The 144,179-nt window shown below is 38.8% G+C and overlaps 3 protein-coding genes, 1 long non-coding RNA gene and 1 pseudogene across 8 annotated transcripts; 1 reads left to right on the top strand and 4 right to left on the bottom strand.

Moving 5' to 3' along the window:
- Positions 1 to 14,802: 14,802 nt before the first annotated feature.
- LOC149826913 (uncharacterized) lies at positions 14,803 to 17,823 on the bottom strand. Its single transcript, XR_016435120.1, has 2 exons — positions 17,783 to 17,823; positions 14,803 to 15,013 (listed from the first exon to the last, which is right to left on the bottom strand). It is a non-coding gene; the product is annotated as an uncharacterized LOC149826913 (long non-coding RNA).
- Positions 17,824 to 27,180: 9,357 nt separating this feature from the next.
- On the top strand, positions 27,181 to 107,237 carry CSTF77 (Tetratricopeptide repeat (TPR)-like superfamily protein). Of its 4 annotated transcripts, none has more exons than XM_090019041.1 (23): positions 27,181 to 27,437; positions 29,654 to 29,731; positions 31,894 to 31,956; positions 32,330 to 32,439; positions 50,154 to 50,254; positions 51,169 to 51,230; positions 51,324 to 51,464; positions 53,433 to 53,561; positions 54,586 to 54,632; positions 55,641 to 55,704; positions 56,288 to 56,408; positions 57,367 to 57,425; positions 63,144 to 63,212; positions 63,301 to 63,441; positions 66,506 to 66,570; positions 66,747 to 66,843; positions 70,119 to 70,178; positions 71,994 to 72,146; positions 73,563 to 73,620; positions 73,703 to 73,810; positions 75,660 to 75,836; positions 106,050 to 106,274; positions 106,718 to 107,237. In XM_090019041.1, the coding sequence occupies exons 1-23, from the start codon at positions 27,396 to 27,398 to the stop codon at positions 106,879 to 106,881; spliced, it is 2,334 nt and encodes a 777-aa protein (XP_089875167.1). In that variant the 5' UTR covers positions 27,181 to 27,395; the 3' UTR covers positions 106,882 to 107,237. The 4 variants fall into 4 exon arrangements, with proteins under 4 accessions (XP_089875167.1, XP_089875165.1, XP_089875166.1 ...); XM_090019039.1 differs by having other exon boundaries at positions 27,189 to 27,437; positions 63,289 to 63,441; XM_090019040.1 differs by lacking the exon at positions 27,181 to 27,437 and adding an exon at positions 28,069 to 28,130.
- Positions 34,090 to 35,750, bottom strand: LOC149826912 (protein CYPRO4 pseudogene; annotated as a pseudogene).
- A 2,065-nt stretch (positions 107,238 to 109,302) lies between the features above and the next one.
- On the bottom strand, positions 109,303 to 115,133 carry LOC149826910 (uncharacterized). 2 transcript variants are annotated; one of them, XM_090019037.1, is made up of 4 exons: positions 113,051 to 115,133; positions 112,796 to 112,978; positions 111,126 to 112,651; positions 109,303 to 111,026 (listed from the first exon to the last, which is right to left on the bottom strand). In XM_090019037.1, exons 1-4 carry the CDS (start codon positions 114,795 to 114,797, stop codon positions 109,869 to 109,871), a joined length of 4,614 nt encoding a protein of 1,537 aa, XP_089875163.1. In that variant the 5' UTR covers positions 114,798 to 115,133; the 3' UTR covers positions 109,303 to 109,868. The 2 variants fall into 2 exon arrangements, with proteins under 2 accessions (XP_089875163.1, XP_089875162.1); XM_090019036.1 differs by having other exon boundaries at positions 112,796 to 115,133.
- An 18,135-nt stretch (positions 115,134 to 133,268) lies between these two features.
- On the bottom strand, positions 133,269 to 141,666 carry LOC149826909 (guanylate kinase 2, chloroplastic/mitochondrial-like). The gene is made up of 4 exons (XM_090020171.1): positions 141,327 to 141,666; positions 140,427 to 140,558; positions 139,683 to 139,874; positions 133,269 to 133,917 (listed from the first exon to the last, which is right to left on the bottom strand). Exons 1-4 carry the CDS (start codon positions 141,585 to 141,587, stop codon positions 133,579 to 133,581), a joined length of 924 nt encoding a protein of 307 aa, XP_089876297.1. The 5' UTR covers positions 141,588 to 141,666; the 3' UTR covers positions 133,269 to 133,578.
- Positions 141,667 to 144,179: the final 2,513 nt, after the last annotated feature.

The raw sequence follows: 144,179 nt of genomic DNA, 5'->3' as shown, positions 1-144,179 counted from the left end.
TCCCTTTCTCTATCTCTCTCTGTTTCGCAGCTCTCTCACGTGGAACGATCTGCAGGTTGCAAATCTAACACCAATTCCCATCATACTTCTTAAACGACTTTCAAGGACAAACAAAGGCCAAAAATATACTCTCATTACACTAAGATGCCCACGGGAAATTGTATGAATGAATAAAACTACAAGTCAACATTAACCCAACAACAGGTGCCACCAGATTATATGTAGATCAATAGAAACCGACGCACATTTACAACAAAATTGCTTTCCCCATTCAACAAATATCTCAATTGAAGGCTTCAATGTACAAGTCATAGGATCACGCAAGATATTCTTTTCTCGTGAGAAGTTGGAGCCTTTTAACCAGGTGGATGTGGTGTTCAATGATACCAAAGCATAATAACATTTCCATATTTGCTTATATTTTACCATTCACTAGAGAGTTCAAAGATTGCTAGATAGATTGACAAGGCCCCCCCCCCTATCTTTTGTTTCATATTTGAAGGGAATAGAAGGGAAGTCTTAAACAGAATCAGTGATGGTGAATCATCCTAACATGGAAACATAACTGCCATTTCATTATGATATTTTTCAATCGCCATCTTTTAAAATACACAGACAATTACTCTTTCTAGCAAGTAAAGTTGTTCATAAGAGTATGGTGGCAAGTAGCTGACTGCTTATCTTCGTGCTCAGTCTTTCATAGATGTGCATGGGAAAAAGGTGCAAAATGATGTGTAACTAAAAGCAAGTTCAAAATCTTTAAGGAAGAAAGCGCTTGAAACTGCAAGAATCGATTACCTTAAATGTCCAAAACAAGAGCAAGTTGTTCTAATCTTAGACGTCTCATTTTCTATTCCCAAAGACATAAATCCTTGGTATTTTTAAAAAAGGAAGACATGATCACTTCATGCAGTAAAAGGAAGAGGACACCTAATCAAACATGTATCATACTTTCTGAAGATGATGTCAGATGACAATATATCTCATGATTTTCAAAATAAAGGAAATACATAAAACATACAAATAAGATTAAGAGTGAAATCACACAGTCCGTGGTCCAGTTCTTGTATATATATCGTAATCAACATTAAACTATGCAAAATCATGAAGAACGACCAAATAGAAAACACAAATGTGCCTAGTGATCATGGTGTTGTCCTAGCTTTTCTGTTGGTAGAGATGATGTATAGTCATTTTCTTCATTCACAGAATATCAATACCGGATAAGAAACTCAGAAAAATATTTGTGATTTTCTTTTGTATCAAGAGTTAACCATTGGGATTCGATCCTAGAAATGTAACTCAAAGTTTATTAAACCAACCAAAGAGAAGGATACCCCCGAAATCAAAAAACTGAAAACCCCCAAATCGGTGAGTTGGGGTTTTTCAGTAGCTTCAACCCCAAGATGAAATCTGAGGCACAGACACCCGGGTTGGGTTTTTTTAGTAGTCTAAACCCCCAAATCATCTATTGTCTTTTGCTTCCTGGCAGCCAAGAACCCTATCAAGAACGACCGAGCACCCAATGTCTTGCTTTCTTGACCGACCCATAACACACACAAGATACAATCAACACCAAACAAGAAACGTGCAGAAATCCTACCTTTTCCGGTGTTCTTTCTGATGATCGGATACCGCTATCACGAGACGATGGTCGACCGGCTCCGGTTGCTCCTACCACCGTGAAGGGCGCGATCGGGAGACTGTTGTCGATGGTCAGTCTGTTGTTTTCACAGTCGCGATGCTGTTCCAGCGAGGAGAAGGTGGTTGTCACGGTTGGCGAGGTCGCCGGCATCGATTGCTCCACTGTGAGGGAGCCAAGAGAGGTGGAACGAGAGAAAGAGAGCGTGAGAGAAAGAGGGCAAGACCCTCTCCCTTCCCTTTTATCGAACGAAGGCTCTCCCTCAGCGAAAGGTGGAGTCGGTTACGCTCTCTGTAACCTCCTCCTCCCCTTTCAATTTTGCAAGAATCGTTCCCTAGGCACGATTCTTATTTTCGTGTGTTTTATAAAACAAAGCTCGAGTCGGAACCGCGATGTCGGGTCCGCTATTATAGTGGATCTGGGTTGGCAATGCGTGGTGGATCTACATGGATCTGGGTCATTCGTGAGTGACAGATCCACATGGAGTCGGGTAATGGATCTATTTTTTGAGTTGATTGCCTCCAATGTGGGTCCAAACCCAAATCACCCACTACCTTATATGGATCCTAGTAATGGATCCTAGGCCCAAAATGCATAAATTCTACTTAATTGCATAAAAATTCACATAAAATTTTCGGTTATTATAATAGGTCTCTTTATATTCTTGAATCAACTTGTCAAATTCTTGAAACATTTCATGCTTACAGTGGACACCAATGAATGAGGTACAGATCAATGAATTCACAGGATATCCTTTCTTGAACATTTCATCGTATACAAGAAGAACGTGCTTCATATCCCCCAACTTCCATAAACCATAAATCATTAGAGAATAAGCAACATAATCAATTATCATATTTTTCCGAAACATTTTCTTTAGCAATGAAATTCCTTCGACCACACGATCATCTTCAAACATCCAGACAACCAATGCACTATTTACAATTACTCTATCCAGAAAATTGACAATTTTTTGCGGTGATCCCTATTTGCACAAGTTAAGTGGATTTCTACCTACCACTTAGAATGAATATGTTGAGTGGATTAGCAACAATGACAAAATAAATCCTTGTTTGCATATGTTAAGTGGATTTCTATCTACCACATTGAGATCCATATTCAGGGTAAAAATTCATATCGAGATCCATATTTGGGCCAAAAAAACAATTTGAGATCTAGATTCTAAGCAAAAATCCATATTCGGGGCAGAAAACCAATTTGTGATCGATATTCAGGGCAAAAAATCAATTTGAGATCCATATTCGGGGCAAAAATCCAATTCGAGATCCATATTCAAGAAAAAAATCATGGTTTTAGACATACTTTGGTAGTTAGATCTATATCCGGGCCAAAGTTTCATAATAAACTTGTTAAAATATGTAAAATGGTGGATGGATCAGGTTATACAGTCCAAAATAAATTAATATGACTCATTATTAATGGTTATCCAAATTGTCCCAACATCATCATTAAACAACATACATTTAGAATACATCATTCAAATACTTATCAAACAAACATTAATTGTTACAGAATGAACAGAACGTTATGTTCCTTTTGTTCTTATGTTCCGTAATTTCATCAAACATGCATTTAGGCTCCGTTTGGATGACAGGAGAAAACTTGGAATTGAGAAACCCAAGTTTTGCTTAAAATCAGGTTTTTGGAAACCTAGTTTGCCTAAAACCAGCCTTACAAGGCTGTTTGGGTGACAAAACCCTGGTTTTAAGGTTCTTGGTCACCCAAAATTTAAAAAAAAAAAAATAGGGCCAACCATTTTCTGGCCATTTCTCGGTCAGTGGCTTGCTGGAAAATAGCCAACCCTCATTTTTTATGAAAAAATAAAAAATATCTGGACAACAAATTTTCAGCTAGTCGACACCAACTCCCAGTCGGTGGCTGGCCGAAAAATGGTTGGCCATGCAAAAACGTGAAAAAAAAAAGTTGGCCTTGTGGCACCCTTGCTGGTTGACATCAATCTAGCCATTTCCCGGACAGTGGCGGGCCGAAAATGGTTGGCCAGACATGAACCCAAAAAAGAAAAAAAGAATTTTTTGGCCATGTTTCGGCCTTCCAGCCAATAGCAAAAATGGCCATCCATGGTAAGTAAGGTTGGGGGGTGAGGGGAAGAGGGAAAGGGTGTGGGGGAACGAGGAGGCCTAGGTTTAAAAAACCTAGAGGGGCTCTTTTTTTCACTTCACCAAGTTTTAGCCAAAAACTTGTTATTAGATCAGGTTTTGGCATCGTCCAAACGACACCAAAACATAGTTAAAGTGCCAAAAACTTGCTTGACTTGGGCCAAGTATTGCAAATCTTCTTACTACTTAAAGATTGAAGAGAGATATTGGTATTTCAAAATAGTTTATTTTAAAAAAAATTATAAATCACAAAAGGGTTTTTTTGGGTTGTATACGAGAGAGAGTGAGAGAGAGTAGGAAAAATTATTTACACAAGGACGTAACCGAGAGAATCTTATAGGATCTTTGCTTACCAAAGAAAGAAAGAGTAGAAAAATCCTATCAAAATTACTAATGTTAAATTTATCGATTATGTTAAGTTACCTATGTTGATCATATTTCAGATCACCCAATTTCACAATCAACAACATGAACGAAATCAGAACATGTATAAACATAATATTCATGATAGATAGTCGATCGAAACATAAACAGAGAGCAAACACGTTGGTTTCCGCATCATACTAAAATCCAAACAAATGCAAAACAACAAACATTTGCATAGAACACAATAAAAACAACCAAAGCATGTTAATATTATGTAGCACGCTAAGGCGTACGAAAGTACTCCCCTTAGAGAAGATTCACTCCCACATACAGTGCAAACAGTGTCTGGCGTCCTTCTCCCAAGATACAATATCCTCGATGATCAGGATCGGTGCACTCCGACGAATCGTCCTTCAAAGACAACCTCTTTGAATCGCTGTGCAGAAAACCCCTTTTCGGGAAAACTCAGGAGAGCAAGAGCAACAGAGAGAGAGAAAACGTAGAGTCAGATATCCTCTGAATTCTGTGTGAATCATATATCTCCATAACCCCAGCCCTAACTACATTTTTATAACCCACGAACGGTTACAAAAATGTGGAAGGGACTCGTTACGAAATCTGAGGAGTCAAGACCCGTTACGAAATTCGAGGAGTCAAGACCCGTTAACGGACATGGACTACGAGGAGTTGTGACCCGTTATCCATTTCTCATAACCCATTATTTTATCCAAATAACACAGAAAATCAAGGCAAAAAGATCATTGGTCTTGATTGGATATGGCCCTAAAGGGCCAATTACCCGAACCCGAGCCTGGCTCGGCCTGACTCAGCTCGGCTCGGCATGGCACGACATGATGGGTGGGCGCGCACATGCACATGTGTGTGTGGTAGTCATCCCATCCTCTTGTTCTTAGTAACACGTGTAAGAGTTTTCATATAGGTTATAAAGCCTATAACATCCTTGAAACTCTTCGATATGGGACTATTCCACACCATCAAGTCCAAACTTATTTAAAAAAGAAAAGTGCCCACATTTTCTTTATTTGAATTCTTTCACCTCCTCTTCTTACACCCAACATTCCCCCACAAATTCAAAGAATGAAAACAGGAGAAAACCAAGATGCAAGATGTGATAATCTACACCTGGACATATCATGCTTTCAGTAATGGTACCTTCTGATTTCAACCACTACCTTAGTTGACTAACTTTACTCCCACAGGAATGAAGTGAACTGAAGTCTTGAACTTGAACCTTTTGTGTAGGAGTGTCCATTAGCAACAACACGATAAAGATTCTAGTTGTAATCTTTAGGGGCGACGCGATTAAAAGCCATGCACATGAATCCTGTTTCATGAGTGACTTCAGGAATAACCCAATTCCTTAAACTGCGGCCACACAGTCACACTTACATAGGTGGGCTTCTCCAGAGATGCACTGCTAACATCTCGCCTAGAAGGCTTTGAACCCATTTAGAGTATTAACTCTTCCTTAACTTACAGCTACAATACCTTTTCAGAGTAATCAGGGGAACATACACAAATACTTAGTATCACGTAAATAAGGTGCTATCCAGTTCACCCTACAACTTGTTATTACCATATTGAACCTACTTTATGGGATCTGCACTCAGATAGTTGGGTTGCTACTGTAGATGAACTACTGATGAGTTTCAGTCTTATCCCCTCTCTGGATTTCAGGACTAATGACTTATCTAGTCCTTTTGTTAATGGATCAGTTGTGTTCTCTTTGGATCCAACATAGTCCACAACAATCACTAAATGAGACACCAGTTCTCTTAAAGATTTTATTCTGACTTAGATGTGTCTTCTTTGATTTTGATTATATTTTGTGCTTTTGATTTTTGCAATTGTGGTCATATTGTCACAATGCACAGATATTGCAGGAATTGGTTTGCTCATTAAATGAAGTTTTTTAAGAAGTCCCTTTAACCATTCAGCTTCTATTCCTGTGACATCTAAAGTACAGAACTCAACCTCAAAAGTAGACCAAGACAAGATGATCTGTTTTACTGATCTCCAGGCGACTGCGCCGCCACCCAAGGTAAATACATACCTTATTACGCCACAACTCTCAAAGTTCATGATTATCCAACTCGCATCACTAAATCCCTCAAGAATGACAGGAAATCTATTGTAATGCAAACTCAAGAAAATAGTTTATTTCAGGTATCTAAGAACATTATCCAATGCCTTCCAATGAGTGTGATTTGGACAACTTGTGTATCTACTTAATTTTGTCACGAAAAGCGAAATATCCAGTCACAAATTGTAAGATACATCAAACTTCCAATAATCTGAGAATACCTTAATTGAGACACGGGTATACCAGTCGTATTCTTATAAAAAAGAATAGAAGGATCATATGGAGTTGCTACAGATCTCCCTTGGTTATAACCAAATTTCTTAAGTTCTTTCTCAACATAATGAGATTGAGAAATAGTTATACCATCAGCTGAACGAGTCAGCTTTAAGCGTAAGATCACATTTGCAACACCTATATCCTTTATATCAAATTTACTACTAAGAAACGACTTTGTCTCATTTACAATTCCCATATTGAAACCAAACAATAGAATATCATCTATATACAGACATAAAATAATACATGCATCACTTTTAACTTTGCAATAAACACATTTATCAGATTCATTGACAAAAAAACAAAATGATAAAATAACATTATCAAACTTCTCATGACATTGTTTAGGGGCTTGTTTTAGTTCATATAATGATTTAGCAAGTCTACAAACTTTATTTTTTTTACCAGAAGCCACATAACCCTCAGGTTGATCCATATAGATCTCTTCTTCAAGATCGCCATGTAAAAAAATAGTCTTCACGTCCATTTGATTGACCGAAAGATCATAAATGGAAGTCAATGCAATAAGCACCATAATTGTGGTCATCCGAGTAACCAAAAAATAGGTGTCAAAATAATCTATTCTCTCCTTTTGTTTGAACCCCTTGGCAACCAATCTAGCCTTGTACTTATCAATGAATCCATCTGGTTTTAACTTCTTCTTAAAGATTCATTTGCACCCAATAGTGGAACTGCCACGAGGGAGGTCAACCAGTTCCCAAGTGTCATTAGAGACAATGAAGTTCATTTCACTCTTTATGGCTTCTTTTCAATGCCTTGCTTCTGGTGAAGCCATCATATCTCGAAAAGTGGGAGGATCATCCTCGATAAGGTAAGTGATAAAATCACTTCCCAAATCCTTGGTAATCAGTGGTCTCTTGCTCCTTCTTGGTTCAACCACTTTCTCATACTCGATTGGTCTATGGTGGGAACAAGATGACTCAACCCTCACATTTGTCATCCTTTCCACATGTTCGAAAATGGAACCAAAAGTTGAAGGTATATCTAAAGAAGAAAGATTTTGAGGTATACTAACTTTCATGAGAAATACATCCTTAAACAATGTAGCTTCTCGAAGCTCAACAATAAAGTTTACATTTATGTCAGATATCTCAGACTTAATTACTAAGCACTTATAGGCATATTTTCTCTCTACATAACTCAAAAAGACAACATCTACGGTTTTAGGACCCAGCTTCTTCCTGTTGTGCTTTAGGACAAGTATTTTTGCAAGGCACCCCCACACTTTAAGGTATTTCAAGCTAGATTTTCTATTTTTTCAGAGTTCAAAAGGGCTAATGTCCTAATGCTTCTGAGGAACTCTATTCAGAATATGGCAAGCCGTATTCAGAGCTTCCCCCTGCATATAGGTAGGTAATAAAAAAACTTCCTAGTAGAGCATTTATCATGTTAGTTAGGGTTCTATTCTTTCTTTCTACAATCTCATTAGATTGAAGAGAATATGAAGTGGTAAACTCATGAATTATGCCAACAGATTAGCAATATTCATCGAGTTTGTTAGAGGTATATTCTCTCCCTCTATCAGACCTCAATCTTTTAAGTTTTCTATCAGTTTGTGTTTTTGCTTCATTTTTAAAAATAAGAAACTTATCAAAAGCTTCATCTTTTGATTTTAGCAGATATACATAACAGTATTTAGTGCCATCATTTATAAAAGTGATAAAATACTTTTTATGATTTCTGGTTAACACTCCATTAAACTCACAAATATCTGTGTGCACCAGATCCAATATTTCATAATCTTTAACAATCGTATGAAATGGTTTCCTACATTATTTTGCTTGCACACAAATTTCACATTTTTTAGTTTTATCTATCGAATGCTCAGGAATCAACTTCAAGTTCATCATGTGTTTCGCATAATTGAAATTCACATGACCTAAGCTATTATGTCACAAGTCAGATGATTCTATGTTATAAGTAACATGAAACAATGAATAAAAAGAAACATCGTTCTCTAATTTATTATTGCAAACATGTTCAACATGAAGTTTAAACAAACCATCATCTAAATACCCCTTGCCAATAAAGGTTCCAGAATGTAAAATAACAACTTTATTATATTTAAAGTTAAATTCATAACCCTCTCTAACAAGACATGAACCACTTAAAATATTCCTTCTAACTACAGGCACATGGTGCACTCTGTGTAAAGATAGAACTCGTCCTGAAGGAAACTTCAGATCCACGCGTCCAATCCCTAACACCTTTGCAGCCGTTGAATTGCCCATAGTCACAGATCTTCCTGTAGCAGCCTGGTATGAGACAAAGACAAACTTATCAGCACAAACGTGCACATTAGCCCCAGTGTCCACCAGCCACTCAGTTGACTCATAAACATGATAGATTTGTGGGTTAACAAATCCCAACGACCTCAGACACCATATTGACTTGAAGCATTCCATTTATGGTCCCATGAGCCTTGACCTTCTTGGAAGGACATTCCTTAGCCCAGTGCTCAACCTGCCCACAGTTCCAGCACGGTTTGTTCTTTGCCTTCTTTTGAATTTTGGCCTTAGGTTTAAATTGATTTTTCATTGCAAATTTCATTTTTTGTCCATTGTCTTTAAAAGATCCGGTCATCATGTTCACTTTAAGTTATTCAGTTGGCATCACAACTTATTTCTTACTCCTATACTCTTCTTCAATAACTATAACTACCATAAGATCATCCAGGGAGATCTTTCTTCTACGGTGCTTGAGAGACATACCAAAGTCTACCCAAGACTTAGGAAATTTCTCCACGATGGTCATAACTTGAAACTTCTCAAGAAGTTTCATATCAGCCTCAGCCAAACTGTGGAGCAACAACAAAAACTTGTGTGCCTGTTCAGTGACCGACTTGCCTTCTACCATCTGATATTTCAAAAACTTGGCAACCGAGTACTTTTCAAGACCTTGGTCTTCGATATTGTATTTTTTGTCAAGTTGATCCCATAATGCTTTAACGGTGGTAGATGAAGAACAATATACATCGAACAAGGTGTTGGACAGAGCCAACAGAATGCAACAACGACATATACTGTCATTCTTTTTTTACTCTACAGTCGCATTAACCGCAGCAGGATCAGGGTCAGTTTTAGAAACCGAATGGCAGTCAAGTTCCAAAACAGATCACAGCCCTATCGTAGTGAACCAGATTTTTATGCATTGTTGCCAACACTTGAAATTCTGATCGACAAATTTTTTAGGCATACCAGACATGTCCACTTTTTGGTATAAACCCGGATGCAATCGACATGCTTAGAATCTTCTCTAAGACTATTGAATCATATTTCAGATCACACAGTTTCATAATCAACAACATGAACAAAATCAAAACATGTATAAACATGATATTCATGATAGGCAGTTGATCGAAACATAAACAAGGAGCAAACATGTAAGTTTTTGCATCATACCAAAATCCAGACAAATGCAAAACAACAAATAGTTGCATAAAACATAATAAAAACAACCAAAACATGTTAGTATTATGTAATAGGCTAAGGTGTACGAAAGTACTCCCCAGCCCTAACCACGTTTTTATAACCCACAAACGGTTACAAAAATGTGGAAGGGACCCGTTACAGAATCTGAGGAGTCAAGACCCATTAACGAACAAGGACTACGAAGAGTCGTGACCCGTTATCCATTTCTCATAACCCATTATTTTATCCAAATAACACAGAAAATCGAAGCAAAAAGATCATTGGTCTTGAATGGATATGGCTCTAAAGGGCCAATTACCCAAACCCAGCTCAGCACAACGGGTGCGCACGCACGCGTGTGTGGTAGTCATCCCATCCTCTTGTTCTTAGGAACAACAGTAAGAATTTCCATATAGGTTATAAAGCCTATAACATCCTTGAAACTCTTTAATATGGGACTATTCCACACCATCAATTCTGAACTTATTTCAAAAAAAAAGTGCCCACTTTTTCTTTATTTGAATTCTCTCACCTCCTCTTCTTACACAACAATCTAAACTTAAATTATAATAATCTTTAAAGTTACTGCACATAAAAGGACTTCAAAACGTGTCACAAGAGGCAATTTTTTCAGTCCATTTCGTATAAAACGGTCTTTCATAGGAATGATGTCTGCTGCTCACAAAGGCTGAAACGAACACTAGTGAAAACTAGCAAGCGACCTGCATAATACACACATGTTCTGGAACATACTCGTGAAGACTAGCAAGTTACCGGTTTTCACTCTCAACTCCTGTTCAACATGTTCTGGATAAGAAGATGCGTTGGAACACCTTTTTTATAGTCCTATTTTTTTTTTTTGCCATTGGAACACTATTGGCGATATTTGTGACATAGGTTTTAGATACTAAGATGGCATTGGAACACTATGTAGTAGAGGATGTAATGCACCAATAGTTGCCTATCAGAGAAAACAGTATGTAATACACCAATAGTTGCCTTCCTTGATGACAACCTTCACCAGTACAAGTAAGCACCATTCATGGTGCCAACTGTTATTAGCGACTTGTTTAGAATGGTTGTTTGAGAGCTAGCAACTGGCAAAAAGATAGTCCAGCAGGTCTAACAATACCAACTCCCAAGTAGTGGCGGTTGTTGGGTGTTGCCAAATCCCAAGGTTCCCAATCCTGGAATTGAGATATCCAAGATTTGACATCTCATTCCCAAATACTGTTTCACAAAGAGAGACGTATTGATCATCGAAAAATCACCACCTTCTTTTTATCCTCCTATAACAGAATTGCACCTCAAACCGCAATGGCTGTCATTGCAAATAATAAAGGTAAGAGATTAATCGTAAAAGAATAGCACAAGAAAGGAATCATTTTGACAGGCCCCACTTTCTCGAGGACTGGATCCACTGTTGTAGTTGTTCTTCTAGAGCATTAATGATGATGCAAGCTTCTGAATTTCTGTTCATTGCTTGTTCATTTATCCATCGTCAGTAAAAATCTCGGAACATTTTCTTTCTACATATTTTTTGTTGTATTTTCTTTTAAACAAGTGCAAGTGAGACAAATGATGATAAAGGGTATGGATCTTTGTACTACTAACTATCTCTCTCTCACAGCGGCTCCGCTTGATAGGGACGGCTTGTGAATGTTACCAAGTCGCACAGAAAGCATCCACTGCTACAAAGTCGAAGCCTGCAAATGTGGTTGGTGATGGGGTGGTGTTTTCCCTTTTCTTAACCCAAACTCTCTCTCTCTCTCTTGGATACGACCTTTATGAATGCATCATATATTGAAAGTTTCAATGTTAGATCGGTCGAGCTGACCTTTCTAGTGCAATTTTGGCATCTAAAGGATGAGATTCGTTGGAAGCAGCGGTCAAGGGTGACTTGACTTAAAGCGGGTGACTGAAATAAAAGGTTCCTTCATTCTTTAGCATCTCACATGCATCAAAGACATGTGATTCACACTCTGTATATCAATGGTGTCTCCTTTTCAGGCGATCAGGTAATCAATATTGTCTCCAACTATTTTTCTAACATGTATTCCTACAACCAAACTGTAGGTGACAATATGTGTACAACTTTATTTTTGTCCATGGATCGAGCGTTATTCAACTCGATTTAGGGGTTGTTCACCGAAGAAGAAATCGTCTCGGCGGTGCAGGATTTGTTTGGGTGGAAAGCTCCAGAATTTGATGGGTATCCAATGGATTTCTTTCGCATATTCTGGCAATGCGTTAAGAGTGATATTCTTAGTGTCTTCGCCGAGTTTCATCGAAATGACTGATTGTCGGTTCATTCTCACCTAGCAATTGTGTCGCTTATTCCTAAGGAGGAAGCCGCATCGGATATCTCGCGGTTTAGACCTATATCAGTGTTAGGGAGTTTATATCGCATTGTAGCCAAGGTCTTGGCTAACAGGATGCGGTCAATTGCTCCTAGAATTTTTTTGGAGGCTCAGTTCACCTTCATTCCTAACAGAAGACTTCAACATTCATTCATTTTGGCCACATAAGTGTTGCACTCTCTCAAGATCAGCGGAGGAGCCTTATTCACTCTTAAGCTTGACTTTCATAAAGCCTACGACTCGGTTCATTGGCCATTCCTCTTCAACATGTTGGCAAACTTGGGCTTCGGTAGGCGTTTCTCTAGCTGGGTGCATGAGCTGATAACCAATGCCTAGTCACAGTTTCAGATTAATGGGGTCAAGGGAAAACAATTCAAACTTGGTAATGGTCTTCGACAAGGATGTCCTCTGTCTCTGTTACTCTTTAACGTTGTCTCTGAAGGCCTGATGGTTTTGGTTAAAAGGGCAGTGGAGGATGGTCTAATTGAGTCTCTCGGTATTCAAGAGTGTCGTAGTCAGATCCTGACCTACGCTGATGACATAATTATCTTCGGAAGGGCTTCCATCCAACAAATGTTAAGATTCAAGCTTGTCCTTCTTTTTTTCCTATCGATGTCAGGTCTATCCTTGAACTATGATAAGTGTTGTCTATCCATGGTCAATGCCCCTTCATCAATGTTGGACATGGGCCAGCGGATATTCGGATGCTCGGTATCGGAAAAATCTTTTTCTTATCTGGGTCTGCCGCTTCAAATTAGTCGTGTATCAACGGCAACCTGGAGCACCACTATTCAAAGGGTTGCGAATAAAATATCGGGTTGGCAAACGTCCTACCTTTCTATCGCGGGTAGACTGACTCTCATCAAGCACGTTCTATCTGCTATGCCAGAATTTTTTATGTCTATGTTTCTGATGCCTATGGGGGTTAGTAAGAAGATAGCTCAGGTAGTGATGCACTTCCTGTGGTCTGGGCGAGGTTTCAACAACAAGCGCCACCTAATAGGGTGAGACACACTTCGACTACCCCCAAATAGGGGGGGTTTGGGAATCAAGGATCCCCGACTGAGGAGTGTGATTCTTGTCGTGAAGCAGAGCTGGTTTGCACACCAACCTGGGTCTCTGTGTGCAAGCGTGCTTCTAGCTAAATACGGTGGTGTGGAATCGTTGGTGGGGGCCACAAGCGTGCGTCAGCAAACAATGTCAAAGCTTCATTGATCATGGATCCAAGCATGGTCTGCAGTTTTGTCTTATAATGGAAATGTTGACTCGCAATCTCAGTTCTTTGGACGCAACTTTGCTCCGAACGGATCTTTTCGCTCAAAAGAAGGCTACCTCGCTCTCCTTCCGTCGGGGGTGGACCGGTTCCCGACGAGCCTGATCTAGGGCAAGGGTACCACTCCGAGATCATGTTTCCTAGCTTGGCTAATCTTACACGATCGGGTGCAGATTGACAACTTCCCTCAAATCCATCGAATTTCATCTGCCGAGTAAGTGTGTGTTGTACGAGGCGGCTGAAGAATCTGCGTTTCACCTTTTTGGGGAGTGCTCTGTTTTTCAAAACATCTTTAAGGTGACTTAGAATGAGCCGGGGGTCAGCGTGCGCCAGGAATCGTTCGCCAACGATTTGTTGTGGGGTCCTCAGCCAATTCGTCATTGCAACAAATGGTGAATTATTTGGCAAACTTGGCTTCTCTCGTCATGGTTGGCCATATGGATGACTCGCAACAACGCTATTTTTCAGCATATTCCAGCAGTGTTCAACAAAATGGTGAACCTTATTTTGGCAGACGTATACGCCATTCTCCGCATCAGCATCCCTGATCTTCAACACCATATGCCTCCATGGACCATTCATGATCCAGGGTGATGCTCATCGCCTAACTGTATTTGTTTCTTTTTTCTTTTTCCCCTTTCATCTCTCCTTTTCTTTTTTTTCCTTATTTTTGGGACTCCTTGGCATGTCTTGGGCCCGTGTTTGGTTATCCGGTAGGTTCAATGTTGGTTGAACCTGTTTTCGTATCGTAATGTTGAAGGTTATAGTTCGTCTCTCTCTCTCACTACAACAAAGCAGTAGATTAGCGACGACCACATTCCGTCGCTAATCCATCGCTAATCCGTCGCTAACATGGTTAGCGACGGATTAGCGACAACGCGGCGACAGTATGCTTACGTCGCGAATATTTCGACGCTAACTGGCGACAGAATTATTCCGTCGCCAAGTTCGTTGCTAATTGCGACGGAATAACGAGCGCTATATTCCGTCGCCAATCCGCCGGTACTAAACGGCGACCAGGCGTGGCGACGAATTTAATTTCGTCGCTAAGCCGTCGCTAGATTAATATGAATAGCGACGGAATCATCCGTCGCAAAAACGAAAAAAAATCAAAAAAAATTTATTTAAAAATTAATTACCGAGAACTGTACAATTTATATTTCCTGTACAATTTATATTTCCTGTAAATAAAAAACAAACCACACAAAAAAATTCATATAACAAGTATCTATAATAATTAATCGTTCCACCTTAAAACTAAGAAGTTTAATTATTTACAATTCAACAATTACAATTAGGAAAAATAAAAAAAATAGAACTTCTTCAACACAGTCCTCTAATCATCGCCAAGATTTTGTGCGTCTTCTTGTTCATTGTCTTTATCTGTCCCTTCAGCTCCACTACCCTGATTATCGCTAGCAGCCTACACAAGAAAAGAACAATCAGTATTGATAAACAAAATATAATGAAATAAATTACACACTATATGTGATTCTATCATGTGCTCATGTGTGATCTAAGGCAATAAAAAAACTCTATATGTGATTCTATCATGCTCATATGTGTGCTAAGGCAGTCAAAAAATTGAATATGTGATTATAGCATGTTCATATGTGTTCTAAGGCATATAAAAAAACTCTATATGTGATTCTACCATGCTCAGATGTGCTTTAAGGCAGGCAAAAAACTATATATGTGATTCGATCATGCTCGTATGTGTGCTAAGGCAGTAAAAAAATTGAATATGTGAATATAGCATGCTCATATGTGCTCTAAGGCAGGCAAAGCCAAAAAATTTATATATGATTCTATCATAAATGATATATAACATGTTCATATGTGTTCTAAGGCAGTTAAAAAACTCTATATGTTATTATAGCATGCTCATATGTGTGCTAAGGCAGTCAAAAAACAGAATATGTGATTATAATATGCTCATATGTGTTCTTAGGCAGTAAAAAAACTGAATATGTGATTATAGCATGCTTATGTGTTCTAATGCAATCAAAAAATTTTTATATGTGATTCTATCATGCTCATATGTGATCTAAGACAGACAAAAAGTTAAATATATATATATATATATATATATATGTGATTCTATCATGCTCATATGTGTGCTAAGGCAGTCAAAAAATTGAATATGTGATTATAGCATGTTCATATGTGTTCTAAGGCATATAAAAAAACTCTATATGTGATTCTACCATGCTCAGATGTGCTTTAAGGCAGGCAAAAAACTATATATGTGATTCGATCATGCTCGTATGTGTGCTAAGGCAGTAAAAAAATTGAATATGTGAATATAGCATGCTCATATGTGCTCTAAGGCAGGCAAAGCAACTTTATATGTGATTCTATCATGCTCATATGTGTGCTAAGGCAGTAAAAAAATTGAATATGTGATTATAGCATGTTCATATGTGTTCTAAGGCATCTAGAAAAACTCTATATGTGATTCTACCATGCTCAGATGTGCTTTAAGACAGTCAAAAAAACTATATATGTGATTATACCTGAGAGGGACCTGGAATCGAAGATCCCCTATCCTGAACAGCGGCCTTGATCTCATTTCGGAGAAAGGGGGCGACGGTGTATTGGAAGTAGTTATTCAGTGATTCATTAATGATCTCGCGTACATCATCACCGGAAAGAATAGTCGGCTGCTTGGAGCTTGTGTCGGTGCAAGAAGTCGGTGAGCCGTAACTGGAAGAACCAATAACTGGTGAAGTGTTCATATTACTCCCAAACCCGAACACGCGACCTTTTTCCTGCTCCTTGAAGAACTGCAGACAAGATAGTGTGACTCTCACAACCGTTGATCTCGTGCTACCATTGCCTCTTGTCTTTGGCTTGAACCGAGGATGCCCACATGACGGGCATGATATGTCATTTTCCTGCTCCTTGAAATACAACATGCAGTGATTTGGACAAGCATCAATCTTTTTGTAACCCATACCTAGAGCGTTGACCATAACTTTCGCACGATAGAAATTTTGTGGCAATTTCTCATCTTTAGGCAACATACTCTTCACAATCATGCACAAACGGTCAAAACATGATTGACTCAAATTATACTCGGACTTCAAATTCATTAGTTGAAGAACTGCAGACAAGATAGTGTGACTCTCACAACCGTTCCAAAGTGGCTCATCAGCATCTTTAAGTAAATCATAAAATCTACTAGCTGCATCGTTTGGTGATTCTTCATCTACGACAGTTCTTACATCACTAGAACTCATAGCATAACCCAGTTCTGTTCCTGCAGCATCAAATATCAAATTCGTATATGGATTATCGTGCACCACATTCACCCGTGCATCAAAATCGTTTCTAAATTCTTCTCCATGAAACGTCCAGTTCTGATAATCACTCACAAAACCCTTCCTGTATAGGTGATGTCTAACGCCATGAGGTTCTACAAATCGATTATTCTTACAAATCTTGCAGGGACACCTAATCCGACCTGTGGGATCTACCGTACTGACACTCGCCGTTGCAAATTCAATAAAACTATCGACACCATCCATATATTCATGCGATAACTCATTGTCCACTATCCTACGGTACATCCATTCACGGTTTGCAGTCAATCTGTCGTATGATGTTACGAATAGTATCCTAACGAATTAAGAAAAAAACAATCAGAATGCTACGATGAAGAAAATATCAAATTTATCATGCAATATACTATGTCAAACAATAACAATAATTTTGATGCATGCATTGATAACTTAATATTTTCATGTGCAAACTATTAATGACATGATACAATCATTTGAAGCATGCTTTTATTATAAAATTTCACATGGAAGTCAAAATCAAATTGAAAGTAACTACATGCAAGCATGGATACAATTACATCAAACATTGCAATACATCATAATCATTCATATCAAATAAATGGCAAACATGTACCTGCAGCAAACACACTTCAATATCTCACTAACTACTACCATGCTTAGCATGGACTCCGTACTCCAAAAATAAGAACACTTCCATATTTCTACATTAAAATCATGCTCAGCATGATCTCCGAACTCCAACAAAGCAGTCCTAGATATCAACAACTAAGTGAGTGTGTGAACAATAAAGTGTTGCATTCAATAAATTAAATAACATGTGATACGTTTGCATCACTTACTCACCACGGGTATTTACCCGATTTGCATTGTTTTTGTCATTTACTTACCACAGGTGGCCGAGCACGAGTTGGTTCCGTTGAAAAATCTGCACAAAAACAAAACAAATTAAGTAACAAACTAACTAATCATGAAACAAGATGAAACACTAACTAAAAAAATTAAAACAAATTAAAACAACTCTAACTAATTGAAAGAAGAGAAAAGAAAAATAGTATATATGTTAAGCCAAATCTAACTAGAAGATGTTAATTTAACAAACCAGCTATAACATGTTGAACCAGTCGACTAACATAAAGTCATAGACAATTTCTAATCTGAACTACTTAGCAAAGGAATAGTAAATCAATCAATTAGTTTACTAGAAAAGATGTGAACTCCGTTTAACCACCACTATCATAAAGAATTCAAATAGCCCTAATCTAACTAACTGATTGTGAGAACATTAAATACCAGTCTATCTAAGAAAAATATAATTATAAAAGACTAATAGATTGAAATACTCTAACTAACCAGATTTCAAGAAAACAAATTGAAGTAAAACTAACTACCAGTAGACATTAACAAACTAACAAATTGATAAAAATTTATGAAATACTCTAACTAACCACAGTTGATTAAATCTCAACCTAGCCGGTTGATTTCGATTTGAATTTTTTTTTTATAATTATTTTTTTTTTTGAATTTTAAATCTCAACCTAGCCAGTTAAACCACCTGCCTTTCCGGCAGGGAAGGGGGTTAAACCCCCTGCCGGAAAGGCAGTTCCGGCATGGGGGGTTGACCCCCTGCGGTGCCTTTACGGCAGGGGGGGTCGACCCCCTGCGTTTTCGGCAGGGGGTCGACCCCCCATGCCTTTCCGGCAGGGGGTCGACCACCCCTGCCGGAAACGCAGGGGGTCGACCCCCCTGCCGGAAAGCACGGGGAGCGGCGGCTAGCGAGGTCGCCGGTGGCCGGCGCAGTCGACAGCAGAGAGGGGGAGACCTGGAGCGAAGCTCGGGGGCCACTAGGTCGCCGGAACTCAGAGCGGAGGCGAAGAGGTGGCTGCAGGGAGGATCGTCGGTCGTCGGCGGCTGAAGACGCCGGTTGCGAGTCGCCGGCGAAGGGGAGACAACACCTCCCGGCAGCAGCCACAGGGAGGAACAACAGGGAGGAGGAAGAGGTCGGCGGCGGGTCGCCGGTGCTCGGGGTCCCTGGCGCAGCCGCTAGCCAAGCAGGGAGGTCGGCAGCGAGGATCGTCGGCGAGGCGGCGGCGGCCGGACGGTGGCGAGAGCCGGCGGGCGGCGGAAGGGAGAGGGCGGCGGGCGGGAGCAATACAGCGAAATAGGAAAAAGAGAAAGAGGGATGGGATTAGGGATTTACGCGATATTTAGCGACGGAAACATTCCGTCGCTAAGCCGTCGCTAAATCAAAATACAAAAACCGCGACAGAATATATTCTGTCGCTACTCCGTCGCTAATTAGCGACGGATTAGCGACGACAGAGTTCCCTCTCTAAATCCATCGCTAAAATGGTGTTCTTGTAATAAAAAGTAGCGACAAAAAATTTAGTCGCTAATCCGTCGCTAAGTAGCGACATATTAGCGATAAAATTTGTTTCCTCGCTAATCCGTCGTGAATTAGCGACAGATTCTATCTCTAGCTAATCTGTCGCTAATTAGCGACGGAAAAAATCCGTCGCTAATTAACAATTTTCTTGTAGTGTCTCTCTCTCTCTCACACACACTGTGTTTCCTGGCCCAACAGAGCAGCTAAAATTCACCAGCCAAAATTTTCTAACACCAAACAGAGTTTCTTATTATATCACATAAGCATACATTAACAGCTGAAGGAACGAAACAAAACCTAGGTAGGTGAAATACGAAATTCGATTTTCACAGTCACAGTACAATAACAGGGGACACCAAGACCCCACGGGGGCAGAAGCAATGATGGTGTCATTCTCTAGTAGGAAGTGCCCTGCAAATGGCATAGGGGAAGTGATGGTGCAATGTGGATGCACCAATAGAATCACTCTCAGCCATTTGGAACTGTTTCCAACAACTCTTATCAGGTCTCTGCAGCAATGCCCATTGTGTCTCCTTTCACATCCTTCAAATCTACCTTGTCTTCTTGATCTGTTTCTCTCCATTCAGGTGCGTCTCTGGGGTTGTCGATTTTGCTGCAACAATCTGCCCAACCTTGACATACTTTTCCATGAATTTGTATTCCCACTCCTGTAAAACTTCTAGCTCAGAAGGCTCAAGGCCTTCTATATTCCCAGTGAGAACTTTTGGATCAAAAGACATTAGGGCCAAGGCACGGCTTGCATCCCTTCCCGCAAAAAGAGCATAAGGTCAACCAGGACCATAGAACATTCCGTTAAAATACAAACATATGAACAAAAGCTAAGCTGGTGAAAGAAAGATGATATGGTCAGAGGGCCACATAACACAAATAAACAAGATCATGAAAGAATCACACTTGAGTTCCAAGAGAAAAAAAATACAGGCCCGGTAGTCCACAGTTTTCACATGTTAACAGCAAGATCTGAGAATATGTTATTTGAAAACTAATAACAGGAGACAAAAAAAGAAAAAAATGGAGATTGGGGCACCATGACCAAGATTCTTGAGCAATTCAATCAACATAGGGGGGTCAGTAAGACCACATGCCATGTTAATGTCAACTGCTCTACCTCGTGGAAAGCGAATTAGCTTCAATTCCAGATTCTCAACACCAAAGAAAAGTGAGATGTAAAATTTTAGTAACGTGATCCTCCCATTGTACCGCCAGTATCTATGCATTTTCAGATGCTTATAGCGCTGTTCTTATGCATATACCAGCTAAAAGTTCAAAAAGGAACCTGAAATCAGTTCTGAAGGTTTTTGGAACCCAGAAGCAAATCATAGTGGTTGCAACTAATTTGAACAACTATAAAGGTTGAACTGCACCCAGTGGACAAGGGATCCAAGTTCAAAAGTTGACAGGCCCACTACTTGATGCATTTCTATTCTGTGCATCGCAGCCTGACCAACTTAACAAGGGACTCATCAACCTTAGCATCCTTTCTGAACTTGCTAGTTCACCATTTGTACTAATGAGGAAAATCAAGTAATCTCAAGGAGATTTTCTCGGGATTTAAATACCTTGGTTCCAATCCCTTTTTTCCCATACCCATGTGGTGCAATTTCGAACTAATATAGCTCTAATTTCTGATGTACGTAGGTACAGGCTTCAGATCATCAATAAGTTGATCCAGAAGCTGCCACAGCACGGAATATTTATTCTGAGCTTCTGATTCTGCAAGTCTCAACTGTATACAATAGCACAAACATAAGGGAATTAACATCATCATCTGCTGTTCACGGCCATCGAACTGCACCAGACAGACCATATGTCTGCAATCTGCATGCTGCAAAAGTGGCATAAAATGGATGTAGAACTCAGCATGTACACTATCAAACCCACAGATGCACACAATCATAGACAATGAGGAATAAATTGTTCAACATGCTCACAACACTAATTACCCATTCGCGGTTCTGCAGCTAGTTTGGTTGCTTCATCAAAATAAGAAATGCAAACTACTTACTCAGGGCAAAGAAATATACCTATTGCCTGAAACGACTGGGCCTCAATATTCCACTTTTTCCTTACTTCATCCAATTATAATTAAAACCGAAAAACTTTTTGCCCAGCCACTGCCATAGTTTTTGACGTTACAGATTTGCAGGTTTTTGTGTGATTCACCATGAGTTGATTAAACTCTGAATGTGAACTGGGTATTCCCAGGTGAAGCATAGCACAGTAACCAAAGCTTTATTCTTGAATTAGGAGATATTAGATAAAGTTAAACCCTCCAACGGTTTACAGAGCATCCCCATTGTCGCAAATATTCTCCCCGTGACCAGAAAGAATTTGCAAATTTAATCTGTAGTTTAATTAGATTATTTCAGTTAGGTCCAACAACTTTAATACACATTGGTACCACTCTTAATCTCCATACTTGTAGATAGAAGACTAAGCATTTTAATTTCAACTTATCGAAGGAAACTGAAGATGCGAAAGTGCGGATTCGGTGGCCTGAAGCATGAGCTATTATGCTCGGAATTGCCAGGTTCACGACCCTCTTATCACATTGATTTTCTATAAAACCCAGAAAAATCTAATTGCTTGTTTTTCTTTTTGTATGATTTTTCACACACACTTTTCTTAGACATTCTTGTAATCTTGTAAGAGGTTGATTTAGGGACACATGTCTAGTGGAAATCCCTTCAGCCCAAGAGATAAACCTCTTATATTCATACATGTAATTGTATCTTTAGTATAAATTAATTATCTAATTAATTTAATTTAACTGTGTTATCCTTAATTGTTACATGTATGAACAGTTACAGCCATTGGGCGAGAGTGATTATAGGGGCTCTGTTCGAAGTTTGAATGAAAAAATATGGCCTCTGAAAGTGAGAACAAAATTTCTGTCTTGACAAAAATTTTGTATTTCTGAACTGTCTTGCTGATTTTTTTTTCTTAATTTGTCCATGGTTATGACTAGAAATTTTATGTATATTATATTACATATTGATGAACTTTCAATAAAAAATTATACCATTTGATTTTTTGTCACTATTAAATTTTTAAATTTTTTGTCAATGTAATATGCTTAGGACAAAATTTATACTAACTGATAAAATCCAGTCCCTTCAGTTTCGAGTTGGAATTCTTGTGATTGTGTTATCTTGGTTTTAAAAGTAGACAAATGGGACATGGTTTAATCCAAAAATCGAACCAAGTGAATACATGAATTGTTAAAGATCAGTATGTGTTCTAATTGATGTTTATGATATGCACTTTGTTGGTTATGCATGCATTTATGTTATGATGATTAACATGAATTTATATAATGCATGTATTCATATTGAATTGCATGTTTATGATATGCATGTGATATGACTCAATGCGTATAGGGTTATGATATGTTGTATGTGTGTATATGGTGTATATGAGATTATACATGCATAAAGTATTTTGAAACATAGCATGTGGCCATGTGATTCTTACATATGATGTGATAGTGGTTAAGTGCATCATGTCATAATTGTGCATAGAATAAATACAAATTTTGTCATGTGTGTGATGCATAAAATTATAAAAAATAATATATTTACATAGTGGTTATGAAAGATGAACAAAAAACACACAGTGTGGGTGGTCTAACCAGCAACACTGACCTATAATCTTAATAACGAGAACACCACTCAATTTTTAGGCATTGGTTGCTAAAATCACAAGATCATGAATCACATCCAATGATTATGGGTGTTGGCTGTCGAACCCACGTGATTGAAGGTCCCATGCCTGCATTGAGAGATGGGTGGTATAAATTGCATAGACCCTACATTTTTATGGGTGAAATGACTCATTGGTTCTCGGTTTATGGAGTTAGGGGGTTGAACTACCAACTATGTCCTAGGTGGTATGTCCCTGTCTCTATATAGTGTTAGGATCGATCTTGTTTACTACTGTTGAGTGAACTTCTCTCGACATTAGACTACTCTCAGCGGGATTCTAGATTAATCATTCACTTGGTTAAATTAAAATACACAGAATAATATACCCAGAGTTGTCTGAACTGTGTTATAGTTGCTTTTTGTATACCTAATCGAGCTTTTAAAAAGTGAAACAATACATTAGTTAAGTAGGAACACTTAACAAATACTGTATTCATTTTGTGATTATGTTTGTGTTGAAATCATGCTTTTGATTATGTTGATAGTTAACTATGATTTGTTTTGGTATCATGTTTTCTGAACTTAACTGTTTTAGTTATGCTTATGATTATTAATTACATGTGCATGTATACTTTATGTTATATATATATGCCATGTTAATGTATTTTCATACTGAGATTGTAGAAGTCTGACCCCTTATGTTTTAAAATAAACAGATACAGAGTAGTTGAACTGAAATAGTTGCGAGATGTTGCGAAGGTGTCATGCAAGCAGATTATTGATCACTAGAAGACTTTTGAATTTTTATATCTGTATATTTTATTTAATTCATACTTATAAATAATTGATTATAGATTAAAGAGTTTGAATTTATTTATGGTTTGGTAGAGATTCTTTATATACCTATAACTTACCCAAAATGTTTAACCAATTTTAAAATAATAATTTCATTGTGATTTTGAACTTAAAAAAAAAATTATCAATTGGACATTTTATATCAAATTTTGTTATAGGGAGCTATTAAAAGTCGGAGCTTGCGTAGATTAATTCATTGGAGCTTGATTCGGTTAAGGCGATGTCATACATGAGACCCATATTAATTTTTTTTTATGTATTTTCAAGTTAAAATTTTTAAGCATTATATATTCAACCTCAGATGCTTCAATTGTTATTTCTATGGTGCTAAATGCAAGTCCTGCTATCAATGTGATCCAAAAGTTTATACAGATATGATTCTCTTGGGTATTTGGCCAAACTCCAATTGCCATTGGGCAACTATAATGAAACTTTTTTATTTGGAACAAAAAAAAAACATCACTCACTGAGTGATGTGGCGTAGAACCTCCAGCTCCATTAGAGAGTACACTAGCTTCAGTATATTTGGGAAGGATGAACACACATGGATTTCAAACTTGTGATATCCCATCAACTTGGTAACTTTTACTAGTTGCTCACACTAAATGGGCGAAACATGGATGGGCTCCAATGAGATGTTCATTAAACAAGAGACTACATTTGAAAAGCTTTAGAGTTTTGACATTTTTTCCCTTTTTTAATAGTGATTCAGATCGGGCAACTTCAGTCGTCTATCTTAATGGGTTTGAATTTTAATGCGTAGATGCTGGCATAATTTACTTTTACACCTCAATAATCCCATCTAAGATCCAACCATAATTATCGAAAGCTTTTAAAAACTTCTGAAGCTCGCTTAGTTGGAAGTTCATTTTTCAAAGCATGAAACCATGTTACTCTTATAATTACGAGACTTTGTAAAGTTGGAAATGAAATCTTGTGAACAAATTTGTAATTTATTTATTATTATAAAGCCTACATGTGACAGGTACTTTTGAGCAAAATGCTTAAAAACGTGCTCAAGATAAAAGTCATGTGTTTTGTTTATTGCTTCCTCTTGTGCTTCTTACAAGTCTCTATGTTTCTTGCGTTGCGGTATATATATATATTTAAACATGCCTTGCACTTCACATTTTGCTCCTCACACCCACTTGCGACTTTGTCTGGTATGGATCTAACATGTGTGGTATTTGGCACGGCCAAGAAAGATATGTTTATAAGCAGGGCCGTACCTGTGTTTTATGGGGCCTGAGGCGGAGGGAAAAAATGAGCCCCGTATTAATAGTAAGAGTTCGGGGGCAGGGCATCGAAATTTTTTGAGCCCTTATTAAAAATGGGCTCCCTAAAAATAGCCCCCTTATTAATAGTAGGAGTTCGGGGGCAGCACCTTGGAATTTTTTGAGCCCCCTATTAATAGTAAGAGTTCGAGGGCAGGGCCCCCTATTAATAGTAAGAATTTTTTGGAACCCCTCTTGAAAATGGAATCCCTATTAAAAATGGACCCCTAAATTTTTTTTTGGCCCAGGGACACTGAGGCCCAAGTCTCATTGTCCTCTTGACAGGTCCGACTCTGTTTATAAGAGTGGGTAACAGGTTGAGTACAAAACAAAATCTTCAAGTAGTTCACTAAGACCTCATTTGTTTCATGCAGCTTACATGGGAAAGTGCTGCCGTGATGTAATCATTTTTCACCGTGAATGAAACAAACATCAAATCATCACGGTGAAAAAGTTTCATAAACATTAAATCATCATAGTGAAAAAGTGTCGATCCTCCATGCAATTAAGAAAAGGAAAAGAAGAAAATAAGAAGGGGGCGGTCCATACCATCCTCAGGATGGTAAGAGAATAACTGCTCGAGAGGACACCCGACAACCGGCCGAGATGGGGACGATGATTGATTGTCTATGGTGGTTTTCAGGCTCTCAAATCAGTCTTCGACGAGTCCAACAAGTAGACGACGTAAGGGGTTGAGAGAGAGAGAGAGAGAGAGAGAGAGAGAGATTTGGGGCTTTGAGAGCCCTAACCTTCAAATTCCATTTCGATTTCCAATCATATGATTTGAAATCGTGAGATTTCAAATCTTACTGGTGAAGAAAAACTGAATCAGTCAGTTTCTCACACCAACCACCTTTTTTTTGCATGATATTTGGTGTCATATGAGAATCACTCTCTCATTCAAATGAGAGAGTCTGATCAAGCCAAACATGCCGTAAGGATAGCTTGGGTTGCAGCAACCCATGCAATTAGATTCTTGATAAGACCTAAGCTTGATCCCACAAAGGACAATAAACTGGTACTGTATGACAAAAATGACAAGTTTATAAAAAAAAAAAGTACTTACAATTTGTCAAAATTTGTTGATATCCAAAATCACAAATAGCTAACTTTAAAAGAACCTTTTTTAACCTTACCATGTATAAAATTCATGAAGTTCGTGCGATATATTGCTCCTCTTGTCGGGTACACATTTTTTTTTGCGGATAATATGGATTTTGGATATTATGGTAAAAAGACACATCCTGAAGGTTTCTAATTAGTGAAGTCCTGTTAACTTGGTGATATTTGCTAAACAAGCCAAACGCTGGTGGGCCAGAAAATAATAATAAATGTAAAAACAACATTCAGATGTAAAGAAGAAAACCAAGAAATACTTTGGTAGGAAAATATTTAAACGCAAAAAACAAACTAAAATATTATTACTATCTTTTGAGGATTTCCACTTCTATATTCATGCATCTTTCAAAATATTGGTGATATTTGTGCTCATGGACCAAAGTGGACCCTTTGGTAGGCCTGCTTAGCCTGGTCCAATGTCCATCCCAACTCCCAAGCCAAAGGTAGTGCAGGGCAAGTGGCGTGGATGCTCAGTAGGACCAGGATCCAAATCCAGATCCATAAAAAGTAGAGGTGCAAATGGATCAGGTATGGGACAGATCATGCCATACGCTAATGTGAATTTAAAATGGAAATAGCAGATCTAAATTCCAATCTGAAGTCGAAACTAGCTTGATCAGGTAGGGTTAAAGTTGAAACCTAAATACACTTGAATAAAACTGGGTTGGATAATAAAACGATTAAATAAGCTTTCTATATGTAACTAACGTAACTGGACTGGATTTTGATTCAGATCCAAGAAAGATCTAGCCTAAAAGAGTAATATAAATCTAACCCGAATCTGTAAATAAACAGAGTAAGCAATTTTTTAATCCTATCGGAATGCTCATTCGGATCTCATTTTAAGGATCTAAATCCGAAAACAATATGCTAAACTCGGATCGGATATCCGATTATGTCTGATTTGTTTGCATCTATGGGTCCGAAACCATCCGGAACCGACCCTCACTTGCATTGAGCGGCTATTTAAAAGCCTCTTTGAGTTCGATTTGGTGGGAAATCGATCGCCAACGTTTCTTTGCAGAATCTTGGAGCCAAAATTAGGGCGGACGATTCGATTTGTTTCCCGAGCCCTCACAAGGGATTCTAAGGTTTCCTTGACTCCCTTTCATGTATTTCGATGCTCAAGTAGGGCTAAACTCGATCGAGAATTGGGGCGCGCTCGATTTTTAGGGTTTCCTCCCCGACGAAGTGAATCTGCGGAATGGCGGACGACGGAAGGAGCGTAGGCGATCTTAGATCTCGTGTGAGTCTGAAATCTTTCTTCTTTAATTCAATTCTTCTTTTCCCTTTCAGTTGAAAATTGATCGGTTTCTCGTTTATTAGTCCGTTACTCTTCCAATCCATAAAGAAATTCCTCTATTATTTACTCATAATTATTTTAGCTACGGATATTGAAATTCATTAATCGATCTAGTTCGAGCGTGGTAACGTGCAGAATCGATGTTTTGATGAACTGCGTTGGTTGATCTTCGGGTTTTATATGCTATGCAACATGCGTGTGTGTTTTAATCATCTCGAATTGATGTATTCAAGTTACGGGTTTAATTGATGATGGTAATAAGTTGGATAATTTATATGGGTTTCATTGATGATGGCAATAAATTGAATAATTTATAGAGATTTTTTTGTGACGCTTGCTCATGCTAGATGATCGTTTAATTCTCAGCGATGAATTGGTAAAATCGCCGTTTAATCAAGATCGTGTCTCGAGATGATGTACCTTTGCTGATAATTTTAAAAAATATCACTCTATGATCTCATCTATTAACCTGAAGTTCAAGATAGATGAATCCACGACTTATGCACTGCTTGAAGCAGCTCTAGAAAGCTGTCCATGTCTGGGTTGTCCGCAACAACTGCTGCTCTTTGATGAAGCCCTAAACATGAAATGTTTTGTGTGTCTTTCACAAATCCTTCGTTTTCTTTTTGGCTAAAGGTAATGTTTATTTTACAGCAGATTGCAGTTTTCTTTGATCATTAGGTTTTAAGATTTTTCAGTTTTCTTTGATCATTAGGTTTTTAAGATTGGGGCCCATTCTCATTTCATTACTCTTTGTCGTAGCTGAGTTGCCTTTAGCGCGCGCACACACACACTCTCTCTCTCTCTCTCTCACACACACACACACAAATGGTGATTGGATTTGGTGTTAAGGGCTTTTATCAATGAATCACTGAATAAAATGGCATGCATATTAGGTGCTATTGTGAGTAATAAGTACAGTGATCTTTAATTCTTTCCATTTGGGCGAGAGGCTATCAATTTTCTTTGGGGACTGATTCATGGTTTCTCAACTCAACATGCAACCCTCCGTTGTACTGCAATCTCCAAGTTTGCTTGTACACTCTTCATCCTTACCAAAAAATGGCAAGTCTTTGGCAAAGAGACCCTCCTAGACCAACTCTGAACACTCCAAAGTACACACATAAGTTATAAAGTTTCTTTCTTCAAATAACTTGCATTCAGGGATTCTCTTTCAAACCACTCAAGTTCTACCTTAATAGGATGTTTTCAAGGGATGATTCATAGCACAATTTTTTTGATTTATGACATGGAGAAACCGCTCCCGGCATCAAAGACCTAGTTGCGCTGGCTTAGACCGCCATACTTACAGTCGTAGTCAAAACTCCGTGGGCACACCCCTTGTCCCCTTGGAAGTCGCCTTGCTTCGGCTTGCGCAGGGAGTTGAATAGCCCAATTGACTTCATCAGCATTGAAGAATCTATAACTCAAACAAGATTGAACTTGAACAGGCTTCATATGAAAACATAGTGCAATTGTGCTCAATCAGTAAGACATGATATTGATGGTTGTTGATGATTTATCTGTTTAATCATGATCAATTATAAGTATGACTTAACTGATTAATCATGATTAAGTGAGGTGTCAACTTATTGAGGTTGACTGATTTTCATTCTGTTTAATCACAACTTTATAAGGAGTTCTTGGGCAATTGCCAGAGATGAGGAGGGAAACTATGGGCTAGATAGAGTGCTAAGTAACAACTGATGTGAATTCTGTGATGATTTTGTTCTATGTTCTTTTTGTTGCTTCTCATCTTATTGGCTGCTGATGCAGCCGACACCTTTACAATTTAAATTAATCCCTTTTTAGATTCTGTTTCTCTTCTCTTTGCCACTCATCAGAGGTTGATTTTCTGTGTGAACTTCTATTGCAGTTTTCATTTTTATGTACACATTTGTGTATTAGTAATTGCAGTGTGGTTCATGATCTCTTACTGGTGATTCTATTACCTTCATGTTTGTTTAATTTATAAAAATGAAGTCAAAACTTTTGTATCTTGGATTAATATGCTTTCAGTCTTTGACAATCAGAAGAATGTGTTCCATGTCCCAGTGACTGGTTTTTCCTTAGGTGTTTGTTTGTGGGAAAAATGTGCATCACATCCTGCTTCTCTGCATTATGCTTAGGTTGATTTGTTGGCTTGCTTTTTTCTATAGGAAAAGAAAGCTAGAGATTGCCTTGCCGTGGACAAGTACAATGTTGAAGCCACAGAAATGCTTGCAAATGTGGCACAGGTGAGGTGCCTATTTAATTTAATTGAGTGGTTGTATTTTCGTGCTGCTGTTTGCTTCCCTTCATATGTGCTTATTTTTCAGCTATCTGCACAATGCAAAAATAGTTATAGCTTAGATAGTTCAAAAGAATATGTGTTTGCTTCATAAAAAAGTAAGCTCACAAAGAAAACTAGATTGTGCAACAAGTGATTGTGCCGTTATGGTAAAGGTTTGTTTTCCTTATGAAATCCATCTCATGACAATAAGGCCTGAAAAAATAGAAATGGATCTCCTGTAGGAGTAAACTCATAGGGAGAAAAACTTTTGTTCTGCTTGTACTTAGACTGCCCGTAGACTGTACTTTTGATTGCTCTCACTTAAACTGTGTAAGACTGTAATGCAGTGAATAGCTGCTTGTAGTATCTCCCATGATCTCCAGGAGTTAAACTATTAAACTATGTAATGCTGAGAGCAGTTTTTTTTTTCTATTCCTTGTCGTGGCTGGGAATTAGATATGTATGAAGGAGTAGTAACCAATGTCCGCACTTGTGGAGGGGTAACAACCAATTTTCCTATAACGGTTGGGTTACATCAAGGATCTGCTTTAAGCCCTTTCCTATTTGCTATAGTGATGGATGAGCTTACGAGATCAATTCAAGAAAATGTGCCGTGGTGTATGTTGTTTGCTGATGATATTGTTTTGATTGATGAGTCTAGAGTTGGGGTTAATGCTAAGTTAGACTTATGGAGACAGACATTGGAAGCAAGAGATTTTAAGTTGAGTAAGAGTAAGACAGAATACATGGAATGTCGGTTTAGTAAGCAACGAAGTAGTAATGGGAGTGTAGTGAAGCTTGGTGAGCAAGAAATACCGGTGGATGATTGTTTCAAATATTTGGGATCTATCATCCAAAAGTATGGAGAAATTGATGGAGATGTAAATCATAGGATAAAGGTTGGGTGGATGAAATGGAAAAGTGCAACTGGAGTGTTGTGCGATCGTAGAATGCCATTGCGGTTGAAGGTAAAGTTTTATAGGACGACTATTAGGCCCGCTTTACTATATGGTACGGAATGTTGGGCTGCCAAGAGACATCATATTCAAAAAATGAGTGTAGCTGAGATGCGTATGCTGAGATGGATGTGTGGAAATACAATAAAAGATAAGATTCAGAACAAGGAGATACGTAAGAAGGTAGGCGTTGCACCCATTGAAAATAAGATGAGAGAGAATCGTTTACGGTGGTTTGGACATATCCGGCGAAGGCCTAATGATGCTCCAGTTAGAAGGATGGAGAAATGAGAAAATATATTAGTTAAAAGAGGTCGGGGTAGGCCTAGGAAGACATGGATGGAGGTGATAGGAAAGGATATGAATGCTTTGAACCTCACCGAGGACATGACATTGGATAGAAATGATTGGAGGAGAAGGATTCATGTGGAAGACCCAAAATGATTTTCTTTTTTGGTTCATATAGCCGACCCCAATTGTTTTGGGATGAAGGCGTAGTTGTTGTTGTTGTTGTTGTTTGTCGTGGCTGGGAATTTGACTTTCATATGCTGAGTACAGCTGCCTATACCTTTTGATAACTGGGATGATCATCATAACTTGAAGTTACTAATAAATGGTGCTTGAGCAGGCTGTTGAAATTGGACATTTGATACATGCATCACAGCCTATGTTACCTGGACATGGTTGTAAATGCATGTGTGCGTATGTGGTTGTGTGTTATATCAGTTAGAAGATATTGAGTCAAGAGCCAAAAAAGAAGAAAGAGAAAAAACATGCTTTATCAAGGTGGACAAAGCGGCATGTTTATAAAAGATCTGAGGTTTTTCTATGTCTTGATTAAAAAACCCTAGGGTTTTAGGCACACCCTAAGTTTTTTCCTAGTTTTCAAAAAATAAATAAATAAAATTCCATACTTGAGATTCCAGCAAGTTTCCAATGAGCATTTGGTGAACAATGTAGCTTCTGGCAGTTGGTGATGTCAGGAGTTTCACAACATCGAGTACCTTACTAGTTACCGTTCATTGATAGGAAATAAGGGATAAAAAATTACATGTTAAAGTATTTGACACTTCTTTCAAACTTGAGAAAGTGTTCACGGTTTTTGGTGAACACATGCATGCACCCCAATTTTGTTTTGAAGATTGAACTGATGTATTTTTTCCTACTGCAGTTTTTACCTACCTCAGAGGCTGCACCAATATATGAGCAACTACTTTCTACATTTCCAACAGCTGTAAGCTTTTATTAAGATATCAATATATCATTTTGTTTTGTTTCCTTAAGCACTTCTGAAGAGAGTTTAATATGGCCAAGCACTTCCAAGGGGAATTTAATTTGGTAATATGGCTTTTAGCTGCTGTTCAGTAGCTAAAGGGCATAATATGGCATGATCTGCTTTGTATTGAAGATATTTCTGCTACTACTTTTATGAAACTAAAATTTCAATGCATCTTAGTTGGATAATGACCTCCAAATGTTGTACTATGGATCACTTCAATTTTTTGTTCTCACTCTTAAAAAGCACTTTCTAATGCTTTTGGCATCTGTCTACCCCTGGATCTGAGTCATTGTCTTAAAAGTTAAAACTCATCTTATGTCTTCTGAAGGCCAAGTATTGGAAGCAGTATGTGGAAGCGCAAATGGTTATAAACAATGATGATGCGGTAAAACATATATTCAGCCGCTGCCTGTTGAATTGCCTGCAGATTAGTCTCTGGTAATATCTTGTTTTTTGCCCATTGAGGTTTACCTAATCGATTTTTTTGCTTCATATGAGCATGCGTTTAGAGATAAGCTGATTTTTTCCCCCAAAATATGTTGGTTGTTTATTTTTCTTCTTTTCGTTTGGAAGATTTTCCCAATTGTTGGTGTTTGTGAATGAAAAACTGCATCCATATTAGGGCTTTTCTTTTTTCCTTTTTCCTTGTGGAGACTAACTATTTGTGATGACAAATTATCACTTCTAGCACTATCGTTATTTGTTTGTCCATGTCGACTATCCTAGATTCTATGTCACCTGGGTACGGGTACGAGTGCGGGTATGGAGGGTATGATACGGCAATTCCAAAAAATGTGGGTATGGGGATACAACTATATATATGTATATATATTAAATATCACATAATTATAAAATAAATTAAAAGAATTGAATATAATATATTATATACTGAAAACATATAATATAATATAATATAATGTAATATAATATAATGTAATATAATATAATATAATATAATATAATATAATATAATATAATATAATATAATATAATATAATATAATATAATATAATATAATATAATATAATATAGGACATGCACCTAAAGTGGCGTGTCTCAGTAACATAGCCTAGATTGATGACTTATTTAAAATTGTGCAGTTTGCTCCTTTTTTCGTTGTGAACTCATGCTCTTTGATCCATGTGTTACATAAGTAGTTCCAAATTTAGATAGGATCATAATGCACCTTGGCTTGTTGCTACTGCATGATGTTTGTTTTATATTCAAGGATAGGATCAATGTTGTACGTATTGTACCACATCATCCTATACGGTATGATGCATATCGATAATATTTAGAATATCGATACCAGTGTTGTGAAAAACGTTGAGGCGTAGCGAGGCATTCCACCAAAATCTGAGGCGAGGCGTAAAGCGTAAGCCTCAATTTTTTTTTTTAAATAAAAAAAACTATAAAAATTATTTAAAATTATAAATAAATAAAAATTGCTTTATTGATAAAGCAACAACCATCGTAAAATCAGTAATTTCACTGTTGACAAAATAATATACATGAAAAACATGATGCATCTTTCCTGCACCAACACCCGTACCAAACCCTATAGGGTTAAGGTATGGTGATAAACAAGGAGGTCCGATTAGAACCTGGGTCAAATTCAAAAGCACTGACTAATATATGGAGCTGGGTATGGTTTATAAAATTTCATGGGGCCCGACCCCAGTTTCGACTAAGATCCACAACTTTTCAATGTAAAAAATATAAATGATATTATTTTACTGGTTATGGTTAGAGTTTGGTTATGCAATTCCTATATGGTTATGTAATACCTATAAGAAAACATTTCTTCACCTGAACTTGTCTTCAGCTTGTATAATAGAGAAATTTGCATTAAAACTTAAATGTCACCTAAGGTATCTGATGCTTGAAACTAGAACACAATCTAGATAAGGTCAAATTGTTAAACACATCAATATATAAATATGTGCACAATACATCATATAAACCTATAGTAAACGCCAAACAGCCAATACAAACATCCAAATAACGACATTGCTTTCTATGTCAATTTCAGCAGGTATAAATCCAAAGAAAAGAGAACCTCATCAACCTACTCATCAAAACAATTCGTTAAACAATAACAGCATGCAAATCTCTTACCCAGGAAAACTGTCCTCCATGGAACTTGTTGTTCTGGTCTGCCAAATGTGAATCAAGAGGGGTCAGCTTCAGCAACCGCAGAGCGGCAATCTTATTACCCATACGGCCAGCGAAGCCAGTCTTCGTCTTCCCATCTTTGTTAGTGAACAATGTGCAAATCAGGATCAAATACGTATCTGTTGTTCTCAATATCCATTTCCCATCATAAGTTACATCAACATGAGTAATCGGAGACCCAAGTCCTGGAAATGCCGTCTTAGCCATCCTCATCAAACGATCTGAGTACAGACGGATCTTGCCATCAGCCGAACCAACCACAATGCACCCATCACCAGTGGTGGCAAAACACAGGAATTTGGTATTACTAGCAAATTGATGCCCATCTGCCGAGTGTAGAACAGGACCATCCAGTTGCTGGACCACCCCGTTGCGATCACGCATATCCCACCTACAAAGCCTCCTATCATCTAGACCCAAGAATGTCGATCCCGACGGATCTAATTGCGTGCCCTTGTTGTCGTTGGTTATATCTCGCATCGTTATCTCGGTGTTATCCTTGGCAAACTTCCATTCCGTCACTACCTTCCCAGTCTCAATATCCAATTGATGAATCCCAGTGGCATGTGGTTTCCCTTCTCCTGCTGGACTCATTAGAAGCATATTCGTCTCTGCCTTCATTAACAAAGCCTTCTTAGGGGTTTCAAAGGAAGAAGAAGAACCCAAGTCCTCAAATCTACCCTTGCCACTATTAAATTTCACAGAGACCCCCTTGCCATGAATGCAACGACTCAAGTTCTTCACGGCTTCGATACCCGAATCGCTCACCAGAAAACTGTAATTAAGCGCACCCATCGCGATACTCTGGATCCCTCCGTTGGTAGCTTCCTCCAACTCTTCGAAGAGATCCTGCTTGTCTCTCACCGGCGTATAGGCCTCCTTGAAGCTCTCCTCCACGTCCTCCCACATCGATTCGTCGGCCTCCTTCGGATCAAACCAACCTCTGAAGTCCTTCCTGTAGACATCCTCCTTGTTGGATGCCTCCGTCTCGTGCAGATTCTCGAACGAACAGTTCTGAAACTCGGCAAGGAAGACCCTGTAATCCTCCGGCGTGAAGAACTTCAGCGCCCAGACACCATCACACACGAAATCGATGCGTCGCTGGTCGTCGAACATCTTCATCTGCAGCGCCGACGACACCAGCCCTCAAACCTTGGAGCCCACCTTGAGAACCCACCTCCGTTGGAATTTGGGCTTGCCCTTGACCTTGATGGAGCCGTCGGCAGCGTCTCCGTTCTCGTCGACGAAGGCGTAGGTCGTGAGCTTCTCGGAGATGATCCATTTGGCGCTGGGGGTGTTTCCGCCGATGTGCAGGTAGAGCTTCACAACGTTCGTAACGCGGGGCACGTTAGCGTACTTGAGCATCAAGGCCTTGAGCGTGGCGTTGATCTCGTCGAGGGATGAAGGCGACGGGGAATTGGGGTCTGGGGTTCTGAAGGAAGCAGGGGTATCGAGTGGAGCCCCCACCTGTACATAACGCTGGTGAGAGGGCTGCTAGGGACCCGAAAGCTCCACCGACGGACCCTCGAGGCCCTCCGCCTCATGCGATGGAACACCTCCACCGTCCGCGGCATGCTCCAGCAGGTTTTTCTCTCTCTCTGAATGAATGGATGAATAAATAAGATTAAAAGTGAGAGGCGTATACGCCTCACCTTGAGGCGCGCCTCGCCCCAAGGCGTGCGCCTCAAGGTGTATGAGGCGCACGCCTTGGGGCATTTGCACTTTATGCTTGCGCCTCAAGGCACAAAGGCCCTCGCCTTGAGGCGAGATGCGCTTTTTGCGCCTTGAGGCATGCTTTTAATTGTTAAAATATAGTATGCGTGTGGATTTGGATCCAGATCCATACGCAGGTTATATCAAAACACGCACACCTCATAATGTTTCATTAATGGCAATATTGTAATATCATATTCCTTATGTTTATATATATGAATTAGGGCTTGGAGGTCGGGTATTATTCTGCCGCCCCAGCCTTTGGCTTCTCTCTGTCTTTCTTTCTGTTTCCTGTGCAGGTGATGCATGAAGAAACCCATCTCACTCATATTCTTTCATGGTATCAGAGCAGTAGCTGTGGAACCCTACCAACCACCCATTCAACGAGATCCTGTTCTTAGGCTGCGTGAAGACTCCTTCAACCGTGAAGACATCCTGTTCTTTCTTCTTCAACATCGTCTGTCAAGTCTTCGGCTGCGTCTCTTCCCTTTTTCTTAAGACTCGTGAAGACTCCTGTTCTTTCTTCTTCAACATCCTTCAGCCGTGAGGTCATCTCCTTCTTCTTCTTCAATATCATCATCTGATTGTATCTCCTCTTTTGATATCACTTCTTTTATCCCCAACTGCACTTACTGTGTTCTATCTTGGCGTGCGTTAATATTTTCCTAAGTATATGCTGTCATCGATTTCTTCTAAAATCTTCAACGTCATCATCTGACTGTATCTCCTTCTTCCATATCAATTCTTTTATCCCCAACTGCACTTAACGTGCGTTAATATTTTCCCAAGTCTTGATGTTTTCCATCCTTTTTTAATCAGTAGTGAAATCAGAGTTTTCTGTGCAACGCTATTAGGCAGACTGTAACAGATTACATTCTCGTTCTAAAAAAAAAAGGAATTCCCTTTCAAAGTATTGGTTGCACAAGTACATATTCTTACTGCAACACTGCTGATTGATTAAGTGATCTCAACTTAGTTTGCTTTCTTCAATCCTTTTTTGTTCGCCTATTCATTATTGCCATTATTATGGATTCATACTCGTCATCGGGTCCCTTTGCAAGTTTTTTAAATCAACTTGTCACAAAACTTACTCATTCTAATTTCTTAACATGGAAGAGACAAATACTTCCGTTTATTCGGAGTCAGGATCTCGATGAACATCTGGATGGCTCCATTCCTGTACCACCACGACTTATTTTGCAGGAAACCAAGGACGAAAGGGGTGATGCATTTACCAAATCTATTAAGAATCCAGAATATACCACTTGGAGAAAACGGGATCAATCTTTGGTTGCGTATATTACGTCAACACTCTCTCAAGAAGTGTTGGCTACTCTTTCAGATGATTGCACTGCGACAGATTTATGGAGTAAGCTCTCTCAGACATACTCTCAGATATCAGAAGCCCGAGTTATGTATTTAAAGAATGAGTTTCAAAGTTTAAAGAAAGGCTCCATGACATTTATGGAATACATAGGCCGCTTGAAGAGTATTACTGACCAATTGGCTGTTATTGGGAGTGCTATTTCAGATAAAGACAAAGTACAACAACTCCTTAATGGGTTGGGCCCTGATTTTGACATGTTTACCACAACTTTGACATGTCTTCCTCACGTGCCCAATTTTGACGATCTTCAAGCAAAACTTCTCCAACATGAGATGATTATGAAACAAAGGGCAGAAGGAAATGAATCAGCTCGTTCTCATTCAGTTTTGGCTATGGGGACTTCTGTAGGTTTTGGACGAGGGAATGCAGGGCATCAAGGGGGCAGAGGCCGAGGTCGCTTTGGACAGGGAGGACGTGGTATCTTACCCACACCTAATATTTCAGGTGTCTCTAATGCAGGGAATCAGAGGAGAGTGCCCACTTGTTTCTTATGTAACAAAAGAGGACATGTGAAAGCTGATTGTTGGTTTAACCTGCAGAACAGAGGAACAATAAACAAAATTGAAAATAAAACTTCTACTGTGGACATGAAAGCACCATCTACAGATGTGCAACAACTTTTGTTATCAGCATTGTCACAGATGACGATCAAGCAAAATGAGCAAGGTGAGTGGTACGTTGATTCTGGTGCTGCCACTCATGTCATGGGTAATGCAAGTAAGTTATCTCACTTATTGCCTTATTTTGAAAAATGTAGTATAGTTACGAGAGATGGAACCTCTCACTCCATTACTCATACTGGCAGTGCACATATTCCTATGTCAAAGTCCTCACTTCATTTGTCTGATGTCCTCTTTGCCCCTAATATTAAAAAGAACATTGTCTCTGTGGCTAAACTTGTTGATGATATGAATTCTTCTGTCGAATTTACTCCCTCTTCTGTTTATATTAAGGATCTTCGAACGAAGGAGACGTTCGCTAAGGGGGAGCGTCAAGGGAACATGTACGTCTTCAAGGAGATTCCCTCAGTGTCTTCGTCTTCAGTCCCAGTTCTTCAGTTGAAGTCGTCCAAGCATTTTTCAGTGTCTTCGCCTTCAGAGCCTTTGTTTTTCCCTTCATTGAAAGTTTTTAATTCATCATATCATTGTAATAAGCCAGACATTTGACACAGTCGCTTGGGACATTGTAGTCGGGGTTTTGTTGAAAATCTTGTATCTGATGGTCTTCTTCCAGAGTCTAGTTTATCTTCATTTTTAGAAAGTAATAAATATTCCTCATGTGAACTCTGCAAAAGTCATGTTCTTCTGTTTCATATCATTAATAAAAGAGCTTCAAGGCCATTTGAGATTATTTGTTCCGATGTTTGGGGACCTGCACCTATTCCTTCTCTTTCTGACAGTCGTTACTATGTTATCTTTGTTGATTTTTATTTCCGTTATACTTGGATATACTTCTTGAAACATAAGAATGAAGTTTTCCAAATATTTCGGGAATTTCATTCGATAGTCAAAACCAAGTTTTCTTGTGATATTGTGCATTTACAATGTGATGGTGGAGGAGAATATTCATCGAACGAGTTTATTGCCTTTCTTCGGGATAAAGGAATAAGTCGACAGGTTTCTTGCCCTCATACCCCTCAACAAAATGGGGTTGCAGAGAGGAAACACATGCATATTGTCGAGAGTGCGATGAGCATGTTACATGATATCAATGTACCCGTTAGTCTCTGGACAAAAGTTTTTCACACATCTGTTTATGTCATAAATCATCTTCCTATGGCACTTCTGGATCGGAAATCTCCCTATTATACTTTATTTGGGCAACATCCCTCTTATGATGAGCTGCGTGTCTTTGGTTGTGTATGTTACGTACATATTGATTCATCACTGTGAAATAAGTTTCAGGACAAGGCCGCTAAGTTCAGATTTGTTGGGTATGTGGATGAATATAAAGGCTATCGATGTTATGACCCTACTACAAAACATATTAGGACCTCCAGGAATGTTATTTTTGATGAACAAAATTTTCAGATCAATGACTCCGATGAGTTGCCATCTCGAGAATTAGAGGTATATGATCCATGGATGAGCGCAGATCTTGTTGCTAATATAGGAGAATCATGTCAGGCGAATTGTCCTTCCTTCGGCTTGAGTAGAGAGTTGGATGACTCACAGATGCATGTTGAACCATCTTCAGTTGAGCCACCTCCGGTAGAACGTTTTTCTGGACAGATATACACGAGGAGGGACAAAAATACAAGGCCGAGGAATGTGGAAAGCATCGCCAATGATCCGGCTCAAAGGTTATCACGCATTAGGCATCCTATTCAACGATGGGTGAGTTATGAGACCTTTTCCCTTGACTTCCAGTTGTTTATGTCTCAACTCACAAAACAGGAGGAACCCACTTGTTTTAATCAAGCCCTTCAATCCCGTCATTGGACTAAAGCTATGAATGAGGAAATGGAAGCACTTCATGAGTGCCAAACTTGGGAAACAGTACCTCGACCGGAAGGAAAGAATGTTGTTGGCTCAAAATGGGTTTATAAAACAAAGTATAAACCCGAAGGTAGTATTAACCGATATAAGGCACAACTTGTTGCTCGAGGGTTCACACAACAATATTGTGAAGATTACGATGAGACCTTTAGTCCGGTAGTCAAAATGGGTACAATTCGTGTCATCATATCCCTAGCAGTCGATCGAGGATGGAGGCTTAGCCAGATGGATGTTAAAAATGCATTCTTGCATGGAACTTTAAAGGAGGAAGTATATATGGAGCAACCACCTGGATATGCTAAGAAGGACCCTACTGCCTGGGTGTGCAAACTAAGGAAATCTCTGTATGGGTTGAAACAGGCGTCTCGTTCTTGGTTTGAAAGTTTCTCTATGCAAATCCAAGGCTATGGTTTTAGAAGATGCTTTCTGGATCACTCGCTCTTTATTTATCAAAAGATAGACATCGTTATACTTCTTCTTATATATGTTGATGACATTGTGATCACTGGGAGTTCAAATAACCATGTGCAAGACGTGAAGCGATTTTTAATGAAAACTTTCAAGATGAAAGATTTAGGGGAGTTGAGGTACTTCCTTGGTGTGGAAGTTGACAGACAACAGGACACATTGACACTCATGCAACAAAAATACACTCTTGATCTTCTGGAAAGAGCCGAGATGACGAATTGCAAACCAGTCAGTACTCCCAGTATATTACATCAAAGGCTGAGCTCTGAAAATGGCCATCTTTGTGTCAACCCTACAACGTATAGAAGTCTCGTGGGGATGCTGCAGTATTTGACCTTTACCAGACCTGATATAGTTTATGCTGTTAATCAGGTATCCCAGTTTATGCATGCTCCAACGAAAGGTCATATGGAAGCTGTGAAGCGCATTCTACACTATTTAAAAGGAACTATAGGAGACAGACTTGTTTATCGCAAGAACAATAACCTATATAAAGGGCATAAACTCATCACTTATACAGACGCAGATTGGGCAGGAGATCCAGATGAGAGACGGTCTGTATCTGGATATTGTGTATATATTGGACACAATTTAGTGTCCTGGAACAGCAGAAAACAAAGGCAGTGGCACGATCAAGTACAAAGGCTGAATACAGGTCGATGGCTGCAGGCACGACAGAAGCTACATAGATTAGACACTTATTGAGTGACCTTGGGGAGACACTTATTCGATCATTTCTTCTATGTGATAATCAAAGCGCAATAAACATTGCGTGTAATCCTATTCAACATAGCAGAACGAAGCATATTGAGATTGATCAACATTTTATACGGCAGAAAGTTGAGATGAAGGAGATACAACTACGTCATGTTTGAACAGAAGATCAAGTGGTAGACTTGTTTACCAAAGGGTTAACATGACGACAATTTTGGTTATTGAAGAGCAAGTTGTACATGCTTCAAAACCACGTACAACTTGAGGGAGGGTGTTAAAATATAGTATGCGTATGGATCTGGATCCAGATCCATACACACGTTATATCAAAACACGCACGCCTCATAATGTTTCATTAATGGCAATATTGTAATATCATATTCCTTATGTTTATATATATGAATTAGGGCTTGGAGGTCGGGTATTATTCTGCCGCCCCAGCCTTTGGCTTCTCTCTGTCTTTCTTTCTGTTTCCTGTGTAGGTGATGCGTGAAGAAACCCATCTCACTCATATTCTTTCATTAATAACACTAATCGATACAATACACACTCCTATCACGATGCGAGTGCGTATCGTAGCTGTATCGTATGATACGGGGTGTATCGTATGATACAGAGTCAACACTCTTAAAAATGACCAAATTGTAATTTTTCAGTTTTGGGTTTTAAAGACCTCTAAAGGGCTGACTCCCTTATTTGTGTAGAAGTCATTAGATAGGTATCCACACACCCTAGGACTTATGTGAGCAATTTAGGGTCCGATCCGTGCACAAGGGAGAGGGATTTTGCAGTTTGCAAAGTAAATGTGCATTTCCACCATTTTTTCACTCAAGAAGAAGCGGGTTATGGTAAAAAAATCTTTCTTATGAGTAAAATTATAAAGTTACCTTCCAAAAAAAAGTTGGATCCGTGAAAATTAGAGATTTATATCAAGGTAAGATCCAGGCTCCATACTCCAACAAAGATGACATCAGATGATACGGCATGACAATGAGGCACTCAAGTAATGAGTGAAAATCGATTGAAAATTGAGTACAACTGTTGCCATAATATTTTTGTTTATGTAATATAAAAGTATGAGTCTTGTGGCATGATCTTAATTGTAAGATATTTAATATTTTGCATTGTTCTTGTGAGGTATGCATGCAATATTATCTATGATTCTATATTAGTTGATGTTTGATGATGTCTTATCTATGTCACAGGGATTCAACCAACCAGGTGCCGCACCCGTGTCGATGCTACGCGACGCGGGTGCGGCACCCGATGCGGTCAACCCGACCTTGGGTATGGTCAACACACCTAGGGTCATATATGTCCAAATTTTGGACTTAAAAAAAGAGCATGATGAAATGGGCTAAGGAGGATTAGGGCAAAACATTTTTTCCCTCTCCTTTGTCTCTCGACCCCAACGCTGCGAGTCTGCAACCTGTCTTCTGACCCCGACATCAGCGACACCTACGAGCTGCCACCGTTCAACGATGCCTTCTCTCCATCTTCAAGTTACACATTCTCTCTCTCATTCTCTCCTTCAATCTCTCTCTCCACTCGTCTCTATATCTCTTGGCTACCTCTTTCTTTATGTTTCCCTTTTTCATCTGTTACTGCGTGCCTCTCTCTCTCTCTCAACTCAATCTCTTTTCCGGTTTTCCCTTACTGTGTACCTCTCTCTCTCAATCTCGGCTAAACACCGTTGCCCATTTTTGAAAAAAATATTATACTCATTTTAGGGAAAACTCAGTTCGACTTGTTAAGAGTTGATCACGAGTTGGCTCATTTTCTAAAAAATCTGTCTTTTAAGAGTTTTTACATGTAAAACCTATGTAATATAAACATTATACATGATATACATTTAAACATTATACATGATATATCTATTGGGACGTTGCAAGTTCAAATCCTAATGGTATGACCCATATGGGGGTTTGTCAAAAAATATTTTGCTGCCTTAAGCAGCCATTTTGCAAAACATGCTGGTTGACTCAGCTCACTCAACCCAATTAATGAGCTGAACTGAGTTTTCACAAGCCCAGCCAAGCCTGAATTGAGTTTTCACAAGCCCAGCTAAGCCGAACTCAGTTTTCCCTGTGACATATGGTTGCTAATAATGTGTATTATTTGTTGATGACTTGATGTTGGGTAATTTGATTGTTATTATTGATTTTGTTACTTAAAATTTGGTTGAATGCTCATATTTTTATTACTAACTTATTAATAGTCTACTATTGTTATTGTTAAATACTTAGATATTTTTAAAATTTGTTATTGTTACTAGCTACAATTTTAGTAACATACTAGTCTACTTCTTAAAATTTTGTTACTAGTTAAATACTTAGATAGATCAAGTTGTATTAATGTTATTGTTATATATTTTTCTCGTACCTTTCGATATTTATTTATACGTACCGTACTACTAGTCTACTATTGTATATGTTATCGATCTTGCACTCAATATTTTCAATTTTGATTGTGTGTATAATTGATTTTAATATAACATTTTTTTGTTTTTAGGACAAAAATGACGAATAAAGAAAGGACTTGCGTCACCCTCATCCCCAATTGTGAGTTCTGCTGCTAGTTATAGTGGGAGTTTTGATTCAAGTTCGTTAGCATCAACATGTGATGATGGGGGCCCACTATGGGCACATGTGGATAAGCTTGCAAAAATTGGAGGAGGTAGTGAAAATAAGAGATTTCGATGCAAGCTTTGTGAAAGAGATTTTATTAGGTATTACACAAGAGTTAAGGCCTAAGTCACACGGACTCGGCTAGGGAGCTTTCACACCCGCGTCGACACGGGTGCGGCTTCGGACACGGCCCCGACGCGGTCAACGCTGAGTCAGACTCGGTCAACGCGTCGAGGCCGTGTCTGTCCACATTTTGGACTCGGTCAACTTTGATCGAGTCCAAAAATGTCTTTTTTTTTTTATTTTTAAAATACGTTTTGGATCCGGGTCGGGTCCGAACCCGACCCAAATCCAAATTTTATTTGCAGTCGGAACCCTAAAAGGGGTTTATCGACAGGGGGAGGGGCTTACCCTCTCGATTTTGCCTCTCCCCCTCAGCCCCTGCAGCTTTCTCCTACACCCACACCGGCGACGGTACGCGTGCCAACCATCGTCTCCCCCTCCGTCAACATTCAACAGGTATGTCGACCCTCCTGCACCCTCTGCTCACAGCCTCCCTCCTTGCACCTTCTGCTCGCAGAAGAGGGGCTCGACCCCTCTCTGTGCCTATGTCAGGCAGCCCCCCCCCCCCCCCCCTGCACCCTCTGCTCGCAGAAGAGGGGCTGTGCCTCCGATTCACAGAGGAGGGGCTCAGCCCCTCGTTTCCCTTTTATCGCAGGGGTAAGAAGTAGGAGTGGGGGAAGGAGGGGGCTCGGCTGACAGGCCGAGCCTTGCCCCGCCGGACAGAGGGGAAACGAGGAGGGGACGAGCCCCTTCTCGTTTCCCCTGCTGCCTTTGGCTTTTTGGCAAGGGCGAAGCCCCTGCCACTGATAAGGTTCAGTAGGGGCTTGCCCTGCCCCTTCTTTTGCATCAGATAGGGGGTAGGCCCCCTATCTCGAACCTGGTTTACAGAGAGGGAACGAACCCCCTCTTTGCATCATCCCCTCGCAGAGGAGGGCCTGGTTTGAACCTGATTTGCACAGGGAGAACGAACCTGGAGCTCATATTACTATTATTTTGAAGTGTTTATTAACTTTATTTTATTTACTTTTTTTTTCACTTTTCAGATATAATGGCGAGTTCTAGCGGTAGTGTCAATACATTTAGTTCAAGTTCTAACCCTGAATTAGAAGATTCTCAACCACTTTGGAGGCTTGTGACAAAAGGGATAAAAACTAGTAGTGGTGGTGGTGAGAATGTGCAGTTTCATTGTAATCTATGTAAGACTGTTTTCACAGGTTCTTATACGCGTGTGAAAGCACATCTTTTGCATATTCGTGGTCAATGAATTAGGGCATGTTCTGGGGTTGACAAAGACATGTTAAAGCAATTAAAAAAAGAACAAGAGGAAGCTTTAAAGAAGAAAATTGTAGAGATGAGAAGCGATTCGATTAATCTGTCTTTTCTTATTGCTAGTGATATACAAGAAGAGCTTTTAAAGAAAAGAAAGATGAAAAGCAATAAAACAATACAAGCATCATTCAAAAACATGGCAAGAGTAGAAATTGATAAAAAGATTCGTCGATTCTTTTACTCAAGGTCAACTCCTTTTAATGTAGCTAGAAGTTCATACTGGAAAGATATGATTACATCTTTGGCTAATTGTAATTTGAGTGGTTATGTGCCTCCTAATTCAGAAAAACTAAGGACAATCATTCTTGCAAAGGAAAAAAATAGAATTGAAGACTTGTTAAGGACCAAAAAATTTGCATGAAAACGACATGGAGTATCGATTGTTTCTGATGGGTGGACTGATATACAAAGGCGACCACTGATAAACTTTATTGCTTACTCACTTAATGGGCCAATCTTTTTGAAGACTGTTGATGCATCTGGAGAGTATAAAGATGCTGAATATTTAAAGAGATTATTTGTCGAAGTGATAAAAGAAGTGGATGAAGAAAGTGTGGTGCAAATCATTACTAACAATGCTCCAGTTTGCAGTCGTGCAAAAATGAATTTGGCAAGTGAAGATACATATTCACATATTTTTTGGACTCCTTGTGCAACACACAATTTAAATTTGGCACTTAAGAGTATATGCAATCCATCAAAAGATATGCACATGCACGTGAAATGTGCTTATGGATTTAGGAAATAGAGCATGATGTTCGAAATATTAGAAATTTTGTTATAAAGCATCATCATGCCCTTTTTATATTTAATAGGCATTCTGATCTCAAATTACTGAAAGTTGCTGAAACTCGTTTTGCTTCTCTCATTGTTATGATGAAAAGAATTAAGCAACTCAAGAATGCATTGATGATGATGGTGGCTGATCAAGATTGAGATTTTTATCGTACTGAAGATGATGTTAAGGCTCAAGCTATCAAAAAATGCATCTGTGATGATTTTTGGTGGGATAAAATTACATATTTTGTTGAATTTACAGAACCTATTTGGGAAATGTTGAGAGAAGTTGACAAAGATGTACCCATGCTTCATAGAATTTATGAAATGTGGGACAATATGATTGAAAAAGTTCAAAGTATCATTTTTAAACATGAGAAGAAAGATATTGCACTTGATGATTCAGAATTTTACAATCATGTACATTCAGTTTTAGTGAGAAGATGAGATAAAAGCAATACACCTTTGCATTGCATGGCACACTCTCTCAATCCAAAATACTATGCAAAAAAATGGTTGATAGCAGGTGTTGGTCGTGTTTCTCCAAATGAAGATCCTGAGATATCAATAAATAGAATGATATGTTTGGGAAGACTTTTTAATGATCCTCACTTGTTTAAGGTTATAAATAGTGAGTTTGACAAGTTTTCTACTGGGAGATTTGATTCTTTAGCAGTACTCGTGGCAATGGACGAGGAAGATCCCCTTAATTGGTGGGCAACATATGGATCAGAGACACCAAATTTGCAACGTCTTGCAATGAAGTTGTTATCCCAACCTGCTACTTCATCTTGTTGTGAAAGAAATTGGAGTACATATGCTCAAATTCACAACATTAAAAGAAACAAACTCACTAGTAAAAGAGCAGAGGATTTGGTTTATGTTCACTCAAATTTACGATTAATTTCTCGCCGCACCAAAGAAGAATATATGTACTTTTTTTTCTTTGTATTCAAAGTTTGTATTTAAATATTTGTATTCAAAGTTTTAAGTTAGATACTAATATAGTGATTTTTTGATGCAGTTGTGGACCATCAAAGAATTGAGATGTAAATCCAGAAGATTTTGACTTGGAGGGAGAACATAATTTGCATACTCTCAACATGGACTACCTCGATCCTGTTCTTTCCTCTAATTTAGACGATGAGGCAGATTTATGATAAGTTTTGTTGTTTATCACACTCACAAGCTTCTTTGTGTTATATTTTGGTAAGTTTGTGTTATTAAGAATTGCTTTTTTATTTTTGTTTTAAAATTTACAATATTTATGTGTTAATTTATTGTTATATATATAATTATATATATTTTAAAAATATATATTTTAATATATATATATATATATATATATATATATATATATATATATATATATATATATATATATAGCCGAGTCCCCGTGTCCAAATTTTTTGGAATTGCGCCGCACCCGCACCCATGTGACATAGGTTAAAGCTCATTTGTTGAAGATACTAGGACATGTTATTTCAGGATACAAAAGAGTTGATGAAGCAATGCAAAGACAATAAAAAAATATAAGATGAATATGAGAAGAGAAAGACAATGAGTGATTCTTGTGCAATTAGTGTACCCTTTTTAAGCCACAAAGAAAAGAAAAGTGGATGTAGGAGGTAGATGAAGATGAATGATACACGCCTTATTCAATACATATGGAAGGGATGAGATGGATAAAAAAGTAGGAAGATATTTTTATTCTAGTTTATTTTAATTTAATGCAATTAGAAATCTTTATTGGAAGAATTTAGTTACTTTTTTGACAAATTGTAATTTGAGTGACTGTACCTCCAAGCTCAGAAAAACTATGAACTACACTTCTTGCAGAAGATAGGGTAAATGTTGAAAGATTGCTAGAGATTAAAAAATATTCATGAGAACAAAATGAAGTTTCCATTGTTTCTGATTGATGGACAAATATTCAAAGGCGTCTACTAATTAATTTCATTGCTTCTTCGCTTAGTGACCCAATATTCTTGAAAGCAGTTGATGCATTTGGACAATATAAAAATGCGGAGTATTTGAAGGGGTTGTTTATATAAGTAATAAAAGAAGTGGGTGATCAGAAAGTAGTGCAAATCATCACAGACAACGTTTCAGTTTGTAAAAGTGCTGCATTGAGTTTGGAGAGTGAGTATCCTCATATTTTTTGGACTCCCTGTGTAGCACATAACTTTAATCTGACCTTCAAGAGCATCTACAACCCAAAAAAAAAAATATTCACCTACATATGCTCTATGTTCATGGATTGAGGAATTATAAAAAAATGTCAAAAGCATTAGAAATTTTGTTGTCAACCACCATAATGCTAATGTTATATTTAATAAGCATTCTTACCGAAAATTGTTGAAGGTCGCTGAAACACGTTTTGCGTCCATTATTGTGATGGTGAAAATGATTAAGGAAGTGAAGAATGCTTTGGTTAACATAGTGACTAATGAAAATTGGACATTCTATTGTGCTGATGATGTTGTCAAGGCTCAAGAAATTAAGAAATTCATTGTTGATGATGAGTTTTGGGACAGAGTCATATACTTTCTTTAATTTACGCAACCTATTTGAGAAATGTTGAGAGAAGTTGATAAGGATGATCACATTATTTACAAAGTTTATGAAATGTGGGATAATATGATTGAAAAAATACAAGTTGTAATTTTCAAGTATGAAGGAAAAAATCCTGCATTGGGTGATTCATAATTTTTTAATCATATTCATTCAATTTTAATCAGAAGATGGGATAAGAAAACACTCCTTTGCATTGCATGTCACATTCTCTTAATCCAAAATATTATGCAAAAAAGTGACAGTAAGGTGGTATTGGTCGTGTCTCACCAAATTTAGATTTAGAGCTATAAAGGCATAAAAATATGTGTATGACAGGAATTTATCCAGAATCACATATTCTAAATTAAGTCACACGAGTTTGAAAAATTTGCATCTTCGAGATTATATGAACATGCATTACTAGCGAGAGAGGAGGAGAATATAAATCCTATCATATGGTGGTCAACATTTGGATAAAAAACACTTCTTCTTAAACGTCTTGCATTGCGATTGCTATCTCAACCTGCTAGTTCATCCTGTTGTGAAAGAAATTGGAGCACATATTTTCAAATCCACATCATAAAGAAAAACAAACTTACCATCAAGCGTGCAGAGGATTTAGTATATGTTCGTTCTAATATTCGACTACTTTCGCAAACCAATGATGAATACAAGTACCAATGATGAATACATGTACTAATTGGGTTTGTAATGCAGACAATGATTATCCAAATTTTGGGATGTACACCCAGAAGAGTGTGACTTAGAGGGAGAACATGATTTCAACATTACAAACATGAATTTATCTAAGCTCAATATTCCTTCTTATGATGCATTTGACGATGAAACAAAAAATTATTAAGATCCATTACCTCATCATCATATACATTGTATAGGATATACTTTTGGTATGTAATTATGCATTATTTGCTTCTTTTATCAGTATACTGTATAATTTACTTCTTTTCTGTTTTACTTATTTGATTGTTTCTATAAAATAGTTAGGTTGATTTAATTGTGGTGCTAGTTTTTATGATGTAGAATAGAATTGTAGATTGTTAATTTGATTTATTGCATGCATGATGATGAATTGATTTGATGATATTATGATAATTATTTTTTATTTCATTAGTGTTACTGTTGTTAACTGTTAAAACTTTATATATATATAGTCATACAACCTCTTCTAACATGGCACTCGCACTCGGGCAGGTGTGACACTTGGACACGACTTCCTTTGTGTTAGGTGAAGTCAACCACACTGAGATCTATTTCTATCCAAAAGTAGATTCAGTTAACCTTAATCAAGTCTATTTTTATTTATATATATTATATATTATATATATATATATATATATATATATGCACACAAATACACGTAGTGATAACTTAAAACTGTTAAAAATTATATATATATCCTCTCCGCACCCCCGCACCCAAGTTTTTTTAAAGTGCCGCACCCGCACCCGCACCTATGTGATATAATATATATATATATATATATATATATATATATATATATATATATATATATATATATATATATATATATATATATCGTCATGCACACTTTGCTCACTGACACTAATCTGATTTCATTTTCTTCATCTTTTTTGGCAGCAATTATTTAGATTCACCTTAATGCTTTGTCATGTTATCTGGTCCTAAATTTTGCCAGATCAGCATGGCAAACAACTGTATAGTGGTGTTAATTCATTTTAGAAACTTAAGGACCAAGTGGTTCATGTCAACTGTAGGTTAATTTCTGGCATTAAGTTACATGCATTGACTGCTAAGTAGATGAAAAATGCTAAAGCCTGTTGCTTCTTGTATTTTTAATTTTAGGCGGTGCTACATTCGCTTCATTAGGAAAGCTAATGAGAAGAAGGGAGCAGATGGGCAGGAAGAGACTAGGAAAGCATTTGATTTTATGCTCAGCTATATTGGTAAGCATACATCTATGGTTTTGGAAAAAATGGGTATGTTCTTCATATGGTTCACTATGTGTTACATGACTCTTTAGATGTATCAATAAAACTTTTGATTGACTGTTAAATTGTGACTAGACACTTATTGTATGTGTTCACGTATTTAACTTTTCTGCACACTAGTTAAGTATAGTTTTTTTCTTTGTTAGGCTGTGGAAGCAGACCCATAGTTTAACCCCAGATTTGTAAAAATAAACTTTAGATGTTTCTAAAATGTGGTACAGCCTGCAAAGCAGCAAAACAACTATTTGGATGTTTAAGTCATTTTAGTAGATCTGGTTAATCCAGGTATGTTTCTGGAATAAGACTGCTGGTGTTATTTGGTTCATTACTTGCTGCTTGGGCAACTATCCAACTGTTATAGTATTTCTTTGGGACAGAAAAGTAAGCTTTCAGTTCTGCAAGTGGCATCCTCTACCTTTTTCTCATCCCAAACTGCTGTATTAGGGTTGTTTTCTCGGGGGATGCATTTGGATCTATCTGTTCTATGCTTCTACATAATGAAGGGTTTGCGATTCCTTGTCTGTTGACCAATTTTTGTGCTGGACCCCAGGGACTTATTCCCCATAAGAAATATCCTAAGCACATTAGTAATATCTTTTCTCTGAATGTTAAGCACCTTTTTATTAACATTGATGCATCGTCTTTTCTTTCAAAAGATTTTGATTTCTTTCAAGCTAGCATTCATTTTCCAGAAAGGATATATTTTTTGACGGATTCATCTTATGTTCTGCTATAATTGACAGGCATTTCTCTGCTTTGTAGTATATGGACTATTGTTCTTGAAAGGTTATTTTTGCACTGAAAAATAAATGTCGATTTAGGTTTAAGTTGGCAAGGAAGTTTCTTAGTACTGTTGTATGTTTGTCCAGGTACTGACATATCCTCTGGGCCTGTATGGATGGAGTACATCACTTTTTTGAAGTCTATACCGGTTAGTTTTTAATACCTTTTAATGTTTTCCCCCAAAACAGTGCTTGTTTCTGGTATCAATGTTTTGTAATAACATAAATTGATCCTCCTTCAGGCTGTGACTGCACAAGACGAATCACAACGCATGACTGCTGTACGAAAAGCATACCAGAAAGCAATTATAACCCCTACCCATCATGTGGAACAACTCTGGAAAGATTATGAAAATTTTGAGAACTCTGTTAGCCAGGCATTGGTAATCCATTTGTTTAAGTGTATCTTCAGTTTAACTGCTTCATGCATCAATTTTTTTCATTGAGACGAGGCATTAGCAAGCCTTGGGGATGTGCTTATGGTTGCTAAACTGTAAATCTACATGTCATGTGGAGTAAGGACTTCACAATCGGGACCATTGTTGGGAGTTGTTAGTATTCTTATAAACTTCAGTTGTAGTTTTGATTATGATGAACTATGTCACATGAACACGGCTGCAGATATGGGATGCAGCCATTTTTATGAAGTTTTCAATATGACTTGGATATAAGGGGATGCAGAACAAGTGTCACGATGGAGTATCCATGTGGCACATATCATGAATATTAATTGCGTAGGGAGAAAAATGAAGAGGTCTATGTAACACGGACTATTGTAACAGGGCATCGCACCCGCACCCATGTGGGTGTGACACTTGGACACGCCTTCCTTTGTTATGTAAAGTCAACCACACAGAGGTCCATTTCTCTCTAAAGGTGGATTCAGTTAACTGTAACCAAGTCCGGTTTTATCTATATTATATAAATAAATACATAAATGCTCACACATACACGTAGTGTTAACTTAAAACTGTTAAAATACATATATATATATATATATATATATATATATATATATATATATATATATATATATATATATATATATATATATATATATATACCCTTCCTGCACCCCCGCACCCAAGTTTTTTTAAAGTGCTGCATTGCCACATTCACACCTGCACCCGCACCTATGTGACAGATTTTTTTTTGTGAGCCTCTAGGTGATGCCTAAGCACTCAACTAGGCATAACCTAGCATCTAGGGCAGCCACGCCTAGCACTGCCTTGCCCTTTTGACTCCTAAGGAAAGGATCTTTTGATGATGATCCATACATCGAAGCTACCAAATGAGGATTAGTCAGCTGCTCCTTAAAAGTAGGTAATCGAATTTCCAAATCTATCCCTGCTGTTTTTTGCATATTCCCATTATGGCCACCAACTTTTGGTGAAATCCCCATCATCATCTCTCTCTTGGCCTGTTGTTGGTTGACAGAATCTTGCACTTCTAGATCCTTAGATGCATGACCTCCAAAGTTACTTCGATCATGGGATCTAAAGCTTGTTCAGTCTACGAATGTTCCATCTCCATAGAAATGCTGTGGATCACTTTGAGTGAGTTGTGTGTGGTGATAAAAGAAGGAGGTTTTAGTCTTCACCAAGATGAAGGGTATACCAACTCGGGGCAGACATCAAGTCTGATTCTTCACCATCTTCCACTTCTCTGCAGGTTTATTACTTGCCTGCATCTGATTATTTCTGTGGTCTAGATATGCATGGCCTCCAGGCAGGTCGATCCATGGCTGCAACAAAACATGATAAATGTTTCATATCTAATAGCGTGAGTGATATGCCTACTGTCCTGAAAGATTATGTCTAGGTTCTGAACAAGATGAAACTTGGCATCCTCCTTAATACATATACGAGCAAAAAAACACTCTTTTGGTATCTAGTATAACCATCAATCTCATGCAGATTCACATCCAAGAGTGTAGCGATCCCCATTAGGTCATCAATCTATAGTTCTATTGATAAATCCAGAGTCTAATCCTTAATGAGAGTGTTTTGGTTACTTCTGGCTTCCAAGGCAAACGAACATACTATTTTTTGACTATGAGAGGATGCCATGCCACTTTCAGACCACCTGGTCTTGTGATGAACTTCATGGCTTCATGTTGTTTGACTCAAATAAGAAGTCACCCACAAGAGGTCCTGAGATGTACTTGCTGATATGGCATCTTTAGAATTTTGGTGCTGTGTGTGGTAGGGAGTGTGCCTTGACTCTTAACATACGCATTAAGAGTTGACATTGTCTTCCTATATCATGAGCTTTTTACAGAATGTTTTACTAGAAGCCTGTATTTTATTATGCATGACTTTTAGCTTTATGTTTTTATAATGACTATGCAGGCAAAAGGTTTAATATCTGAATATCAACCAAAGTACAATAGTGCAAGGGCTGTGTATAGGGAGCGAAAGAAATATGTTGATGAAATAGATTGGAACATGCTAGCTGTTCCACCTACTGGTTCCTTCAAGGTAGGGTTAAGATGTGATATTTGTATTTTGAAAGGAACTTGAGTACATCTGTTGTTATTGTATAGTTGTTTATAGTTTTGGGTTCCATATGCGAGTTTCTAGCAAGTCGATCAGGGTCATGACTAATGTTTTGTGACTAGAATATTGTTATTCTATCATCTGTCAAGATATGATATGCTATCACATTTCCCAAATTAAATGATCTGCCAAAGAAAGAGGCAACTTCCTATGACATTGAAATTTAAAACTTATATTGTTGTCCTGTGCTACTCTTTTTGCAGTCTTTGTTAATTATCACTTGTTTCTGTACAACTCTTATCTGTCTCATCATTCTTTGATTTCACATGGTTATTGCCAATGACAAGGTTGCTTCTTGTATTGAAAGAAATATGGGTGCCTTTTTCAAAATTGGAAAGGAAAAGAAACCTTTCAGTGTTTGTGGCATAATCCAAGTGACAGATACTACATGATGAACCTAAGTTTTGTAGCTTGCAGTTTCAGTAAAGATGGTTTCCCTGTTGAACCATATAATTTCTTGCATTCTCTGCCTTCAGATTATTTGACGTCCTTTCTAGTGCCAGTCTCTCTTTAAATTTTTGAAGGGTATTATATGTTCAAACATCTTCAGGTGCTTCAGCATATTTTGCATCTTTGTTGAAAATGCAAGCATTGCTTGCTATGTAGTTACTATTTTTTTTGGACACACAACTACAATAAATGCAGTAATACACCATTGTTAATGTCTCTTGTAAAAGTGTGGAATATAGAGCAAAGGATTGCCAAGCAATGGCACATTTTATGTGATATGAAAGAAGTATAATTGAAAGAAAATGTGGTGGTTCATTATATACTAGGTTGGCTTTCACTTTTTTTCATGGCCTGATTCTCTCTTTTTCTTTTCCCCCTCCGTGTGTGTTCATGCATGTCTATTTTCCTGTTTTTGCTGTTCTAATGGTTATTATTCTAAATCTGAAACTAGATATTTGTGAGTTGCATCTTTTTAATTTAGTTTATGGACTTGCAGGAAGAGCAGCAATGCATGGCATGGAAACGTTTGTTAGCTTTTGAAAAGTAAGAAAAAGAGTCATGGAAAATTTTATACATTTTACAAAGTTTCTGTGAAACAGGGTACCGTCTCTTCTGATTCTTGTGTAGGTTCATTTCATTGCTTCAGTTATATCTGTCTTTAACTGTCTCAGTAACTAAAAAAAAATCTTTCTAATAGGTAGTCAGAGTTAGTGTTGGAAATGTATTAAAATCTTTTGGTCAAGTTTTTCATGTTTATTGGAAGCATGTCCTGGGGAATTTTTTAGTTATCTATATGGTAGCATATCTTGTTTCTATATGGGGGCTGGTTAAATGCACCCAATGTCTGTTAAAATGCACAGAGAGACCCATTAAATTAATGTAAAGATGCCAACTTCAGACGGCTCCTTTGGGTAGTGGTACCAATCCCATCAGGATGTACTTGGATACATAAAACCTTGAACCTACACATAAATGGTGAGTTTACATGTGAATCCTCTGTCTGAGACTATCTGCACCGGTGGGCAAGTCTATGATGACAACCATGAGCTGAAGTTTACACTTTTCATGGAATACTAGTACCTGTTGATGGGTTGTGTGTTTGCTACCGTACATCTCAGAATGAAGAGTGCAGTGAGTTGCACATTCTTTCAGCCACCTGTGCATGTTCACATGGTCATGTTTAACATATTCCTGGGAAGTTTCATATACATACTGGACTTACAGATTTGATTTTTTTTTTAATGATATGGAATTGAGAATATCATCCAAATGAGTTTTTTTACTCCTGCAGTAACCATCTGATAATACTTCTATACAATGGCCCGTGATCTGGTTGGTTATTCTGCTGTTATAATAGGTTTCCATTTTGAGAGCATGGAAATGTGTTGCTGCTTTACATGAGCATGGTTTTACCTTTTTTCTTTTACTCCTTTTTATGGCGATTTGGTATTATACGTTTGTGAGTTTTCTTTTGGGGGCGGGGGTGCGGAATTGGTGAATTGGGTTTGTCTACTTTATTTATATCAATTATTGTGCTCTTTTTCTTTCCAGAGGCAACCCACAGAGGATCGACAGTACATCTTCCAGCAGAAGAGTTGCCTTCACATATGAGCAGGTATGCTAGGAAAATAGATTTTTGATTCTTCATTTTCCTTCCCACCTGAATGTGACGTATGTTACTTTGTTGTGGCGTGATGATTGTGTTTGTCTATTTAGTGCCCTTCTAGGAGTGGATCTATTTTTGATCCTTTTGTGGTTATGTATTGACTTTTGCCTTACTGCTCCATTTGTCCATTCAATGAAATATTCTTGCTCTGACCCTGCTTGCTCACATTGTTGATTAGGAATATTTCCTCATCAGAAAAAAGCTCATGGGTTTGCTTAAAAAAGAGAAAAGAGAAGAGAAAAGAGAAGAGAAAAGAGAAAAGAAATAAACTAATTGACTAATTTCTGCTATCCTAGTTAAGCATGACCTATGTTGTACCTGTTTGAGTTAATTATATTGATATCAAATGTTTATATGAATTTCTGTATGTCCTTTATCATGTAGACTTTTTCTTTTAAATTATTGGTTGCATGGAATCCTCCTCTGTACATATTCATTCAGATTTTGCCTTTGTAGATTTTTTCTTTCATACTTCCTTTGCCGCCCCTGTATTTGTTGGATGACTGACAGGTGTTTATATTTTTGTGGCCAGTGTTTGATGTATCTGTACCACTATCCTGATATTTGGTATGACTATGCTACATGGCATGCTAAGAGTGGCTCAATAGATTCTGCAATTAAAGTTTTCCAGCGTGCTCTAAAAGCTTTGCCTGGTACTTTTTGACTTTTTGGATGCATTGCTCTAATCTGTTTTCTTACCTGCCTCCATGTTTGTGCAACCAGGTGCCTATATACCGACAAATTTGACATAGAATGCTTTAAAACCTTGTGAAGGATCTCCTTTGGCACATTGAGTTGCATTTTGCACTTATATTTTATGAAAGGACTTATAATCATCCTAGTTCAATCATGTGCTTGGAGGGATATTTTTGAAAGAGAAAACTCAGAACATTCACAAATTGCAAAAAAAAGTCGTTACTAGAAAAGTAAGAAGTAAGAACTGTGGGCTGCATCAAAGGGATGGTGACATAAACCCTGTGCACATGAAGATGCTTGACATGGATATGGCAGTTTTTATAAAAAGTAAGACATGGGGGACATATTTATATGTTTATTTAAGGCTCCAAAGTTACATGCACACAATTGTTAGTTACTAAGTCAAGATCCAAGATGGATAAAGAATACAAATGTAATGTCACTAAAAAGTTGTAGAAAGAAGAACAATAGTTAATAACAAAACAAAGATTCAAGTTAGTAATGGAGGGCATACATGAAGTCTCGGACACGGTGTTTGACTGTGTCCATGAAGTGTGGTGGCATGTGTGATGTCCATGTCGATCTATTGTTTCAGTAGGAAGCACAGGTTTGAGTGTCCATGTGGCATGACTTTGGGCTGCCCTATTGGATCAAGTGATTGACTCACTATTTTTTTTAGACCCCTCATGTGGTATGGTGTTTAAAGGGGGAAATCAATGGGAGGGTAGTGTCTGCAGCTATTTCTATCATCTCATGCAAATGTTTCCCTCAGGTACATTTGTATCAGCTTCACTTGTTACCGTTTTTCCATTGAATATACATCTATTATCTTTGGCAACAATACTTTGATTTTCGAATTTTGCCTTTGAGTTTCATACTCCTCCGGACTCCTCCCTTCCTGTTTTTTTTACTTAGACTCTGAGGTACTGCGTTATGCTTATGCCGAGCTTGAGGAGTCACGTGGAGCAATTCAGGTAAGCTCTTTAACCTGCCTTATTTAATCCACTTTTTGTTTGACACTTTACTGTAAAAGTATCTCCAAACAAGATACTAAGATCAAGACCTTAATATTCTTGATAATAAACCCGGCACACATGCACAATAAGAACACTTTAGAACACTTGTGCACAAAAGCACGACTCACAAAAACTCACAAATGCACAAAGGCATAAAAAATATTGGAATCACTTTATTGAGCACTTGGGCTTTGACTCAAAGCCATGAGAAATACAAGAGGGGGAAGCCCCTATTTATAAGGAAGCAAAGGAGCAACATAGGGGGCTCCCAAGAGAGTCGTTGGGAGCCCCCAACGGTCACATATGTGACCGTTGGAGGCTCCCCAACGACTCTTTGGGGAGCCTCCCTATGTGACAAAAAACAAAAGAGCAAAAAAGAAAAAGAAAAAAGGAAAAAGTAAAAAAGAAAAGAAAAAAGAAAAAAGAAAAAAGAAAAAAGAAAAAAGAAAAAAGAAAAAAGAAAAAAGAAAAAAACAAAGTTATAAGCATATTCTAAAATGGAATATGCGTAAAACAGGAATTTACAGAAATACCCTTTTGGGTGGATAAGAATATATATATATATATATATATATATATATGAATATAAATATATATGAGATTACAAATATCGATACATAATTTAACACCCCCCTCAAACTTAGGGCAAGATGACCGAGAGTTTGCCAAGGAAAAAGTTGAATCTTGGGGCACATAAGGTTTTGGTGAAAAAATCTGCCAACTGATATTCTGAAGTAACATAAGGTAGATCAATGACTCCTTTTAAGTAGGCTTCACGAACATAGTGACATTCCATTTCAATGTGCTTAGTCCGCTCATGGAAAGTATGATTTTTGACAATGTATATTGCACTCTTGTTATCACAGCATAGCTTAGTGGACCCTTCAATAGTGATCCCCATGTCTTCAAGCAGCTGATGAATCCATACAATTTCCATGGTAGTAGTTGCCATGTCACGATATTCAGCTTCAGTCGAAGATAGAGAAACTTTTTGTTGCTTCTTACATCTCCATGAGATTAAAGAATCACCTAAGAATACACAAAAACCAGTGGTGGAGTGACTGTTATTTGGGTCACCTCCCCAATCAGAGTCAGTATAAGCAATTAATTTTAACTCAGAAGATGATGACAAAAAAACTCCCTTATTAAGAGTACGCTTTAGGTATCTTACGACACGTAAGACGACACTCATGTGAATAAAAGTTGGTGCATGCTGAAACTGACTTGTCGTATGCACTGCATGTGAGATATCTGGTCTGGTAATACTCAGGTACATCAATGATCCTACAAGTTGTCTGTAGGGATTAGGATCAGAGAGAAGAACACCATCATCAATCTTCATTTTAGCTCATACTATAGCAGGAGTTTCACAAACTTTATCATCTGTAATACCTGACCTGTCAATAATCTCAGATGCAAGCTTAGTTTGAGCCAAAAAATACCCTCTATGAGAGTATGCTACCTCAATACCCAAAAAATAAGTTCTAAGTCAGACATTTCAAACTTATCCTTTAAAATTGATTTTATGCTTTTAATCCCTTTAGAATCACTTCCGGTTATAAGCATGTCATCCACATATAAAAGTAAAATAACAATCCCTGCATTAGATTTTCTAACAAACAAAGCAGTATCAGTAAAACAGGATGAAAAACCATTTTCTAACATTACGGAGTTAAACCTATCATACCAAGCCTTGGGGATTTGTTTCAAACCATAAAGTGCTTTTCGAAGGCGAAACACTTTTCCTTTAGGAGACTCCATTCCAGGAAGAGCATCCATATACACTTCTTCGCTTAGATCTCCATTTAAAAATGCATTCTTAACATCCATTTGATAGATGTTCCACTTGTTGATTTGAGGCAACAGTTATAAGACATCGGACGATGACCATTCGAGCTACCAGGGCAAATGTCTCTTCATAATCAATCCCATATTCTTGACTATATCCTTTTGCAACTAAACAGGCCTTGTATCTCTCGAGGGACCCATCACTCTTAGTCTTAACCTTAAACACCCATCTACACCCTATTGCTTTCTTATCTTTAAGAAGGTCTTGAAATTCCCATGTCTTTGCTCTCCTTAGAGCTTCAAGTTCATTATCCATAGCGACTATCCATTCGGGACATTTTCATGCTTCCTCGAAGTTTCTAGGTTCTATGTAAGAGTGAATGACGCTTAGACAAACTCTATATTTAGGTGAAAAAGACTCATATGAGATGAACCTAGAAGGGGGTTTTCTCTGTCTTTCGGTTCTACGAAGGTTTTCCTCACTTTGAGGAGTAGTCCCACTAGCATCATCATATCTTTCGAGGGCACTTCTGAAAGTATTCCTATCACTATGAGTGTAGGTTATGGGATCTCTATGCGGTTCCTCATTGACATGATGATGAAACGTTGGGGGCACAAAATTGGTTTCATTATTACTTGAGTCATTCTGATTCGACTCATCATCACTAGTATCATCATCTTCAGTCAACAGATCCAACAGAAAAGAATAGTCTATATTCTCGTCATTAGATTCAAATTTTTCGAAACCACTGATATTTTCCAAAAAGCTTACATTTTTGGAAACATATAGTTTATCATTTTTAATATCATAACAACGAAAACATTTTTCAGTTTCAGAATAACTAAGAAAGGCACAAAGAATGGCCTTGGGAGAGAGTTTGTCATTTTTATCAGTAAGGACAAAACATTTACATCCAAAAACCCTTAACCTGCTATAATCAGGTTTTTTTTCGTATAATTTTTCAAATGGGGAAACCTTGTTCAAGTTTTTTGATGGGAGTCTATTTATGAGATAGACTGATGTAAGGGTTGCCTCAGCCTAGAGTCTTTTCAGAATATTTTGTGAAATGAGCAAAGTTCGTGTTTCAATAATATGCCTTGTTTTCGTCCAACCAACCCATTTTGTTGTGGGGTTTTAGGACAAGATTTTTGATAGAGAATACCATGATTTTCAAGATAACTTTTGAATTCATTGGAAAGATATTCGCCACCCGAATCAGTTCTAAGAATTTTTAAACTTCCATTGAATTGATTTAAAATCATCATATGAAATGTTTTAAAAATCGAGAAAACTTCATGTTTATGTTTAAGAAAATATATCCAACTAAATCTAGTGAAATCGTCCACAAAGATAACATAGTATGAGAAACCTCATTTAAATATGACCAGAGCCGGACCCCATACATCGGAGTGAACAATTTCAAAAGATTTTGTTGTAAACATGGATCTTTGAGAAAAAAGGAAGACTTCATTTTCCCAAGAATACATTCATTACATACAAAATTTTCATTACAAAGATGCTTAATAAAAGACAAATAAGAGATTTTAACAATGTTGGAATGACCCAATCTCTTATGCCATACATGAATATCTTTGTTTTGAGCAACATTACAAAATTGGTTCTTGGGAATTTTGAGAAAATCAACATAATAAAGGTCTCCTCTCCTAAAACCTTCCTCAATCAACTTCCCGGACTAATGATCCTGTATCCAACATTTATTAGAAGAGAATTTTATATCGCAACCATAGTCCGAGAGTTGAGAAACCGAGAGTAAATTTAAGTTTAGTTTTGGTATAAGACGAATTTTTGGAATAAAGAAGTCTTGCTTTTCAAAATTGCCCATTCCTTTAATTTCAAGAGGTGTTCCATCCGCCGTTGAGACAAAAGATGGAAGAGAATTTTTAGAAAAATCAGAAATAAAACAAGAACTTGGAGTCATGTGAAATGATGCGCCGGAATCTAGGAGCCAAGATGTCTTACCGAGAGAAGAGGAGGATGACATAGCGGCTCCAGAAACGCCTCATTTGAGAAGAGGTTGAAGAGCATCCACAATTTGTTGAAGGAAAAAAGACTCATTTGATGAAGAAGGTCGTTCCTCTGGTTGGGATGCCATAGCCGCGGCAAGAATTTTCTTCCATTTGGGGCAAATGGGTTTGATATGCCTGAGTTCTTTACAAAAATGGCAAGTTAATTTGCTATAGTTTCTTTTGCCATATCGATCATTTCCTCCTTGACCTTGATTTTTGAAATGAGGAGGTTTGTAGGCCTTCATATTATTCCCGGGTCTTGACACATTATTAACCGCTTTATAATCATTTTGAGAAGGTGCAGCAAGGATGCTAGGATTATTTTTACTAATTCCCATACGGGTTTCCTCACCACTTAGCTTAGTGATAAGATCTTCAATAGAGGGAGATGTGAAGGCGGATAGAAGAGATGACCAAATTTGCTCAAATTCGGGTCTAAGTCCATTTAGAAAATTGAAGAATTGATCTTCCTCTAGTTGTTTGTGTCTTAGCTCGATTGCTTCTCCGCTCCATTTTGGTTCGAGCATAGCAAGCTCGTCCCAAATATATGATAGTTTGGCAAAATATTCCCGAATAGATAAATCGTTTTGTTGAAGGGTCAATGCCTTCTTTTGGAGGTAATATTTGTGAGATAAGTCCCTTGAAGTATACATTTTTTCAAGTACAACCAAGCTTCAGAGGCTTTTTTGAACTTAATGATGTTGGCGTTGATCTTGGTTTCTACGGATGAAAAAATCCAAGACAAGATTTTGAAGTTCTTCATCTCCCACTCATCATGCCTTTTAGAATAATCTTCTAGGGCTTTTTGTCTATCTTCACCTTCAAGAATCTTAATATCCCCTTTTTCTATGATTGTAAGTTTGGGTTCGGGTTCCAATATTGAACCTTGAACGTACCCCCAAAGACCTTTCCCTTTGATATGGGCTTCCATATTGTCGGCCCAAACATGATAGTTCGAACCACTAAGTTTAAAACCAAGGGAGAAGTGAGAGTCTTTTTCACCCATTAGAGAGGGAAGAAGATAGAAAATAACACGTACCTCAAATGATTTTCAAATCTTCCTTGACAAAAGATGCTTCTAAAATATTGCCCGAAGGAGATGATCCACTTCAAAACTTCAATAACTTGAAGGCACATTTTTCGAGGCACTTCAAAAATGAAGAGATGCACAATCCTCCTTCTTCAACGAGACTCTGATACCATGTAAAAGTATCTCCAAACAAGATACTAAGATCAAGACCTTAATATTCTTGATAATAAACCCGGCACACATGCACAATAAGAACACTTTAGAACACTTGTGCACAAAAGCACAACTCACAAATGCACAAAGGCATAAAAAATATTGGAATCACTTTATTGAGCACTTGGGCTTTGACTCAAAGCCATGAGAAATACAAGAGGGGGAAGCCCCTATTTATAAGGAAGCAAAGGAGCAACCTAGGGGGCTCCCAAGAAAGTCGTTGGGAGCCCCCAACGGTCACATATGTGACAGTTGGAGGCTCCCAACGACTCTTTGGGGAGCCTCCCTATGTGGCAAAAAAAACAAAAGAGCAAAAAAGAAAAAGAAAAAAGAAAAAGAAAAAAGGAAAAAGTAAAAAAGAAAAGAAAAAAGAAAAAAACAAAGTTACAAGCATATTCCAAAATGGAATATGCGTAAAACAGGAATTTACAGAAATACCCTTTTGGGTGGATAAGAATATATATATATATATATTTATATACATATAGATATATATACATATATACATAGTATATATGTATATGTATCTATATATATATGAATATAAATATATATGAGATTACAAATATCGATACATAATTTAACATTTACATCTTTAACCATTGTTCTTCTGGCAGCCTGCCAAGAAGATATATGAAAATCTTTTGTCAAACAGTGAAACAGCAACAGCTTTGGCTCACATTCAGGTGAGTTTTTAGGAAGACTTGTACTGTTTATTGTGAAGTTTCTTATGTCATTGTCACTATTGGTTGATGACTCAAGTTACTGTTGAAGTTCATTCGCTTTCTGAGACGAACTGAAGGCATAGAAGCAGCCCGCAAGTACTTCGTGGATGCTCGTAAATCTCCAAACTGCACATATCATGTTTATGTTGCTTATGCAATGATGGCCTTTTGCCTCGACAAGGATCCAAAGGTAGCCATGCTTAACCAGTATTGCCTTTTCCTAATCATGCTGCTTTAAATTGAACACTTTCTGATTCGTTAGACATATTAATGTTGGCGTTGAAATATAATATTGACTGTAAGATAACTATAAAATTTGGCTAGTTGTAGATTGTGTTATGTTTGACACACAAACCTAATATTTTGTGCAACAGTTGTATCCTCTGATCTCATTTTCTCACTCCTAGGGAAAATAGCTGTTTCCACTTTGAACTTTCCCATCAGTGGAAAATGCTTTTAGACAAGACAGCTGTTCTACTTAGCAGCTTCGCTTAAATGGAAAGCAAACAAGCAATTCATATATGGGGAGAAAAGCAAGTTGGTAACTAAACTCAATCGAGTATCATGGCTGAATGATTCACAGCTTGTTAGCCATGGATTTTCCTTTCAGTCAATGGTTACCAAATTTGCTACTTTTTGCCACAACCAATGTCCCCAATCGTGCATGTCCACTGGGCTCTAATTATAACTTAGACATGCTAAGACATATCCGCATGCCAATTTGATAAGTATTATGTTTTGAAAGCTCAAAAATAGGTTTTTTTTGTAATTCATATGACATGGGAACTGTGAAAACATCATTGGTGACCTTTGCCTTTTCAGTTATTCATTTCCTTACAGAGGCAAAGGGAGAATTGTCGTTGGAGATCATGTGTTTTGCTCATTTGTTGTATTCCGTGTATTCTAGATTTATGGTGTTCTTTGGTCCCTGGTTCATGATGAATATTGCTGTCACTACAAATGAATCTTCTGTAGGCTATAAAACAGGGCTGTTACCTCTCTTTGTCTTGGCAAAAGGATTGTTTTTATGTTCTAAAGTGATTCCTTACCTGTCCCAAAGCATGCTCAAGCTTCCTCTGCCACCAACTATTATGCTTTAGTAGCAATGATCAAGCAAGATGTATCTCATTTGATAAAATATTCTTTTCCTCTTCATTATGTTAACTTTCTCAACTGTTAAAAGTCTCATCCATGCCCCTTCACTCTCTATTTTCTAAGCTAGTAGTTTATTTCAACTTTTACCTTCTAAAATCTTGGACCTATTGCATGTGTTCTCATTCTTCCCTATTAAGTTTTGCGTTTCTGTTGATAATTTTGCATGTTAGACATGGAAGCAAGTATTATGAGCTTGAGAAGTTTAATTTTTTCCGTTGAGGACTGCTTTCCAATTGATAAGGAGCAGGCAGAGTGCACCAATAATCACTTCTAAACATAGTTTGCGATTCTATAGCATTTAACAATGTCCATGAAGTCAAAAAGATGTCTTGGAAAAGAAATACTATTGCATTAAAAAGTTTGGCCCATCAAAGGGTTTTTGTTGGTGCTATTATTAAAACTTAAAATATATGGTAGATTGAAGCATTCTACTCAGTTGTGCATATGTTCACCAGTTCCAACTTGCAGATATTGGATGATACCTTTTGAATTCCATCAATAATCATATTTCTGTAACTTTGGATATCTTAGACATAGAAATTGGAACCTGGACGTTTTCCTCATCACATCTGCTTGAAAGTGATTTTGATCATGATCAAAACAACATGCGTATAAGGATGTCATGGGAATAGTCAATCCACCATTATTACTCTTTCATATCCTGTTTCTATTCTATAATTCCTATGTCATCATGCAATGGGTCAACTGTGAAAATCTTCACAGGTAGCTGACTTCTGATGATGAAGGAAGATGCTGTTTGTGTTGAAGATGGTGATTCTGATGATTATGGGATTGCATTGACCAATGATGGTCACTGGGTAGAAGCTGGGAGGAAGAAGATCTCACAGGGTCTTTTTATTTGTTTCTTACTACTACTGCTACTGATGCATTTTGCTTTTGATGTGGATGATGGGATGGCACATGAGCCTGTGAAAATGTCTTCCAAGAGACAACGTGCACAAAAAGTGCCGACTCCTCAATGAGTGATGTGCACAAAGGCACAAGAAGAACACTTGAACAAGTGTGCTCAAAGGCACATAATAAATTACCAATGTACAAAGGCATAAAAATAAGCAATCTTTATTGAATAATGGAAGAGCTTTTTCTCAAAGCTTAAAGAAATACAAAGGGGAGGACCCCTATTTATAACACCCCATATGGAGACCTTGGAGGGGATCCATATAGACGTTGGAGCCCCTCCAACGGTCACAATTGTGACCGTTGGAGGGGCCCAACGTCTATATGTGGCCCCCCCCAAGGCTAGAAAGAAGAGAAAAATGAAAAAAGAAAATAAAAAAGAAAGAAAAGAAAGAATAAAAAATACAAGAAAAGGTACAATCATATTCCAAGTGGAATATGCCTAAAATGTAGAAATTACAGTTTTACCCTTAACGTTTATTACAATATATATATATATATATATATATATATTTAGAATACATTTTAACAGAGCCATGGTCCATTGGTTTATGGATGGACATATTTACAATTTGTTATTGCACTATTGGATAGAGTTGGACTTTAATGTCATAAACTGTGACTATTTAACGAGGAATGAAATGTGTGTGAGTGAACTTGTACTGTTAGCCTATAACTTGCAATTCATTCAACAAACTGTTAAGTTGTTTGTAGTTTACTATGAGTAGATGTATCATACATTTTCAATACATACTGTAAGCTTATAAACATATATATGGTATGTGAAATATAACCTGTAAATGTGAACTCTGAAATAAATGTATTCTAATGTATACACATATAAACATTGTATATTGAAGTACATGCATGAAATTATGTTAAAATATTTGTATAGTTAAACATTTTTGTTTCTATTTTCTTTTCTCACTTTATAGTTGAGTAAATGCTAAGCGCTTCTTCTCACATAGGCTAAATTCCTAGGTGGCATCCAATTTTTTGACTTTGTAGAACTTAAAACACTTGGAGTGCTGTGGGTGATTCTTGTACCTTTTCATTTTTTCTGGAAAACTTATTTCCTTGCATTTTCTTTTTGGTTTCTTGTGTTGGTTTCTTTTTTATTGCTGCAACTTTTCTATAATGCTGTGTATGCATGCCTGGATTTTTAAGTTTCTCTTTTGTAGGTTGCACACAATGTATTTGAAGCAGGATTGAAGAGATTTATGCATGAGCCTGGTTACATTCTTGAGTAGGGTTCTTGCACTACATTTTCCACTCTTAATGTGTTTATTACCACGTTAGATTCGTTTCCTGTTCTATGTAGGTAAAATGCTTAATATTCTGTATACTTTAGGGCATTGTTAAAATATGGACTTTTTGCTGCATGTTTCTTCTATATAAGTTATGGAAATCTAAACTATACAGGTATTCAGATTTCTTATGCCGCTTAAATGATGATAGAAATGTTCGAGCTCTATTTGAACGAGCCTTGAGTTTGCTTCCTCCAGAGGAATCTGTGGAGGTACTTTTTCTAATTGGATTCAGACGTGCTGTGGATTGTCCTTGATTTTTACAGAACCTTATCTGTTTAACCAGATGAAAATTACTTTGGTTAAGTTTGTCATTTTTATTTCTTTCATGCATTATAGAAGTTAGCTAGCATGAATAGAATATAGACTTTTTCACTTATTGTTTCATTTTAATTTCTTGTGCAAACCCATACTTCAGTACTTGAATATTTGAATACAAGAACATTCAGCTTATTTAATTGGTTTCTATAAGAACAAATACTCAGGTAAAAAATTGTCATCTTATTTCTTCTTTTTCCTTTTTATTCTGTCCACTATTTTTGGTGATTATGGTGCTTACATCCACAACTTAGTTGTCATAGGCGCTAGGCGGAGCCTAGGCGGTGAGCCCCTAAAAAGGCCTAGGCGGTACTCCAAATATTTTTTTTTAAAAAGCAAAAAAAAATATAATAAGAAATGTGTATACACTATAAAATCAATCAACAATAAGCAATAGATACATAATATGTCGTTGAACTCTGTAAAGCAATTATATTACATAACCTTAACCTGCTTAAACAAATTAAGAATAAATTAACAATTGAATAAACAAACCATACAACTAACAATGTGAATGAACAATACACAAAAAATACAATCATGTATAAAAAAAATAACAACAATAGACTAATACAAGCAATGGACAAATATTGTTTTCTTCTTCTTCTCAACAATAGACATAATACATGCAATAGACTAATAATATATCTTCTTCTTCTTCTCAACAATAGACATAATACAATCAATAGACAAATAACATGTCTTCTCCTTCTCCTCCTCGAAGAAGAAAACAAATGATATGTCTTAAAAAAAATCTTCAAAAAAAAAATTTAAAAAAAGAAGAAGCCTAGGCTCTAAAAAAAGCCTAGGTAGTCACAGCTTAGGTGACCTTGGGGGCGCCTAGGCGGTAATATAGGGCCCACCACCCAAACCTGGTCGCCCAGGGGGTGGGGCTGTGCCTTGGTCACCTAGGCCACCTAGACGGCTCCTAGGCGCCGTCTTTGACAACTAAGGTCCATAGTTACAAATAGCGAGATTTTGAAAATATTGCAAAAAACAAAATATTTTCATCACCATTTTCAATGACCAAATTATCACAATATTTTCAAAATGTTGTCATATTATTGTTTAAATGTAATATTACAAATTTTTTTTTGCATACTTACGTTTTAAAGGTGGCTATTTCTTATGAAGAAGTGGATTGTTTTATTTTTTTTACATATATTCTAGTTTTTTTTATTTTACATATTTTTTCTAGTTTATTTATTTAGTTTTTGCCTATATTTTGCTGATTAAAGCATAATACAATGAAAGTTTCAATTTCTCCTGGGAATCTTGCTGCGGTTATTTTGCGGTTATGAGTTAGGGTTATGGCCAAGTGACAGTGATTCCTTTCCTAAATCCTGTAGTTTCTGGGATTCCTTTGCTTCTATCTGATGCCACTTTTGGTTTTGATCTACTGAATAACTTATTATGTTCAAATATTTGGAAAATAATCAACATTAGAAAATAAGCTGGGTAAATGAAGATAGATTTAATAGATCCTGAAAGGTGGGTGGTACCAATGACCATGTACAAAAATTCTGTTGATATAGACTGGGTAAATGAAGATGAATCTTGCTCATTAGGTTGACAGAAATGAAAACAGCTTGAGCAATTTCAATATAATGCAGTGCTTGCACTTAGTAATTGCAACATGTTTACAGGTTCAAAACATGAATGTTGAATTCCACTTGTTCACGTGCTCTATAGTAGTCTTAGTTGACAGTTGACGCAAAAAATGCAATAGGTTTTGTTAGAGTAAAGCCTAAGACGGCATTATCTAAGTGATCGGTTTGCCAATGTTAGATTTCAGACCACAGATGTAACAAGATGAGTTTTATTAACTTAATCAAGTATGAAAATTTACAGAAATAAGATGGTAAAAATTGTGATGTGTTTCACATTATCTAACCTGTGAAAGTTAACAGGCACTGCCTTAATGATTTCAAATTGTATTGACACCATTGGCAATTCCATATCCCATCTCTTTCAACTATTAATATTTAGTTCTTGTTTTTGTGGCCTCAACTTTCTTCTAAACTCAATATGTTAACTGTACAGTCCCATAAGTCACATTTATGGGTATCAGCTACATCTTGGCAGTGCAAAATCTTGGATATTGTAGTTTCTGATAAATCTAAGAAAAGTTTTGGGAACATCTTGACATTTAAAAAAAGGAAAAGAATGGGAAGAGATTTGGAAAAATAGAGAAAATAAAAGCTACAAAAACCTTATCCTCTGTTTGGATCTATTTTTATTTATTGCTTACACATAAATTTAAGCACATTTTATAAAGAAGAATCTTGCATTGTTTAAATTATAATGATGAAGAAAAAAAGGCAAGTGGGTAGTGGTGATGATGGTGGCAGTGGCAGTGGTGAATGGTGGTGGTGGTAATGGTGATGATGGTAATGGTAGTGGTGGTAATGGTGGTGATGGATGTTGGTGGTGAATAGTGATAATGGTGGTGACAATGGTGATGATAGTAATGGTGTTGGCTGTAATGGTGCTGATGGCAATGGTGATGGTGGTAATGTTGATGGTGATGGTGGCAATGTTGGTGGTGGTGGTAATGGTGGAGAAGTGGTGGTAGTGATGATGATGGTGGAAAAGTGGTGATGATAGGGATTCTGAGGGTGAAATAAGATCCAAACACCAAAACTTGCCATTTAAAATAAGCATAAATGGCAAGGAGCAACTTATAAAGTGCTCCACACAAAGGGTTAAATTTGATAGAAAACATCATAGGCGTCCTAAATTTTCTGTTTTTTTTTAAAAACATCCATTTCTTAAAATTTTTATCCAAAAAAGCTAAAAACATCTCAAGATTTCGAAAAACCAACCACTTGATTTGGTTTTTGTTCCAATCAAATTCTGCTTGGCATCATTTTCTTAGAAACTTATCATGAAATTCACTTATTTTCACCAAATAACTTTCAAGCACTCAAAATGAAAACTTTCATAGCCTGTATATTGCTTACATTTCCATGAAATATCATGATAATATCAAAATGTATTTATTTTAATACGTTGAATATATTGTGGTCTCTTTTAAATATGTTTTTGAATTTATAACCATATTATTGCAATATATTTGAAATATTGGCGATATCAGTGACAGTGGTTGAAATTAATGAATATCATCATAATGTAAATCTTATGCTTGCTGTACTGCTGTCATGGGCAGGTTTGGAAGCAATTTGCCCAGTTTGAGCAAACATATGGTGATCTTGCAAGCATGTTAAAGGTATGGTTCTTATGTTTTTATTTTTTTGATTATATATTTTTGTGCATGTGTGTGCACACACGTGGATTTGTGTGTTTATTCCTTTTTTTTTCTCTACATTTGTTGAGTTTTATTGGACCAAGAATTCTGGATTATAGTCTGCTGCAGATCCTAGTGGTGATAATCTGGACATTTGGAAATTACAAGTCACATGCATATTCTGTCAAAATATAGTTTCCAAAAAATTGATTCAAAGCTGTGTCACATGGGTATGGGTACGGGTACGGAGGGTATGACATGGCAAGTTCGAAAAGTTCGAAAAATTCGAAAAATGTGGGTGCGGAGACACAAGTATATATATATAATAATAATATTTATTTTTAAAAAAATGACATTTACTGCACTTTTTCCCTTTTATAATAAAAGGGGATGGTGTTACCCTTTTATTATATAATATATAATAAAAGGGTAACTTCATTCCCTTTTATTATAAATGGGAAAGGGGTACCTCATGACCCCATCTCTCTTTTATTATAAAAGGGGAAGGGGTACCTCGTGACTCCCATCTTGTGACCCCCATCCCTCTTTTATTATAAAAGGGGAAGGGGTACCTTGTGACTCCCATCTTGTGACCCCCCATCCCTATTTTATTATAAAAGTTAAGGCCGGCTACCTCGTGACCCCATCACCCTCTTATTAACCATCCCCACCGCCTCTCTCTCTCCACGAAAGAGAACAAGGAGGAGAAGACGAAGCTGGAAGAGCCACCGTCTCTCTAGGTACGAGAATGAGGAGGAAAAGAAGAAGACAAGGAGGACAAAGAGGTAGGTACCCCCCCCCCCCCCCTCTCTTTTTTTTCTTCTTCTTCTTCTCCTCTTGATGCTGTTGCTGCCAAGGGTGGGAGGGGGAGGTTTCGACAGAGGAAAAAAATGGGTTTTGGGTTGGGTCTTAGTTGGACCCAACCCGAAGCAGTACGAGACCCGACATAGGACGTACCCGCTCTGCGTCCGGTACCCGCACCGTCGTCACATGTCGACATGGGTACGGCGGCACATATGCCGTGTCTATGTTACATAGATTCAAAGTCCTTTTTCCTTTTTGGGAATACTTTCATAGGGTGTCATTATTTATTGATGCACTTCTGTACCTATAAATCACTACCTGTATTATGCATATTTGTTATAGGTTGTAGTTCTACTATTCAATACTATTGCACCTTTCATTGTTCATGAAAATACTATATGCATCTTTTCTCAAGGACCTTTTCATTCTTTGCAAAACAACTGGAGCATATTAGTAAAGCACATTTCTGTGATGTTGCCTGTTGACTTTGCTACCTTTGTTACATGGGCTTTTTCCTTAATGCATGCATCTTTCGTTGTCACAACATAATGTTGAAACGGGCACCACACATATGCACACTATGATGCTTCATGGATGCAGTCAAACCTATGTTGGATATGGTCAACAGTGTGCCCCTTCATCTATGCTTTTTATAATCTTGATTCTTTATTTTACAGTTAATTTTTTTTTCTTTAAAAAAAATTCATTGGTTGTGTGCACTTCAAATTTCAATTAAATTTGCTGTTTAATTTTTATTATCCATAATGACTTAGAAATGTTGTTCAAGAATTCACACTTTTAAGAGGCCTATATTGCTTTACATCCTGAATTTCAAATATACAAAGTGTGGTGATTCTGGTGAGTGTGCTAGTTGTTAAAGCATGCAACCTGGTTGTTTTTCTAATGCCTAATCAGTCCCGTGACTGGTTTTTGATGGAAAAGTTGTATGGACTTGGAGTGGTCAGTTTTCCTCTTATATATGGATTTGTTTAGGTTGAGCAAAGAAGGAAGGAAGCCCTTTCCAGTAGGGGAGAAGAGAGTTCATCATCACTGGAGTCCTCTCTCTATGATGTCGTGTCCCGTTATAGTTTCATGGATCTTTGGCCTTGCTCTTCCAAAGATTTGGATCATTTGGCTCGGCTTGAGGTAATGTTATTATCAAATCTCTGTAGCATCAATGCAAGCATCAGATGTTCGAATTGCTGCTTCATAGTTGGAAATTATCAACCTTGAGTGTGATCTGTCTTGTGCTTGCTTGCCAAAAAACTAACTACTTCGGCATGGGAAGCTCAGATAAATATTTAAAAGCAGTCTTGTGCCATAAATATGTATAACATTCCAATGTTGATAGTTATCAGAAGTTGGTTTTGTATATCCCCATTTTATTGGATTTTGTTATTTTTATCCAGCAATTTGTGCTTGTGATTTAGAGCTAGGTGATTGTTTTCCGCTTGTTGCTATTCAAAAGAGACTAGGTTTATGCATGTGCAATAATGGATAATTTTCCTTGACCTCCACTCCATAGCATGGTGATATGAGTTTTCTTTGTTCAAAGTAGTGTTTTGATATAGTAAATTAAACATTCAGAATGTTAGCAATTACCTTTTCAAGAATCAATTGGTTTTAGTATTAGGGAGAACTAAAAAATTCACATGTTCATGTGACTAAATCTGGTATCTAGTGCAAAATAAAACAGAAGCACGAGCTATGTGTACTGCAATACAGGCAAGGCTTCTTGTTGAAAGCTGGACAAAACAACCATGGATTGGCTATGTGCTATATATTGGTCAAAAGCGATGCCTCATGGCCACTTAAAGAAGCTGATGCTTCATGGTATGGGTCTGTCAGTTATGATTATTTATCAGCTTACTGAAAAAGCCAACATCTAAGTAGAGCATATAGTTATTCTCAAGCGTGAATCCTGCCCATCTCGGAACTGATGGATCTATTTGATGGAATTCTCACTGAACTCAGGAGTAAAATGCAGAAGCATTTTTATTTTCTGTGAATTTCAAATAGGGACCATGCAAAGCATGTTTCACATTTACTGATACAGTACTAATCCCTTCTTTATTTCATTTCACTAGTTAACAGATGATTTTTAGCTATCAGCCATGAAGATATCTTGGCTCTAAGACCTGGCTTCTCATATTCTGCTACTCTTTCCATCCTATTAAGCATGATAAGGCCTGCCCCACAAGATATTTAGTGGAATCTCCATCATGTTGATCCCTCTAATTAAATACCTTTTTCTTGTATGCTATACATGCAATGCTGCAGGTTCATCCATGCATATATCCGCTATCTTTGGTGATGATAAATATTTTTCCGAGGGATGCTAAAATTTGATTGCAATATCGCATGGAGATCTGTGTGATTTCTAGTTATAGATAATTCTTTTAAGCATCATAATGGTATTTTCTAATATTATATGGTTTATCATTTTGTAACTTAAGTAGTTTATGTTTGCTGATAATTCTTTTAAACATCATCATGGTATCTTCTAATATGGTTTGTCCTTTTCTAACTAAAGTACTTTATGTTTTCTTTCTAATAATGCAGTGGCTTGCTAAAAATATCAATAAGAAAGTTGACAAACCTTATGAGACTGGTTCTTCAGGTACTTGTGTTTATATTTGCGTGGTGAGATTCTCATGGATGATTTGGCCCTAATGATTTTTTCAATGCTGCTTTATGTTTAGAGAAGAGTTTAGCTATACAGACCAACTCAAAAGCTTCCACAGCATCATCAAAAGTAATGTACCCGGATGTTTCAAAGATGGTTATTTATGATCCAAGACAAAAACCTGGTATGTAGGATGTCACCGTCAATTAATTTGTGTTGGATAATCGGTAATTTTGTTATGCATAGACTACAAGGCTCATGTAAAAATTTCTCTTTTGGATTTTAATAGTCTTACTGTGCCAAGAAAACCTCGTTTTCTGAAAAATATTAGCCAGGGAAATCTTGTGATAAGTTGAAAAAATGTTATTTCTTAGAAAATCTCAAGAAAATATAGGCATATATAAAACTAAAAATGTTATATATAACTTTAAATAAAAAAAAAAAAAAATTAAAACATTCTTATTGCATTAGTATTCGTATTTTGTTGAGGTCACATTTTTTTTGGAATGCATTGGCTTTTGAAGATATTCTTTTCCAAGAGAAATAAAAGTTCTATTGAGATTGCAAGGTGAGGAGCAGTACAATTCATAAATTTGCTTTTTTGAAAATATTGTGATAAAATCTCAATATTTGCAAAATATTGCTGATATTTGTTACATAGGTTAGGCCGGTAAACGAACTGAGCTGCCCATAAGTTGGCTTGGTTTGGGTTGGCAATTAGTGCAAAATGTGGCTGTAAGAAAATCCATGGATCAACCCGATTGTGTCCACCACTTTGGGTTACTGGGGCCTTATGATGGTTCCTTATTCCAGCAGGGTGGAAATATATAAATCTCCTTGCCAACACAGCTGATCTCCAACATGAATCAAAGATTATACTCAGCTTGTTATGTTAAATGAACCGAGTTTGAACAAGGGATGTTCGTCTTGGCTTGGCTTGCTTAGGTTTGCAATATATATATATATATATATATATATATTATGGGTTATTATACGACAATATATAAATAAATTAGTTGTTAAGCATGACTTGGATACGAGGTTTGGAGTTCTTTTCTTTGCTTTGTCATTCTTTTTAGTTTAAAATGCAAGAGAGTTTGGGAGCTCAGTTCTCCTTGTCCCTCTTTATATATACACTGAGTTGTTTTTGACTCAGCTCGAGCTTGTATTAAACAAAACAAGTGAAGCTTAAACCAGGTGTGTTTCACTTGTTTGGCTTGTTTACAAGCCCTAGGACCCAAGGTTGTAGAACATATCAGTTCCAAGATACCAGATAAGACAAAGAATATTGAGGTTCTATCTTATGATTTGGTTTGTGTTCTGTTGCTATCATTGCTGGCAAAACTCGAGAGTCACGCTATATGCTTGACACAGTGCCTAAGTTTAAGGAATTACGTTTAGAATTTCTTTGATGTGACCTAAATTGCATCTTGGCTGTTGAAGTTATTTTCAGGGAAAATTCCATTAGGGGCCAACCTTTTGGCCCAAATTCCAAAAATGGCTTCACTTTTTTGAAATTCCTGATATGGCCACAATTTTCTTGGAAATTATCAAATAAGGACCTCAAGTCAAAATCCATCGTCTTGGAAAATGTGATTCCTTTGTGGTTTCTTGTATTGTCCATTTGTCCTTTGAAATTGAAAAACACTCAAGAAAAGGGTAAACATTTTGGACTGTTGATTATGATGGTTACTATTGTAATTTGACTTATGATTTCACTTGAGTAAATAGACAATAATAAAGGACTAAAGGTATGCCCTTTTGGCAATTTTCAAGAAAACATCGGCCCATATCTGGAAAGTCAGAAACGTGAGGCTGAGTCAAAAGGTTGGCCTCTAAATGGAAATTTCCCTTATTTTTTCATTAAGCTTTATGCATAATTAGTTTATTAGCATATATACCGTGCCATATCGTATACGATACTTATAACACTGGTTGTGATAGTATTTGCAGACTCAAACTTCTTGCGCAATCGACATTATCATTATCATTGTTATATGCTCTCTGAAGGTTTATTTTGAATTCATTTCTAGGCTCTGGACTTCCATCCAGTGCAACTGTACCTGGGCTCCCAACCATTTCTACTTCCACCTCTTTGACTACCAATGCAAGTTCAGTTGGCAATGGAACGATGAAGACACTTGATGAGATGTTGAAAGTAATGTCACCAGCCCTGGTTACATTTATAGCACATTTGCCAGTGGTCGAAGGTATTACACTTGCATCTCCCTTTTTTCTCCATTAGTGAATGAAACATAATTTTGTTCTGCATGTTATTTCTGCCTAATCTGTGGATGAGTGGGAACTTATTATGCTAACATTTTTCATTTATAGAAGGATGCTGGATTTCCCTCATTTTATATAATTTTTGCAGAATCCAACTTCATCTATCTTTTATGTTGCTTAGGTATATGGCATTTTTCAGTTTCTTCAATTTGTCACACTTTGCTAGCATTTGGTGTTATGATATTTCCTATGCAATGATGCTGACCTGTAACTTCTTGGTTGGTTGGAGCCCAATGTGTGCTATTCATGGATACCTGGTGGTCATGTCTGATTAGCTTGAAGATATCTGCTCATATTCTGTTGATCCCCGCTATTACCCTAGATGATTTGTTTGTCATTGAACATGTCGATTAGTTGCTCTTGAACGAGTTATGGGCATCTATGTTCTGGATAAAACTTTTACTGCTATGAGTCAGATGATGTGCTGATCATAACTCAGTAGCTTGGTAGTTGGGATCAAAAGAAGCCTTTTTCTCCCCTTCATTTTGCTACAAGAAAGTGCATATGTACTTGCCATTTTTTTGGGTCACTTAATCTTAACGAGGATTTATAAGGTCAAAGACATATAGAAAAGGCAGTCAGAATGTGTGAATTACATACTGTTTGAAGGTTAGAACTTCATAAGACAAAGATAAATTAGGTGCATGTTTGCTTTGATCACAGGTGGGGATGAACAATCATAGCTGAGGAAGTAGAAGCTGTGATTGTTGGTCACAAGGTCAATCTTGTGACCATTTTTCACTAGATTCAATGCAAAAACAATCACAGCTGGCAATCACAGTCACAACTTGTACTTTTCTCATGTTTTGCTAACCTTGAAAAGTGTTGTGATTGTGATTTACAATCACAAGATCTTGAGAAAATCCAAGAATCACAGGGCATTGCAGACATTCCCTCGGAATTGATGCAGTAAATTCAATAAAATATGATAAGTTGGGAAGGCATGAAACTTAAACAACATAGCACGATCACACTCTCTTTGCAACTCATGATAAGCAAGTAGGAGTGGCACTAGAGCCGGAAGCATAGGTATGTGAGTCTGGAAAGTGTACGGTCATAGGGAATGCTATTGTATCATACATCTATATAAACAAACAAGTGTGTTTGTGAATTTAACCTTTTAGTGTTTTTGTCATTTACAAAATAGATTAATGACATTTACATACTCTAGGCCCTAACCTCATGTGGGCAGTTCCCTAAGGCCTGTCTCTTAGTGCCAACATGATGACACTGATATGGGCAAGGACATGGGACACGCTATGTCACATGGGTGCGGGTGCGGGGATTTGGCACTTCCAAAAAACCTGGGTGCGGGGGTGCGGTAGGGGCAAAATGTAAAATATATATATATAAGGGGGTCCGGGGGTTCCCCCGGCGCGGGTCCCGCTGCGTGGTCAGCGGGCTGGGGGTTATAGGGGGGCAGCCCCCCCCCCCCCCAAGTTTTTTTTAATTCCGCAGCCCATTTCATAGGGCGAATTAAAAAAAAATCCCCGATCTATGTCAGAACATGTTATAAGGGGTTTATGTCTAGGCAGTACCAGAGTTACCGGAAGCGCCATAGGGAATGGGGAAGCACACTTCCCCGAAGCGCGTTTTGGAAGCACAAAATGTTGCGCTTTCGAAACGTGCTGGAAAGTGCAAAAAAAAAATGGGAAACATGCTTCCCCCTTTTTTCATTTTTTTGTATTTTTATTTTTTTAAAACTTTTTTTCTCTTTTTTCGCTTCTCCCTTGCTTCCTAGGTTGCTTCCGAGGCGATTCCTGGTTCGCTTCTAAGTCATCCCATACTTCCCGCTTATTAAAATTTTGAAAGTGGCTCGCTTCCCGCTTTCCGAATTGCTTCCCGCTCCCGCTTTCCGAATTGCTTCCCGCTCCCGCTTCCTCGACTAACAACTTTGGGCAGTACAACACGACTTGCTACACATTATGATACATCCAATATTTTTTTAGTATCATTTTAATAATATTTTAATAGCCTTTAGTAATATTTCAATAATAATATATTCTAATATACTAAAATATAAAAAAAATTGCATTTCTTGTGCCCATATGTTGTTCACTTAATCCATGTCCAATTGGCCCGAAACTGTTGTGTTTGTGACTGTAGGTCCCTGTTAGCTACTAACACATCCAAGCATGAGCAAATGGATTTTTTTCTGGGTTTAAACTGGAAATAAGGGCAGAATCCCTTGTTTGATGGGTGTGTTCATGAGATCACTGTGATCATGCTTTGATCTACTTGGGAACACATACTCCCATCTAGTTGGAAATGTGGTTCATGCAAGAATTTTCCATTGGGTTTCAAATCCAGGTTTCATCTCAGAGGGTTAAAATCATTTATTAAGATACAATTGCCTTTTATTAATTATATGGTCTGAATTATAACCATGAAGCTTTAAATAGTTTGTATGTTGTAACATTATTTCTTAGATATCAGCTATTAAAATTTTAATAGCTTCACTAGCTTGCTTATTTGGTATTTGTTTATTTACTAAATCCCAATCAGGATATTTAGTTATGAATATGTTCTATTACTTGTAGTTTGTACTTGACGGTTTGTAATACTCATGAGAAAACATGCTAGCTATGTATCATGGACACTTCTAAAAGGGCAACACACCCGTGTTGCGCCCACGTTGGCATGGGTGTGATACTTGGACATGGCTTGTTGGCATGGGTGTGATACTTGGACATGGCTTCTGTAGTGTAAAGAGCAGTCAGACATACTTGAGTCCATTTCTGTCATAAACTGGACTTTGTTAACCCTAACCAAGTCTAACTTCACACATAAATACATACATACATAAACAACAAACAACAACAACAACAACTACGCCTTCATCCCAAAACAATTGGGGTCGGCGATATGAACCAACAAAGAAAATCATTATGGGTCTTCCACATTAATCCTTCTCCTCCATTCATTTCTATCCAATGCCATGTCCTCAGTGAGGTTCAAAGCATTCATATCCTTTCTTATCACCTCCATCCATGTCTTCCTAGGCCTACCCCGACCTCTTTTAACTAATATATTTCCCCATTTCTCCATCCTTCTAACTGGAGCATCATTAGGCTTTGTCGAATATGTCCAAGCCACCGTAAACGATTCTCTCTCATCTTATTTTCAATGGGTGCAACACCTACCTTCTTACGTATCTCGTCGTTCCGAATCTTATCTTTTATTGTATTTCCACACATCCATCTCAGCATACGCATCTCAGCTACTCATTTTTTGAATATGATGTCTCTTGGCAGCCCAACATTCCGTACTATATAGTAAAGCGGGCCTAATAGTCGTCTTATAAAACTTTCCCTTCAACCACAATGGCATTCTACGATCGCACAACACTCCAGTTGCACTCTTCCATTTCATCCACCCAACCTTTATCCTATGATTTACATCTCCATCAATTTCTCCATACTTTTGAATGATAGATCCCAAATATTTGAAAGAATCATCCACCGGTATTTCGTGCTCACCAAGCTTCACTACACTCCCATCCAGGGTTACCGGAAGCGCCTACCTAAAAGGGGAAGCGCGCTTCGGAAGCGCGAAACGTTGCGCTTCCGAAGCGTGGGGGGGGGGGGGGGGGGAAGCGTCCCCCTTTTTTGGGAAGCGCGCTTCCCTTTAATGGGGGACGCGTTTCCCTTTAATGGGGGACGCGCTTCCCTTTAATGGGAAGCGCACTTCCCATCACGCTTCCCCTCGCTTCCCCCACGCTTCCCCTGTTTTTTTTCAATTTTTTTGTATTTTTTATTTTTTATTTTTATTTTTTTCGCTTCCCCTCGCTTCCGAGACGCTTCCTAGGTCGCTTCCGAGACGCTTCCTAGGTCGCTTCCGAGACACTTCCCGAATCGGTCCTAAGTGGTCCCACGCTTCCCCGCTTCCTAAAATTTTGAAAGTGCCTCGCTTCCCGTATCGCTTCCCGCTCCCGCTTCCTCAACTGGCAACCATGCTCCCATCACTACTTCGTTGCTTACTAAATCGACATTCCATGTATTTTGTCTTACTCTTACTCAACTTAAAACCTCTTGCTTCCAATGTCTGTCTTCATAATTCTAACTTAGCATTAACCCCAGCTCTAGACTCATCAATCAAAACAATATCATCAGCAAACAACATACACCGCGACACATTTTCTTGAATTGATCTCGTAAGCTCATCCATCACTATAGCAAATAGAAAAGGGCTTAAAGCAGAGCCTTGATGTAACCCAACCGATATAGGAAAATTGGTTTTCACCCCTCCACAAGTGCGGACATTGGTTACTACTCCTTCATACATATCTTTAATTATACTAATATACTTGAGAGAAACACCTTTCTTCATCATTGTCCACCAGAGAACGTCTCTAGGTACTCTATCGTAAGCCTTCTCCTAATCAATAAAAACCATATGCAAATCTTTGTTCCTCTCTCTATTTCTCTCAATAAGTTGTCTAAGAAGATGTATAGCTTCCATAGTTGATCTTCCAGGCATAAAACCAAATTGATTCTCCGATATCATGACAATCTTCCTCAACCTAGACTCAATCACCCTCTCCCAAAGTTTCAAAGTATGACTCATGAGTTTTATACCACGATAGTTTGTGCAATCTTGTATATCACCCTTATTCTTATATAGAGGCACCAAAGTACTCTTCCTCCACTCATTAGGCATCTTATTTGTCAGCCAAATCTTGTTAAAAAGATTTGTCAACCATTCTAAACCTTTCTCTCCCAAGCATTTCCAAGCCTCGATAGGTATACCATCTGGGCCAACTACCCTTCTTGATTTCATTATCTTCAAAACCTCTGCAATTTCTTTCTTTTGAATCTTGCGCATGAAGTCACGATTCATCTCATGAAAAGGAATTGAAAAGTCTCCAAGATCCTGAGCATGACTTTCATTAAATAGCTTATCAAAATAATCTTTCCATCTCTCCTTAATTTCCTCATCTTTGACTAAAACCCTTTGCGTTTCATCTTTGATACATCTAACCATACCCAGATCCCTCGATTTCCTATCTCTCATCTTTGCAAGCCTATAAATATCCTTCTCACCCTCTTTGGTATCCAACTTGTCATAAACCTCCTTATATACCTTATCCCTCGCGTTCCAAACTACTTTTTTAGCTTCCTTCTTTGCTATCATATACTTCTCCAAATTCTCATTATCACGATTTTTACTTAGATTTCTATAACACTCTCTTTTAACCTTAATAGCTAATTTGACATCCTCGTTCCACCACGATGTATCCTTACCTAGCGGTGCACCGCCTTTAGACTCACCCAATACCTCCTTAGCCACCTTTCTCATGCCACCCGTTATCTTATTCCACATAGATTCTGAATCCTCTTCGAGACACCAATCAACTTCCTTAACTACCTGCTCTACAAACATTCCTTGTTTAGCTTTTTTCAGTGCCCACCACTTAATTCTAGGATCTATCATATGTCTATCCCTTTTGCGGTATTGTCTAATTCTAAGATCTAAAATTAAGACTCTATGTTGTGTAGCTACACTTTCTCCCGGTATAACCTTACAATCGATGCAACAACCCTTATCTCTCTTTCTAAGTAGGAAAAAATCTATCTGACTCGTATTAACCCCACTTTTAAATGTTACTAGGTGAGACTCCCTCTTCCTAAACCAAGTGTTTGCTAAGATCATATCATAGGACAAACCAAAATCTAAAATCCTTTCTCCACTTTCGTTTCTTTGTCCTATACCATAGCCTCCATGGATACTCTCAAATCCATCCCTACTAATGCCTAGATGCCCATTAAGGTCACCGCCGATGAAAAGCCTTTCTCCATAAGATATCCTTTGTACTACTCCATCTAAATCTTACCAAAATTGACGCTTAATGGAATCATTTAAACCTACTTGAGGTGCATAAACACTAATAATATTAATAATATTCGTACCTAATACTAATTTAATAAGTAAAATCCTATCACCCTTCCTACGGACCTCAACTACATTATTTATAAACTCACGACTCATAACAATCCCCACTCCATTCCTATTCCTATTTATTCCTGTATACCAAATCTTATATCCCAAAGGTTCTATCACTTTTGCTTTCTCACCTACCCATTTGGTCTGTAAAACCCCATTTTAAAAATAAAAAAAAATAAAAAAAAATTGTTTGGACCCGGGTCGGGTCCGGACCCGACCCGGGCCCTTTTTTTTTAGGGTTTTAAGTAACCCGAGCTTTCGAGCGCCGCTCCTCCTCCCCTTTGGTACCGGGCGAATCAGGGAAACCCATCGAGGGTTTCCCCATTCGGTTGCCGCCTGTGCCTTTAAGAGAGGCGTTGGAGGGCGAGGGGAGTCACGCCTCCCTCTCGCAGCCCTCGCCCCCATTTGCGCCGATCTCCTCGCTGCTGCGGACGGCGCCGACGCCGGCCACCACTCCCAGGTACGCCATCCTCCCTCTTCTCTTCCTCACCCCCCACCCTCTCTCTGTCACCTCGCTGGTTGGCCGACAGGCGGCGCACGGCCCCTGCCGCGCCCTCCCACGTCCCCTGTGCCCTTCGGAGGGTCGACAGGGAGCCCTCGGGCCCTGTCGCCTTTTTCCCCCTTTCTTCTGGGGCTGTCGAAGAGCCGGCAGGGGCTTAGCCCCTGCCACTCGATTGTTTCTGGCAGAGGCTCAGCCCTGCTACTTTAGCTTTTCTGGCGGGGGCTCAGCCCCTGCCACATTTATTTTGCCGGCAGGGGCCCAGCCCCTGCCACCTTTTTATTGCCGGCAGGGGCTCAGCCCCTGCCACCTAATCGTTTCTGACTGTTGCTGGCAGGGGCACTTGATTGTTGCTGGCAGAGGCTCAACCCTGCCACTTTAGCATTTCTGGCAGGGGCTCAGCCCCTGCCACATTTATTTTGCCGGCAGGGGCTCAGCCCCTGCCGCTTCTTTGGAAATTGGTAGGGGCTGACCCACCTGCCGCCTCAGTATTTTTCGACAGAGGGCTCAGCCCCTGTCACCCCGCGGCTGTCTGCAGGCAAGGGCTCGCCCCTTGTCGTTTTTCTGATTTCGGCCAGCAGGGGCACACCCCTGCTGCCTCTCTCTTTTCCTATCGGCAGACTTGTTTTTCTATTTCTCCGCATAATAATTAACGTAGCACTGTTGCACACCTCGTATCAGACCCCCGCTCTGGCTCCGCGGCCCGAGCCTCGTATCATCTACACGCGTATACGTACGCAGCTGCACGACATCCTGAGGTAGGGGAAAGTCGCACGAAAAGTTTGTATGAACAAAATAAAATAAGACTTCGGAGATATACTAGTTATTTTACATACCTGCTTATCTGAAGAAGTATTGGCTGGTCAGAGTTTTACTCATTTTGTGGTTAGACTCATTCTAGAAAGAATGAAGTAGTTTAATTGGCATACCTATTTACGTGTAAGATTACTTAACTCGTGATTGTCTGTTCTGCATGCTTATTATTTTGAAACTGCATACTTAAGGTAGACTTTGTGTATAGACTCAATTCTGGAAAGAAAACCACTGCAATTACTATTATAACCAAACCTTAAGGCAGGTATGGTATAAATTTGACGAGAGGTCATGGAGAACCTTGAATTAGGAAATCAACACTTTATATAGATGAGTTAATGTTGGCCTCCACAGGCCAAATTTCTCAAAAGAGCAATACATGTCATTTATGAACCAAAAGAATCATAAAACATTATATGTTGCCCTCTCATCGTAGTCGTACCTCTAGGGAGGTACAATCGTACTTTTGGACAAGTACGTCCCATGTGGGTTACGATGGTTGGAGGATGAGGTTGTAGCAACCTCGATGAGTGCAATTAGCACAATGCTGAGATCACATAAATGGTGACTCTTCGCCTTCACAGGCAAGATGCTCGAGTGGGTTTGATAGACCAGAGCATGTAGGATGGGGCGGCGATTAAGAAAACCCCGTCGTACCCATCCGATCTTCACGGTTCATCAATGGAGAGGATGGATGGTACAAAGACTCCGATGGACAGGTTGTTAACAACCACCCCACGGGCAAAAGACTCGGTTTCCCCAATCATCGGAGTTAGGGGAATTGGGATTACCATAAATTATCCTAGGTGGTAACTCCCAGGCACTTTTGCAGAAGTTGGATGCATCCATGGGCCACGAATGCCTTTGGGGATTTACTCTTTTGGTCACTGACCGTCCCCTTAGGAGCGGACTCAGTCAGCCATCCGCGTTAATGAAAACACCTGACATAATAAACCCCCGGATCGGTCTCGACTGTTTCTACGTTTCGCGTCTGTGCGTACCCACAGGCCAGTTAATATCAGAACTTAAAGAATATCTTCATGAATAGTTGTAGATGACTGAGACTTACACTGCTTCAACTAACAACTCTTTGCACATATTACATCATTTAGAATAGACTACAATTGTATTAATTGCTTAAATATCATAACTGCTTATCTCATGAATGTCCTGTTTTATTTTCATTCTACTTGTCTGTTCGTGCACCTACTGGTTTGTTATGAAACTGACCCATTTCATGGGCAGGTGAGGAGTAGGACTTCACTGGCGGCCGATGGCGTGGTGCAATATGGATCAAGATTTATCTTCTTTCTGCTGGCGGCTTGGCTCTGAGTCTTTTTGGGGTCTTCTTTAGATTTATTGAACATTGGAACAAAATGCTCATTTTGTAATAAACTGCAGATTTTTAATCTATTGTCTTATTTCTTCAATTCCTTTAAGTCGTTGTATATGTGAATGATGATTTTCAGCTAACGTACCTAGGATTGTTGATTTGTGCTCCTTTCTAAATATCTTCCGCTGTCGTTTTTAAAAGTTAAAACTTTAAATCTTTGAAAGGTTTTTCGATAAGGTTTTTGAAATCACAAGTCGAAATTTTGGGGCGTTACAACTTGGTATCAGAGCCAGATCAGAAAGAGGTGAAATCTTGACTATTGAGCATCACATCGCGCTGTAAGTAAGTCATTGATATTTTATAGCATGTTTAGACTAAATTATATTTTTGTTTTATTCGTAGTACCGTTGGATAGATGGATCCGTTTACTGGTTCTAGTGGTAGTCGCGGTAGGGGCACGCGTAGAGTACGTGGCCGTTCCGTAAGGGAGAGGGACGGACATGAGATGTTCGGGGCTGGTTACTGGGCTAACCGCCCTCCTCTACCCATTTTTACGGATGAACAAGGCTTCCCACTACCGATCGCCTACCAGATACCCTTGGCAGCAACGTGGGCTGAGGTGCATGCTCGAGAATGTGGTTTCACGCCTTCACACGTTCGGGTGCACCATCAGACACCACAGGAGTCGTCGGGAGATTTTGTTCCCCCTGAGTTAGCAGAGGAGTGTGGTTTCTGCGGAGGAACAGGGCACACCATGGATGCTTGCCTCCACAAGGCCGAGCATGATAGCAAGATCACAATTTCGACTGCAGGCGAGCAACCGCCACCCCCAGCAGACCCAGTGGGCGGTGTATCACCCACATACACACCTGCGACGGATTCTTCAGATTATAGTCTTGGCTCACCGGAATATACCCCGGCGACGCCCCTTTACGGGCAGGAAACCTCCTACGAGGAGCCACTTCCCTTCACCCCTAAGCGCAGATTCAGGCGCACATGCAATAGAAGAGAATATCTTAGGAAGTACTCTAGCCGTCCCTAAGGGGGGGTAGCACTTATCCAGTTTTGTTGGAGTCTGTGAACTTATTTATAATTACGGAATAGAACTTTTGCTTATGTACCAGCACAACTGGATTCTAAATATTTGACTTTCGTAATAAAGATCTATGTTTTTGCCTTTGCTCTTATACTTATGCCTACTTGTACGTCTTTAGTATTTTTGACCTTAATCTTGGTTGCTTTTTAAGGATGGCGGGAAACTCAAGCAACAACATGGCCGATGAGTTGCGTGAGCAGAGGGGATTCATGATGGATACCCTCAACTCCTTAGCTGAGGCGATTCGTAACCAGGGTCGCCCCCATCAGGATCCGGGTTCCCTTGTTGGGAATGCACCAACTGCCACCTATGAAAAATTTCTGAAGCTTGACCCTCCTACCTTCTCTGGCAAGGTTGATCCTGACTTGGCGGAGAGTTGGGTTAAAGAGGTGGAACGGGTGTTCCAAGTGTTGTCCGTCCCTGACGATAAGAAGACGATGTTCGGGTCCTTTCGATTGAAGGACGACGCTCGCGAATGGTGGGACACTACCCGGGAGGTGCAGTTTCCAGGTGCTGAGGTAATTCCGTGGGAGGCCTTCCGGAGGGCTTTTCTCGGAAACTATTTCCCTCCTCATGCGAGGGAAAAGAAGAATGTGGAATTTCTGGAGCTGTGCCAAAGCAACTTAAGTTTGAACGAATATATCACCAAATTTCAACGGTTGGAGCGCTATTGTCCTCACCTATTCGAGGATGATCATGAGCGGGCCGGGAAGTTCATTCTCAGACTGAAGGAAGGACTCAGGCATAGGGTTCTCACCAGCATGCCCGCGACTTTTTCTGCGGCGGTAGCAGCAGCCACCTTACTGAACGAGGATTGGGAGCGTTCAAAAAATGTGTAAGCCAAAAAGTCACCCCAGACAGGTGGTGATCAGAAGAAGACCTTTTCCGGCGGCCCAGGGCAGCGGCCACCATTACCAGTGAAGACTGAGGGAGGGAAGAAGCAGTTTCCTCCAGCAAAGCGCCAACGACAGCAGGGCCATCCACCGTCCAGGCAGCCGTCTGGTGATAACTGCCCTAGGTGCAAGAGGCCTCACGTGGGACAATCTTGTCCGCGGGACACTGGCGGATGCCTGTACTGTGGCAAGATGGGCCATTTCATACGCGACTGCCGGAAGAAAGCAACAGATGACCTCAAGCGAACCGGCAACGTATCTCAGCCTCCTCGACCACCTCATCAGCAGCAACAGCGAGCACAACAAAGCAGTGGCAGAGAGTCGGGTCGAGTTTATGCAGCCACGGTCGATCAATTGACGAAAGGAGATCTCGTTCAAGGTACCATTCTTGTTGCTGATCAAGCAGCTTTTGCACTCTTTGATTGTGGTGCTACACACTCGTTTGTTTCAGAAAAATTCGTAAAACAATTGCACATAACTGTAAAACCACTTGATAACGCTCTAGACGTGTATAACCCCGTTGGGAAGAACACAGTTTGCACCACTTACATAGCTGGATTGGACGTAGTTGTGGCAGAGCGGCACTTGCCTGCTTGTGCTATCTTGCTTGAGATGACAGAATTTGACGTCATCCTAGGCATGAACTGGTTGCACAAGTATCATGCCAAGATATTTTGCCGTGATGGCAAGATCGTTTTATCACCTCCAGGCTCTTTGAGAGTAGAATTCAGAATTCTCAGACCGGTTCGAGCAAGTCGGATGATCTCGGCGCTTAAGGCACAGAACTTCTTGCGGAAGGGATGCACTGCCTTTTTGGTTAGTGTTATCCAGTCAGATCCAATGCCTATTCCCATCGGTGAGCTGGAAGTCGTTCGCGATTATCCCGACGTTTTTCTTAAAGAACTGTCGGGACTTCCACCGTCTCGTGAGGTAGAATTAGGAGCTGAAGAAGCAGTTGCAGGAGTTGTTAGATCAGGGATTCATTCGCCCCAACGTTTCTCCTTGGGGAGCTCCTGTGCTTTTCGTGAAGAAGGACGGGACCTTGCGTTTGTGCATCGACTATCGAATGCTCAACCTGGCCACAATAAAAAATAAGTACCCATTGCCGCATATCGAAGACTTGTTCGATCAGTTGCAGAAGGCTAAGGTTTTCTCGAAAATCGATCTTAGGCCTGGATACCATCAACTCAGAATTAGGAATGATGATATTCCTAAGACGGCTTTTCGGACGAGATACGGTCATTACGAGTTCACAGTCATGCCGTTCGGACTGACCAATGCCCCCGCAACCTTTATGGACTTAATGAATAGAGTATTCAAGCCATTTTTGGACACCTTCGTGATCGTGTTCATCGACGACATCTTGGTGTACTCAGAAAGTCGAGAGCAACATCGAGAGCACCTAACGATTGTGTTGGAGACCTTGCGAAAGGAACGTTTGTATGCCAAGTTCTCTAAATGTGAATTCTGGCTCGAAGAAGTTATGTTTTTGGGACACGTTATTTCTAAGGAAGGAGTGTCCGTGGACCCTGCAAAGGTTGAGGCTGTGCTTAGTTGGCGGCAACCAAAGAACGCACGTGATATCAGAAGTTTTCTTGGACTAGCGGGTTACTACAGAAGATTCATTCAGGATTTTTCTAAAATTGCGTCACCCCTGACGAAGTTGCTGAAGAAAGAGACTAAATTCTTATGGGACGAGAAGTGCGAGGCGAGTTTTCAGTTATTGAAGGAGCGACTTACCAGTGCTTCTATTTTGACCTTACCTTCTGGTAAAGGCGGATTCGTGATTTATACTGATGCAAAATGGGAAAGTAATCGCATACGCCTCTCGACAACTTAAAATTCACGAGAAGAACTACCCAACTCACGATTTAGAGTTAGCTGCGGTGGTGTTCGCATTGAAGATTTGGCGACATTATTTGTATGGAGAGCAATTTGAGGCATTCACCGATCATAAGAGCCTTAAGTATCTATTTTCGCAGAAAGAATTGAACATGAGACAACGCCGTTGGCTTGAATTCCTCCTCCTACCACCCAGGAAAGGCGAACGTAGTGGCTGACGCCCTCAGCCGCAAAGCACCGGAAGTTTCGATTATTGCCTTATTTGCTGGATGAAGGTTGGTCGAAGACCTAGCCTCTTGGGAACCTTTCGAATCACTCAAGGTTCAATCGGTCTATCCTACCTTGTTGCTAACCTGAGCTACTTGCGAGGATCATCAATGGACAGAAAACTGATGCACGCTACGAGAAGTTGAAGGCTCAAGCGATACTGGCAGATACACCTTTTCGTCTGAAGGAGGATGAAAGTATATGGTTGAAGGAGCGCCTTTGGGTTCCTAATGACCCAGTCCTTCGAGATGAAATTCTTGCGGAAGCCCACAAGTCTAGGTACACCATTCAACCTGGCGGCACGAAGATGTTCAAGGACCTAGAACGCAGTTATTGGTGGAACGGTATGAAGCGAGACGTGGCTGTGTATGTCTCGAAGTGTTTAACGTGTCAGCAGATCAAGATTGAGCACCAGAGACCCGGAGGGGTCATGCAGCAGATAGAGATCCCTCTATGGAAGTGGGAGGATGTTACCATGGACTTCATAGTCGGTCTTTCGAGGATGCGGAGGAAGCATGATGCGATTTGGGTGATCGTCGATAGACTCACCAAGTCGGCTCACTTCCTACCTATCCGTCTCAACCAATCGTTGGATAGTCTCGGTGATCTCTATGTTAGAGAGATTGTGAGATTGCACGGTGTTCCAATCTCGATTATCTCCGATCGTGATCCTAGATTCACTTCAAGGTTTTGGGGACAACTTCAGTTGGCGTTGGGCACAAAGTTAAAGTTCAGCACTGCGTTTCACCCTCAGACTGACGGGCAGTCGGAACGTACGATTCAGACCTTGGAAGACATGCTTCGAGCCTGTATGATAGACTGGAAGGGAGAGTGAGATTCCCACATCAGTTTGGCGGATTTCGCGTATAACAACAACTATCATGCGAGCATCGGGATGGCCCCATACGAAGCTTTGTATGGGAGACCATGCCGATCACCTGTTTACTAGGACGAGGTTGGCGAACGAAGATTGGAGGCACCTATAGTCTTGCAACACTATACTCAACAAATGCAGATGATTCGAGAACGACTCCGTACCGCTCAGAGTCGGCAGAAAAGCTATGCAGATAGACGCCGACGAGAGCTTACCTTCGATATTGGCAAGATGGTTTTTGTTAAAGTATCTCCGACGAAGAGCGTATTTCGGTTCGGGAAGAAGGGAAAGCTGAGTCCTAGATACGTCGGACCGTTCGAAATCCTGGAGCGGATTGGAGAAGCAGTTTATCGCGTGACGTTACCTCCGTAGTATGCTCAAATATATAATGTTTTTCACGTATCCATGTTGAGGAAGTATGTTCACGATCCATCGCACATCATTCATTATGATGATGTGGACATTAAAGGGGACTTGACATTCGAAGAAAGACCAGTGGAGATCGTCGACCGTCGTGACCAAGTGTTAAGATAAAAAACCATTTCCTTTGTAAAGGTTTGGTGGCAACATCATGGAATTGACGAGTGTACTTGGGAACCTGAGAACGATATTAGGGAAAAATATCCTGACCTGTATTTTGATTCTTCAAGGTAATAAATATTTCGCGGACGAAATTCTTTTAAGAGGGGTAGGATGTAAAACCCCATTTTTAAAATAAAAAAAAATAAAAAAAAATTGTTTGGACTCGTGCCGGGGTGGGTCGGGTCCGGACCCGACCCGGGCCCCTTTTTTTTAGGGTTTTAAGTAACCCGATCTTTCGAGCGCCGCTCCTCCTCCCCTTCGGTACCGGGCGAATTAGGGAAACCCATCGAGGGTTTCCCCATTCGGTTGCCGCCTGTGCCTTTAAGAGAGGCGTTGGAGGGCGAGGGGAGTCACGTCTCCCTCTCGCAGCCCTCGCCCCCATTTGCGCCGATTTCCTCCCTGCTGCGCACGCCGCCGACGCCGGCCACCGCTCCCAGGTACGCCATCCTCCCTCTTCTCTTCCTCACCCCCCCTCTCTGTCACCTCGCCGGGAGGCCGACAGGCAGCGCACGGCCCCTGCCGCGCCCTCCCACGTCCCCTGTGCCCTTCAGAGGGTCGACAGGGAGCCCTCAGGCCCTGTCGCCTTTTTCCCCCTTTCTTCTGGGGCTGTCGAAGAGCCGGCAGGGGTCCAATCACCCCTGCGACACTTTTTTTTTTATTATTTTTCGGCGGGGGCTCAGCCCCTGCCACCTAATCGTTGCTGGCCCATGCCACCTAACCATTTATGGCAGGGGCCCAGCCCCTGCCACCTTTTTATTGCCGGCAGGGGCTCAGCCCCTGCCACCTAATCGTTTCTGGCAGGGGCTCAACCCCTGCCACTTGACTGTTGCCGGCAGGGGCTCAGCCCCTGCCACCTAATCGTTTCTGGCAGGGGCTCAGCCCCTGCCACTTGACTGTTGCTGGCAGGGGCTCAGCCCCTGCCACTCGATTGTTTCTGGCAGAGGCTCAGCCCTGCCACTTTAGCTTTTCTGGCGGGGGTCAGCCCCTGCCACATTTATTTTGCCGGCAGGGGCCCAGCCCCTGCCACCTGTTTATTGCCGGCAGGGGCTCAACCCCTGCCACCTAATCGTTTCTGGCAGGGGCTCAGCCCCTGCCACTTGACTGCTGCTGGCAGGGGCTCAGCCCCTGCCACTTGATTGTTGCTGACATACCTGCCGCCTCGGTATTTTTCGACAAGGGGCTCAACCCCTGTCACCCCGCGGCTGTTTGCAGGCAAGGGCTCGCCCCTTGTCGTTTTTCTGATTTCGGCCAGCAGGGGCACACCCCTGCTGCCTCTCTCTTTTCTTATCGGCAGACTTGTTTTTCTATTTCTCCGCATAATAATTAACGTAGGACTGTTGCAGACCTCGCATCGGACCCCCGCTCTGGCTCCGCGGCCCGAGCCTCTTATCATCTACACGCGTAGACGCACGCAGCTGCACGACATCCTGAGGTAGGGGAAAGTCGCACGAAAAGTTTGTATGAACAAAATAAAATAAGACTTCGGAGATAGAATAGTTATTTTACATACCTGCTTATCTGAAGAAGTATTGGCTGGTCAGAGTTTTACTCATTTTGATTCTTTTGAAATTGCATGCTTAATATAAATTCTGTGGTTAGACTCATTCTAGAAAGAATCAAGTAGTTTAATTGGCATACCTGTTTACGTGTAGGATTACTTAACTCGTGATTGTCTGTTCTGCATGCTTATTATTTTGAAACTGCATACTTAAGGTAGACTTTGTGAATAGACTCAATTCTGGAAAGAAAACCACTGCAATTACTATTATAACCAAACCTTAAGGCAGGTATGGTATAAATTTGACGAGAGGTCATGGATAACCTTAAATTAGGAAATCAACACTTTATATAGATGAGTTAATGTTGGCCTCCACAGGCCAAATTTCTCAAAAGAGCAATACATGTCATTTATGAACCAAAAGAATCATAAAACATTATATGTTGCCCTCTCATCGTAGTCGTACCTCTAGGGAGGTACAATCGTACTTTTGGACAAGTACGTCCCATGTGGGTTACGATGGTTGGAGGATGAGGTTGTAGCAACCTCGATGAGTGCAATTAGCACAATGCTGAGATCACATAAATGGTGACCCTTCGCCTTCACAGGCAAGATGCTCGAGTGAGTTTGATAGACCAGAGCATGTAGGATGGGGCGGCGATTAAGAAAACCCCGTCGTACTCATCCGATCTTCACGGTTCATCAAGGGAGAGGATGGATGGTACAAAGACTCCGATGGACAGGTTGTTAACAACCACCCCACGGGCAAAAGACTCGGTTTCCCCAATCATCGGAGTTAGGGGAATTGAGATTACCATAAATTATCCTAGGTGGTAACTCCCAGACACTTTTGCAGAAGTTGGATGCATCCATGGGCCACGAATGCCTTTGGGGATTTACTCTTTTGGTCACTGACCGTCCCCTTAGGAGCGGACTCAGTCAGCCATCCGCGTTAATGAAAACACCTGACATAATAAACCCCCGGATCGGTCTCGGCTGTTTCTACGTTTCGCGTCTGTGCGTACCCACAGGCCAGTTAATATCAGAACTTAAAGAATATCTTCATGAATAGTTGTAGATGACTGAGACTTACACTGCTTCAATTAACAGCTCTTTGCACATATTACATTTGTTAGAATAGACTACAATTGTATTAATTGCTTAAATATCATAACTGCTTATCTCATGAATGTCCTGTTTTATTTTCATTCTACTTATCTGTTTGTGCACCTACTGGTTTGTTATGAAACTGACCCATTTCATGGGCAGGTGAGGAGTAGGACTTCACTGGTGGCCGATGGCGTGGTGCAATATGGATCAAGATTTATCTTCTTTCTGCTGGCGACTTGGCTCTGAGTTTTTTTGGAGTCTTCTTTAGATTTATTGAACTTTGGAACAAAATGCTCATTTTGTAATAAACTGCATATTTTTAATCTATTGTCTTATTTCTTCAATTCCTTTAAGTCGTTGTATATGTGAATGATGATTTTCAGCTAACGTACTTAGGATTGTTGACTTGTGCTCATTTCTAAATATCTTCCGCTGTCGTTTTTAAAAGTTAAAACTTTAAATCTTTGAAAGGTTTTTCGATAAGGTTTTCGAAATCACAAGTCGAAATTTTGGGGCGTTACATGGTCTCTTGTAGACATAAAATATCAATCTTTTTCCTACACATAACATCTACTAACTCTACCAACTTACCAGTTAAAGATCCTATGTTCCAAATGGCTAACCTAATTTTATGGTCTTGGACTAACTTCTTTACCCCCACCCGTCCAACAAAGTGAGGGAACCCTTGCCTATTTGACACCACACCCGGGCGCCGGTGTGACGCGTCGCTTCCGGGCGACGACCTAGCAACCCTTGCCCATTTATCACTGCCTCCGGGCCTATAGAGTACAACGCGTCGCTCAGTAGGGAACGCCCCAACGAAATTCTCATATTGATTTCAAAGACACTAAAAACACAGGTAAAATTCTCAGAAGGCAACGATGAGTGGAGCTTCAAGTTTGGGTCTGCAGGGCGAATATGTGCTGAAGGATCTTCTTGAAAAACATACATATTGCCTTGCCGTTTTCCTCTAGCGAACGTCTTCTTCGTGCAGAGATCCTTGACAAGAACAGAAGAGGAAGTAAATTTAACTGAGGCTTTGATATCATCAACAAGTTTAGAAACTGAAACAATGTTTTTCTTGATGTTAAGAACATAAAGAACTTTTGAAAGGTTGATAGAAGATTCAGACAAGGGTATAATGGAGTTTCCAATATGAGAGATAGAGTGGTGTGATCCATCCCCAGTAACTATACTACTTCTACCAATGTAAGGAACAAGTTTTAGGAGCTTACCGGCGTCACTAGTAACGTGAGTCGCTGCGCCAGAGTCCATGTACCAAGTACCTTGCTCATTCTGTTTCAGATTCAGTTCTGCTAAAGCTGACATCAATAACTCCTTTACTTCTCCACTGGTCCTTGTACTGTTTGTGCCTCTTTTTGCTTCAGTTTGTGTCGATTTTCCTTTATTTTGGGGATTGAACCAACAGTTAGCTTTGATATGCCCCTTTTTATTACATAGAAAGCAAGTAGGAATTGGCCTCTGTCTTTGTGGATTGATATATGTGTTGGGTGTAGGCAATAATCCACGACCTCCTTGACCACTTCTCCCTTGTCCTCCTTTTCCCTTGATATCATAGCTTTCTCGTCCTCATGCATAAATAATCCCTGTAGCAAGAACTTCTTGTGCCACAGTATGCATAGATGATTCTTCAGAAAATCCCTTTAGGTTCATCTCATATTGTAATAATTTTGCACGCAAATCTTCAAAGTTGGACAACTCAGGTAAACATAACAAGGAAGTAACAATCATATGATAGTCGGGTCCAAATCCACTGAGAGTTTGTTGTACCAAATCTTTATCAGTTACTGCACATCCAACAACTGCTAGTTGATCCGTGATAACCTTCATTTTGTTCAAGTATTCCATGATGGTCATGAAATCCTTTCTTAACATTGAAATTCTCTTTTAAGAAACATAATCCTGGCCTGAGAAACCTGTGAGTATGTCTGAACAAGTCTGTTCCAAAGTTGCATGGCAGTGCAGTCATCTGGAATTGCTACGAGCACCTCTTGTGACAGTGTCGATGTAATATAAGCAACTAGCGCTTGGTCTCTTTTCATCTAAGCTACAAATTCAGGATTTCTAACATATACCGTAGTAGATTCTCCTTTGTTGTCCCTTTCTTCTCGTGATATGAATGTTAGAAAACGACTTTGAATACATTAGGTTCAATAATGAACCAATACACATGCACATGAAGTGCGGATATACCCACTAAAGGGGAAAACACAAGCACATAATGTGCTAACACATAAACCCATGAATGGGGCAAAAATGCCTATAAGGCATAAGTTAATATTATTGAAGAGCAGAAGGGTGTAACACCCATTACAATGGAGCAAAAGCTCCTACAAGAAGTAGTGAATACAAAGGGGAAAGCCCCTATTTATGCACAAAGAAGAGAGGAAAAGGAGAGGCCAAAAGGGACTCCCCATGGAGACGTTGGGAGCCCCCAACGGTCACATTTGTGACCGTTGGAGGCCCCAACGAATCTATGTGGGCCCCCCACTTGCGTGAAATAAAAAACAGGAAAAATAAAAAAAATATAAAATATAAACTAATTCTAAAAAATAAATAGTTGTTTTCTAAAAACAACTATATAGTAAATGCAAAAAGACAAAAATACCCCTACCGGGTATTGCACACATATATGTATATATTTATATATATATATACATATATGTGTACGAGTACACATATTTTAACAATGAACTCGGGAGGAACTGGAACAGATCCATCCAGATGTTCGGATAGATCCTGACTCTTAATGAAAGGTATGATTTGCCTCTTCCAGGTCAAGAAGTTACAATTGTTTAATTTTTCAGACACGAGTTGACTGAGGAAGCTTGAAGAAAGGACCGACTGAGTAGGAAGTGAATCCATGTTTCACAGTATTAAGAGTGTGTCCAACACAATCTGTCTACAGTTTCTGTAACTTTTTTTTTTTTGCAGAAACTAATTCAGGTCAATGGCTGATTTAAAACAGATATTGAATATCTATCAGATTTCTGATTTTCAGAAGAGAATCAATACTGAATATGAAAACCACAAAAAATGTGAATAGGAATTCACACTCGGTATTGACGCAGTGCTTTCAAGCTAAAAGCGATAAAATGGTAGAAATGAGGGTAACGTCAGATCTGCCTGGTCAGATCTGATCAGGGATGTAGCTGGATCAAATAAGACCCGAATTACGTGATTAGATCACACTCTGATCGAAAACAATAAACAATATATATTGACGACAGATTGAAGAATGATAGAAGGGATTCAATAAAGGGGTTGAGATCGAAAACCTGAACTGAGTTAACTCAGAGAAATTAGAGAAGAAAGTTTGATCAGATCTGATTAATGTCAGATCTGATCGAGATCAAGAGACAAAGAAAAGATAAGGTGAGACAAATCTGATTAACCTCAGATCTGATTACCGTCAGATCTGATCGAGAAGAAAAATGAGGAATAAATATTCAGACGAGGTTGAGGAAACATACAAAAGAAAAAGAAATTTTCTTGACTTCGAAGAGAAAATCGAGAAGAGACAGGTCTTTCAGACGTACTTTTGAGATCGATTCTAGGTCCAGCTGTAGCGTGACTCTGATACCATGAAAGATTTCCAATGCTCAAATCCTTCCACGCGTGAAAGTTGAGAGAGAGAGAGAGAGAGAGAGAGAGAGAGAGAGAGAGAGAGAGACTGCAGAGAAAACTGATACCCTAAATTGTATATGGGTCGGCTGCTATTCTAATCCCTTTATATTAACATACTAATACAAAGATTAGGGTACTTAAGTACTCTTATTACAAGAGAATAAATTACACAGTGCCATTAATGAAATGACAATGATCACAGGTCTGGATCTCCTGACCCGTGACCCGTAACAAGGGATACACTTCTTTTCAGGCACCTCTCTCCTCTTCCTCCCTCTCGGCTCCTCTCCGCCCTCAAGCGCTCGTGGCCTCAACCGACACCCCCCTGTGCCCCTGCTCACCCTCTCTGTGTTCACCCGCTCTCCCCTTCTGACCGACCTCCGACCTGCAGCTCGTCGGAGCCCTCATCTGCGACGCCAACCTCGCTGCCCCCTTCTCAGGTAACTCTTTCTTTCTCCTTCCGCGTTGTCTTCTTCCTCTTTCTCTTTCTCTGTCTCCCTTCGTTGTCTGCTTCTTTTTCTTTTCGGCAGGGGCGCCGCCACTGTCGCCTGAGATTTCCGGCAGGTAGGGCGAAGCCCTGCCTTCCATTGGTCTGGCGGGGACTTTGCCCCTGCCTATTTCCTTTCTGCTCGCCCTCTGACAGGCCCGCAGGGGCCGAACCCCTGTCACCTGGGCCTTTTTCCGATAGGTCGGAAGGGGCCGAGCCCCTGCTGCCTTCGGTTCCTCTGACAGGCTGTCAGGGCTATGGCTCCACCGCCTCTTTTTGACAGGATGGCTGGGGCCGAGCCCTTGCTGCCTTCGGTTCCTCTGACAGGTCGACAGGGTTATGGCCCTGCCGCCTCTTTTCGGCAGGCCGGCAGAGCCCTTCGACCTTTACCTTCTCGGCAAGGGGCTTTGCCCCTGCCCTTTGTGTCTTTCCCGGTAGGCAGGGGCAAGGCCCCTGTCGCCTCTCTGTCTCCCTCTTTTGTTTCGGCCGGTAGGGGCGATGCCCCTGTTATCGTTGGGATTCCTTCGGCAGGGGCTTTGCCCCTGCCCCTTCTTTTTTCCTCGGTAGATAGGGGTTCGCCCCCTGTCTCTGCCCTTTTCCCCTTTTTTGGATGTGTCAGGCAAGGGTTTTTCCCCTGCCTCCTCATAGTTGCTCAGGTAGGGGCGAGGCCTCTGTCGTTTGAACCTCCCGTCAGGTAGGGCAGTCGAATGTTAAAATATATATATATATATATATATATATATATATATATATATATATACATTCGTATATATATAAGTATATATATATACATATATGTATATATATATATATACTATTTCTCATTTAGATAAATACCCGATAGGGGTATTCTTGTAAAACCACATATGTACCCTTTTCTTTTTTCTTTTTTCTTTTTTCCCTTTTTCCTTTTTCTTTTTTCTTTATTTTTTTTCCTTTTTGTAATGACCACAAGGGGGCCTCACACTTGTAGTCGTTGGGGCTCCAACGATCAGATTTCTGACCGTTGGGGCTCCCAACGACTACAAGGGAGCCCCCCTTGTGGTTCCTTTTAGTGCTTCCCTCCTCTATAAATAGAGGAGGTCTTCCCCTCTTAAATGTATGGGTTTTTACACCCCTCTCTCTCTTTCTTCAATAAATCCAACTTATGACTTTAAGTCATTTCCTATATTTGTGAGGTTTTGTGTGTGCACATTTGGTGTTTGTGTTCTTGGCTCTTGTAGTCACTCTTAAAGAGTGACTTTTGCTCTATTGGTGCTTCCGCCTCTTTTCATTACATGGTATCAGAGCTCGGTTGGTGATTGGGCTTCTCTTTTGACATCTTGGAAAGCGTGCCTCTCAAAGTTTTGAAGAAAGGAAGTATATTTGGTGCCGATGGAACGTGACTCTAAAGTGGAGCTCTCTTTCAAGCTAAATGAGTCCAACTATCTCATGTGGGCCTCCGCTATGGAAAATCATCTAAGAGGTAAGAAACTTTGGGGTTTTGTTATGGGGACTACTCCCGAACCCTCTCTTGTTCTTACCAAAATTGAAAATGAAGTTGAAAAGGCTTTAGATGGCGATGAGCGCATCAAAGCCATTAATGAACATCAATCCAAAATCGAGGATTGGGAAAGCAACCATGCCAAAATCTTGGCATGGTTTATGAACAACGTAGATCTTAAAAATTGTGCCAATATTGCCAAGTTTAGAAGAGCCAATGAGGCTTGGTTTTTTCTTAAGGGTATGTATACCCAAAAGGATCTTGCTCGGCAATTCTTTTGCCAAGAAAAAATTCGTTCCACCAAACAAATGGATATGCATGTCCGGGACTACTTTAGCTCTCTAACTCCTCTTTGGGATGAGCTTGCCCTTCTTGAGCCCAAATGGGTTGCTCCACAAGACATTGAACTAAGAAGGGAACAAATTGAAAAGGAGCACTTTTTTCAATTCCTTCATGGACTTCGCCCGGAATTTGAACAAGTGAGGGCATCTCTTCTCCATAGAAGCAAAGCCCTACCTATTGAAGACGCTCTTGCCGAGGTATGTCAAGAAGAAACTCAACTTGGCTTGAGCATTAGGAATGATGAAGTTTTGGCCGTTAATAGGCCCGGATCAAATGTTAAAGCATATAGACCTCCCCACTTTAACAAAAATATCAATGGGCCTAGAAGGGGAATAATATGCCATTATTGTAATGAACCGGGTCACATTAGACCGGCTTGTCCAAAACTCCAAGGTAAAGTTGCCGTGGTTGGGGAAACTTCTCCAAAGAAGGACGAAAGTACCAAAGAAGGAGATATCAAAGAAACTCTAAATCACATCTCCGAAGTTCTTCAACATCTTCTCAAGACTTCTCCTTCAATATCCGGGGCCGCCATTGCCTACTCTTCATCTCCTCTAGGTATGTAGATACTAGACTCCGGTGCTTCTTTTCATATGACATCTCATAAAAATTCTCTTTCAAATATTTTTTCCGAACCTATATCTTCTTGTGTTTCAACGGCCGATGGTACATCACTAAAAATTGAAAGTATTGGATCTCTTGATTTCAAAAACTTCTTTGTTCCTAAAGTAAGAATTGTTCCTAAAATAAATCTAAATCTTTTTTCCGTATCTCAAATCACCGATCATGGATGCCAAGTCTCTTTCTCACCTAAGGATTGCACCGTGCAGGATCTCCAGTCAGGGAAGCTGATTGGGCAAGGCCATAGAAGGGGTGACCTCTACTTTATGGATTTTTTGACTCTCCCATCTAAGGCATCATGCAATCTTGTAAAAGACAAAAGTATTGGAATATGGCATGAGAGACTTGGCCATCCAAATTTTGTAAAAATGTCTCTTTTTCCGTTTTTGAACAATACTTGTAAAGACAATCACATGACTTGTAAAGATTGCATTTTTGGGAAATCTAAAGCTATTCCATTTCCACAAAGAAGTTACTTTACCACTCGGCCATTTGAACTTATTCATTCCGATGTGTGGGGACCTTCCCCTATTTTATCTAAAGGAGGTTTTTCGTATTATATGGTATTTATTGATGATTTTACTCGATTCACGTGGATTTACTTCCTAAGTCGCAAATCCGAAGTTTTCTCCTTCTTCAAAGAATTTCATGCAATGGTCAAAAACCAATTTTTGGGAAATTTATCTATTCTTAGATCCGATTCGGGAGGCGAATATATGTCCAATGATTTTCAAAAATATTTAAAAGAAAATAGAAATTTTCACCAACGTTCTTGTCCCAACACTCCACAACAAAATGGACTTGCGGAAAGAAAGCATAGGCACATAATAGAGACTACAAGAACGTTATTAATCTCAAGAAACATTCCAAAATCCTTTTGGGCCGAAGCGGTTCTAACCTCTACATATCTTATCAATAGGACCCCTTCGTCCTCTTTAAAAAATCTTTCTCCATTTGAAAAACTTTACAATATGTCTCCCGATTACAAAAGACTAAGAATTTTTGGATGTAAATGTTTTGTTTTAACTCACAAGAATGATAAACTTTCCCCTAGGGCTATTGAATGCATTTTTTTGAGATATGGCGAAAAACAAAAAGGGTATAAATGTTTTGACATACTTAAAAATAAGCTTTATATCTCTAAAGATGTCACATTCCTTGAAGAGGAAAGTGGTTTTTCGCACCAACCGAATGAAAAAATTGATTATTCATTCTTATTTGACTTATTGCCTAACGAAAACATCATAGATGATCATATTGATTCTAATGAATCTCTTAGTGAAGATCTTGTTGAACATCCAAACGATGATCAAAACCTTGAAGAAAATGTTTCAAGACAAATTCAAGTCTACTCTAGAAGGAATGAAAGGAATCCTCCTTGTGCCCTTGAAAATTTTTCCCAAAATGAGTTCACCGAAGAGACTTCTCAAAGAAGATCAAATCGGATTTCCAAAATACCAAATAGATTTGTTTCTTATGATTCTTTTTCGCCTAATTTTCGAGCATGCCTTCTTGCTCTTCACTCTTTTCATGAACCATCTCATTACAATGATGCTAAACAATATGCTCATTGGAATGAAGCTATGCAACTTGAACTTAATGCTCTTAAAAAGGTACAAACTTGGGAAATCATTGATCCTCCCAATGGAAAGAAACCCATCGGATGTAGATGGGTTTTTAAAGTAAAAACTAAGAGTGATGGTTCATTGGAAAGGTATAAGGCTAGGTTGGTAGCCAAAGGATATGCCCAAGAGTATGAGGTAGATTATGATGAAACCTTTGCCCCCGTTGCTCGAATGACTAGTGTTCGAGCTCTTATTGCTATAGCCGCAGTTAAAAAATGGCCAATTTTTCAACTTGATGTTAAAAATGCCTTTTTGAATGATAATTTAAATGAAGAAGTGTATATGGAACCACCTCCAGGTATGGATTTAAATGAAAAAATTTTGAAATTAAAAAAGGCTTTATATGGTCTTAAGCAAGCACCTAAAGCTTGGTATGATAGGTTTAGTAACGTATTAATAAATTTAGGATTTTCTTCTTGTTATACTGACACTGCTCTTTTTGTGAAAAGAACATGTGACTCCATTATTATGCTTCTGCTGTATGTTGATGATATGATCATCACTGGGAATGACAAAAAGGGAGTAAATGATGTTAAGTCTATGCTAAAAGATACTTTTGATATGTCTGACCTTGGTTATTTGCGATATTTTTTAGGTATTGAAGTGGCTTATTCCGAACGTGGATACATCTTATCTCAGATGAAGTTAGCTGCTGAAATTTGTACCAAATCAGGAATATCTGATGAAAAGAAAGTTGAGACTCCCGAAGTTATCAATGCAAAACTTAGACTTGAAGATGGTGTTCTTCTTGAAGATCCAACTCCCTACCGTCAATTAATTGGATCCCTCACTTATCTATCCATCACCCGTCCTGACATAGCTCATGCGGTTCATGCAGCAAGCCAGTTCCAGCACACACCTACCACGGTTCATATGGCGGCCGTAATGAGAATTGTGCGATATATCAAAAACACCATCTCAAAGGGACTCTTCTTATCCTCTTCCTCATCTCTTGAATTGACTGCTTTTACTGATGCTGACTGGGGAGGCAATCCCAATGATCGTATCTCAATTACGGGTCTTTGTATCTTTTTAGGTGAATCTCTCATCTCGTGGAGATGCAAGAAGCAGCAGAAAGTCTCCTTATCATCTACTGAAGCTGAGTATCGGGCTATGGCGATGACAACTATGGAAATCGTATGGCTCAGAAGTCTCCTCGCTGACATGGGCGTCCTCATTTCCACTCATACCAAGCTCTGCTGTGATAACAAAAGTGCGATATACATTGCCAGCAATCACACCTTTCATGAACGGACAAAGCATATCGAGATGGATTGCCATTATGTTCGAGACGAATATCTCAGAGGGACTATCTCATTACCATATGTTACTTCAGAATATCAGCTGGCTGACTTCTTCACCAAAGCGCTTCCAACTCCACGATTTATGTTCCTCCTTAGCAAACTTTCGGTCTTCTCCGCGTAAAGTTTGAGGGGGCGTGTTAAAATATATATATATATATATATATATATATATATATATATACATTCGTATATATATAAGTATATATATATACATATATGTATATATATATATACTATTTCTCATTTAGATAAATACCCGATAGGGGTATTCTTGTAAAACCACATATGTACCCTTTTCTTTTTTCTTTTTTCTTTTTTCCCTTTTTCCTTTTTCTTTTTTCTTTATTTTTTTTCCTTTTTGTAATGACCACAAGGGGGCCTCACACTTGTAGTCGTTGGGGCTCCAACGGTCAGATTTCTGACCGTTGGGGCTCCCAACGACTACAAGGGAGCCCCCTTTGTGGTTCCTTTTAGTGCTTCCCTCCTCTATAAATAGAGGAGGTCTTCCCCTCTTAAATGTATGGGTTTTTACACCCCTCTCTCTCTTTCTTCAATAAATCCAACTTATGACTTTAAGTCATTTCCTATATTTGTGAGGTTTTGTGTGTGCACATTTGGTGTTTGTGTTCTTGGCTCTTGTAGTCACTCTTAAAGAGTGACTTTTGCTCTATTGGTGCTTCCGCCTCTTTTCATTACATCGACCTGCCTCTCGGTCCTCATTAGGCACGGGCGAAGCCTGTGCCGTTTCCTGGTTTCGACACGCCCCTGCTCCTCTGTCTTCTCTCAGGTGGGGCTGGGCCCCCTGCCTCCTCGGATTTGTTTGGCAGGACCTCGCCCCTGCCTCATGCATGCTTTCGGCAGGCAGGGGAGAGGCCCCTGCTGCCTTTAAGTTTCTGGTCCCTTGCCTCTGTTTCTTTTGCAGGCCGGACAGTTGGCAGAGGCTGCACCTCTGTCTCTTCTTCTTTTATTTTTTCGTACTAACATGTCGTACCTTCGCAGATTTCGCAATGGAGCACGCTCGTGCCTCGTCGCCTTAGCCCGTCCTCACTTACGCTCGCCGTCATACGCAGAACCGCAACCCCGCCAAGGTAGGAGAATGTTACACAAAAGGGCAGTAGATGAACTAAATTAAGTTGAAATAATTAAAATAGCCGTGCTAGATATGCCTAGGCGTACTTTATTTCCTTCCTGTACTTATCTGCCTTGCGTATTTACTTGCCTGTACGCTTATTGGTTGAGGTATGGTTTCATATCTCGTGCCTTATTTGCACATTTACTTGCTTGCTTAGATATTTGATTGATGTATGGTTTCGTACCTCGTGCGTTATTTGCACATTTACTTGCTTGCTTAGATATTTGACTGATGTATGATTTTGTACCTCATGCCTTATTTGCACATTTACTTGCTTGCTTAGATATTTGACCGATGTATGGTTTCGTACCTCGTGCATTTTGCTTATGCATCTTTTGCTTAATGTGCGATTTTGCACATCGAGTATTGCTTAGTACTTTGCTATCACGCTATAATGTGCGCATGCTCGCAGTTATGGTATACAAGTAAATGCAGCTTTTTATAAGGATGCGAGTTGTGCTTATGCACAACAGTGTTTTTAAAAGGATTTCTTAAGCGAATCCAGTTTTCAAATGCACCATTTTGCAAAAGCAAAGATTGAAATTCTTGCAGGTTGCGAAAGTGCAATTAAGTTTTCCCAAGTCGGCATTTTCGAAAAGAATGTTTTACAACTATAATTTGATAATTTGATATGACTCAGAAACTCGAAAAAGGGTTACAACCAGTGTTATAAAAAATGCGCCTTGAGGCGTGGCCTTCTGTGCCACAAGGCACAAATTTTTTTTTACAACAAGACTTCTGAGACATAATCAAAAATATTTTTGTAGGTTAATCTCATATATTTTCCAGTTATTTCAGTTATGTAATTAGTTTCTTAGTATATTACTATATTTTAACTTTTGTAGGTTAATCTCGTATATTTTTCAGTTATTTCAGTCATGTAATTAGTTTCTTAATATATTTTAACTTTTGTTGGTTAATCTCATATATTTTCCAGTTATGTAATCGGTTTTTTAGTTACTTTTATATGTTAATCTCATATTTTTTTAGAATATAGGTTAATCTCATATATTTTTCAGTTATTTCAGTTATGTAATCAATTTCTTAGTATATTTTAACTTTTGTTGGTTAATCTTGTTACAAAAACTACGAGCAAGAAACAACTGAAGGAAACAATAAACAAGAACGATCAAACCAAACACAGCAAGAACACATATTTACATGGAAAAACCTCTCCTCAAATCTGAGAGAGAGTAAAAAACTTTATTGCTCTTTTTCGATAGTTACAAGAGAGAAAGAAAAAAAAGAATTTATACAAGGCAAGGGCGACAACCCTAAACCTAAACAAGTCGGGTCTGATCCATAAGAAATTGGGTCTCAAACTTAAGCCCAAGAAAAAAATTCTTCCGGGGAACACTTTTGGAAGCTTTCCAACGAACACGAACACGTGATGACCAATCTCCAAAAGTCCAAGAGCACTATGATTCTGATACCATGTAAAGAATAGAGAGCTTTCAAGCACATGAACCAAATGCCCATCAAAGAATCCAGAATGGACAAGCACAAATGCCACTGAGGGCACACACACAAATGCCACTAAGGATACACACAAAGTAGGCACAGAATTTAAAAATTAATATTCTATTGATCCAAGTATGCAAAATGCATACCTACAATGGGGTAGACACCCCTTGTTTATACATACAAGACAGAGCAAAACTAGCTGTTAGACTGGTTCTAACATCTAGATTTCTAGCTGTTAGAATGACACAGTCTAACAGCTAGTTTTCTAGCTGTTACACTGTCTAGCACATAGTCAACAGCCTGTTGACTCTAGAAAATACAGAAAAAAAGAAAAAATAAGATACAAAAAAGATTATATATATGTATATATATGTATTTATATATACATATTTGAATATGTATACATATAGATAAATATATATATATATATATATATATATATATATATATATAGACAAATAAATAATATGTATATATACATATACATACATTTTAAAACCTACATCTGCACCCACATCTATGTGACAGCATGCTAGAAGTCTATTAGATTTTTAGAACAGTTATGAAAAATGGAGTCAATTTTTAGGTTTGCAGGATGCGCCTCTCCTAATGTACAAGGGAAAGGATTCTGGTCCCTCACTTCTAATTTGTGCGGGAATAAAAGCTTTTTAAAATACAGATAAAATTTCATTTGTACTCCATGAATAATGTACCTTTCCTCTTGTTTTTTGAGAAGAAGAAAAAGAAAACATTATTTGTCTATTGCTTGTATTATGTTTATTGTTGAGAAGAAGAAGACATTATTTGTCTATTGCTTTTATTATGTCTATTGTTGTTAATTTTATTTTTAGAGTTAGATTCTTTCGATATCTGTTCAGGGTCATCCTTTAATGTAAGAACTCTAATTTAGGGCTTCGGTAGGTTCTTCCTGTGTAGCCTTGACTGCATTATCTCCATATTGATAGCTTCTAATCTTGAGAAGTCAATGTCATCTCTTTAATACTTTTTATCAGCATGCACACACACGCATACCATGAAATGTGAACAATCTCCATGGTATGTGACCCATTAGATCCTGTAAAGTGTTTCTGCTTTCTAGTATGAACGTATTTTGTGTTGTTCACCTTAGGTTTTCTGCTGATTTTTGAAGAATAATTCCAATCATCTGTTTTAAGATTCTATCATGCATGCCAATTTGCATATGCGGACTTGAATTGTCTGGCAATAGCCTTTTCTTTTTGGTATTTTGTGTTGCTTTAACACCCTTCATTCATTTGGTAGGACCAACGCCAAATGTAGATATTGTCTTATCCATATTGTCACAATGCACCATTCCAGCTGGAGCTACTGGAAAAATAGCTCCACTACCACAGCAATCTGCCACAGGTCCTGTTCAAAGCACGACCAGTGATCTATCAGGCTCAGTTAAAGCTTGGCCAAATGCGAATAGCTCATCCATGCGATCACAGAGAGAAGGCCAGACTGGAAAAAGAAAAGAACCTGATAGTAAGCTGTTATCTATATAGCTCCTAACACGTTTTTATGTGACTTCTGTTCTATTTTCATTTATCTTGAAAAGATTCTCTTTCAAAACTTCTAACTAAAGCTTGACCTTGGACATGGATGGTAGCAATGTCACAAATATCATTCTTGGCAAGGGGCATGTTTTGTGATAATATTCTAAAAATGTTGTCCTCGAAAAAGTCTCAAGCACTTGGTGAATTTAAAAAAGCAGAAAATCTTTCATGAAAAATCAAGAAAATACAATAACTCAAATGCATTTCTACTTTTTTGGATGAAATTTGTCAAACTCAATAGTTAAACAAGTCGCTTTTTGTTTTTAAAAATGGTCTGATCATGCTAGGGTAAAATCCTAGCAGTAAGGTCTGCATACCACTGGATTCTCATAGTTTCCATTGAGGATGAACACAACTTCGTCTTTTCAACAGGGCAAGATGAAGATGAAATGACTGTCCAGAGTCAACCGCTGCAGAAAGACATTTTTAGGCTTCGGCAAATACAAAAGGTCAGAGGCCTGACCTCCTCACAGACTGGATCTGCATCCGTGGGCAGTGGAGCTATTTCAGGGGATCCTTCGGGAAGTAGTGGATGACTAATGAATGAGATTACCTTATAGGCTAATGCTTTGCTTCTACTTCGTTCTATTTATCAGCATATATACATGAAGCGAAGATTTATTTTCTTTTCCTTTTGGCAGCCTTTTCAAGGATGTAGCTGCCAACATTTTGTTGTACTGTAAAATGACTGAAGAGATAGGCTTTCTTTTAATAAGCTGTTTTAGATCGTCGGTTCCATTCCAGATCAACTAGATTGATTTTGCACGTTAAGCTTGTGATTGTATGGGGCTTTGTCAGTCACCTATATTGATATCAGTAGTTGACTTGGAGCAAGAAAATTTGATCCCGAAAGACAAGCACAATGCAATGGGCACGACATTTGTTCTTGTTTTTTTTGCTTCATCAATTTGAAAATGCCAAATTTCTTTATTCTTTGTCAGTCGGCGAAGAGAAGAGTCTTTCCCAGAAGAAAAGAGAGAGAAAGAGAGTTTTAGGATTGATACATTGATCGGGAGGCTTGCTATTTCCTCAATCTGTTTTTTAATACAATAGCACACACTAAAACAATCTATTTGAAGTCATTAGAGAAATTTTTTTTTTTTCAGAAACAGATTTTTTCCATTGGAACAGTTACACCAGAAGCCTTCGAATTGCACCAAATACGTAACTAAATAGATTAGAAATCTACTGATAACACATTTTGAAGAGCTAGGGAATTGGAAATTAGAAATGCAAAAGAAGATTTTCGTCAGTGGAGCTGCACAGAACTATGAAATTTCAACTTGAGTCAACTAAAATCTTCGCAAAAACCAATCAGACCACAGGATCGTCGGAAGAACTAGAAAAAACAATAACAATCATTGGTTTTGACGAGTTGGTTCAATTATGGACCAAAAATGGAACAAGGAAAAGAAAATTAGAGGAAAAGATTGGAGTTTAGGAAGAACACTTACCGATGGTCGCTCCCTGGGGTAAACACGATGAATCCTTGCATAATCACTTGAATCATAAATAAAAACATGAGAAAAAACAAGACAGAAATATAAGGTTCATGAGACTGCTTCCTGGTTTTCGTTCTAGGGTTTCTTAGGGTGCCTGTCTTTGGTCTCAAGGTTGAAGCTGGGTGTACTACCAATGGGGGCTCCACTTGTCTAGTAGGAGCAGCTAGTGCACGTCACCTTGTGTTGGGACGTTGCAAGTTCGAGTCCCAATGGTATCGTTGTATAACTGGTAGGCGTCTGCCTAACCTCAGCTTGCCTTTATAAAAAAAAAAAGTTGAACCTGGGTGTACTACCTGGTGGACGAGGACCTGAGGTATTGTGCCAATGAAAACAAGAGGTTTTCCAGCATACAGTCAACAAAATCGCAGTCTTACTCATTGGAACCAATAATCACTATTGACGCAAAAGAAGGGAATTAAAAAGAACCAATAATCGTGAACAAAAAAAAAGGATCCAGTGCTTAAGCTTACAATTAGGCTAAAGTGCCAAGTACATGCATTATATTTGCCCATTCATGGCATTTGCATGACATATACAGGTATTTTTTTGAGAGAAACATATACAGGTAAAAGATCCTAGAAGGGGGAAAACAGAAACAAATGTGCATGGTAAAGGATGCATGACATGAATGATTAGGCTTACATTAACAGCACCATGCATGGATAGTGATAACTAATCAAGGAATGAGGTGCATGTTAAAAATTGACTTCTACATAATGGCATACCTCTCGTAGTAGAGATTGCATATCACAAAGTGTCAAACTTCTAAAATTTCTCTATAAATGTTTTTCACCATTTACAACTTGATCAGCAATAAGAACCTCACAACAAACCACAATGCAATTTTAATTTATAATTGTCTACCATGAAAAAATACAGGAGTGCTTTTCGTAGTTCTAAGCTTCCCATCTCTTCACAGCAAGTAGCCATATGCATATGGAAGTATGACAAGGATGTCCATTAAGAGACCAGATATATCGACTTGTCTGAAAACTTGAACAGCAGTGTACAAAACAGGCCAAAGCTTGTCTTCCTAGACAACAATTTGATCTGCAAGGTTAAAGCACACTGACCAAGACATGCACTTCAACTTCTGAAAATCAAAACCAAGAAAGCAAGATGGAACAAATCTGGACTATAATATGAGATTTAGATAATGATAGCTGATAGCAATATTAAATGCATGTATGGTTTGCTTGGCCCTTTGCGAGTGACCTCTATATCGGAGAAAGACCCATGAACAATTCATTAATCTCATTAAGAACATAGCCATATCAGTGGTCCCTTTGAGTTTGTGGACAGGTCATGTAATGATAAATATTGCACCTTAGACAAGTTAAAGGTTGAGGTATTAGTGCCTTCTTCTTAATTAAGAAATATATCCATCATGAAACTGATGGCTATCTGCACGCCCTCAATCATCTTTATTCAGCTAATTGTTGTTATGAGTTTACATGATTTAAAAATAGAATCACCGTTCATAAAAGTAGAAAGAAGAAACAAATGCAGTGGACAAAAACATGGATATAGATGCCACATTCTGCTTTGGAGAGAGAGAGAGACTCAATCCTAAATACCATTACAGGCAAGAAACTGAACTATACATTGTGAGCATGAAACGATCCACGACAACAAAACTGACATGGAGAACTAAATGCAATGAACCGACAATTCACTCCTGCGGGGAATAAAAAGATACCACCCTAAGAAGCACATAATAAAAACTCATGCTACTCAAAAGAATACATAAAAAGCCCAAAATACAACCGCCACTACCAAAAATCCTAACTGATACTCATGCTGGCTTCCACACCCATGAAATCTTCAAACTATATAAGAAACAGCACAATCCAATTATACAGCCAATATTTTCAACTCCACACTAAATCTAAATCGCTCGAACTAGAGCTGGAGCTGGAGCTAAAGCAAGAATACGGTTTATGCTTTGATTTCCTGTCTTTTCCTTTATACTCATTGCACTTGAATCATATAAACCATTGCCTTCTTCAGGCTTCAATACTTTAGGATTTTACGTCAAAACTATGGTGGTTCTCTTCTTTACCATCTCCACCAGATTCTCTTTCTTTGATTGAATGCACCTCAAGAACAGCAGACTGGAGATCTGATTCAACTGATTCAGGTTCAGATTTCTCAATGCCAGAGCCTACTTGTTTCTCTTGGTCTTCAATTGGTTCACCAAGAGTAGTTTCCCCAAGATCTGGTTTGTTGAATTGCTTCAGTACCAAGTCAATATCCCCAAGAGATTTTGCTTCAAGAACTTCCATCACTGCATGGTTATCATGAATCTCTGGAAGCTGTATGATTTGGCCCTGGGAACCATGTTTTTCAGAGTCTCCACCAGAAAATGGATTCAATACCGGCTCAATGTCATCAAGAGATCTGGCTTCAATAACTTCCAGCTCTGACTGACCATGCCTCATTTCCAAATGCACTTGTGCAGATTCATCTTCATACTCCGCAAAATCTTTTTCATGTTCAACCAATTGATGACTGCTTGATTTGCTAGATTCTCCGTCATGGAAGTGCTTCAAAGCAAGACTAAGGTCCTCTGCCGACTTTGCTTCAAGAGCTGGCATTTCTGCCACATAACTTGTTTCAGCAACTTCTTTTAATTCTCCACCAACATGCATTTCCAGTTTCGTTTTTGATTCGTGTACGGAAGGCATCTCTTCTGCAACTCTGAAATCACCAATAGTGTCTAATTCAGATAGCAGGTCTTCATCAAGATCTTTGATGCATTCAACCTCCTCTTCTCCCATCACCCAGACGTCATGGTCAGCTCCCTGGTAGGGCTTGGAAATTTCTATAGTACTCAGATTCATCTCAATATGCCCATTTAAAGAATCTGAAGTAGATAACACAGTCTCTGAAACTATTGACGTTTGCATGTAGTTTTCTTCTGCAATGTCCTGCTCAGTTGTTTCTGATGAGGAGACATGGATATGCTTCGGTGATTCATCATGGCATCCATTTTGTATTAGCTCAGAAATGACATGTTCCACACCTGATGGCTCTGATGATTCAGGTAGTTCCGTAGACTCCAACAGTTGCGAACCAGTTAACACATTAAAATCAACAGAAGTTTGATTCACAGAAACAGCATCAGCACTTTGCACATAACCTTCATGCACATTTCCAGACTCACATGACTCTGTCACCTGAAAAGCAATTGTACCCGTATTCATTATTTCATGCTGCTTTTCATGTTGAAAATCTTTGAGAACAACAATAGAAAATGGCATGTTTAAGGAACTAACCTCTGAAACTTGTTGACGACCAACCAAGGACGGATGAACAACTGATTTGTCTCCTTTTAGAAGTATTCTTTCTGATGTTATTACAGTTTGATCAACAACTGAAACGGCATCAGAATCTGATCTCTCCTCAGCATCAGAGGGATGGGCATCAACATGGACATAATCCTCATCATCCTTATTCTCTGACCTTGGAGATGATTCAGCAGCATGGACGATCTCGGCATATTCTTCATGGCAGCTGGATCGGATTGTTTGAATCTCATCAACATGCTGTCCAGCATCATCCAAAATGAGATGATGTTCCCTTGTTGAGGGGTTTATCCATGAAGATGAATCAGCAACATGCAGAGTCTGTGTTGCAATATTTTCTGGTACAACAGAAGCTGGTTCTTCTTGAGTTGTCTGAATGTTTTGATCTTGGAGAGCTGCTTCATGAACTTCTTGAACTTCTGAGACTTCATGTGACGTCAACTCAATCTCCTCTGCCCTGGACAAGCTTGCTGATGACTTCCATGAGAGTTCTTCACTTGAATGGACTTCTTCATTAGCTTCATCTTCCTTCAGTTCCGGTAGCTCTTTTCCACAGTGGGATCGATTACTCCCATCTGACTGGCTTTGATCATCTCCAACTGATGCAGAAACAGCATCTGGCAAAAGATCTTCAATAACCAAAACATTTTCCGAAGCAGCCACGCCAGGTGCATTCACTGCTTCACCTCCTCCATCAACAATCTCTTCTCTGAACTCATTCACGATGTTCTTCTCGACCACCATACTAGGAGAACCTGATTCTGAGGTCTCCACAGGAGCATCATCAGAGGCTACTGAAGGAGACCAGAAAATGCCCTTCTCCATAAAGAGATCAGATTCAGCTATTGATGCCAAACCTGAGCGAGATTTTTCGAGTGCAGATGGGCTTGAATCAAAAACTGGCTCTCCGACCCGGCTGTCATCTGCCTCCTTTCTCAGAATATCAGATTCCTTGGACCCTGGTTGTGCAATTTCAGTAGAGCCTGTTGAAGAACCACCCCAGGACCTGAGGTTATCATTTCCTTTATTAATGTTTGCACCGAACTTTGTCTCATCTCCATCTGATGAGGCAGAGGAACTTGAATCATCAAAATTTTCTTCAACAACATCTGATCCTGCATACTGCTTACTTGGAGACTCATCAAGAGGAAGTATAACATGCTCAGGTGAACCCAGAGTTGCATACTTCATGCGGACATTCTTTATCTGCATCCCTTCAGATGGCACATCTGATTCCCCTGGTGTAAATCTATCGAAACCACAATCTGAACCCGAAACATGTGAGCTAGATCCTATGTGGTGGTGAAAAGCTTCAGTTCCCTGAATGCGCTCCTTTGTGATATCAGAAGCAACTGATTCGATATCAGGAGCAAGCTCAGACTCACAATTGCTTGGTTCTTGACTGACTTCCATGTGGTCCACTTCTTCTGAGGACTGACTTTCTGTCTCTGATGATGATGGATTACTCTCAGCTGGTTCAACAGAAGCATAAGTTACTGCATGAACAATTTCAGCTTCATTAGTTTCACCATGCAGTGTTTCTTGATCTTCTTGTGCCTCAACAGAAGAAAATAATTCAATCTGTAACAAGCTGCTTATGTTAGAATCTGCAGTTGCCTTATGAATATTGGAAAAAATACCTTTTTCCAACTGATTTGCATTGTGAGTACCAACTTGTTGGATATCTTCATCAACTGCTCCAGCAACATGGCCATGAAAAGAAGACCTCAAAGAATTAGAGCCATCATTGTTTCCCTGATGTTTCTGGGGTTCCGCACGGTTCAAGATAGCAGGCGAATTTACATGGGAAAACCCCTGAAAACCTGCAACAGAATTCACAGCTGTCATATTATAAACAGAACCCATATCGACATCAATCTTCTCTTGACCAATACCTCCAAAGTGTGAACCACCCAGCAAATGACTTTCGTTTGTATACAATCCCTTCTGATGAATAGTCATGAATTCTCCATGGGTTGAAGTTTCTCCTGTAAGTATGTCATCTGTGTCAGCCTGATCATATGGAAGATCAAAAGGGTTTTGTTTTGCTGATAGGATTGAGGCTGCCCTGGCTGATGCAGGTGCTGATAGGTCTAGCATTTCTTCCTCTCCATCACAGGGTAAATCAAAAGGATTTCGTCTGATAGCAGGAAGTGTTACAGACCGTCCAAAAACAAGTGGAGCTTGAACAGGAACAGGATCCAGGAGAAAATTGAATGAAGGATCATCAATATCCAACAGTGATATCTTCTCATCCGATTGTAGGTCTATAAGGTCTTTCTCTAACTCGATCTTTTGGTTTCTCCTAGCACGACGTTTTGCCATCAGATTCTCCAGACGTTGATTCCTCTCCAATTCAGAACTGCCAAGATCCATGACATTCTTTGCGTCATCATCAGTCCAGGTGACCCCAGCCACCTCCTTGTGACGTCCATCTTCTCCTTCACGAGTCTCGTCACCTTCCTTCTTCAAATCAACACTATCTTCATCATCATCATCATCATCAGAATCTTGGTTTTCCGAAGATTCCTCAGAATTTCCATCAGATACTTCAACAGAAGCGGGTTGAGGAGTTTCAGAATCCAAAAGAGGGTGAAGCTCATCAAGCATAGGCATTATATCAGCCATGGAAGCATCAGGAGAAGAACTCTCAGCATGCTCTGAGTCTGAGCTAGAGTGAGAGAACTGGTCATCATGATCGATCCGGGTGAACCGGTCATCATGATCAATTCGCGATAACACCTCATGATGATCAACCAGCATCCAAGGAGAACCCAAAGAGGAAGCAAAAGAATCCTCAACATGGGCATCAGGAATTTTCACCTGATCTTCGGGATCCTCGACTTTAGGTTTAATCCCCTCAACCCAATCCTCCTGAATCTTCTTCTCCTCTTTGGCCCTTTCCTCGTCATTCATCACGAAACGAACGGTTCGTCTACTGTTCGAACGACAATAAAATCTGCCCTTGTTTGTTGAATCCTCTTGGGTTTCACCAACTTTCGAGTCTTCAGCCATTTTAGTACCATGAATTCCTGGTTCTTCCCGTCTCAAAGCACGTCTGGGAGTAAAAATCATATCCACCTCACCTGTAGCGTCTCCAGACACAACCTTCTCCGCATTACCTTTCTCCACATGGAACTCACCTCCCCCTTTCTCTTCTTTCTCTTCATGGGGTGGCAAGGGCTCCCCACCTTTGATCCCTCCTCCATTATCACCCAAACTTCTATCATTGATTTCCTCTTCTTTGATCGTCTCGATCGCGTGTCTTTCGATCCCAAGTAGGGGAGTCTCCATCTCAGAATTCCCATCTTTCTCAATAACAACACGATCAACACTACCACCAGCTTTAAGAGAAGAGATCTCTTGGGCTCTCTCTTCTTTCTCCTCAATGATCTCAGGAATATGGGGCTGCCCAAAACTCAAAAGGGTTCCCAGAAGAACGGCGGTGCATATGACCACCGGCGAACTCGAAAGCACGAAATAGAACACAGCAGGGGAAAATGCATACAACAACACAAATAAAACCAATATACCCACAACAAAAGGGTGTGAATGTGCAGATCTACAACAAGTCTTAGTGAAATAGATCAAACCTTTCTTAGTGTGGGAACCAACCTTCTTACAATCGATACCCATCTTCATTTTTTTGATGTTAATCTTCTACAACCTGATACCACCCAAAGACAACTAAAGGATACTAACAGAAACTAAACCAAGAAACCATTTACAGACTTCTATATTAGAAATCTGATAGACACCCATATGGATCTCTCCCAAAAGCATAAAAATGAGAGTAAGAGAGAGAGAAGAAGAACCAACAAAGGAAAAATGAGAAGAAAAACAGATTGAAGCCAAAAAAATAGCTTATTTTCTTGATGGGTGTATCCAGAAATCACAGATTTGATGATAATAATAGCATTGGGAGGAAGAGATTGACTTACTTGAATTGAAGGAGGTTATTTTATGGTTTTGAAACGGTCAATCTCGGTTGTTGTCTCTCTCTACCTCTCTCTTTCTTGTGTCTCTGAATTTTTTCTCTCTTTTTTTCCTTTTTATTTCATTGGTTCGGCTTTGGACGGCAGAGATAATTATAAGGGAGGGAGGGAGGGAGGGTGCTCTTGTTAGAAACCCAAGGGAGGCACAGATCCTCTTATGTAGGGACCAACCGTGATCACTGCCTTGTGTTTTGCTCCTCCTCTCGTGGGGCCGAATAAATCGCCGATTTTCTTTTGAAAAACTCGGGAGCTTTTCATCCTTCATCTCTGAATCCCCTCATTCCCTTGTCACAATTTAGAATGGCAATTCTATCCATTCCTCTTAAAGAGGTCTCTTAGCTACTGAGGACCCAATATTCATATTTCAGTTGAAATTTATGCATTTCCATCATGGTTGGGGGGAGTGTATGATAGCATGTATCTTGAATCCTCAAATCAATCAAACACACCTTATTGTTTTTTTTTTTGGGTAGTTAAGCTGAGGGATAACTGATAAGGATAAAGCTTCAACGAGTTCTCATAGTCCTTAAACAACAGCAGGTGTACCAGATAACTCAAATGCAGCTACTCAATTAAGAGCCTCATGAAACTGGCATTATAGTTTTTGATAGAAAAGGAGTTATTGTTTTTTATAGAATTATAAAAAATAATAATTCATAAGTGTTCTAGAATCATGTATTACAAATCTTGTAAAACTCTTTAAGATTATAAATACTGTGCTTGGACAAGAGAGTCAAAATTCGAGCTTTTCATCTTTTTTAAAGTTCTTTAATGGTACCAGAGCCTTCAAGCTCCAACGAGTTGTCAATGGCCTCTTTATCGTTCTTTTTCTCTTTTATGACTCAGTGGAATGCCATCGCTAGCCTTGTCTTGATAAAATTAAATAAGGATAACTATCTATTATTGAGATCTCAACTTGAATCAGTTATAATTAGCCAGAACTTCTTCAAGTTTGTTGATGACTCTTCTCCTCAACCAGATTTCTTCATTACTGCGACAGATGAAGGTAAGATAGAAAATCTGAATTATCCTATGTGGATTCACTCTGATCAGTTGGCTCAAAGCTGAATAAACTCAGTAAAATCATGAGAACAAAAATAGTTCGTGAAGCCTGGCTTGTTCTGGAAAAAGCATATGAAACTCAATCCCCTTTTAGACTCATGCTTATGAAGATATACCTAACTTTTATTAAGAAAAAAAATATGGATATGCTGTCCTAACTAGACCTTATAAAGTTTCTAACCAACTCTCTTGCCACCGCCAATCATCCCACATAAGACAAAGAATTAGTTCAAATAACTCTGAATAGTCTTTCTCTTGAGTATGAAAGCTTTATGACTTTTCTTACCACTAATTCGGCCTTGTATATCTTCATAGATCTATATGATTTGCTTCTTAACCAAGAAAAACATATGCTTTTCATTCATGCCAAGCCTCCTAAAACCCTTGAACCTCATCAAACTGCCTTCACTGTATTCAGGGGTTAAGGTTGTGGCTGTGGTTCTTATCGAGGTTGTGACAAGGGACAAGAAAGAAAAATTTCTCTAAATACGTCTAATAGTAACCCCGTTTCTCAAACTTAAGGTGATTGTGGGGTTGTTATCTGTCAATATTATGGAAAAATGAGAACACATTGCCAAAACTTATTGGAATATCCCTAAAGTATTTTCAGCCATGTCTCTTCAACAATTCACTAATGACTATTGATATCTTAACACTGGTGCTACGAATCATCTAATCATGGATGATCAATAAATCACAATATCATGGGGGAGAGCGAATCATGGTTGACAATGGTAAGATGCTTTCACATCTCGTACACTGATAATCTTATTCTGAAAGCTCATGGCTCTTTATTTGATTTAAAGAATGTTCTTCATATTTTTTCTATTACGAAGAACCTATTATCTATGAGCTAATTTATTGAAGATAATGATTATATTTTTTAATTCACCCATTTTAAATTTCTTGTCAAGGATCGACAAAAGGATAAGATTCGTCTAAGGAGACTGAAATTCAACGCGGGACTATATTCAATCAAATTTGATGATTATATGCAGGTGACGACATATGCAAGCAGAATGATTTCTTTTTACATATGACATCAACGTCTTGGGCATGCAAATAAGAAGATTGTTTCTTACTTAAACTTTCATCATTCTATTTTTGTTAATAAAAATAACAAAATAAAAGTGTGTAAGAGTTGTCTTATTGGCAAAGCTCAAAAACTTTTTTTTTATCACTCTTGCTCTTCTACAACATCTTCACTTAAACTTTTACACACTGATGTCTGGGGGCTTGCTTCAGTCGCTTCAGGTGAAAGTTTTCGCTTTTATCTCCTCACAGTAAATGATTTTTCTTGTTTCTCATAGCTTTTCCGTTGCGTACTAAGTCACAAGTGTTTGAGTGTTTCAAGTCTTTGAAGCATGTCACTGAAAAGCAACTTCAATTCTCTATCTGAGCTTTTCAAACTGATAATAGAGGAAAATTTATCAGTCATAATTTTGAAAGTTTTTTACGAGACCATGACATACTCTATCATTTTTTTGTGTCCGCATACCCCAGAACAAAACGGGCTTGTTGAGCACAAACATCGGCATGTCATTGAAGCAGGGCTTAGTCTGTTACATACTTCTTCATTGTCATATACCTTTTGGGTCAATGCTTTTAGCACTGTCGTTTACATCATTAACTATCTTTTCACCCTAGTACAATTGATCGTAAGACCGCATATGAACTTCTCTTTCATTAACCGACTATCACCATCTTCGTGTCTTTGGTGCCCGCTGCTACTCCTTGTTAACACCCTTTCATACCTTAAAATTTCAACCAAAGGCTACTCCCTGTATTTTTCTTGGCTATGTATCTCACCATAAGGGTTACCTTTGTTTTGACCCCCTCTCAACAGTGCACCTATATCTCTCACCATGTTTACTTTGATGAGTACATTTTTGGACTCGTCTCTCCGTCTACTCGTTCCCCACTGCCTAGTCTTTTTGAGTGAGGCCTTTCTCATCATGTCGTCCTACCTCCTCTTGATACTCTTTCCCCGCCTTCTCCTCAATTGACGGTTCCTCCTGATATATCTATCCCCCTACTTCGCCAGCCACAAGTTCTTTCAATAACCTTTATGGGATTCAAACTTGAGACTATGGTTAGGAAACAAGATGAGCTGGCTGTGGCTAGCTCATATTCGGCTCATACAGAGCTCATTCAAACTCATAAAATAGGCTTGACAAGATTGAGCCTGAACAACAAATATTTGCCTTGACTCAACTCGAATAGGTTCTTTAATTGATAATAAATATACTTTATATCATATAGCAAAGATGGTTGAAGTGTTTGGCTTGCAAGCAATAAGTGTAAAGATTAAATCCCACAATCACTTATTTTATAAATGAGCCTGTTCGAGCTTAACTTAGTAGGTTTAGGGTTCAAATTCTATAACTTTCAACTATGAAAAATATGTATAATTTTTGTAAATCAGCTAGCTCGTGCTTGGCTCGTTTAACTCAAGTTTTTCGTGAGCTCAAGCTCGGCTGAACTCCACACAAGAAAAGAGTCATGCTTGAACACCTTCTGTTCGGTTAGTTTGGCTCATTTACTAGTCATAACTAAGACTTCTCGTTTTTGATAGTGCGACCTGACATCTCAAGGGGTTAATTAAAGAAAACTGCCATTTCTTTTCAGTATTTGTTAAGAATTCACAAATTTGGTCGCGTTTCAACAAAGATCAAAACCTACGTTGTCTACAATTTTTCTTGTTTTCTTCTCACAGTCAAAATTACATATATGTAAAAAAAAAAACTACTTTTTTTTTGAGTTCTGTAAAAAAACTACTTTTCTCATTTATGGACGTGCAAGCATGATAAGATAGACGTGGATCTATATGTCCATGAACAGAATAACATTTGCTTACATTGTACATTTGGTCCACATACTAGAATCGAAAATGTTCAAAATTATATATGCAGAATTATATACGAAGTATCCTTTTTTTCAGCACTATGTTCAGCCCTACATCCTCAATCCACAAGGAGTATTCTTCCATTGTAGGTTTTGTAAAATAACTTTGTCTATCTTGACGGGCAGGGAGGACTTCAAGGGTTTTATCAACCAGAGGTGAGCCAATGTGCGGTCAGTGATAGGGCTCTTTCTCTTGTATCATTACCAAAAAATATTTACATTTTTTTGTAACAAGAGAATACTAAATACAAGAATTTATAGGTTTTTTACAATTTTTTGCAACAAGAGAACACTAAATACAAGAATTTACAGGTTTTTTTGGTCCAACATTAAGTCAGGGCATTTGGGTAACTTCAACAAAGTAAAAAACAGGGTAATTTCCTGATACAGACTCATCTTTTGCCTAAAATTTCATATCAGGAACCAACTTTTCTAAAATTCCTGACATGAACCTATGTTTTTCTGATTAATGGTCAAATAAGGACCTGATCTAACCTACAATTTACCATACCCAATTAACACAAGTTAAATATTTAAAATGCCAAAAATATCCTCCTCCTTTTTTTCCTTTTCATTCACTAATATATTTGTTATGGATCTTATTATTAGTGTGTCAACGGGTTAGACTTTTATTGATTGGGCAATACCCAGCCTTTGACTTAAAAAAATATGCCAGATCCTGTTTTGGATCTCATCTCACAATAAACCTATTAATTCAAGTGAAAAAATGCGTCTTATTAGACCAAAATTTTACAAACCCAACTTTAATACTTATTTGGTTCTAACATGAATCTGAACAAGCCCAAATGCATATGATTAACTATCCAATCCAAATTTGTATATATGTTGTCCAGTATGAAAATATGGGTCACATCTACTTTTGTATTTGTTTTTTGAAGTTCGTTCTAGTTTTAGATCCATGTCCGACTCTAGTGTCATGATAACTATTTAAATCCAATAAAAAATTTGGACCCTATGATATGGCATTTTGTAAAAAAGATATATACTCAATGATTTCATGTGAAAATATGGTGGTTTCAGCCTGATTCTAATTCAACTACAATGATAATTTAGGTTCAAGCCAACCCCAAATAATCCTGAATATATTTATCATGGATTTGGCCCAAATTAGAACAAATGATACCCTAAACGGAAAATAGGTGGAGGTAAGTTTATGACATGTGCCTGGAAAATGTCCAGGAGGGTAGGTGTTTAGAAGGTCAAATAAGGTTATTCATGTATTTTTAATGAATAAGAGTCGAGAGGGATCATGGATCACTTTAGTTTAAAGTTTTCCTTACGGTTGTGTGTGAGGGAGGTCTCTGTAACAAATATCGCCAGATTTATGAAAATCTTGCGAGAAATTGCTTGAAAGTTTAAAACAGCAATTTCTTGTGAGATTTTCAAAATATCGTGAGATTTATAAAAAAAATAAATACCATGATTTAAATGTGATATTTATGTTTTAAACGGGCTATTTATCATGAAAAAATCATGTTTTTTTATTTTTAAATATTTTTTATTAATATTTTATTATAAAAATTAGTTTTTATATTTATTTATTTTTTATTGCCAAGATTTTGCCAAAAAAATGAAAGAATTATGAAAAAATTTCAATTTCTCGTGAGTTTTTGAAAAACGAGATTTTGCCGAAAAAAACGTTAGTCACTACGGGGGAGGTTAATCCAAGGCCTTTATTTGACCATTCTCAGAAAAATGTATGTCTATATCAAGAAATTTCAGAAATGGGGTCACTGAAATAGAATTGCAAGAAAAACGTGGGTGCTATAAGGAAATTACCATAAAAAACAAAAAAGAAAAGGACTTTGCTCGTATCCTCGTGGACAGTCGCGCCTGTTCCCCTACGGAAAGAATAGATCGCCGAGTTTTTCCCACACGAGGATTTGGTACCATTAAAAATGCCTCGACGGGCCCCACAGTTTCACATCCTCTCGGGACCCCTTAGGGGTGTTAACGGGTCGGGTTTGGTTCGGACCCATATAAAATCAAACTCAAACCAAATTTGAGATGATAGTACCGTGTCTGGACCCAGGTCTAATCGGACTTATCATAAGAGAAACCATACCCGGATCCTATAAAGACTACATGAACCAGAGCCAGCCCATGCCCGATAAAATAATAAATTTTTTACATTGAAAATTTGTGGATCTTATAATCAAAACTTGGGTCGGGCCCATGTCTGGTATAAAATGTTACAAAATCATACCCAGATCCATGTATTAATCAGACCCTTTGGATTTTAATGGGGTCTTCTTATTTATCACCAAACCCTGACCCTATAGGGTTCGGTACTGGTCAGGTCGGGGTCAAACCCGACCCCTTATTATATTCATATAGTTTTACTAGCCCAAGGAGGTAAGCACCCGTCTCAGAGTTGGGCGACTCCTTGTCAACTCGACCCGATCCAAACCTTAATTTCACAAATCTCATTATCCTGATTTTCTCCGCAAGTAAAATCCAGTGATAAATTAAAAAAAAAACTGTTTTTTTTCTTCCTCAAGAAGATCCCAAAAAATATTGGTGTATTCAAAATTTAAAATGTATAAGGCTATAAGCAAAATTTGTACAATATAAGAAAAACATGAAATATATAAATCCTAAATATCCCCTTAGTAACATGATGATTTCTTGATAAAAACATGATATTTTCAAAATAGGCGATATTTTGAAAATACCATGTTTTTTTGGATTATATTGGTTTTTGAAAATCTTTCAACAAAATCACAAGATTTAAAAAAATATGTGATTATGATCCAAATCAAGTGCTTAGGTTAGGGAATGACAAAGGAATCCGAATTTGTATGATTGTTAGGGTCCAGTCCAGTTGAGTGGGTCCAGATCATGTACAACTTGGGGAACGTGGACCCACAGTCGGGTCCAAGGCATATTCTAGTTGAATATTTCATAACTAAATGACGGTTTCTTTTCATTGAGTGACAGACAGCGGTGCAAGTTGGTCGGTTACTGGCCTTGTTCGAACCAGATCTGATATGAATACTCGTATTGTAATATAGTCAAATCTGGAACATATATGCTTGGGTCCATTCGGATCTGAATGTGGACCCGAGTAACAATTTAACAATGGACCCATATTCAATGGGCGTAACCCGATCAACCTATTTTACATCTTCTATGTGAAAACGTAGAGAATTCCCTTTTCAGCAGATCTTGTATCAAGGAAGTCCGTATCATTATCTACGGTTTCTGTATCACCCGAGTTAGATCCAAAACTGCAACCGAATTGGTAAAAACTAATACAGTGTTGGGTCAAGCACGAGCTGACACATACCCGACCCATACCAAACCCTATAGGGTCAGGGTTTGGTGATAAACGTGGAGGCCCATTAGAATCCAGGTCAGACTCAAAGGGTCCGATTAATACATGGAGCAGGGTATGGTTTGTGAAATTTCATACCAGACCCGGGCATAACAGAAGTTCTGATTAAGATCCACAAATTTTCAATATAAAAAAGGATACAAAAATGTTATTTCACTGGGTATGATAGGGGTCTAATTCATATAATCCTTATAGGATCTGGGTATAGTTTCTCTTATGGTAGGTCTGATTGGACTGAGTCTGGACCCGGTACCATCATCTCAAATCAGATCTGGGTTTGGTCTCAGCTGAGTCCGATCCAAACTCGACAGGTTGGCACCCCTAATGACACTCACTCCAACATGCTCCGCTTTGGCTATTGCCTCTATTCAAAAAATTGGTTGGCTTCCCTCTTCATAAGGACAAAAAAAATAAAAAATGAAGGCATGTTATTGTACTCAGTTGTTAAATTAGAGACATACAAGACCCACACTCTAGGGCATGCATGAAATTGACAACCAAAAAATTGAACGGTTAAGAAACTCATACCCTTTGAGTGTTAAGGCCTCTCTCTGCTTATAAACTTTAAAACAAGATTGTGGAGTCACCGTCCCGTCTGGGACAGTTGTTTTTTTGCTCCTTTTTTCCTCTGGCCGGTGGGACACAGAAAGCAAAGAAAAGGAGTTCTCCATTGGGTACAATGGTCGGTTGGGGGTGGCAATGCTTTGTGGCCATCACTCACTTTATTGGATTGATGGACACAAATTCTTTCTCTTTTAACATTATTTTAATGGCTTTAACACGTGTCATATTTTGATTGACACATAATACTTTTAATTATTATTTGGCCTATTCAGAACGATTCACTTGAGTATCAGTATCGGCAGATTCACCTGAATCATTGGCCAAACGATACAGGGCCAATACAGATCCTGACAAACAGTCATCCCTACACAGGGGGGAGGGGATTGAACATGAGATGAAAGGGCCAGCACTTTATTCCCAGGCCCGCTGCCACGCGGGCAACCCAGGTGGGTGCCACCGAAAACTTTTTTTTTTTTAACTTTTAATAGTTTACTCCTCACGAAGCTCGCTTCAAAAATGTAAAACCATTCTTTCATGCTTTTAAAATTTTATAAGATGAAAGTTTTTTTTTTATATGAAAGTGAGCTTTTCTGATGATGGGAATGCTTTTAACATTAGAAAAATTGTATTTTTTCTTAAAGTATGTTTTATAAATATGCTGAATACTTTTGGATAAAAGGCTTAAAAGATGAATTTAACCAAATGCAAAAGTTTTCTTAAAGTATGTTTTATAAATATGAAAATTTGTGGGTCTGTTATATAATTTCACAAACTATAGCCAGGTCCATGTAATCGAACCTTGGGGTCTGTTATATAATCGAACCTTGGGGTCTGGACCTAGGTTTTAATCGGGTTTTCTTATTTGTTAACACAGGTTGGGTCCAAGTAAACCCAACCCATTGAACCCCTGCTCGTCAACACACACACATTATATATATATAACAGTAATCGTATCCATATTAGAAACCGCACACAGTACCCATGTGACATAACCCACCCATGACACCGGTAGGGCCAGTCACTTGACTGAATGCCAGCACTTCTTTGTTAGGATGTGGAAGGCCGTGCTTTCAAAACACAAGATTTATGCTTCGTTTTATAACCATGATCTAACCTCGAGCTAGAGTACTAACTTCACACTCGGTATTCACAACTCTCTCTCTCTCTCTCTCTAGCGTGACAGCCTAAAGACGCTGCAGCCGATTTTGGTGTTGAAGCGCCTATACTTTCCCAACGGCATTCCTCCGAATCATGCCAATGTGTTCTACAGGATGTTATTCTTTCATTTTCTTTATTTCTGGTGTATGTTAGGTTGGAGGTACTTTAGATGTATCTTCGGCTGAAAATATTGCTATTAATATATTTTCTTTTTATTCTAAAAAAAATGTTCAATAGTAAAACCGACTTAATGTACAGAAATTCATGTTAGTAAAATATGAAAAATAACTCATATAATAAGCATACATAACAATTTCTATATATAATAATTAAAATTATGCTTGACGTGCTGATAAAGATGGTCGTGTGCAAGACAAATGTTGGCAATAACAATGATGAGGAAGAGGGTGACGATGACAACAGAGGTTGATGATGAAAATACCATAACAATATAATAGCAATAAAAAATGACAACCTCAATCATCATCACCATCACAACCTCACCGTGTCCCCGGTTAGCTTGAAAAATAAAATTGCATTTGATGCAACGCTTGATGAATGAACCTGATTTATTGGGCAAAATCACAAGGCTACAATTTTCTATAGGGTTGCATGGATGATCGTGCACAGAAATCATGTCAAAAGAAGTGTAAACAAAAGACCAAAAAGAGAATCTTTAAGAGATCAACAATCTTTATCCCTCTTGGAAGACCTTTAATAATCTCCTATAGTAAGAAATCAATGAAAACAGTTCATTTCATTGCATCAGTTAATAGACAAAGCAATAAGAAAAAAATTCAGATTTCAAGATACTTCTTTAAATAATCATTTTCCTTTTTCATAAATTTCACCATAAAGTAGGGGGCAAAATGAGAAAGGACGTGTTGTTACATGTGGCAAACAACAAAATACAGCATCAACGTCAAAGAAGTTAGCATCATTGACAGCAACTAGATCTAGCAAGTCCTGCAGTTTTAATCAATAAGTAGCTAAGCATTATTCTCTTAAGCAGGAAGATGTACACTTTTCAAGTGACAGATCTAGGTAGTCATGAATCCCTAGGTCAAAGAAAATTATATTCTGAGGCTGATTACTTTCATAAAACATGACAGATGTATAGATATATTGGAAGCTTGAGAATGTATCATAATATATTAGTTGAAATGAGGGTAACTTACTGCATATACTAACACACAAATGATGCAAGTGCCGCTTATACAGGACTAATGTTCCCAGTGTGAAATGACAAGTTGACTCCTTAAGTAACGTCCCGAAATTTTAACCCATAATTTCAAGGATTTTTTTTTAATATAACAACGGAAATAAGAAATAATATAGGGTTAAGCATTTAGGGACATTACAGTGGAGAGAAAGCCAAAACGTTTATTTCATTTCACTATCAATGAATAATGACATCAGAGTTTCCTTGAAACAATAAATCAAAAAATCTCGATCCGATGCCTCATCCCGCAACCGCTAAATAGGTCTACTCTTTGCCTGAAAATGATAAAAATTATAGAAATTAAACTACCATGTTTAAGTAGGAAAACTGTAATTTTTCTTGCAGGTATATCATGTGTCAAGTATGTGATGTGGGTGTCGTGTGTGATTTTCAGCATATACAGAAGCACGTAATGATGTCTATACAACAACAATAACAGACATATATCTAAACAGATAAGTAGATTATGCGATAGTTATAATTAAGTAAGTAAAGCATTTTATGCGACACAACAATTAAGCAAGTAAGATATTAAGCAATTAAAGCATATTCTGCAACAACAATAACAGTAACACGCATAACATCTATGTAACATCCACAATATGAATTCAATTATCTCATATCTACACATTTCAGGATTTGGTTTCATCACAAGCTCAAAATATAAAACATATTGAAAGATTATGAAATTCTCTCTCTAGTAGCACCACTCACTGTGATACCTAACTGTTCCAAATAGTGTTTATATTATCTTATCCCGCGGGTACACACGGGCCGAGACAATCATCATAGAAGAAAACGTTCAGAGGTATATTATTCAAGGGTATTTTATTAACCCGAACATTCTAATTGAAACTGAAATCCCAAGGGAGCGACCAGTGACCGAGAGAACCTCCCAAAGGCAAAACCAAAACAGGATGCATCCCTAACTTCTGCAGAAGATCAAAGAGCTACCACCTAGGACATATTGGTAGTCTGGGTCCCCCCCAACTCCGAGGACTGGAGACCAACGAGTCATTTTAGCTCGAAACAAATAAACATGTCTCCAGAGTTTTGTACCACCTACCCTCTCCAAAGTAAGTCTGAATTTGAGTGGGTTACTCTTTTCATTTAATTAATTTCCCGAAGTATGGGGTGTTTCCACATCTACCTCCTACTACCATTGTAGTAAGTTCCCAACCTTAGTCATTTTGGCAAGGTACACATCCCAATTTTTTTCTTCATATTGATTTCACAAACCCACTCAGAGTGCTCTGGTGCCTTTAAACCAATCAAGCACGAATGCCCCAGTGCCTTTAAACCAGTCAGGCCACAGAAATTAAATTTAAGTTTCTCATTAGTGTTATGATCATTATCCAGAATGCTTCAATACCTTTAAACCGTCAAGCACCAAGTAACCGTATCAGGCATTCAACCCATATTGCCCATTAGGCAAGGTTTTCCAATGTAATACCCTACTAAGTTAGACTACCCTTTATATGCTATAGCATATTAATTGACATAGTTAACAGCATATTGCAATATCAGCTGAACAAGACATACAAGAGAATGCATCTCAGGCACTAATCTGAGAAAGCATATGAGCGAATCATATTTAATCTAAGAGAGCATATGAGTTCCACTAAAATAAATCACGACCAACATACTTCAAACTATGAGAAAGAAGCTTATGAGACTGCATCATATTTAATTTCACACATCATCATGCATACAACCATATAAGCTTATACATGATCATAAGTTCTCTGATCTGATCAGAGCCAACAAAATAATAAGAAAATCAGACTTAATAGAAATCTACAAAATATTACTCAAGTATTAAAACTGTCAAAATAATATAACATCTTTAGACTATCATGCATTTCTAATTAACTGTGTTAATATGTCAACCACGCAAACTCGCAATTCACTGTTTAAACATATTACAAATTCTGAGTAGCTCTTTCAACCTTGAAAACAGGCAATCGGATTTTAATTTTTTTCTTGAAAGCCATGCAGCATTATCGCATAACCACAATCTGTTTGAATCTGGTTTTATTAGCTGACCATTCACAAATATATTGGTAAACATAACAGAACCATAAGCGGTGTGGATCCGATGCAAACTTTGAACATTCTCAAATACTCAATATAGCAGTCAATCATTGTATGTGTCAAAATGCTAAGGATTTGACTTACTTCAACCTGTGTTACACCACCTATATTATCTTTCTAGGGTTGAAGTCATATTTATTGGGCAAAGATGATAAAACAAGAAAACCTGCCAGTTGAATGTTAAACATCAAGATCTCGCAGTATTGACATTAGCATAGACTTGATTAACTAAGTGGCATGTTCACTATTCCACTATCTTGGTACAAAATATGAACAACTAATTAACATTAGCCGGTAGGCTGAAAACCTACAACACATCAAGGATAAAATACCTTTGTTTATTAATTCAATATTTTCATTAAAGACAACGATCTCAAATAATAATTGTAACTTCTACCACAGATCATGAGTTTTGAACATTTATTCCATTCGCCCGGTTGATCAATATAATATGAAAGCATGCATACACAGAAATGAAACATGCATCATTCGTCGATGATTTCATCACAGTTCCTAAAACCAACTATTCAGGAAAAACCCAAATCCAGTCTATCAAACACCCTAAGGTTTCAGACCCTGACCATTTGTATGATTCCCAGGAAATTCTTAAAGTATACATGTTTTAATGATATACAATTGTGCAAGACTATAAATGAACACATGTAATCAGAGGAATTCAATTCTGATAAAAATGAATAGAAATTAAGTCTGATAACAGATAGTTAAAAACATAGGTATTCAGACTTAATGTCAGTTAATAACAACGCATGAATAGATAAATGACTAGAAATCAAATCTGATAACAGGTTAGACTTTACTAAATTAAACAGACTCAAATTAGCACAACAGGGGTTTCATAAACAATGCTATGTAATATTAAATGAAGCAGACTCAAAGGATTGACTACCAGTCAATCACATAACATCTATGTTCTGCTAACCTACTACTAAAAGAATTACTATTATTTATGGACCCCCTTCACGTCTTAACAATTTATGCATTAAAATAGTGACTAACATAACTGAGAAATCCTAAATGTATTACAGCGTACAACCAAGAATCGAACCCCCAAGATTCTAAATCTAATACTTGATTTTTATTTTTATTTTTTTTTTCGAAATTCCCTTTTATTACAAGCATACTGAAACCCCCAAATCCCCCTTTATAATAATAATATGAAACCCCCAAATCGTGGATTTGGGGTTGCGGTTTAAGGTTGACAGGAACCCCCAATTTGGGAATTTTCCTCTTGGTTTCACACACACACACACCCGAGCATATTCCATAGCCCAAAAAAAAAAAATACAGAACCCTACCTCAACCGGCGATCAGAGGTTGCTCTCGAGAGACGATGGTCGGTCAGCCTTGTTGTTCCACCACTACGACACCGATCGAGAGGGAGAGTGAGAGAGAGACGAAAAGCTTGCTGGTGTGGGGTCTCCTCTGACGAGCCGAGGAGGTCGAGGGAGTACGAGAGGGAAGAAGGAACGGCAGCATCGTTGCCGATGGCTCGTGGCCCGGAAGGAAACAAAAAGAGCGAAGCTGCAGTGAGAAGTTATATAGAAACAAAGAGGGGAAGAGAGAGATAGCGAGAGTGGGAGGAAGAGAGGTGTGGGAGGGGAGTTAATAGGGAAGGTGGCCCCGAAACGGAAGGAGGTGATTACCTTCCTCCCGTCGCCCGGCGGCTGCGCACCCACAACCCTCTCTCAATGTGTTAGGGTTCAAAATGAACCCTAACACACGATTTATCGTTGTTTTTGTTTTATTTACTTTAAATTTTTTTTCGTGATTGGGTTTTAACGCACCGACGGGTGCGAGTTTGGTTCGGCTGAACCCGAACCCGTGACCCGCCCCAGCTGGGTCCAGGTTTTGGGCATATCCGGATCCACCAGAGGATCCGGACCCATTTTTAAATGTTTAACTTATTAATTATTTAAGTTTTTAGAATGTAACCCTAATAAAATTTAGTGGATCCAGTTACATTATTATGGATCTCAACTAACTTACTATGGATCCAAGGTCCATTTTGCTTCATACACCCTTTAAATAAATCTGGATCCAAGGATCCAAAGTTTTCATCGTACCATGACTTGGAACCATGGCTTTAAATTTAATATTTATGAGTCCAAGACAACTATTGTGGACTTCAATCAGCGAATCTCAGATCCAATTAGAAATTCTAATTGGACCCAAACCAATTTAAATCTTCTATGTACAAGATTTTGCGGATCCAAAACCAAAAATCCGATCACCTTGATTGAAAATTGATTATTAATTATTCAAATTAAGGTTCATGATTCAATATCTAATGATCGTATCAGATTATCAAAGATCCAAACAAGATATTTATGGATCTCACATTAAAGTTCCAAGTAGGATATCCGAGGTCCAAATACAAATAACCAATTAAAACAATACAATATCCTTGTAACAACCTAAGGATCTAAATTTTAAGTCTATTTATTTGATAAAATTTACGGGTATTACACCTTACACTAGCAAAATCAACCATAACTTACAAGAATCCCCATACTTTACAGCCTAGCCAAAATATAGGTCTCAGTTTCCAGCCACTATGTCAAAAACAGAAGGCATAAATTGCCAGTTTTTTTTTTCAGTTCAAATTGCCTACATTTGAGAACGTTTCCTCCTGTTTCATGCAATCATGCCTTTACTTGAAACTATAAGGCTTAACACAGGCAAGCCAACCAGATCATCTGAACAATGACTAGCCAGCAGTTCAATAACACTAGTAGCAAGAACTAACAATTTGAAATCAATCAGATAAACTAGCTGACAAACAAAGAACAGAAATATTGTAAATAAGAAAAAACTAATGAAGTAAATATGAAAAAAAATAAAAACATAAAATTCATAGTTGTTAGCCCCAACAAAAATGAAGTCTAAGCTTAATTTCAATAGTTTCCAATTCACATCCCAAACATGAAACAACAAAACTGAGAACTTGCATGGTGACTTGCTCTTGTGTAATCAAGTGAGGAAACACTGATCCGAGAGATTGAGCAGCTTTTCTGTCAGCAGTCATAAGTGTGATCCTAAAGTTTGGATGGTTTGCTAAAAGCCTCACAATCTGTTTAAACAAAAACAACCAAATGGAAGCAAATATTGAGAAACAATCACAAATATAGTATTAGACAATTATTTAGAATTCATAAATATCTCATTCACAGAATCCAATTTATTTCCCAAGAAAAGCATGTAATCTAGACGATAAAAAGAGATGAAACTAAAGGTAAATTCCAAACTGTAGTCTAGCAATTGCAATTTAGTTGGCCGTTTTTGTGAAACTCCATCAGAGACCAATCAATTGCATTAGGAAAGCACTTGAGCACCCTACCTCAGAACCTGTGTATCCACTAGCTCCGAGCACACCCACCCGAACTATCTCTGCCGATCTTTTACTTACTAGATTTGTGGAGGGGAAGGTCTGTGAAGACGAAACTACTGAAGCTCTCACAAGGAGCATGTTTGCATTCCGCTTCCCAATTTTTGGAAGTGCAAGACGGCCAAAACCCTTCCCTCCATTCTGCTATCGTAAATGGAAAAGAAAATGAGCGCTACAGGCAAAATCTTAAAAAATAATGCAGAAATTTAAAAAAAAAAAATCATAAGAAAGCACAGGATCCTACGAATGATATTTTCATATACCGACCTTCCATGTGCATCCATGGTCCAAACGAACCGATCCGAATGTCACAGAGCTCGTTTTCGCAATTTGCAACGAAAACCCTTAGGTTAGATCCAAAAGATTCAATCTCAACAACACTTTCTCAAACTCTTCACATCCGAAAAAGTAACCAAAAAGAAGCATAGATAGATTTTTAGTCACTCAAACTTTCTGATAACCTATCCCTCTCTCAACCAAAAGATTCGTAATCCAAGAAAAATCAAAATGCACGAAAAATCGTTTCAGAAACACGGAAATTAATCGATTTCGCTAGAAGTTTTAAAAGATCCATCCAAACCGAACAAACGGTATTGCTCTCAATTTTCCGGTAAGAATAGATCCCTATGCATACTTGGAACAGAAAATTCTCAAAAAAACGGAATCCTTGGCATCGCGTGATGGATTAACCATTAGATTGAAGGTTGCGGAGAAAATTACCTTTGGAGAATCGGATTCCGCAATCAGAGACAAACTTTTGCCCCGATTCCGCTGAAATCAAATCGAGCAATTCAGAAATTCGCAGGAATAAAGAGAAAGAATACAATTTAATGATCGATTTTCGGCCTACTGAAGAAGTTGGGGTTTCTGCTCGGTCCCGCTCCTCTGAAGGCCACAGAGTGGAAGAGCGAGATTTTTGTTTTTGTTTTTTGGGTTTTAAGAGAGGGAACTTTCCCGCTTGAAATGTAGCGCCTTTTATAGGCACGCCTCTCACGAAGACGACGGCCTGCGGGTAACAGAGATGTTCAATAATGCCCTCGTGTTGAGGAGAGGGCAGGGGCGAGAAAGACAGAGAGAGAGCGGGGAGCGGGACGACAGAGAGAAGGCGGGAGAGAGAGAACAGAAGGTTCACCGTGTCTCGAACATCCGATGGACAACTTTGATTTTTGTGAGTTTCTAAAAATTTTCGTATTGATTTTATAAAAAAAAAAAAACATGATTTATTAGCATTTATGATTTATTTTTAGGATTTTTTTTAATCTGATTAAATAATTGGATCTGAATCTATGTTTAATAGCCAATTAAGATCTCTTACCAGAACGAACAGCCGCCCCCACATGGCAGAGGGATTCGATCGTGGGACTTCAGCTTGACATAGGACCCCGCTTAACACATGGGAAAATAATTAATATACGGACCATGGTTTCTTCATCGTTTTTAAATGGCTCCCATTTTTGTACTGCCCTTGATTTAGTTTTGGGTTAGTATTGATTAAGGAGTTAAACATTATTGTTCTTTTTTAGAGTAATGAAAAATTTCATTAATCGGAATGAAGAAAATTACAACCGGCAATGCAAAACAGGAATACAATCCCTTGGGAGAACAAACAGCGAATTTAGCGATGAGAGAGGACCCAGCCTGTGAGTCCCCGATCCATGAGTTTTTTATTTTTCCAGGAAGTACGTTTTTATGTCTCTCACTTGCTTTATTTTCTATTTTCATTGCAATTACTATGAAATTGCTATCCATGGATATATGCATGCTCTTTTTATCAGGCTTCAAAGTAAGATTTAAATGACTCTGTAACATGATGGATTCAATATCACTACGCTAATTTCAGTATCGGTATGAAACTCTTACCACATGGGATCTTATTTGGATCTGAAATTTAGCTGAGCCTCCTACACTCAGATTTAGATCAGCTACTATCCAGATTTCTGCCAATAAGATATATCCAATCTACTTGCACTAGTATTGGATATAAATCAACCGGGCACCGTGTCAGTTTAGGTTGGTATAAGTTCAAGTACGAAGCAGTTGGGATAAAATTGAGTTTGAATAATAATCTAAATGCAGGCCTAGGTTGGTTCAAATACGCACTGAAAATAACCAATTGCACCGGTACATAAGCAGGTGGGTTAGAAACCAGTTCAGATCCTATATCCGCATACCAAAAAACTGCCTTGTTCACTAGCTATAATAACGTACATTATACGTATAATCACTTAAGAGGAATGATTCTATTATTGTAATTGTCAACCTTGATGCACCCAACCTTCCCTCACACCATTACAGGATGGGGAGAATTATCAAACATAAGCTATTATAGAAAATAAAAATAAAATACTTAACAAAACTATCTTAAAGAATATAGAAAGTGTACAACTTAAAACGTAGCACATACCGAATGTTTTCAACGCTTATGCATGTAAAACCTCTCACAATGAACAATGCCACCATTGAATTTGGCAAAGCTAGTGAACGCAAGGGATGCACTACAAATAGGAATAACTTTTGCAGATATACAGCAGATGCAAATACGTTGAAAACAGAGAAAAAGGTAAAATGCTACATTGATCAGGGTAAGATACAAAAAGAATGTTGTCATGGTGTTGACGGAAATTTGAAAACATAACAGGAAGGAATGCACATCTTCACTGCTAAATATCTGCACTACGCTGCGGAACTCTAGCTTTTTCGGCATCAATGATAGACCCTACCAACTTAACTGCATTCTCGAGCTTCCCTTCAGCATTGACAACCACATAGTGAAATTCCTTCAAATGCTTTACCTCCTCTCGAGCGGTTGCAATCCTCACAAGAAGCATCTCTGAGGTCTCAGTCTTCCTGTCTACAAGCCTTTTCACTAAAGCAGACTCACTCTCAGGGACTAGAAATATGAATATGGCAGAATCCCCGAGTATGGACTTCAGGGTGGCAGCCCCTTGTGTATCCACTCTTAAAACAATGTCAAATCCTTTTGACATGAAGTCCCTGATCTGCATACCAAAACACCACCAACAATATGCTTGACCAATGAAAATTGACAAACTTACTAAATACACTTGACATATTACTGTGTACAGGGGGTAAAAGAAGGAGAATATAGGAGCACCAATGGAGATTGTAGGTACCATTATAGTGACATATATACATAGCCAGTTGCACAAACAAGCGAATATGACCAATCTTAAACCACATCCAAACTGGAAATGCCAAGCAGAACTCTTTTAGTATAGTGCAAACAAATTGGGTTTCATTTTCTTTTCCCCCCAATTTCCATGCTAGTTGCCTGTGGATGTTATCTTCCACTCATGTCAATGAATGTGCCTTCTATCTGTGCAAGCATGTTGATTCATCTGAGCCATCTGACAACCATTTTCAGCATTACTTGTTAAATGAAAGTAAAAGTTGTTCTTTTCTACGAGTGTACAATGGCACACATCTAGGGCCAAACTTGAGTAACCACGCCTCTTCCCTATCTCTGCAATGTACAATGACATGCATCTAGGACCAAAACATGAATGTGCATCTCTGCATCTTTAGAATTGGTACACCGGAAAAAATCCGGTGCTTAATTCCAGCTGTGGGAAGCGTTCCTGAGAGGCACATATCTTTCTATTCCAATATTTTCAAAGCAACCTATGAGGAGAGGGTGGTGTATGTTCCCCCCCCCGATGATTCACTGAATCCCACGTCTGTGTTCGGGGCTTTGAATGAGCACCACGTATACAAGCACATGGGGCTCGTATTCCCGTGTATGTTGACATAACTTTGCATCGGACTCTGGTGTTGTTGCAAAGACTTAAGTACCCTTTCTTGCTATTCTTCTCATAAAGTGATGGTTTGAGAAAATGACAAAAATGCCTTTCATTCAAAAAAGAAAAAACAAACAGTTCAAAAAAAGGACAAACATGTCCTCCATCCAGAAAGTCGAAGATGATGTTGACTCTTCAAAGACTTCTTCTTCTTTCTCCGTAAAACACTGTAAACTCTCTCTCTCTAGAGAAGAAATCAAGGGAGGATTCTTGAAAAGACTTAAGTGCCCCAAAGATGATTATTTAAGACCCAGTCTTTGCACTGCAGGATTATCCGAGAAAGAAATCTCCCCTGGAGGAGGCCATGAACATCAACCCTCTGACTCCCTTCTCTTTCTGCTTCTGTGCACATCCAGCAGAAGATCCTACATTGCTCCATCAAGCACCGACTGACCTACACATTGACTCTTGTGGAGCCTGATTCAGAGTTTTTACCCTTACAGGAGGAGGGTTTGGGGGCTCCTCCCAGCGTGGGTATCATCATTCAACTAAATGAGTTGTAGATCCTGATTCAGAGTTTTTACCCTTACAAGAGAGGGGTAAAACCTCATCTCACTCTCTCTCCCTTCTCTCTCTACTTCTGTGCACATCCAACAAACAATCCAACATTTCTCCATCAAACACCGACTGACCTGCACACTAACTGTAGCATCGTTCAACTTGATGAGTTGTGGAGCCTGATTTAGAGTTTTTGCCCTTACAAGAGGGGAGTTTGGGGGCTCCTCCCAGCGTGGGTAGCATCATTCAACTTGAAGAGTTGTGGAGTCTGATTCAAAGTTTTTACCCATTCATATTTTAAGGCATTAGATCTCATGTTTGAACATCCACGCATGTGCAGTTTGCTTTCATCATGTTCAGTTGCTTTCTAGATTATACTTTGAATTCTGGTGCATTTTAGATCTATCGATTTGTATGTAACCAGAGCTCATTTTAATCTGAATTTTTTATTGCAACTTTATGCATATGTCTTCATGCTCTCCACCAAAAATCAGATCATTCTGAGTTTGTTTGACCCACTTTAAAAATCGAGATTCAAAACCTGTTATTTTGCACCGTCAGTATTTTAGCAGAATCAGGACCAACTTGCGGGAGTGATTTCTCCCTAACCAGAGATGATCTTTCCAATCCGTAAAAAGAGTTGTTTTCTAAATTGAATCTAGTTTGTTCATACCAAATTTCAGAGATTTATATGGTGTTTTCATATCCGTTTTGGGTCGAAAACCATAACCCTGTGTCATTTTAACGGCTCAGATTTTGATCCATTTTGTTTGAATTTTATTTCCCTAATGGGAGATCATTTTTCAATTCTGTAAAACGGGTTCTCTTCGTTTATGTGTCTAGTTCATCCCTGTAAATTTTCAGAATTTTTCATGGTCAATTAATATTTTGTTTTGATTAAATATTAGAACATTGTATCCAGATTTTATAAATGTTCTGATTTTGGCCCCCATATCATGACTGTTGTAGCAATTCTTCAACAAATCGTTATTTGATTGGCAATATTATTCAGCAAATTGTTGTTATGATTTTTTTGGGTCTCTAATGAGTCCCTAATATGATTTGTAGTATTTTTGGGTCTCCAACGAGTCTCACAATGATTTATAGTGTTGTTCGGTCTTTTAACTATGATTTATAGTGCTTTGGAGTCTCCAACGAGCCCCACAACGATTTGTAGTGTTTTTTGGTCTTTTAACTATGATTTATAGTTTTTTCGGGTCTCTAACGAGACCTACAGCGATTTATAGTGTTGCTGGACCTCGCTATAGCGATTTGTAGTGTTTCTCGCTAAACACTACAGCGATTTGTGATACAAATCGCTATCCGAATCAGGACCAACTTGTCAGGGTCATATCTCCCTAACCAAAGATCGGATTTCAAATCCGTAAAAAGTGGTATCTTCGTTATGAAGTCTAGTTTATTCCTGTAAATTTTCAGCGATTTCTATGGTCATTTGATACCCCATTTGGATATAAAACCAGACCCCTATCAGTCTGCCTTATTTGAGTGACATAAGTTTTTATTTCATTTTGTAAGAGTCATATCTCCCCAACGGAAGATCATTTTCCAAATCCGTAAAAAGGGTTTTCTTACTCTATGTGTCTAGTTTATATCTGGAAAGTTTTATAACTTTTTATGCTCATTTGATATTTCAAACCTGCTAAAACCAAGACATGTTATTATTCTGTTTTAAGTGAGTGGATGGAAGTTAATTATAACCCTTCTCAGTTTTTAATAGGTTTGAAATATCAAATGAGCATAAAAAGTTATAAAACTTTCCAGATATAAACTAGACACATAGAGGGAAAAAACCTTTTTTACGGATTTGAAAAATGATCTTCCGTTGCGGAGATATGACTCTTACAAAATGAAACAAAAACCTATCTCACTCAAATAAGGCAGACTGATAGGGGTCTGGTTTTAGATCCAAATGGGGTATCAAATGACCATAGAAATCGCTGAAAATTTACAGGAATAAACTAGACTTCATAACGAAGACACCACTTTTTACGGATTTGAAATCCGATCTCTGGTTAGGGAGATATGACCCTGACAAGTTGGTCCTGATTCGGATAACGATTTGTATCACAAATCGTTGTAGTGTTTAGCGAAAAACACTACAAATCGCTATAGCGAGGTCCAGCAACACTATAAATCGCTGTGGGTCTCGTTAGAGACCCGAAAATACTATAAACCATAGTTAAAAGACCGAAAAACACTACAAATCGCTATGGGGCTCGTTGGAGACCCCAAAGCACTATAAATCATAGTTAAAAGACCGAACAACACTATAAATCATTGTGAGGCTCGTTGGCGACCCAAAAATACTATAAATCATAGTAGGGACTCATTAAAGACCCAAAAAAATCATAACAACAATTTGCTGAATAATATTGCCAATCAAATAACGATTTGTTGAAGAAGTGCTACAACAGTCATGATATGGGGGCCAAAATCAGAACATTTATAAAATCTGGATACAAGGTTCTGATATTTAATCAAAATAAAATAGTAATTGACCATGAAAAATTCTGAAAATTTACAGTAATGAACTAGACACATAAACAAAGAGAACCCGTTTTACAGAATTGAAAAATGATCTCCCATTAGGGAAATAAAATTCAAACAAAATGGATCAAAATCTGTGCCGTTAAAATGACACAGGGTGACAGGGTTATGGTTTTTGACCCAAAACGGGTATGAAAACACCATAGAAATCGCTGAAATTTGGTATGAACAAACTAGATTCAATTTAGAAAACAACCCTTTTTACGGATCGGAAAGATCATCTCTAGTTAGGGAGAAATCACTCCCGCAAGTTGGTCCTGATTCTGCTAAAATCCTGACGGTGCAAAATAACAGGTTTTGAATCTCGATTTTTAAAGTGGGTCAAACAAACTCAGAATGATCTGATTTTTGGTGGAGAACATGAAGACATATGCATGAAGTTGCAGTAAAAAATTCAGATTAAAATGAGCTCTGGTTACATACAAATCGATAGATCTAAAATGCACCAGAATTCAAAGTATAATCTAGAAAACAACTGAACATGATGAAAGCAAACTGCACATGCGCGGATGTTCAAACATGAGATCTAATGCCTTAAAATATGAATGGGTAAAAACTTTGAATCAGACTTCACAACTCTTCAAGTTGAATGATGCTACCCACGCTGGGAGGAGCCCCCAAACCCCCCTCCTGTAAGGGCAAAAACTCTAAATCAGGCTCCACAACTCATCAAGTTGAACGATGCTACCCACGTTGGGAGGAGCCCTCAGACCCCCTTTTTCTGTAAGGTTAAAAACTTTGAATCAGACTCCACAACTTCTTCAAGTTGAATGATGCTACCCACGTTGGGAGGAGCCCCCAGACCCCTCTCCTATAAGGATAAAAACTCTGAATCAGGATCTACAACTCATTTAGTTGAATGATGCTACCCACGCTGGGATGAACCCCCAAACCCTCCTCCTGTAAGGGTAAAAACTCTGAATCAGGCTCCACAACAGTCAATGTGCAGGTCAGCCGGTGCTTGATGGAGCAATGTAAGATCTTTTGTTGGATGTGCATAGAAGCAGAAATAGAAGGGAGAGAGAGTGTGAGAGGGTTGATGTTCATGGCCTCCTCCAGGGGAGATTTCTTTCTCAGATAATCCTGCAGTGCAGAGAATGGGTCTTAAATAATCATCTTCGGGGCACTTAAGTCTTTACAACCACTCCTTTTTAAGAATCGTCATTTTTTTTGGCACCAATGGAGAAGAGGGTACTTAAGTCTTTGCAATCGCATCAAACTCCAACGCTAATTAATGCTGACAAACATGGGGATACGAGACACACATGCTTACATACGTGGTGCTCTTTGGGACCCCCGAGCATGAGATGTAGCTAACTGCCCTGTTCGGGGGGGAACATATAACCTGCTTTGACCTATGAGTGGAGGGGCATCCACTTTTTCCAATGATCGAAGTGATCAGAGTGACAGAAAGAAATATGTATAGCTGTTCTCTCAGATGGGAAAGGTTGAAGATGTACCGATGAGAGCTGACTGAATAATGGATATAGGTGTTGCTTTTAAGGCTTCTGAGAATTGGCATAGGGTCCATCCTTAATAGCTACATCCGATGGGACAGAACGATTTACCGATAGAAAGCTCCTATGGTTACACGGCTTTGTCTGTGCTTCCAGTTGTAGATAACGGTTGCTCCAATCCAATGGGATCCTAATGCTTGTCCAATGATGGGAAAGAAATGAGATGGAGTAATAGTTACTAAGCTACTTAGGCTTGACCGAGAAAGCCAAAACCATGATTCAATGACTTTACTCCCAAGTAACAGTACGATTCTTTTTCAATGACTGGTAAGACCATACTCACCAAGTTAAATACTAGTTCCATAAAAAATATATCACATGTCTTGACGTCATAAAAGTTTCAAATCACTGGACAATGAATACCTGCTGCTTAGGAATCCCCTTATAATCTCCATAGACAAGCGCATACTCCAGTAGCTCGTTGTTGTTGACCATTGAAAGAAACTTCTCTTTAGTGACAAAGAAGTAATCATTTCCATCCACTTCACCAGGTCGTTTTGGGCGACTTGTAGCTGTAATGACAAAGTGAATTCCCTTCCGCACTTCCTGCAGCCTCTGCAAAATTACGATGGTTTAAGCACTGGCTGCAAAAGTCACCACATTCAATTGATTTAACCAGCTTGAACAACCAAAAGAGATTTCATCAGTCAAGTCTTATTGGACAGATACTGAGAAAATTGGTAGGCCAAGAAATCAGAAGCATATATAATCTTAAACAATCATTCCACAGTTCTTGGCAAACGCCCCAAGGTTTATAACCATGTCACTTGCTGTTTGTCAAATGTAGTTATCTTCAACAAGGGAAACTTCTATAGAAGTTTAAAATCCATCTTAGCAAAATTTCAATATCTTAAGCAAAAGTGGATGCCTCGATGGTACTAATCTGTTTGGAATAAGGGTAGCAAAGCACAAGCTAGAACATGAAAGTATGTTGAATTATCCTGTTTGAACTAGTACATTATTTGAATTTGGCAAAACCAAAATGAAATGTATAACAGAGAACAATCCATCTGCAGTAGGAAAATCTTAGTAATGCCGAAATTGAGAAGCAGAGCGTGCAAATTGAGAGATATCATATCAATTCACTCCAATCAATCCATTCGATACCTTGATAAGAGCATCTTTTCCGACACCACTCGGCCCGCTGATGACGATGATCAGAGGGTTTGGTTGTGGAGCTAGAGGTTCCGAACTGAAAGACGAACCAAGTGCCGATTCAAGACCCCTCATCAATTCGACCTACCGTGATAACAGCCCAAACAAAAGAGCCACTCAGTTACTGAAATACGACAAAACGCACAAAGGAATTACAATCTCCAATAATCAAGTAATCAGTAAACCATTAACCATCACAAAGGAACAGCTCTTGAACTCAAACCAATTTCAGCAATAAGAAAAAGAATCAGTCCATATAAACCCTAAACCCTACTTTGCCCCACGCTTAAAACACACCCAAAAAGCAAAATAAAAGGAATCACCGAAAATAAAGATTTTTTCAAGCGAAATACAATATTAGAACAGCTTTGTCGAGAAGAAAGCTCATTCCCAAGCCAAACCCAAAACCCTAACCCTACATAAAAACCCAGAAAAAGTAAAACCCCCGACCGCGAACAAATTACGTCCAACGGAATCACAACCGACGCATAAGTCCCGTTTGACTAAACGGACTTCCCCCTCAACCAATTCAAAACCCCAAACCCCAACACACTTCCATTCCCAAATCCAAACTCCACATTTCCAATGCCGAGAAACCCTAAAATTGAAAAAAAGAAAGGAGTCTAAAAATAAAGAATTTAAAGAAAAAGGAAAAGAAAAACCAGAGAAATCGGCAGAACTTGCAGGAACTCCCAACTCCGAAAACCCTAACCCTAATTGACCATCCCTTCATCAAAAACCCGAAATCTGAAACACAAAAAAATACCAAAAAAACGCGAAATTCAAACCGAACACGAGAAAACAATCAAAAGGAAAAAAGGGAGGAAGGAAGAAGATGGAATAGTGGACAACTCTGTCGGCGCCAGCAGGAGGGAGGGGAACGGCCGGAGACCTCCGGGCGTCGCCGGTCCCAAACGGCGACGCCATGGACGGGAGGATGGAGCTCCGAGCTCCGAGGCCGAACCGCTTCCGGTGAGAGCTCGCCGGAAGAGAGACGGAGGAGGAGAAGCTCCGGCCGGAGAAGGAAAAGCGAGGAGGGTCGGATCGCGTCAACGAGTGAAGGAGGCGCCAGAGGGACGCGGACGAGGCCTGGAGAAGCGGGTTCCTTCTCATGACTCCGTCCCTCCCCAACCGGCACCACACGGACTCGCTCCCCAAGCCCCTTACGTTCGGGAGGAGGGAACGAGTCTTCCCCGTGGATTCGATCTTAGTCGGAAAACCTTCCCGCCTTCCACACGGTTGAGATTTAAACCTTAACCCCCCCTAAACCAAGAGAATTTTGCCTATGAAAAATTTTGATGTGAGAACTTTTCTTAAGTAAAACTTTTTTTCTTGTTCATGTGACGTGAGAAAATCAGATGGGAAAAATGTTGAAATGTTTTGATTAGGGTGAAGAGGTTGCCCTCAAAACTAAAAAATTCTAGCCTCATACCTGATCCAATTAGGTCCGGACACCCTTGGTTGTAACTCAAAACCTGGGCTTGGTTGAATATTGCCAATAAGCCGAGGGGTGGGTTAGATTATATTACTAATGATGAGCATGAGGCTGAGCATCATCACACAATAGATCAAAAGAATAATTTTATTATTATTTTTTTTTCAAATTTTATACATTTCAATCCTATTATCATTTACTTACCATCATAATATCTAACAAAATACATTATCAAAAGGACATAAAATTATAGCGTTTTGTAAATGCCATACATAATCGTACATATACTTAAGGATGCAAACGAGATGGATTGGGTTTAGATGTAGGCTTTACTGAATCTAACCTTATTGGATCATGACTAATAATCGGACTCACATTCAAGTTTCAAGGTAATATGAAATCCAGATCCGAGTGGCATACAACAGGGAATCAGGTACAATTTTGCACATATTCAAATTCAGGTACGTTAGATTCAGACTCGCTTCGGATTCGGATGTAAAGCTCCAAAGTTAATCTGAACCTAATTATTGATCGGATGGTTCTTGGTTTTCTGAATCTATGGCTGTCAACAGATAGGGTGCCCGACACATCAGGGTATACCCGAACCCACCCAAATAACAAAAATGTCATGTTCGGGTGTTCGGGTTCGGGATTTGCTGGGTCATGAAAATGAAATCCCAAACCCGGAGCTGTAAAATTTCAAAAGATTACTTTTGCTTACAATAGATAACCCGAACACGGGTACCCCACAAAAATTATAACCCAAACCTGGCCCACATATCGCTTGGGTCGGGTTTAGGTCAACCTGAATATTTTTTTGGTCATTTTTTTTTATGCCCATATCCGGGAATTCAGTTTCAGGTCCAGGTATCCGGTACAAACCCAACCCAATGACAGCCCTAATTGAATATGGCAAAACATATATTTTTTTTCAATTGGATATCTTACCCAAACCCAAATTGTTGACATCCCCACAGATACTTAATTGGTAAACCATTCTTGAATCTAGGAGTTTATCCACAAATATCTTTATCTGAGTTGAATTTAATAACTTCTACCTGCTTGATGACATACCAACTTGGGCTTGGCTGGGACTCGGGCTATCACTTCTACCTCTCAGGGGGTTCGGCTCAAGTTTGGAGCTTTTGCCAGCCTAAGCTTAGTCACACCCTCATATAATCAAGAGGTTCCGGGTAGGGCTGAGAAGCAAAAGATGAGTTGCTCGTGTTTGGCTGGCTCACAAAGAGGTCATTCCAACTCGAAAAATAAGCTTAGAAAGACAAACACATGTTCAGCTCTTCTGGGCTTGTATCGGCGACTTAAGTAGTAATAAATATATTTTAGATATCCTATGGACTGAAGTGTCTTGCTAGCAATGGGTCTAGAGTTTGAAATACTGTGTGTTGTTTCTTAAAATGAGTCAAGAATTGGAGCTCAGCTTAATAGGTTGGGCTCAAATCCCATTGCTTATAATTTGAGAAAAATCTCTCTCTTTTTTTTTAAAAATAACTTGGCTCGGCTCATTTGGCTCAAGCTCGGCTCCTGGCTTTGAATCCCACAAAGCACAGATCAGACATATCACCCAGCTTTCCTATAAAAGAAAAAGAGATATTTTAGGACTTGTTGAAATTTTTCATACTCGAAAATGAGCCTTCAAAATTGGATTTCGTCATAAAATAAGAAACAAGTACTAGTCAGGGAGAAAAATACACCACCCTCTCACTAATGAGAACTCCAGATTACCATATGAAAAGACACAATGATAGATCCTAGATGCACAGAGTGTGTACAGGATTCATTTCTGACATTGACAAAAAGATGCCTGTCTTTCAAGGTCCCTCTCCCGAGATCCTACACCAAATACCCTAGGAAATTGTTTCCTTGCGCTCCTTTAATATTCATTCCCCTGGCTGACTTCAGGTCCGCTGTGTCGAGCAGCACCCTCGCCGGCATAGCAACCTCAATAACGTCCCTGGCGTCGACCGCCTTCTTGCACCGGAGGAGGAGGTGGAGGGCGATACTGCTGCTCCGGGCGTTACATCCACATGACAAAAGCAACATGCTACCAAAGTTGGCAAACTCGGTGAGTCAACTTGTAACTTGCATTGGTCGCTAACTAAGTCGGGACTTTTTTAAGAAAGACTTGTTACACCTCATGAAGATTGAAGACTCCAAAAGAGGTACGGAGTGGCAAGCTTATAAATTACTCGAATTTTAAGATTTTTTGGTGTCCTATATATATATATATATGTTCATGTGCACGACGCACC

This window comes from Nuphar pumila, chromosome 10, assembly GCF_984573655.1.
Source record: "Nuphar pumila chromosome 10, dmNupPumi1.hap1.1, whole genome shotgun sequence".
Taxonomy (NCBI): domain Eukaryota; kingdom Viridiplantae; phylum Streptophyta; class Magnoliopsida; order Nymphaeales; family Nymphaeaceae; genus Nuphar; species Nuphar pumila.
Note: the sequence above shows the minus strand (reverse complement) of the source record. Positions and strands in the feature narration are given on the sequence as shown.

Coding starts and splice junctions, on each gene's coding strand:
- CSTF77 (XM_090019038.1), top strand. CDS start 28,083: ATGTTTTGTGTGTCTTTCACAAATCCTTCGTTTTCTTTTTGGCTAAAG. Junction 32,440..50,153: donor TGCCTGCAGATTAGTCTCTG/GTAATATCTTGT, acceptor TTTTAATTTTAG/GCGGTGCTACATTCGCTTCA. Junction 66,844..70,118: donor CTCCAGAGGAATCTGTGGAG/GTACTTTTTCTA, acceptor TGTCATGGGCAG/GTTTGGAAGCAATTTGCCCA.
- LOC149826909 (XM_090020171.1), bottom strand. CDS start 141,587: ATGAGAAGGAACCCGCTTCTCCAGGCCTCGTCCGCGTCCCTCTGGCGC. Junction 140,559..141,326: donor CTCCTGCTGGCGCCGACAGA/GTTGTCCACTAT, acceptor TTATCACGGTAG/GTCGAATTGATGAGGGGTCT. Junction 133,918..139,682: donor AGGGGATTCCTAAGCAGCAG/GTATTCATTGTC, acceptor TTTGGTATGCAG/ATCAGGGACTTCATGTCAAA.
- LOC149826910 (XM_090019036.1), bottom strand. CDS start 114,797: ATGAAGATGGGTATCGATTGTAAGAAGGTTGGTTCCCACACTAAGAAA. Junction 112,652..112,795: donor TGCAAATCAGTTGGAAAAAG/GTATTTTTTCCA, acceptor TTGTTCATGCAG/TAACTTATGCTTCTGTTGAA. Junction 111,027..111,125: donor GTCGTCAACAAGTTTCAGAG/GTTAGTTCCTTA, acceptor ATTGCTTTTCAG/GTGACAGAGTCATGTGAGTC.